The following is a 144,179-nucleotide window of genomic DNA, read 5'->3' as shown; positions in this document are numbered from 1 at the left end:
TGGACCGTGTTGAGGCATAAACATCTTTGTGGTAAGAACCAGAAATCAACCTAAATGTCTAAAAATAACAAAATTAGTATACATCCTATTGTAGACTGAATTTTGTCTCCCTAAAACTCATAGGTTGAAGCCCTAATCCCCAGTGTGACTATATTTAAAAATAGGACACCCTTAAGGAGGTCATTAAGGTTAAATGAGGCCATAAAGGTAGGGCCCCAATCCAATAAGACTAGATTCCTTCTAAGAACAAGAAGAAATACCTAGAATATGCACACCAGAGAAAAGGCCACATGAAAGGCCATGTGAGGATACAACAAGAAGGCAGCTGTCTGCTAGGCAAGGAAAGAGTCCTCACCAGAAACCAATTCTCTTGGCACCTTGATCTTGGACTTCCACCTTCACAAATGTGAGAAAATAAGTTTCTTTTGTTTAAAGTACCCAGACTGTGGTATTCTGTTATGGCAGCCCAAGCTGGCTCAACCTCTCCAAAAGGAATGATAATGATGATGGTGCAAATGGATGCTTCTGTGGTACTTCACTATGTATCAGGCAAAATTCTAGGTGCCATGCAAATACTGATTGATTTAATCTATACAGGAACCTTATGAGGAAAGGACTTCTATTATTTCCTTTTTATAGATGAGGAAGCTGAGTTACACAGAGGTTATACAATTTATCATGGCCGTGAATCTAATAGGTAGTGCAACTAGGACTTGAACCTAGGTAGTCTGGCTCCAGAGGCCATGCTCTAAATCACAGATGCTCCCTCTCTGAGAAGACATTAAAAATTATGATATAGATGGTTATATAATTGGATGTAAAGATGGTATTAGATATTATTTTTAAAGTAGGTTAATATATACACAGTTATATATATAATTTCTTATAACCAATACTTACATATATCACTATATATCCATGTTATGTGTATATATGAATGACATGGTATATAGATAGTAAATACTTCCAAAAATTACCTGTGATCATTTCCAAGTGATAGAAATAATATTTTTTATTTTTCCTTATTTTAGCTTATGCAATAAATATATATTTAGTTTCATTTGAAATTTGTTATAACATGGTTTGCTTTAAAGTTAGGATGGAATATTTAAGTAACTAAGTAAAGAGGCAAGGTGAGGAATAATGTGAAAGAAATTAATCCCTCTAGACGAAAGGGAGTAAATATCAAAAATAAGGTTTTGAGAAGTGGGGTAGAATTTCAGCTTAGTCAGAGAGACCAAATTTTAGTATGTCAAATATCCACGATGTAAACTAAATTCAGCAGCTTTCAGATCTTTATGTGGTCAGTCCATTAATTTGTCACTATTTCTGTTGGCCAGTTTAGGATTTCTGGTTTGGCTAAGTCCCTTAAGTAAAATCATAAATGCTGTATAAATTGAGGAAAGGGAGGCCAGTAAGGATAGTGTAGCTATTACAGTTGTTGTTACATGCTCATACTCCCACATATGGAAAGTAGAGTGACATTTTTACCTAACCTGGGTAAGACACTATGAGCGTTTTTTCCCCCCACAGCTCCGGAGCTGGCAAACAAATGGAGGACCCAGGGAACCCTTATGGGAGGGCGGGGGGAGGTAGTGGGAAGGAAAGTTGGCTTGCCTGGGGGCATTTGAGAATTAGAAAATGAAAGTAATTTTGACTGTCAAGGATTCGATAATCAGAGAAAACTACTCCTGCTGCGCAAGTCACATATTCCCTTGATGCTCAATGATGGCTCTCTGTAAAAATAGCACAGGTCAAATCCCAGCACGAGGACCTTTAGGAAGGTACCAGATCTTTCACTGGGCTGAAATTTACTGTAATCAACATCATTCGAAATCTCATTGCCAGTACTTCTAGGTCATTTTGCTAAGGTCAAGAGCTGGACATAAAACAAAACAGGAGCCAACTTCCCTCAAAGATGGGGTGGTTCATTAAAGCTGCCCAAGCATGCAGGGCATGGCAGAAAGGCACCCCTGCAGAAGCCAATCCTCTATCCCCTCTGACATTTCCCCTTTTGGTTTTTCTTGTTCCCCAGAGAGCTGAGCCAATTATAATCCCTTGTAATGTTTTTTTTAGGAGAAACTCCTTATTTGTGCTACACTAGCCAGAGCCACTGTGTTATATTTCTTTTCCAGTTTGCATTATGTCACAGAATCAGGTGTTAGATGTTTTCATTATCATAAGCCACTAAAAGACTGGAAAAAGAGAACTGATTGTACTGAGATTATATATATATATATATTTCACACACATATATGATATATACAAGAAAATTTCAGTATAACAAGACCAACGAAGTCCTATTACTATGGGCAATGGACCATTGATCAGAGCATAGAAATATTTTCATTGGACTAAATTTTGGGTTTCACTGGTGTTTGTAATAACAGTATTTGTCTTATAATAATAATGTACAACTCCCTGTGGTGTAATAAAAAGCAACATTTCCCAAAGTAGGAACTGAATTGAAAACACAAGCATGAGGTTGCAACACATCGATGATACCAAAAGCTACATGTGTGTATGAGTCAGCTGAGAAAGTTAGTTCTCAATGGTGAATATTCGACAGAGTTCCAGATAATATCTAGGGGTTTCATTTATTTATCCATTCAAGACATTTATTTAGCAGCTTCTATGTGGTTGGTATCATCCTAGGGTCTAGGGATTCAATAATGAACCAAAAAAGAGCTTATGCCTTTTGTGGAGCTTATGTTCTAGTAAATAACTAGTAAATACATCTGGAAAATAAACACAACAAAGAAGAAACTATATGCCATGTTAGAGATCTATAATAAGGAAAGCAGGACTAGAAGGGTTTGGGGGAGCAATGATTTTAGAGCGGAAATTGAAGGCTGCCTTTATTTTATTTTAAAAAACAATTTTTTAACGTTTATTTATTTTTAAGAGACAGAGAGACAGAGTGAGAGCGGGGCAGGAGCAGAGAGAGAGAGAGGGATACCAAATCTGAAGCAGGCTCCAGGCTCTGAGCTGTCAGCACAGAGCCCGATGCGGGGCTCGAACCCACCAGCCATGAGATCATGACCTGAGCTGAAGTCGGATGCCCAACTGACTGAGCCACCCAGGTGCCGCATATTTTATTTTATTTTATTTTTTAAGGCTGCTTTTAGAATAGAACTTTTAAACAAACACCTGAAATAAAAAGAGGGAACTAGCAAGGATACTATCTAAGGGAAGAGAATTCCAGGCAGAGAGAAAGGAACAAGGGAAAAGGATCTAAGGTGTGAGCATGCCTGTGTGTTTACAGAAATCAGACCCGTATGACTGGAGCAGAGTGACCAAAAAAGAGAGCTGTAGAAGGCCAGAGGGTGTGGTAGGTCATTGTTAGAGCTCAGAAATCTCTGAGGGGCTTTGAGCAAAAGAAACACCAGGAGCCACAGTCCTCCCCAAGTAGAGGTATGGGCAATGTCATGCACTGTTAGCACAACACTAACCAAGTTATTTACCTTCCTGACTATAGTATGATGATGTATATGAAAGTTATTTTTAAATAACGAAATATCAAGTTTTTATTAAGGAGATTATTGTCTTATTTCTTTTTTTTAATTTAAATTCAAGTTAGTTAACATACAGTATAGCCTTGGCTTCAGGAGTAGAACCCAGTGATTCATCTCGTACATAGGACACCCAGTACTCACCCTGAAAAGTGCCCTCCTGAATGTCCATCACCCATTTAACCCATCCACACCCACCTCCCAACCAGCAATCCTCAGTTTGTGCTCTGTATTTAAGAGTCTCTTGTGGTTTGCCTCCCTCTCTGTTTTTATCTGATTATTCCTTCTCTTCCCCTGTGTTCATCTCTTGAGTTTCTCAAATTCCATGTATGAGTGAAATCATATGATATTGGTCTTTCTCTGACTTATTTTGCTTAGCATAATACCCTCTAGTTCCATCCACGTTGTTGCAAATGGAAAGATTTCATTATTTTTCACCACCAAGTAGTATTCCACTGTATATATAGATATGGATATGGATATAGATATAGCTATAAATAGATATAGATATGCCACATCTTCTTAACCCATTGTGTCCTATTTCTATTTGAGGCTGAGAATAACCTCTTCTAGAAGCTACAGGATCCTTTAAATTGTTGTTAAACCTAAATTGGTCAGATTATCAGAATTCAAACTAGTTAATCCCAGCTATTAAATGGAAATCATAGGATGTATAATAAGCATTCATAATGTATTTATGGTACTGTTTCTCTCCTTTCAAGGACATATCTCATTTTCAAATTATAAGCAAGTTAACTGAATAACGGTAGAGTACGTTGGTCAAACTAACTCATGAAAATAGTTATAAAATCTGGAAAACAATATTTAAATACAAACACACCCAACTATTAAAGGCTCAGGAGGGTGACCAAAAGCAAGCAGAAACTAGAGGAATATCTTCTCTGGAAAGAGGCACTGTGAAGGTTCAGATTTGCAGGTGGCATTTTATCTAAAAGTACCACCTAATCTACAAGGGGCTCAAGTGACAGAAAACTGCAGCCTTACAGGTTTTGTGGGTGGCAGAATAACCACATAGAGGGAAATCATGGAATGGAGGGAGTCTAAGACAGGCTGAGACCTCAAATCCACGTTAAAAAATCTAACCAGGCCCCAGGCTGTAGACTAAAACACTCATTTTTAGAGGAAACCCTGGGGAAGTCTGTAAGAACAACCAGCATCTAGAAGCTAAAAAATTGAGCAGAGATTTCAGCTCCTGTTTGATACAGAGGAGATAGAATTTGGAGTTTGAGTCCAGCAGAGCTAACTGAATTATTTAACAAATTTCACTTTTCAGAGAGAAAAATAAAACCTTGGGTCTTTCCAACATATCGTTTATAATGTCCAGTCTCACTCAATATGTGAGTCACTAAACGTGTGAACAACTAAGAAAATGTGACTCTCAGGTTCTGACACCCACTTCTGACATCCATGGTGTTTTTTTCTGCCACGCCAAATACATGGTGTCTTTTCCAATACCAATCCTCCTGTTCTCAGACATGAACTGTCTGGAGTTGGTGCAGACTCCACAAGTTAAAGGGCTTAGTCTCACAAGCCTGCTCCAACTTCAGATGTCAGTCTTAAGTCTCAGTGGGGGCCAACCACACTTCTGACTGACCAACTATAAACCCAGTTGATAATTCTTCAGAAAGACTCCTAGAACTCAAGAAAGCATTTTACTTACTATTACCAGTTTATTATGAAGGCTACAACTCAGAAACAGCCAAATGGAAGAGTTGCATAGGACAAGTAATTGAAGGTGGGAGGTGGGGAGAGAGGGTCATGTCACCCTCCTGGCACTTTCGTGTATTCACCAACCTGGGAGCTCTCCAAGCCCTAGGGTTTAGAGGTTTTTATGGAGGTTCCATTATGTAGGCACGATTGATTAAATCATTGGCCATTGGTGGTTGAACTCAATCTCCAGCCCCTCAACCTCCCCAGAGGTCAGAGGGTGGGGCTGAAATTCCCACCCCTCTAATTGAGCTTTGTTTTTCTGGTGACCAGTCTGCACCCTGAAGCTATCTAGGAGACCCTCAGTTAAGAATCATTTTATTGGCATACCAGACACTCTTATCACTCAAGAGATTCCAAGAGTTTTAGGAACTCTGTGCCAGGAACCGGACAAAGACCAAATATTTTTTATTATATTACATACCAAGGAAAAAAAAGCAGTCATTAGAACCCAACCTTAAAATGATCCAAATGTTATAGTTAAATAGACAAAGACTTCAATGTGGACATAATAAATATGTTCAAAGACAAAAGGGGATGTGTGCAAGTTACATAAACAGATGGGAATCCTGGCAGAGAAACAGAAAATTCAAAAAGAGTCAAAAGGAAAATTTACAGCTAGCAAATACAATAACGGAAAATTTTAAATTACAAGATGAACTTAAGATTGAAGACAGAAGAAAAAGGTTGGTAAACTTGAATGTGGATTTGAAAAATGTATCTAAAGAACACAGAAAAAGATTGGAGAAAGATAAAAAAGAACCTTAAAGACCTGTGTTACAATATCAAAAAATTAGAATATGTGTAACTAAAGTTCCAAAAAGAGAGAATAGAGAGAATGAGAAAGAAAAAATACATGAAGAATTAATAGCCTAGAGAAATACCACATGATATCACTCATATGTAGAATCTAAAAACAGATGAACATAGGGGAAGGGAGAAAAAATAAGATGATAACAGAGAGAGGCAAACCATAAAAGACTCTTAAATATAGAAAACAAACTAAGGGCTGCTAGAGGGGAGGTGGGTGGGAGGATGGGCTAAATGGGTGATGGGCATTAAGGAGGACACTTGTGATGAGCACTGGGTATTATGTAAGTGATGAATCTCTGAATTCTACTCCTGAAACTAACTAACTAATTAATTAATGGCTTGAAACTTCCCAAATTTGGTGAAAGACATCAATTTACAGATCCAAGTAGTTCAATAAACCCAAAGCAGGATAAATACAAAGAAAATCAGAGAAAAGTATGTCACAGTTAAACTTCTGAAAAACCAATAATAGTGACACAATCTTGAATACATGCCAAAAGCAATGATACACTACATACAGGAGAACCATGATAAGAATGATTTCTAACTTCTCAAAAGAAACAGTGGAAGCCAGAAGACAATGGTACATTTTTGAAGTGCTGAAGTATAAAAACTGTTAGCCCAGAATTAAAAAACTATTAAATATCCAGTTAAAATATCTTTCAACATTGAAAGCTTATTTTAAGATGAATAAAAACTAACATTTATTACTAACAGATTTACACGGCAAGATATACTGAAGAAAGTTCTACTTGGCTAAAAAGAAATGACACTGTCATTGAAATAAAAAAATGAAGATTTCAAAATAGCACATATGTGAGTAAATCTAATATATATATATATGTATATATATATATGTGTGTGTATATATAAAACATATATATTGCAGAAATATATACAGATATATATGTACACACACATATACAGTGCTTTCAGACAAAACACTATATATTTTGTGTGTGTGTGTGTGTGTGTGTATATATATTATACGTTTCATATATATAATATAGATATAGTAGATTCTTGTTACTCACAGTAGTTGTATTCTGTAAACTAGCCATGAACACTAAATTGGCAAGTATGAAATCACTGCTCCTAGGAGAAATGCAGTTGGTTCCAGTGAGCCTCTGCTCTAAACCTTTTCATCAACCAATCAATACATAATGTTGTTTTATGTGTTTTTGTTTAAAGACAAATTACTGAATATATATTTTTGATCCATTAGCATTGAACTCAACTGACAGCATTATAACTCATCCCTGAATAAAGTTTGTTTATCTAACACACATATTTTCTCATCTCCTTCTTCCTCTTAAGAACACATACAATGGAATGGAGAATCGAGAAATAGACGTACACTTATGTGGCCAATTGGTTTTTGACAAAGAGCCTATATGTAGAATAGTCAAAGAATTCGATTTTCAAAATGCACAGAGGACAGTCACTTCACAAGAGATACAAATAATCAAGAAGTACATAAAAAGTATTCATTATCGTTAGCTATAGAGGAAAAGCAATTAAAACCAGAATGAGATCCTACTACACACCCACCACAAGGTGTGCAAGAAGATGGGCAAACACCAGATGTGAGACAGGGTGGAGCACTCAGAACCTTCCATACACTGCTGGTGGGAATGTAACTTCATATAGCCATTTTGGAAAACCGTTGGGCAGTTTTTTATGAAGTTATGTGTGTACCTATTCTTCGACTCCAGGATTCCATCCCTGGTTACTTGTCCAACTGAAATGAAAACAGATGTTCACCAAAAGACATGGTCAAGAGTGTTTATTGTAGTGTTCTCTGCAATAGCCAACAAGTGAAAACAGTCCAAGTGTCCATCAAGAGAAGAATGGATAAACAAACTGTGGTATAGTCATACAATGAAATACTACTCAATAAAGTAATGAACTGCATATATATGTAAGCCTATGGGCAAATCTCATAGACATTATGCAAAGTGAAGAAAAGACAGAAAAATACACATTACGTGATCCTGTTAACATGATGTTTTAAAACAGACAGAAATGTCTTTTAAAATAGGCAAAAGTGTCTGAGATGATTTCGTAGTATCTTGAGGGGACTTTCTGGAGAGATGAAAATGTGGTATTTATGATAGAGGCAAGAGTTGCATGGGTATATCCGTTTGTTAAAGTTGTGCAGCTAATATTTGTGCGTCTCAGGATACATTCATTTTAGCAAAACCATACATAGAAATTATACTCAAGTAAAGGGGAGGAGGAGGTAGAGATATAGATGGAACAAGACTAGCAAAATGTTGATGACTTAACGCAGAGTTATGGGTATACAGAGATTCCATATTTAAGTTTATTTACTTTGTAGATGTTTAAAAATTGTTTCTGCAAAATTGTTTCTTAAATGTTTAAATGCCAGAAAATCCAATAATTTAGAACAGAGACACTAAAATCAGGCCATTGTCCTCAATTTGAGATACTTTATCTATGACTTTCTAAATTTTTTATTTTTAAGTTCTTTTAAAGAAAACAGTGTCCGAGTTGACCTTTTTGTGTGTGTGTGAGGTCTTACCACTAGCGTACCATCAACAAATATCTCAGTGCCCACCATGTCCAGGTTCTCTGCTCAACACCTTTTAGGAAAACCCTCAAAGGTGTGGGTGTCCCTGGGAATGGAGAGCTGAGCAGATTTTCTTGGGAAAAGCATTGAAGTGTTGGGATTAAGTCACTTAGGGACTTCAAAATGTCTGTTGTCTGAGGGGTTTTACCTGAAATAAGGGCACCCAGGGAATGGGTTCCCCAGAGACATAACCTGCCCCACCTGTTGCCATCCTTGGATTTCCACAGTGGCACCTGCCCTCACAACCTAACCCAAAGCAAGGGTGTGTGGTTGGGTTTTTTTGTTTGTTTTTCTTGGAACTTTATAGACTCCTGTGTTCTTTACCCAAACCCTGTGAGGATATAAAGCGTTCTTTGTCTTGCCAAAGCAATTTTTTAATATTCTTAGGGCTTCCCCTGAGAGATTTTTCTAGAAAAAATAAGGGATGAGGTCTCGTCTGTTGACATGACATGAGCATTAAGTTACAGCTGGTTCCGAGCTCACACTTCTTTCTCATCCACTGTCCCCAGACCTGGTCCTCCTGGAAGAAGGATGCAGCCTGCAGGCCCCACCCTTCCAGGTGCTATCTGGTCCTTGCATCGTAAGAATACAAACGGAAGTAGATAAGGGGACACAGATGGCTGATGTCACATTGCGTGGTGCACAGTTTGGAGACAAAAGCTGTTATTGCCCAAACTACTTCCCTCAGAGGGACAGGGAGAGAAGAAGATTGGAGGGGAAAAAAGAAAAGGGAAAGACTTGACACAGGGACAGCATAGTAAGTCTTAGGTACATCCATCAGTGGTACCAAAGGCTTATGCACACGCTCAGATGTGATGGAGCAGAGACACTCGCCCTCCCTCCCCAATGGAAAGAACATTTAGCTTTCCTGGGACCTTTGCGTGTCTCTGAATCAACAGGTTACAGCATTTGAGGTGAAGGAGAGAGGGCATTCCTAGCAATGCCCAGAAATCCCTAAAAACAAGGAAGCCTCATCAGTTATGTGGACAGAGATGTGCTTTTTTTTCCGCTCACACGCTTCATCTCTGTCCCAGCGATTGTGACTTCTGCAGTTTCATTTGGCTTAAAACCATAATTCACTTTATAAAGCAAGAGTTTATCCCTTTTCCGTCGGCTCTCCCTCCACTTCCTCACCACTAAAACCCCAAATATTTAATTAAAATTAAGTTAGCTTTTCTAAGAAGGTTGAGGGAATCAGAGAAGGAAAGGATCTAGGAGAAAGATCTAAACACCAAAAAGAGCAAAGAAAATTGTTTAAAACCAGATCGAAAACTGTCTCTCTCATTTCCTCTTTCTTTCTCTTTTCTTTCCCCTGCCAAGTAAACCTTTGCCTGATTACAGTAAACACCTTCTTAACAGATCAAAAGGAGCGATTTTAAAGTGAGTTGCTTACTCACAAAATTCATTATGGTAATGCCTCATCATATTTAGCTGAGCCGGCTCCCCAGGCCGCTTCCCTTTGATCTGCCACTGTGGCCTTGTGTCTGTTCCCGCAGTTCATCTACATTTTGTTGGCGTCAGACTTTTTCAGTACTTATGCCTCAGGTTTGTGAACAGCCCGGTAGAATAAGAAGAGCCAGCCTAGAGACAGATTTTTTTTCTCCCAATACCCTCAAAATATATGTATTTTGAAATGTCAGTAACAACACATGTTAGATGTTTAACTCTTCCTTCCCACCCCTGCCCCCAAGAATTCATCCTTTTTACTACGTCCTATGAAATTCACCCCATGGTGGATCTCTTTTTCACCGTAGCTCATGTCTGCAATGCAGGTTTCTTGCAGAGCTTTATTTATTATTAATGATACAACAATTTATGATGTGCCAGCCTCCTAAACCTCAAAGTACCTTACAGATGCATAACGAAGGCACTCAACCCACTAGTCTCTGCACTGAAAGAAGCCACCAGACGTGCAAGAAACTACCTCCAAAACGAGAGTCATTTTGCCTGTGTGGTCCCCTAGGATTGCTCAGGCTGGCATCAGTACCATGGTGGAGACTGCAGACAAGTGACTGGGACTCTAATTTGCAATGACATAACTTGACCTTTGGGAAGGCAGAGCGTTTTGATCTGATTTCTTCAAATGACTTACCTGGGGGTATTTCTCTGTTGCTCAGTGTCCTGCTCAATAAAACGGATGGAAAATAACACGCTTCGTTTTACCATCTACCTACATCCCTCGAGTCACCAGTAGTTGCCCAGCTCAGCCTCCCGGATGCCGTTTCTCAGTTCTCACTGCCCTTGATCTGTCTACAGTATTTAGAACTACTGACCATCCTCCTCTCAAAATCTGTAGGAGTCTGAACTCTCCTGGTTTCTATAATGCTAGGCTCTCTGTCTCCTCTCCTCTTGGCCATTTGTTTATTTTGTCAACACTTCCCACTTAGGCTGTCCATTTTCTGGTCCTTTCTTATCCCTCCATGACTGTTAACACAACTCTCCCCTCGCTACCAATGAGGATATGATGATCAAGTCAATCCCTTTATGGCTAGGTGAGCTTTCTATTTCCAACATTTCCAAGTTATCTCCTCATACGTCACAGAAACCCCCTGAACAAAGGTGGGACACTTCATCACATCTCATTGTTACCACTTATGTAATGTTCCATTTCTCTAGATTGTGTTCTGTTGGGGGTGGGAACCATATCTGTCTTCATTCATTTTGATAACCCACCTGACCCATGGTAGAAGCTGAAGGAACAGATGGGTTAATTATTAGCCTTCTTTTATAGATAACACTGTATTTTACACATAACCCCAATATTTAGAGATTTGCCCATAGTCACAAAGCATAGGAATGTCAAATATTGTCTAGGTCTCTGACCCCAAGTCCTTTATCTTTATACCTAGCCTAGGTTGCAAAATGCAGCAAAATCTGAATTTCTCTCCATCACATTATGTTACTAACAGTCTTCATAAAATCATGGGAGAGAAACTTAGAGTTTCTCTACTACTGTTTCCTGGGTTTACCTGGTCACAAGTGTCCCTTGAAGCATATGAGAATAATGCCCGTTTCTGGACCCCTCCCAAGTTCTACTGTATATGAATATTCAGAGGAAGAGCCTAGAAAATTGGATGTTTAAACAGCTTTTCCCACTCCATCATTCTGTCCGCATCACTCCTCTGGGGCTGCTGGGGCTGGCTTCAACTCCAAAGAAGGGAAATGAAATCTGTGAACCCAAAGGAATCCACTTTACAGCAGAGATAAAGGAAGAGAGACCCAAATCTACATTTGTACATGATTCTCACCAATAGGAACATTAAGGAAACACGATTCAAATCAGTGACTCTTAAAGTGTGATCCCAAAACCATCAGCATCACTTGGGAACTTGTTAGTAACGCAAATTTTCAGGCCCAACCCAGACCTGTTGTATATGAAGATGAGGGGGTGTGCTTTAACAAGCCCTCTAGGTGATTCTGATGCACCCTAAAATTCAGGAAGGGCATCCTCAGATACCATCTGAAACAGATGAGATTAGTTCTAATTTACAAAAGGACATAACTGCCTCTTCAGTAACTCTTTCCAGGGATTGTCACAAGGGACCTAGCTCCCTCCTGCTCTTCCTGAAGTCCATTTTTGTTGTTGTTGTTCTGAATCCAGCACGCCCAGATTTGGTGTTTATATCTCTTGGGGAATCAGATAGTTCATATTAATATTTCTTTAAAGGTATTTTTAGTACTTAATTGTATTGGTACTTTTGTGAGAATCTCCTCCCAACACGTTAATATCCAATCAAACAATTATGCAGATGTCTTGACCATTTCATCACCATCATATGCAAACATTGTTCAACACTGGAGCTGGAATGGACAAGGAACTCAACAAGTAATTATTAAATTTAAAAAAAGGGATTATTTGGCTGTGGTATGGTGTTCTGATCAGAGGTTGTCAGGGGGACAGAATTCTTAGGGTCTTACTCTTCTTGATCTGCAGGCCAGTATTGCTGACTCTGTTTTCCTTGTTTCCCATCATGACTATTGTGCGTATTTTGTCCTCCCCTGTACCTTCCATTTGCCCCCTGTTGCTTGCTGCAGACTCTAGGACACTGCCTTTTCCTGCCTTTCATTTGGGTCCAATCACTTCAACTCACTTAACATATTTCTGATTCTGTTTCCCAAAGTGTGGGTGACCCCATTCTCTCCAGTTCACTGTTACCTACAGGTGCAAAGAGTTGGGTGTCTCATCCTTTACTCCAAAGTAGAGTCTGTTGGCTCATCCTTCTTTCTCACCCCCTTTGGAGCTTAAGTCAGTTTCAGCAGACTCAGAAAACTCATGTGGATAAAATGGCAAGGAAGGAGAAAAGGGGTACATGCCAAATTGAATCACATGTATGTGGGTAGTCTGTTATTAACATGCATTAAGCACTTGGGCATGCTAAATGCTTATATATGTCACTAGTTATAATAGTAAGGCACATCTTGAGGATGTGGCATTGTGTTTATACCCTCTCTGCCTGGATAGCTATTTAACATGGTCAGTTGGACATCTGGACTCAGGCCAGTTGGTACCCAGTTGATCTTTGCTAAGAAATGACTGCAGCTGCTACAGCCCATGAAACCCTTGTAATGCTGCCCAGTGCCCAGCAGGGAGATGCAATTGTCCAGTGAAAAGATTTAAGAAAAGGGCTAGAAATAGAGTTTCCCAGGCAGCAGTTGAAAAGCTAATCCTTCCCTTTCTAACAACAACTACAAAAGAAAATGAAGAAAAATGCAGTATACTGTGAGAATCAATTGAGATGGGAAATATTCAATAATTTATAGCACTTTTCTACAGCATGTTTTCCTATAAAATTTAACTAAATTGAATCTTCATTTTTATATCAGAGAATCTTCCTACCACATAACCACATGGCTATTAGGTATGTGCTTAGTTAGCTGGAAGACCGGAAGGAAAAATGATTATTGATGAGTTAGAGCCTTCCCATAGAGAGGGGTGGTACTGAGTCAGTGTATGACATGGGAAGGGAACTTGTTGGCATCAGGACATCAGGGTTTAACCATAGCCTTCCAAAATTACTCATTTCATAATATTCAATGGGTCTCAAAATCTTTCTGAGCTTCATTTGCTTCCTCTGTAAAACAATTCCTCCCACACCTATTTTGAGAAAAATGAGAGATAATACAGACATACAGAAATGGATACTCAGGTCTTTCTCTAATAGTACTGCATAACAAATATCCCCATGATTTTATGGGTTTGGGGTTTGGGAAACCATGGTTACAGTTTCCAATAATATTTATTTACATTGTTCTTGTTTCCCATCATGCCTTTTGCACGTGTTTTGTTCTCCCCTGTTAACTTCCATTTGCCCCCTGTTGCCTGCTGCCCAGACTCTAGGACACTACCTTGTGGATTTTTGGAATCAGCTGTGACTCAGCTGAACTTGGCTGAGCATGGGTTAACCTCTCATTCCATGAGCCAGGCTGAAGGTGTAATGACCACTTAAGTTATGCTCTTCTCGTGGCCATGGGCTGTGATGCAAGAGAACAAGCAGAACTTTACTAAGACTGTTAAAGTCTGAACTTGACAGTGACACACTCACTTCAACACACATTCCACTGATCAAATCAAGTTACGTGTCCAGGCCCAATGTCAGTCAGGCAGTAAAGTATCCTCAGCCCATAGAAAAACTGTGGCCTGGGTGGAAAGGAAGAAAGAATTTTGAACAAATATTATAATATATCACAGTGCATGGAATTGTTCTGAAAACTGTAAGATAACATTTGGATGTTGAGACAATAATGATGATTACTTTAGCCTTGGTTGGTTAACAGTCTGAACTTGTCTAACAAAAGATGAGATTTGGAGCTTTGTAGAGAACAAAGCACTCAGGCACATACTTCTACATTTTTTTTGGGGGGGGGGGAGAGAGAGAGAGAGAGAGAGAGAAAAAAAATCTTAAGCAGGCTCCACACTCAGCATGGAGCCTGAAGTAGGGCTCGATCCCACAAACCTGGGTTCATGATCTGAACCAAAACCAAGAGTTGGGCATTCAACTGACTGAGCCACCCTGGTGCCCCTATAGTTCTTTTTTTATTTTTTTTTATTTAAAAAAATTTTTTTTAACATTTATTTATTTTTGAGACAAAGAGAGACAGAGCATGAACGGCGGAGGGGCAGAGAGAGAGGGAGACACAGAATCGGAAGCAGGCTCCAAGCTCTGAACCATCAGCCCAGAGCCTGACATGGGGCTCGAACTCACGGACTGCGAGATCGTGACCTGAGCTGAAGTCGGACACTCAACCGACTGAGCCACCCAGGCGCCCCTATAGTTCTTTTTTTAAATTTTATTTTATTTGAGTATATTTGACACAAAAGGTTACATTAGTTTTAGGTGCATAACAGTGATTCCTCTTCTCTATACGTTACGCTATGCTCACCACATTACCATCTGTCACCATACAATGCTATTCTGATATCATTGACTCTATTTCCTATGCTGTGCCTTTTATTCCAGTGACTTATTCATTCTATAACTAGAAGCCTGTATCTCCTACTCCCCTCCAACCATTTTGGCTATACCCTCACCACCTTCCCTCTGGCAACCATCAGTTTGTTCTGTATATTTACAGGTATGATTTTGCATTTTGTTTTTTTATTCATCAGTTTTGTTTTTGAGATTCTGCATATAAGCAAAATCATATGGCATGATGTCTTTCTCAGACTTATTTCCCTTAGCATTATGCCCTCTAGGTCCATCCGTATTATCACAAATGGCACTGTCTCATCCTTTTGTATGGCTGCATAATATTTAATTGTATGTAAATGTTACAGTTCTTGAACATAATCTCAAAGTCTGGATTTCCAGCTAACTAAGCATGCAACTAATAGCCAAGCAGATACAGATTGGAATATCCTGATAGAAGGTCTGATCAGTGAACACAGCTTCTTGAGTTTTCTCAATCTTTAACGGAAGATGTGTTAGAGTTGGTGGATTCTGCCTATTCAGGAGAAGGAACTGCCAGGACACAGGATGTTCCAAAGTGAGGCCTTAGCAAGCCTCTTCTATTGCTAGCTATGTCACATGAAAAGGCAGTCGGGTCCTTCATGTAGTTTTGTAAGCCATGTCACCTGTTGTGTATTTCTACAACAGGTAAATAAGGACTAGCCATCCCATCTTTCAGTGTACTCACGGCTACCATATGACATCAGCCAAACTGAGGGCGTGTGTGACGAGCCACCTCCTGTGTTAACACGCCCAGGAGGGGCAGGGCACAGGCGGTCTGGCCAGGGCTCTCTACCCATTTCACAAATACTCCTTAAATTTGCAAGTGCTTGCAAACTGGCATAAATGATGCTATCTAGGATCAAAATTATAAATCTACTTGGCAAATCAGGGGAGTGATTGGAAATAAACAGGATAAATTTTGATGGTGACACAGGGTAGTAAACACACAGGGGTGCAAAACAAAATTGAAAATTTCAGAGGCAAGGGTGAGCCAACAATACACAAAGATGACTGGAAAAGACAGGAAGTCCCACGGCAAGGCAAATGCTTACTGTGATTTTCCCAAATGACCATGATCCTACCCTAGAGCAGCATTCAGTTTCCAGCCCAGAGCCAAAATAATAAACACAGAGAGAATGCACCTTTTTTTTTTTAGGAGGATAGAGTACAGAAGGACAGAGGTTTTAAAAGAACATTCTGCAATATACACATTATATATTTAAAATATATTTTATCTGGTATCTATTTTGTTCCTTGCACTGTGCTAGGTGCTGAAGACACCAACATGAGTGACAAGGTCCCTACCCACAGGAATGTAGAGCCCACTACAGCCCAGTCTGTGTGTGTGACCATGTGTCCAACATGTGTATGAAATGTGGGAGGTGGACATGAAAACAGTCTTGTAAAACGCAGTGGTTATGTGCTTACCTAAAGTTTACCACAGTAATGTCTGTCTTCTCTCTTAGTCATCATTAACCAAGAGGAAACTGGAAAACTGGGCAGATTGGGGGCGGTTAGAGCTAACCCAGAGATTTGGATAGTCTTCAGGTTGGGCTGGGTCTTAGGGCAAACTGGACCACTCTGGATAGTGGACCTAGGGGTCCTAATAAGATTAAAGTGAGCTAAATGGCTAGAATAATCCAGAGGAGAGTTGTTGTCACTATGGGAGTCTGTCTGACTTCGGGCAGAGGTCACATTCTCAGCTGGGCCTAACAGAGAATATGAGGATGAGTACGAAGTGCTCCTTCCCTCAAGATGCATATGGTCTGGGGTGGGGAGGGGGGTTACCCATGTATCTTACCTCCCTAGCAAGCGGTAACAAGCTTGCAGAGCCTAAGCTGTGCGTCATTTCTTTTTTACGACCTCCAGCCTCTAGCAGGTACCGAGGTTGGAAAGAAATGGTTAACACGAGAGAATACATGAATAAAAGGCGTTGAAGGTGAGACGAGTATAGATGAATCTGAAAAGTCTGAAATTTAGCTACGATCCTAGGCCAGAGCTGGTTTTGGAAATATGTGTCCCCTGGTGCTTTGGTTCTTGTCCCTAGTGCCTCTGTAACCTGCTGAAACCATGGCGTGGCTACCATACCCTCTCTAGGGTCAGAAATGGAGAGAAGACATTGAAATGGTATCATACCTCCATTTCCTAATCTGTACAATGAATATAAGAATATCTATTTTGTAAAATTGTTATGAGAATTTAATGAGATAATATATGTGGTAGTATTTAGCCCCACACCTGGTGGGTAGTAAAAGCCTAATGTCAGCTCCTTCTCCTTCCACCATAAATAGCGGTGTTCTTCAAGTCCTGAATTTAAACACAGAGAAATAAAGTTAATCACACATAATATGTTTCATAAGGAAACTTGCTCTCCAAAAGATTCACTATTAGTTAGCACGTACTCTTTCTGTCCAAACCTACATGCCATATGACAAAAATGTCACCAGGAGAAGGATGTGTATCTATAGATGTGTGCATATCTATAAGTCATTAAGAGGATTACATGAGTTAATAAGTGGAAATAGTTTGAATGTTGCCTGGTGCATAGTAAAAGCTCAATTATTGTTGATTGTTATTATCATTATTATTATTACTTTCACTAGTAGTAGTGGCATCATTATTATTGGCTGAATTGGCCACACAGATTTCTTGCAAATAGCTGACTGGTCTCATTACAGATGGATCCCAAGCTTTATAACTGAAAGGCTCAGATGGGTTGAGGGTGTCCAGGAGAGAGAAAGGGAGAAATGACTGTTTTGGCTCTGAACAGCCCTGTTTCTGGTACTGGGGCACTGATCCTCTTTATGGCTACCGGGAAAATTGAACTAATATGACAGTCATTTGTGGACCATTTCCAGGGTGCCTGCACTTGCCTTAGAAGGAGGCACTCTGGCCCATTTCCAGGAAGATTGACAGAAAATCCCGGTTAGTGGTTCAGGTTTGGGATTTAACCCTTCAACTTCTCTGAGAAGGAGGCTTTTTTTGTTGTTGTTGTTTTAACGTAAGGGCAGGAGAGCTGTAGAAATAAAGCCCAGAAGAAACTTAGAAATGATAAAGCATAATTGCCAATGCTTTAAACACCATTGTTGCTATTTTATTTTTTGACTATGACTCTTTCATTATCAAATGGCCTGTGTGTAGCCCGTTTCTCCACGTTCATGGAATCTGGGAGAATGTCACTGAAGACTCACTTTCTCACCAATGGAGATCAAGAGGGTAGATCTGTCCATCTCTTTACCTATGCTAGAACCAGGATTGGAACGATCCTCCTGGTAATATTACATAGCTCCAGTGGCTTTCCAGTCTGTCCTTTTGCTACACTAGCTCATAAGCTGACATGATTCTGAAGGGATTTTAGTTATAAGGGAAAAGGAAAGGTAGCAGGCCGACAGCTTACATTTTTGTGACCAGTGCTCCACACTGCAGCAAGAATAAACCGGATTCGGGCATAGTAGCTCAGATTCCCTCACCACGTGGGAAAAGCAGTAAGAAATGGAGATAATGGCTCTTGCCCATCTATCCTCCCCATCTTACTTATCTCTACTCCTTCCCAGGAAAGGCGTATCCATCGCGAAAACTCTTTACGTGGGCTCCTAAGTCCCCTGGAGGTAAGAATTTGAGACCAGAGCTTCCTCTCCAGGGTTCACGTGGAAGCAAAGGACTCTGACAGGGACACACATTCAAAAGCCATTTTAAAAATATATAATTATGTAAAACCTCACAACAGCTTAATCAAGTTTGAGAAAAATTCAGGTGGACACCAAGAGGTTGACAGTTTAAGTCATAGAAGGGAGTTCTCAGGGGTCTAATGAAGTCACCCCAGTTTTGGAGAGCTTACTTCCGAGCCCCAGTATTGTCCTTGGACGGCAGCTGCCTCAGCTCCAAGCAGCAATGAGCTTTGTGTCATGGCATTAGTAGTGTCTCAGCCAAGGCCATATGGCCAGACAGGAGCCATGTCCCTGGGGAAATGGGGCCTGGTGGGATTGTCGGATGTGGGTCCATTTTCACTGAAACAAATTTTCCTCTCTGCTTCTTCGGCTGTTTGCTCTCTGTCAGCAACTTCACAGGTGGCCTTGACTCCAAAAGCTGGTCATCAAAGACCATGATGAAAGAGAACCCTTAACACAGAGTATGGACCACCTGCCTAGAAAATGCCTCAGTGCGCATCCTCCCCCTTCCATTCCCAGTGACCAAAGATTCACATGATTTTCGATTCTTCCCTCTGATGCAAGCTCCAGGCATCAGTCTGTGTTATTAGATTTAAGTAGCCAGGTCAACAGCATACATCACCAGCCCACCTCACAGCTGGGAGGACCGTTGCTGAGTCTCTTTTATACTTGATGTTTTCATTTCAGCTCATGTCTTCCTCCTTCCAAGGGCAGTGGCATTAAGGATCATTAGGGTAAGGCAGCTGAGAACATGAAGCAGGGTTGATCATGAAACCAGAGACTAAATCTCCATGCTCACCAGGCCTGGCACGACCTTGTCTACCTCTGGGCTTCTGTGTGCCTGGAAAGGAAGACTCCTGCTTTAAAGCAGTTGTTCCCCAGTGGCAAGGGGCAGTTGCTGCTGAGATCAGATGTGCTGTGGCCTTAATGCTCTGAATTTACAAAAGGCTGTTTGTGGAATGCCCTGCAGCTTTATTTCTCTCCCCTGGATGCATGAAATCCTGGAAGGTCCAAGGACTGGGCTGGTATTAATAGAGTGAAACCTCAACTAATTGCAGAGCATGTATCGCAATACCGTCTGTGACACAGAAACTACGTTAGCAGAAGGAGAAGTAATATAGAGACACATGGAGGCATTTAGGACGTCAGAAAGAGGGAGTTATAAAAATAAATTAGTTAAGCTAGCAACAAATGAGCTGGAAATGTAAAACATGCATCTGAATCTCTTGGGTCAAAGGTAGGGAAGGAAAGGAGATTGTTTCAAGTCTGGTGGAGGCAGGGGGGTACAGCACAAAACAAGAAAGGAAGAAAGAAAAGTAAAAGGGAAATGGCTGGAGGGTTTGGAGAGCAGAGAGATCTCTCCGAAGGGGAGAAAAAGCTTGAGGACAGAGAGGAAGCCGGATGTGTCAGCTGGCATCAAATAGTCTACGGGGCACCTGGGTGGGTCAGTGGGTTAAGCCTCAGACTCCTGCTTTCAGCTCACATCACGATCTCGTGATTTGTGAGTTCGAGCCTCACATCACGCTCCTCACTGACAGTGCAGGGGCTGCTTGGGATTCTCTCTCTCTCTCTCTCTCTCCTTCAATCTATGCCCCTCCCCTGTTTGTGCTCCCTCTTTCTCTCAAAACAAATAAATAAACTTGAAAAAAACATGCCTAAGACATCAGCATCTGGGAAGAAGCTCCAGAAGCCACACCTTGCCCAAACACTGACCCGTCTTACGCCTGAAAGTGAGAAGAGCTGGGAAAACCCATTCTGAACCCAGGGCAAAAGACAGAATTAGCTAGACCTTCAGGGCTGGCTTTGCTGACAGGACTCCCTCTTCCTCTGCTATTCTTATTCCTCATTTTGAAGATTTAAATGACAAACACATGCACATGTGCACACACACGTACTTACACACAATACCAATGCTCCCCTCAAAAAATAAAAAGAGCTACTTTGGGGGAGGGGCAAGCGGTTTACTGGAATGTGTAACAGCAGTAGGTCTTTGTAAAGCGATGGGCCTTACAGGTTTTCTTAGTTTTTATTTTCCCTCCTGAAAAAAAAAAACTATGTGATGCATTTTTATTTTTTTTATTTTTTGCTGTAGTAAAACAAGCAGAATTTTAGTTTTGGTTTCTTATTTCCCTAGCTGACCTTAGTTACTTTTCAATGTACATAAGTAGCTGTAGATTCCATTATTTAAAAGCATTCTACTGCACTGGGAAATGCCGTGGGGGAAGGTTCACATCTGATTCACCCCCAATGGCCTCCGTAAGCGTTTGCCTCATCCCCCTCCTGGCTGCGATCTGAGTATCCTTTCAGAGCTTTGTGCCACAATCATAGACAAAGTTGTTAAACACACGGTCCTGGTTAAGTGACACAGTGACTGAAAGTCTTTCACTTTGATCAGTCTGTCAGTCAACAGGGGTAAGTGACTGAGAGAAAATTCCTTTCAGTTGGGGGAAGGGTTGTTTGGAGCTCCAGGGTTTCTAACTGAATTCCTCAAGGACGGATGAGAGGTGATGTGGAGTGAGAAAAAGAAAAGGTGAGGAAAGATATATCAAGGATACTAAGATTTTGTCATTTTTGCTCCTTGTCCACAAAGCAGGCATAGAGAAACTGTGGCTAGTAGCATTTAACTCACATACTCTCATACTGCATTATTCATACAGCTTTGTGTTTTGTTTTCATTTGTTTAGTATTACAAGCCGAGTTCATTCATTCGACAAATACTTGTTGAGTGTCTATGTACAAACCATGGTGACAAGGTAGGTCTTGTATTATGCACTTTTTGACAAATAAATAAGTCTTTTTCTCAGTGACTTTATTTGGTAAGAGCAATACTGTGAACGAATGCAGATGTTTAGACAACACAGAGAATAATTCTCTAGGACTCTGTACATAAACTCATAGAATCCCTGATTTATCAAGGACATCAATAGCCATTTGTCCTGTTTTCCTGATACATGATTTCACACCATCACTCCATTAAATATGTTCCATGGATGCTTCCAGTGGCAAAGAACTTACTATCCGTCAAGACTACCATCTTTATGGCAACTCTGATTGTTACAGAATTCTTCCCTATGTTGAGCTAGAAGTTCTCTATGACTCCCTTCACTGGGTCCCCTTTTTGTCCACCAGCGCTATTCAGATTGTTTAATCTTCTCCCTCTTGGAAACTGTTTCTTTATTGGAAGATATCCTCATGTATTTCCCACCATTGAGTCTCTCCTCTGGACTTAACATGCCACATTTATGCAAGCATTCTTTGTACATCATGGTTTTCAGCTTCCTTTGCCAACCTTGGTGATTTACAGTTTACCCAACTGTCTTCTGAAAATATGGCAAAAAATATTCCAAGCATACTTTCTGGCCAGCTTAGACATTAGTGGGGCTCAGTCCCCTCGTTCGGAATATTCCTTCTTTATTAATACAGATTAAGTGTGTTTTACATTTTTTTGTATGGCTGCTTACCTGGTTGGCTCACACTAAGCTTATAAGAAATCATGGTTCCCAGGTTGGTAGTGAGCATGCCTGCTGCCCTTTGCCCATATCTTTGCCATCTGTACACATTCACTTACTTTTTGCACTCAAACACAGGTACTTTCCACTGTTAAATTTCATCCTGTTAGAGCAAACACATTGTTATATCTGGCTGAGATTCTTTGGGAGTCTGTGTTGTCATCAAACATGATATATATGGCTCCTAGCTTCACCTGCTGATCTGCCATGACCAGCATGTCATCTACATCCTTGGGCAACTTATGACAACTGTCGAATAGGACAAGATTTCAAGAGAGACTTCTTTATGAGAAAACCAGACCATCAGTGAAAACAACCTGAAGCCCCTTCTCCATTCTGGACCCTGTCCAGTTCTAGACTGAGCGCTGAACATATGAATCAATGTTGACTTGATGACAAAATAATATGACAATTAAAAACCAGCGCAGCTGATTTATTTTGGCAACCTGGTTTGTGGTAAATTATACCTTAACAAGTTTGTATCAGACTTTTTTTTTTTATGGGTTAGGTCTCCTTAAAAAATGTTCTCCTTGGGTGAATTTGCCCAAGATTTCCAATAAAATGGCTGGATCCAATGATTCCAAAGTTACTGCCAGGTAAGACCTCTTCCAAATTGTAGCATACCAATTCTGATCTCTGGATATCATAGAATTTTCTATTTTGTGTTATATTTATCTATGTATATATCACCTCCCTTATGACGGTGTAAGCTCCTCAAAGGAGTCACTGCATGTGACTCATCTTTGCATCACATGTAGAATCTAATATAGTAACTAGATGCTCAATGAATGGGTGTTGAATGACTGAATCACTGAGCTGATATAGACAATAATACCATTTTAAAGAAGGCTTCAAAGGGGGATTTTAGGACTGTGTAGTACTTTGAGGTTCTGACACAAAACACAACCTCACGAGTACACATTCTTCTTCCAGATTCAAAGCAAGCTTATGTCCCTCAGCTTCATGATCTCCGAATAAGAAGTATTTGCCTTCAAAATAGCCTGAGGCTTCTCATTCAACACAACAAACTTTTTTTCCTAGTATATTCTCCCCAGAATCAGTAAGTTTTCCATCTAACCTGCCAGAGACAGTCAGTGTCTCCCAATCTGCAGTAATTATCTTGACAAGGTCAATTAGTATTTAAAAAAATGATAACAGTCACTTGGCTGCTGATTTTCCTTTTACTCCTGTTTCTCAGCAGAATGCTCCCGGCACCAATTGATGGGGAAGCTGCATTGCACCAGAGGAAGAAATTGTCTATGTCGATGCCAAAAGGAGGTGTCCTTCAGGCAGAGAGAGAGGGAGAGCAGTTCACAGGTGCTCTGGGAGGCACAGCAGCTCCAGGCATATCACCCTGTAACTACACAATGTTCTGAGATGCTGGAGACTTTTCCCTTCACAGTTTAAGTGCCTGAGGAGGCTGCCCAGATGCCAAGCTGGAAGTTTAGAGTCGAGAGAAATCACTGCAAGTGGGAAAAAACATCCTCTGAGTGGAAGACTTTTAGAAAACCAGCACCAAAATAATACCTCTCCCGCTGGCCTGTGGAGAGAATGGACATCAGATCAAGCTTCAGTCAAACACTAAGTCTTTACCTCGTTTGGGGTTGTTTTTCTCATGCCGCAAAATTCCGAAGGGTTTGCTAAGTTTGCCCATGAAATGATCTGTGTCTTCTACTGCCTTTTACTGGGGGCTAATGTGATCTAGGCGATTTGTTAATAATATTTTATCTTTCATGTTAATGTTTTCTTAATAACATCTAGAATAAGTTGCATGATTTTTAGATCCAGGTTTCAGTTATGGTTAGCAGCACAGTTTTATTCATACAGGGTGTTCAAGGTTGCCCTTCACATCTACATTTAAGGATATGAATCCAAGATAAGAAGGATTCTTCAGGCGATAAGATGAGCCACTGTAAGATGGGGAGTGAGAGCTTTGGGAGAGAATTAAAGGGGTTGCCAATAAGAACCAGACAACAGACTTTTCTCCTAGAGCATTTCTGTTCCATGTGGTATATTCTCACTACATGGGTCTTCTCTCCTTTAAAACGGAGCTGGTCCAGAGCAGAGTTTAGGGAAAAGGGATTATCAGAGAATACTGTCTCTGATGTAGGAGTCGTGCAAAGTGTGGCATAGAAGCCAGCTCTACTCTGAGCACTGCCAGAACGCCTGCTTCCTCCTTCCTGAGTGTGAAGATCCCGATGGCCAATGGACAAGACACAGGGACAGTCAGTGTCACCTGTATCCGGTGCAGGCCTTGAGTTAAAGGGGCAATGGGACACTGATTCTATAGGGCTCTGTTGAGGTGGGGATGGCCATTCGAAGCAAATTTCATAGGATTTGGGCCTGGGACACCAGCCACATAAACATGAATAACACATATCATAGCCCTATCAAGAGGAAGATTAAATTCCCCTCAACTCTGGGAAACAGCACAAGAGAAAAATTAGGTCCTTGAGGTACCTTTCAATATTGATCGAAAGGCTGACCTGACAAAGAACCGCCTAAAATCTTGTTTGCTGTTGCTTCTCTCCAGGGTCCTGGGATAATTTGTAATTCAAACTTGGAAAGAATCCTAAGCTATTTCCTTCAGATTTATTCTTTCCACATGTGAAACGAAATAATTAAAACACCTCATCAGCTTTTAGAGCTTGAGTTTAAAAAAAAAAAAGCAAGGAATTGCTGATTGAATCCATATTCCCCCCAATCTTCCACTAATTTAATTTAATGTCAAAAATTATTTACTATAATGAATAATGATTTTGCATACAAATGGATACTCGTAAGTGGATTTTTAATTTATATTTGTTAGTAAATCATAATAAACCTATCATCCTCATCCTTATTACTCAAGATCAGTTCCATAATACTTAAGGGTAAGAGGTCTCATGAATATTTGAGTTCACTTGGGAGATAATCGTTCTATTAGGCCACAGGATGCTAGAATTAGTTGGTACAGTATCCAAGTGACTTCATGTGGACATTTGCAATGGTCATTAGGCTAAATTAAAAAACATTTTATAATTATGGTTATTTGGGACAATTCCTGTTAACTCAAGTTTCTTATATGGTATATATCACATTTATAATACTAAATAATCTGAACATAAGAAATTCCATGCTAAGATACATCTGATGGTCCCTTCAACCAAGAGTCCTATCTTTGATACAGACAACAAGCAACATCTTCTGGGAGACCACGATGAACATGCCTGATACCAATTCAAAAGTTTGTTCAGTGTTAACAAATGTCTCTAACTGTTCTTTAACAACCCCCAGATATCCTCACATTACACTTAATCCACATCCTCTTGAATTTGTATAGATTTTCAACCTGCTTTACTTCTTGAAATTGCTCCTTCAAAGATGTCTTTACACCTTTGTAAGATTCACCACCCACACCCTAATGGCTGTACTGTAAACAACAGGACAGCAAGGTCTCCAGCTGTATTCACATTCACCTTTGTTTCTCTAGGACCTAGCTCCATAGGTTCTCAAAACAATAAAAACAATAACAATAACAACAAAACCCAACAAACCAACAAAAAACACTTGTTGTTTTTAATAGATTGTTGTTACTGACCACTAATCCCAAAGAAACAAACAAAAGAAATGTGTGAATTATTTCCTTTTATCTTTTACTTGTATGAGATCTCACCAGAAGCACAGCAAGAACCTACTCACAGGTTTCTTTCGGTATATTGCCAGACTCACTCACTGTAGGCACCTTCTTTCCCAACGCTCCCTTCCCTCCCCAAAATGCTACACACACACACACACACACACACACACACACACACACGCACACACACACACACACACACACCACCGCAACTGGGATCTGTGTGAAACTGTTGGTGGCTACTTGTCACTTCTAGAATAGAGTCTGATCTCAGTCTGGCTCTCCATCGTTTTCACCTGATCCCTCCCTGCACCCTCTCCTCAACCTGCCCACTTCACCTTTTTCGCCTCACCTCCCACTGAGTCCCGGCCCACTCAGGGCTCAAGCCACTCCACGGAAGTCACCTTCCCAGCTGTGTGTTGGAATCTGGCCCGTGCTTTCCCACTTTCCTACGATGCCCCTCCTCAGCTTCACCCTGGGATGTCTGGCACATTCCCATCCATCAGTCCTTCCACATCTAACTCAAATATTACCTCCTCAGAAGCTTCTAGATTGACTCCCCTGGACGTTCTTATGCATGCCTCAATTGCAGTGACTGCGAATCCTGCGGCTGTATGTTAGAATCATTTGGAGAGCTTAAAAAAATGACTGGGCCCCACCCAAGAACAATTAAATCAGAATCCCCAAAGGTGAGATCTAGTCATGACATTTTAAAAAAAACTTTCCAGCTGATTCTAATGGGCAGCCAGTTGTAATCTTTTTTTTTTTTTTTTTTTTTTTTAATTTCTGTTTGTGGTCTCCTCCTCACTTCTCACAGGCAGGGACAATGCCTCATCTATCTCTGTCTTCCCGGAAACTGGGATGGTTCTTGGCATATAGTAGGTATTCAAGCATTCTTTGTAAATTGAAAATGAAATACTCACGATGGCAAAGCTACCTTGACGGAGCTTAGAAAGTTCCTAGATTCAATTTACAGTGAATCCTATAGCTCAAAACTTTTCATAGACATATCCTTCCAGTTTCCAATCCAGAGCCCAGGCATAGAAGAGCTTGATTTTATTTCTAAGCCGGGTCATAATTGTAACTGAAAGCTGAAGTAGTAGTGAGGCGAGCGATCGTTTCTCTCAGGTATGTGCTCTAAAGAAGGGTGTTATTTTTTCAAAAGATGTAAAAGCTAGTCTGTTGACACGACAGTTTTAAGACTACAATTAAAGAAAAAAAGCTTTCGTGAAAATAGTGGGAAGCAATAGCCAAAGACATATAGAGAAGCAATGTACAAGTTGACCCTTTTTAACATGGTTCCTCCTCACCCCAGTAATCCCTCCACATCCCTCATTCCACATCCCTTTGTTCTTGCCCCCATTCCCTGTGAGGATGTGGCTGATGCTCCCTCCACTTGCCCTCAAGTTGGTGGGGGTTACAGGTAGAAGGTAGGTAGGCTGCAACTGGGTCACAGGTTCTGGTGGCATCCCCCTGCCCATGAGATGACCTCACTAAACCTCAGCTTGCTTCCCTGTTAAATGTCAACAGCTTCCTCAGTGGGCTGTTAAAAAGATTAAAGTGTTTTGTATTTAACCTGTGCCTGTGATGTAATAAATGCTCAATCAATGGTAACTGCTATTATTGTTTGGTTGTTCTGAGAAGACACTGTCTCATCACATAGCAAAACGGGCCAGTGCTGCAAACAGAAGCAAAAAGAAACTATTGGCTTTTCTTCGGAGAAGAAGAGAGAACATTTCCTTATATAAAAACATACTTTTACTTAAGTTCAGACATTATGACCTTTTGAAATGCATTGACAATCTACTTAACACACAAATTGAATTTCTGATCTCCAGACATGATAGAAAGGAAACCATGCTCATTTCAATTGTAAAGATTTGAAGCATAGTATTCAAGTAATTTAATCAGTTAGAAAAATAGAAGTGCTTCCTGAAAAAAAGAAAGAGCTTTTCTAAATTGTTTTTTAAAGCAACTAATATACTAACACAGAAACAATATTTCTGTTTGTTGAATATCTGTCAAGCCCAAACTAGGCAAAGACTGAGTTCACTGTCTCCGCTGGGGGAGAAGGGTTCTTCACGTGGACTTTCCCTGCTTTTCTAATCATGTTCTTTCTGCTCTCAGAAAGGACTCATTTGTCTTCCTTTCAAGGCCAGAGCTGAGGTTGGTGGCTCCTGCCCCTTGTAAAGTCTCTTCCTCTTCCTTCAGTGAGGGGAAGGCTCTCTTTGGGACAGCAGTGGGCTGTGACCGTAGGCTGTCTGCACATCCCCCACTTTCCACTTTTAACATATTCTAATCTCCTTATAAATCTCCCTTCTTGGGCTGGTCTGCATTTTGACTACAACACAGAGAGATGCCTTTGCCCTCTCCTGTGATTCCCTTGGATCCAATGTAGTTTCCCTGGATTGGTTTTGTGATTCTTCAGTCTCCTCGGTTCTTACCTGTGAACTACCCCCCATCAAATGACCACCCCCACACTGACACCATTATGGGAATTATAATAGTAAACATTGAGCTCCTAGAGTCAGAGCAGAAAGGACAACCCTGTGGGGTTTGCCACACAATGGAGTTCTCTGAGTTCAGGAGATCTGAAACATGTTTACATCATTCTGTTAACCCTGAACTTCCTTGGTTGAGGTATCATTTGTTCACTGGGCAGCTTCTTCATCCCCTTAACAACATCACTTGTATTAATACACATTGAAAGCCTTATATTCAGCATACCATGGACACACAAATTCTATGTTTAGGCATTTATTCTAAGAAAATAATCACAGATGTCATCCAAGATTTCCTTTAGATTCAGGATTCCCTTTGGATGAAATTAAAAGCCATCATGAAGAGTTCCATAGCAACATGGGAAATAATGTAAAAATCTGAGCATAATTAGTATTTAACTAATAACAGAATCAGTTAAGTTGTAGTCCAAACATACAATGGAATACCTTATAGTTTGTACAATATTGTAGAATTCAAATTCCATGGCATAAAAGATGTTTGTTAAATTACGTGATCAACTAGGCCACACTGTAGCGTGAGTTAAAAAAGCACGTCACAGAAGACTGGCCACATTCAACGTGATGTGACATAAATGGAGAGATGACAGATGGATAGACAGACAGGCAGACAGATATAGAGATTATATAATATGTCAAGGAAATAATAAAGACAAAATTCAACATAGTGATTCTCTCCCCTGGCCAAAGAAATTGCTGCAATGACACCAGTAATGATTCTGCTCTTCAGCTGGTTGATAGGTTCACTTTTAAAGTTTTTGCCTTATGGGGCAAAAAACTTGCATTTTTATCATAAGTACTATTTTGTATATATCCAATATTACAATAGGTGCAATTATCTTCATTTTCAGGGCCACCACATGCGGTCACACCAGCTATCCTCCGACGGGGGCACAGAAGACACGCTGGTAAGAGAGTATTTCAAGTCAGAGGGAAAGGTGCTCTTTTTCTAATTTGCATGAAAGTACTCTCCACCTGCCAAACATGCAGCTAAAGGGGCTACATCTGCTCGGTGGGGTCATCTTTTTCTAATGTGATCCCCAAAGAGAGATACTTTTTTCTATTTCATCTACAGGTGCTGTATGTGCCAACAGGAACACGTGTGCATTGGTGTGTGTGTGCTTTATGTGTTCTTGATTTATCACCTACTACTTTTAACATGGAAACAAATTTTAATGCGTATTTTCAGGGAAGGCATTTTCTTTCTCAGAGGGCAGCTGACCTTAAAAATGTATCTTCAGGGGCGCCTGGGTGGCGCAGTCGGTTAAGCGTCCGACTTCAGCCAGGTCCCGATCTCGCGGTCTGTGAGTTCGAGCCCCGCGTCGGGCTCTGGGCTGATGGCTCAGAGCCTGGAGCCTGTTTCCGATTCTGTGTCTCCCCCTCTCTCTGCCCCTCCCCTGTTCATGCTCTGTCTCTCTCTGTCCCAAAAATAAATAAACGTTAAAAAAAACTTGAAAAAAAAATGTATCTTCAAATATGATGCAAATCCATTAGACAATTTCACATCTGACCTAACCTTTTGGTCTCAACTTTGCTATTGCCCTCCTTCCCCCAAATCCTACCTTTGACAGAACTCCTGCGTTCGTGAATTGAGACAGAAGATATTCCCACAGAAGGAGCCCATCTTTCCAAACATGCTATGGCACCACCCTTTACTCTGTGGACATTTAAGAAACGCTGTGATTCTCAAATGTGTGTCAGCATATTGTGGTTCTGGCACTGAAAGATATCAGGAAAGCCAACACAAATTTTGCACGTGGAAAAATATGGAATGAGAGAAAGGAAGAGCTCCCAAGGCTAGGAGAGAATATTTTGAAAAAATAGTTGCGTGGCTAATTTAATCTAAAATGTCTGGCTTATTCATGTGGGCATATATGTAACAAAAGGATGCAGAATCTAATAAGTCTTGTTCTTTCCTTAAATAGAAAAGGCTTGTTTCTTTAAAGAATTAAAAAAGTAATCTATGTTTAAAAAGGTTATAAAATAGAGGCCTAAATTTTAAAGAAAGTAAAAATCATCTCAAACAGTTAACCCCTATAGTAAATGACTACTATTAGTGTTTGGCCGGTAAGGGGGGCTGGGGGAAGAAGGGGTGTTAATCCTTCCAAAACTTTTTTTTTAATTATAACTAGTATTTATTGAGTGCTCACTGCAAGTTAGGCACTTTGCTAAACACTTTTTGTATGTTATCTCTTAAACTCCTATAAGAACCCTGTGAAGTATTATTCCTCACCTAAGGTATTAATAAGAAATATCCCCCATAAGAAAACTGAGGCCCCAAGAGTTAAGATAACTTGCCTGTGGTCTACAATCAGCCAGAGGCGGAACCAGGATCAAAATACCATTTGTCTGACTGTCCAATATAGCTACAATAAACTCTCTTTTACATATATATTTGTATAAATACATATTTTAATAAAATAAAAATAAAACCATATGTAATGGATTGAACTGTGGATCCCAAACTATGTCTACCTGGAACCTCAGAATGTGACCTACATGAAATAATAGTCTTGCAGATGCAATTAAAGTGAGGATATTGAAATTCAAAATGGATTAAATACCCAAATGTGAGACCTAAAACCATAAAACTCCCCAAAGAAAAAATAGGCAGTAATCTCTTGGACGTCACCCTTAGCAACATATTTATGGATAGGTCTCCTCAGGCAGCGGAAACAAAAGCAAAAACAAACTATCAGGACTGCACCAAAAATCAAAAGAAACTATCAATAAAACAAAAAGGCAACCTAGTGAATGGGAGAAGACATTTGCAAATGATATATACAATAAGAAGTTAATATTCAAAATACGTAAAGAACTTACACAACTCAATACCAAAAGAGAGAATTTATTTAAAAATGGGCACAGGACCCGAATAGACAGTTTCCCAAAGAAGACATCCAGATGGCCAACAGACACACGAAAAGATACCCAACATCACTCATTATCAGGGAAATGCAAATCAAAACTACAGTGAAAGATCACTTCACACAAGTCATCTAGTATCAAAAACACAAGAAGTAACAAATGTTGGCAACAATGTGGAGGAAAAAGAACCTTGTGCACTCTTTGTGGGACCATAAACTGGTGCAGCCACTGTGGAAAACAGTATGGATATTCCTCAAAAAAAAATTAGAAATACCATGTGACCCAGTAATTCCACCAGTGGGTATCTACCCAAAGAAAACAAAGACACTAATTCAAAAAGACACATGCATCCCTATCTTTATTGCAGCATTATTCACAATAGCCAAGATCTGGAAGCAACCCAAATGTCTGTTGATAGACAAATGGATAGAGAAGATATGGTGCACATACACAATGGAATATTACTCAGCCAAAAATAAATAAATGAGATCTTGCCATTTGTGACAACATGGCTGGACATAGAGGGTATTATGTTAAGTGAAATGAGGACAAATCAAAATGTATGTGATTTCACATACATGTGGAACCTAAAAAACAAAACAAATGAACAAAGAGACTCTTAAGTACAGAGAACAAACTGGTGGTTGCCAGAGACAAGGTGGGGATGGGTGTGAGCAAAATAGACAAAGAGGAATAAGAGGTATAAATTTCCAGTTCTAAAATAAATAAGTCAAGGAGATAAAAACTACAGCAGAGGAAACACAGTAATAATGTAATAATTTATCATGATGAGCATTGAGTAATGTATAGAATTGTCAAATCAGTATGTTGCACACCTTAAACTCATAGATGATTGCATGGTAACTATACCTCAATTTAAAAAATAATAATAAAGCCAGGATTTCAAGACGAGACCCTCCTGTATTAGAGTGGGCCCTACATCCAATGACAGAGAGAAGACATGGAAACACACAGGGGATAAAGCCATGTGAAGGTGGAAGCAGACAAGGGAATAGCATGTCTGTAAGCCAAAGAATGCCAAGGATGGCTGGGGATCACCAGAAGCAAGGAGGGAGGCATGGAACAGGTTCTCACTCTGAGTCTCTAGAAGGAACTAACCTTGCCCGCACCCTGATTTTAGACTTGTAGCCTCGAGAACTGTGAGATAATAAAGAAGTTTCAAGTCTTCCAGTGTGAGGCAATTTGTAATGGCTGTCCTAGGAAACTAATAGACTGTATTATCCAGATTATTTGATGATTGCTTTTTTTATTTATCAACACATCACAAGGATCTTTATTTTTTTTTAATTTAACTATGTATTTTGAGAGATACAGTGTGAGTGGGGGAGGGGCAGAAAGAGAGGGAAAGAGAGAGATCCCAAGAAGGCTTGGCACATGAACTCACGAAACCGTGAGATCATGACCTGAGCCGAAACCAAGAGTCGGACGCTTAACCGACTGAGCCACCCAGGCACCCTCAAGCGTCTTTAATTTACCAGCAAATCACAAACATACATGTGAATAGCATTTCCGTTTAAAATAGCTAAGTGGAATTCTATAGTGAAGAATTTAATGAAATTTAATCAATCCCATATTGGTGGATTGTTAGGGTATTTTCAACTTTTCATTTTTACAAACAATAGTGTGACTAAAATTCTTGGTTGATCCCATCATTATTAATTTTCCCCTAAATTACTTCCTCAGGATAAATTTGCCAAAGTGAATGCCTGAGTCAACTCTGTACCCCCAGTTAAGGCTTTTGATACATTATTTCCAAGCCACATTCTAGGAAAGTGGTACCAATTTATAATTCTACTAATTTTGATAATATATTTCTTGAGAATGTGGTTGGTGTAGGCATCTTTAGTATAATCCTCTTCCTTCTGGGGCTATCATTATCTAGCACCAAAGGTGGGATTCTGGTATATTAAAAACAATGATGCTGTAACGTACAAGTTCAAAACCTCTAAGTCTAATGAATATAGTCTTAAATTGAAAATCAGGAGGCTCATGCTGGCTAGCTAGTTTGTTCATACGATACAACTTCTTTGTATCTGTGTTCTGTCTCCAATATGTGGAATCTCATAGGACTGGTATGAACTCTGGAATCAAATTGCCTGGGTTTAAATACTGTTTTCCCTACTTATTAGCTATGTGCCCTAGGAAAGTTACTTAGACTCTCTGAGTTTCTATTCTCTCACACGAAAAATGGGAATGGATTAGGAGTCCTTATTTCACAAGGAATTGAGAGGCTCCTAGGGGATAATCCCCTTAAAGGCACTCAACAAGAGCCTGACACATAGTAAGTGCTCCATAAATGCAAATGTGTATTCTTCTTCTTCTTCTTCTTCTTCTTCTTCTTCTTATTATTATTATTATTATTATCGTATATAACAGTCTTGCCATACATGTGGCCAGTTAGTGCAATTGACTTACATTTCATTCCCAGGAGGCCAAGGTCATAGGCTCAACCCCAGTTTACTTGGCCCAGTTCCATAGTCACAGATTGCATCCTACCCCTAACTGGCTGTCTCCTAGGAAGCCTGGCAAATGCATGATTAAATCATCAAGGTCTATTGTCATATCATCCAGGAGGAGGGCTTGGAGAATCTGCTCCCATTGAGGACATTGTCTGTGAAGATGGAAGCTGGGAGAATAGGGAATATTGAAGGAGACCAGCATCTCTGAGCCAAGCAGATTAGGGCAGAGCTGAGCCAAGAACCTTGTGGAAATAATGTAGAAGAGGTCTTGGTTCCGAGGGGAAACAACAACAACAACAACAAAATGGTAGGCCTTTTTGTTTTGCCCTGTCACCTTCACCGGTAGCTCCTTGAGTAAGTGCTGATTCTGATGACCTCTTTCTGAACAGTCTGAGTCACACTGAACTGACTTCATCCATGTGAAGGGTAAAGAGTAAAATGTCATGTGTTAGTTGTTGCAGTTGTAGCCAATTGATACCTGTTTATCTTGGACCTACTTACCTCTGTTTTTGGTCTGAAAGGGAAAATGAGTGATCTTTTCTGAATCATTGAATTTTGGGGATTCTTTGTTACAGCAGCTTAGCCAGTACCTTACTTAATACATCATCTTTCTCATCCATTCCTATATTCCTTCTGCTTTGGTTGACCCAGGACTGGTTGACTGTGCTGTCTCCTTAATCCATTAATGCCTACTCCACAATATGGCATTTAATTACATTTGATGACTTTGAAGGACAGCAAAACTAGTTCCCTTTGGGCAAAGGATTATCTCAAGTCAGAGCTAATAGCCTTAATGGTTTAAAATGGCACTAAATGGTTCTCTACATTTGGGCAAGGCCATCTGGTCATTTGCAGATAAGCATAATAATAAGCACGCGGGCAGATTTCCACATATGGGCTAAACACAGACATGTTCCAAATTATATACACTATAAAATTTACTATCCTTCACTAAAACCCAAGCCACAAACTATCCCTTACTTGAATTGCAGTAATGAGTTGTCACTCAGATAATATGACTGAAATGAGTCTGACTACAAACAAAGCTCCAAAACCACAGTGCCCAGATCCCAGTTGGGGTCAAAATGCAATTTTAGTTCTGGGGAGAGCTCCTGAGCTTGCACATCATTAATGGCCCTGTAACTCTGCCCAAACATGTACGTGACCAATGGGTTTGTTTAACACTGAGCTGTAACAGTTGGGTGGAATCATATATTTTCGCTCTAGGAGCATTTACATTCTCTGAATGTGATTGATAAGTAATAAAAGCAAATTGAGGAAATAATGAAATAATTTTCTTTGCAATCATAGTGTTTACTTCCATTTCCTGCTTCCCTTTATGTCAAGGTTTCAAACTAGACTTGATATAAACCTTCAATCTTTAGTAATGAAATTATTATGGTCATGTCCTATCCATGTTTCCTTTTGTAATTCAAAGTAGATTAATAATGAAGCTTAAACTAAGGAGTGTCAAGGAAAGTTCTGAATTTTATCATGAAGACTACTTGGTAGTTATTTATGTATCCATTAAATTTAAAATTTAGGTCTCTTAAGCCACACACTTCATCTGCCCATTGAGTCATCCAGTAATGCCCCCTTAGACCTGTGGTACACTGATGACAATTCTCCATTTCCATTTAAAAATCTCTCAAAATCATAAATTATTTAGAAAAAAACATGTCCTTGTAATGGACAAAGCACCAGACAGAGAGACCAATGACTGGCAATCTTGAATGCCCTTGGCAACCATGCCTCAGCTGCTTAATATGTAAAAGAAGATAGACCATATGACTGGCTAGCCACTTCCCTGAAAAGACTGTTGAAAAGAGACACTACTGGGAGAATAATGAAAGAATACTTGCAACCTATCTTGAGTTACTATGAATGAAGCTTCTGTATGCATATCACCATGGCTTTATTTCTTTAACTAAAAAGCATTGGCCGTGAACTTGAGATAATGGTTGAGGTCTTACAGTTCTAGTAGATGATTTTTGTTTTATCTCTACTATTAAAACGAAGGCAGTGAATGGATTGAATTTCCTTTGTGAATGGCCTGAAAACATGGAAGGCTGAGGCCAACCAGATCTTTATCAATTTTATCAGATGAGGCAGGCCAGGACCAAATGGGCTTTGCGCTGCCCTAGCATATTTTAAACTCCCACCTCATCTGCCATCCGGTATAGCACCTGGGTCTCTTTTGGCACCAGTGTGGTCCAGATTTCTTTGGCCCAATGAATATCTGCTTTTTGAATTATCTTTCCCCAGATGTAGTTTCCATCCAGCCAAATTTAACCTTGTTTTATTATTTCCTGCCCCTCATTTCTAACCTCTTTGGGGACATTGTGATCTGCTGGGTGTTGACAATGCTGCCTAATTTAGAAGCATCTGTGATTTGCATCAATAAGAGAATCCCTCTTTTCAATTTATTAATAAAGACACTGAGAAATAATATTTCTATCAAAGACTATGCTCCATATTTGAAAACACTGGCATTTCTCACAGACTGTTTCACTTATTAAATCCCAGCCTATTTCCAAACCACAATCTTCTCCAGTCCAATTTGATTTTAGTGCCAAGCAAAACATTGAAACACTGGTTTTGTGGGAAATGATCTGTTCATCTCCAAGCACATGCAACTTTGCCTTCATCGGCTGGTGGTTGGGAGAACCACACTATGAAAGTGACTTTGGGACCGTCTGGTATGGCCAGTTTTTCACATGTAGCTTGTGACTCCATTTTCCTCTTGAATTTGATGGAACTTTCCCTTTTATATTCTGGCCTATTATTTAAGTAGAACATGACCCTAGTAAATCTATTGTTCTCTTGTCTCCTGGAGTTCTCCACCTCCTGGAACCCACTGGAAAGAGCTAGTGTTCATTGAACACATTTTTGCTAACAATTTATTAGGCATCTAAGAAGTGTTTGGGCCTTCCAGGAACCCATTTATAATTAGATATATGTTATCTAGATAAATTCTCAGTGGATGTGGTTCCTCCCTTTCCTTCATCCCATCACCATTGCCAACAGCTCAGGTCAGGCCACTGATCTGATTAGGGCCATCCTCTCCCAACTGGTCCCTGCTCCCAGCATTGCTCCTCTCCACTCCATTCCCCACACTATCAACCCTGATCATATCAGTGTGCTACTTAAATCCATCTGTGGCTCTACAGTTGCCCTCAGAATTAAGTCCAAACATTTTAACAACTCCTATAGGTCCCTGTTTGATTCCCTAGCCTCATGGCTTGTCACTCGCTTGCTCACACACTAACTTTGGTCCGGCTAAATAGTTTGTGGTTACCTGAATGTGCTCTGATCTCTCTCACTCTAGACCTGTGTGATGATGGTTCTCCAGCCTAGAATAATCTTATGCTTCCCCCACCCCCACTCTCTAACCTCTCTTTGTCTTCTTCTTCTTCAGTATGGCAAACTCCTGTCCCCCCTTCAGGTTTCAGTTCATGTGACATTTCCTCCAGGAACCTTAAGTAAGAGTCACCAAGACTGGATTCGGTGACTGGGTTAGACTCCCCTCTCATACAGAGCTAAAAACCTTTCTAGAGAATGTTGGCTCTGTATTCTAATTCTAATGGTCTGTTCCAATGGCCCGGTAAACTGCAAATTCTTGGAGGACGAGATCTGTTGCATTGTTCACTGTGAACATCCAGCGAACAAGAAACTGACATTTAGGTAGGTGCTTAACATATATTAGATTCTTTGTATGTAACTTACATAGAAATGCTACGTGAGAACTAACTTGATTTTACTAAAATTTTTATATCCAACTGATTTTTTTTTTTTTTTTACTTTGACAGTTTTTGCACCGTGGGCATTTCTTTTGTCCTTGGTCAGGTCTTCCTGTTTCTCCCAGATGTCTGCATATGTTCCTTTGGAACAGACAAGCAGGAAAGCTAACATGAGATAGAGACACAGAGTTATTATGAGGGGGTCTAGCTGTCTTATAATTTACACTGCCCTCTCTCTAATGCAGAAGGGTCACCAGGTTTTAAACCACTGATCAATTTTTCAATTGTTTTTTTGTTTTTGTTTTTGTTGTTGTATTTCCTGCTTGGGTGCATTGGAAATCAATTCCACAGGAAATGGAAGTTGCTGTATAATTCCAGGTGACTTTCTGCTTATGATAGGAGTTGCCAAAATGAAGAGTGGTGTGGCTTTGTGGATAAAGTGTTCTTCTAAACATATGAAGCAGAATGAAAAAAAAAATATGGCTTCTGTGGCCAAGGATAGGCATACTTGACTTTCTCTTGAGCAGGAGAGGAGGGGGAGGGGAAAAATAAAAAAGGTTTTTTGATTCTTATTTGGCCAAATTTTCTTACCTCATTTTGCCAGCCAAAACTAGCCTTGAGAAGTGCCTGTATTTTTTGTTTTACTGTGTTTATTTCCAGGTAGGTTTTTTTTTTTTCTCTCTAGAGCTTTGCCTATCCCTTTGGCTTGTCTTCACCTTACCTCCTCCCCCACTGTAGTACCTCCGAATATTAGGTAAATGCCTTCTTCTAATCCCTTTGGTTGGCATGCTTTTGGTCATCCATTCTATCTGCCTGCAATGTTTTAATCAAAGCAGCACATTCTTGTTTGGCAGTATTAGGAGGGGGCTTCTACCTTGTTACTCCCCCCCCCCCCCGCCCCCTGCCATCTTCTTCTTTCCTTTTACCTATAAACTTTTATTAGACCTTTGTGAAACCAATTATGATAGCAGGGAATATACATGATAATTCATTTGAATAGGAATCAGCTGTATTTTGATGACAGAGATGATTTCACAAGACTTGTGGGAAGCACAGCTATTGTTGCCCCTTCTGACCGTGGGGTTGGAAAGCCCCAGCCAGCACTGGTCTGTTCTCACCCTGCCTTAGCAGTCTGGTCACATACGCGGCCTGGCACCAATTGCTAGCCATATCTCACCCTCTATGGCAGGAGGGGATCAATAGATGGATTAATCACACTTTGGGGAGCTCACACCCCGGGAAGGAGAGAAAATGAGAATTGGAAAAGGAGGCTGTTTGCCAACGTGTTCTGCCTGGAGCTTACAGACGGGAGCATACAATGCAGGAACTCAAAGAAAACCACTTTGCCCACAAGTGCCCACTGACCAAGACCAGTTGTATAATGAGAGCTTCTGGAAATCTACCATTAACTTGATCTCAGCTGATCAGCAGTGCTTTAAAAAAATATATGGCTTAAAGACGGCTCAAAGCCTTTAAAAAAACAGTATAATGAGACCTAAGTGAGCTAGTGAATAAGGTTATGCTTTTTCATGCAACCAATCTCCAAATATGCATACTTTTCAATGTGAAAAAGAACCCTGTGTGTGTCTTTGAAGTGTATTTTTAAAGACTCAGAAATTGGAGAGGGTGCAGGGTTTTTTTGTTTATTTGTATAGCTTACGTATTTATTTGTAACTGGGAGGTTTGCAAATTAGGAACCCTAGTCATTAAAAGTCAGCTCCTGAGTGCTTATTTGGGGCAGGGTTAGGGCAGGACTTGGTTAGAGAGAGAGATCTTGATTATTGAATAAGAGGCTCAGAAATGCAAGAATCCAAGATCTACTCTAGTAGAAGCTATTGTGTGTGCAAAGTACCTTGCATTTTGGATAAACTTAAGTTTGAGTCTTCCCTCTGCTACTGACCAGCTAACAGAAAGCAACTGAATCTCTCCCTGAGTCTCAGCTTTTTCATCTCTGTAATGGATTAACCTGTCTTTGGAAGTTGCTAAGAGCAGACAAGACAGTGCAAATGGAAGTGTTTCATAAACTGAAGGGAGCTCTGCAAATTTAACCATTATTACAAAGGAATGTGCTTAGAGAGGGTAAGGAGGGAGCAGTGCCTGCACATTTGGACTATCATCCCTTGACTGGTCCTCTAACATGGATGTTCAAGGTAATAAGACAGTCACAGAAAATGGTGTTATTTTGAACTTAAAAAACAAACAAAAAACCCTCTACTGACTTTTATCTTCCTGAGTAAAGCTATTTGCTTCCACCAACACTTATCCTCAAAATCCACTTTGGTTCAAGGGGACTCAGGGCTCTGTCCCTGACTGTTTTACCTCCCACCCCGGATAAAATCATTATCATTTACAAAACGGTTTGATTAATGTTTGATTAAGGAGTTCTGACCTTTTGGGAATTAGCATCATAATTACAGGGCTGCACGTAGTCCCCAGCCACTCGGATGGCTCCCTGGTTGAGACCTCTTTTAAGCAGCAGTGAGTGACAGGCATCCATGAGCAAAGCTCCCCTAATACCGTAATCACCAGGTACCGCTAAAGTGCGGCTGACACTTTTGCTGCAGACTGGAGAGCAGAGAGCAAATAAAGCCGCCGTTTAGGGCTTTGAGTCCTTTTCCATGTGTTCCATTTCTGCTTTTAACAGCTTTGTTAATTCAATCACCACCTCCATCCAAACAATAGCCAAAGGCGGCTGGGAGGAGGGTAGGAGGCAGTTCTGGGGCTGAGTCAAAACTTCATCACACTTCCCTGAAATGGCTCATGCGCTGGGAGGGAGGACCAGCTGGGTCAGTTGGCTGAGATGCTGGGCTGCAGAACCAGCAGCAGGTGTTCCCAGTAACGGCGACACGCTTGAACCAGGCGTCACACGAAATGTGGAGTCTTGGCCTTCCTCTGCTTTTCCCTTTCGCCTCCAGAGTCTTCACAAGTGTAAGGGAAATGAATGCGAAGGTGAGAATTAGCCTGTTCGGTGGGAACTGTCATGTTTCACTGCTCTGTCTTCTCCCATTGGTGAGACATGATAAAGGAGAAAAAAACACAGCCACCCAAGCCTGACCAGCCTCCTCAGCCACTTAGAAGTACCAAGTAATGGTGCTACAGAAGCAACGTGAGGATTACTGTCCAATGAGCACAAGTCTACTGCGCCATTTCGTCGCATGTGTGTGAGATGCAAATAGGGGTCACCTGAAAAAAAGGGTCCTGGTAAAAAAGCTCTTGGAAGTTCTGGATCAACGAAATTTAAACAGGTCGATTCACTGCAAGACTTCTCAGGGCCTTGAATTCCTTAATGCGCTTAGTCTCTAAAAGGAAGGTAAGGAATGCAGTATGTCCTAAACTGGGCTGACCCACAGCCCAGTTTTCTTTCTTTTACCCTCTTTTATGTAAAATATCATTTGGGAAATGGTAGTCTAGTCCAGTCTGGATTTTTTTTTAAGAATTCAGGTGTTCTTGACTCTCTGGTCTGGACTTCAAATTTTGTTGCTGTATGTGTATGTGTTTTTAAAAAATGGAAGTATGTCTCAAAGAGTTGCAGATAAATAGCAGCAGCAAAACATTCTAGCGACCAGGACTTGTGATTTGCTTTATGTAGAAGGACCCCGATGGTGTGGTGGATGCTGACCTCCCACTCTAAGCAGCTTAAATCCTGGAGCCATTTGTACCTTCTTCCTGCATAGAACTGCTCTGAGAACATAAACATGGGCAGGGAAGAGATAAAAATGCAAGATGTTGTGGACCTTGACTTCCTAACCACAAGTGCTCTTGAGGGAAGAACGATGTCATTGTAAAGAGTAAGGGGCTGTGAACTACATAGGTTCAAATCCCAGCCCTGCCTCTCATCAGCTACATGGCCTTGGATGAGTCAATTCATCTCTCTGCTCTTCTATTTCCTCGTCTGTAAAGTGAGGTCAACAATATAGCGACCATTAGAGGTTGGTGTAAGGGTGCAGTCAGACCGTCTCTGACAGCTTCAGGAAGGCCTGCTCCTCATCAGAAGCCAGTTGCTATCATGATGCATAACATGAGTGCAATAAGCAACCGATGTTTATGTAACCAAATTGGATACTAGGAATCTAAACCCCAGCGACATTTCTTTCGGAACTTTCCTGGCCATGCCTAGTAAGGAATCAGCGGATGTTAAGTGTCCAACGTTGCCGGAATGCAGGGGGAAGAAAGAGAGAAAATTAAATACACTCTTCCTATGGTTTTCAAGATGTTTCTCTTTATAATTTTTTTAAGCTTCAAAAGTGTTCAGGGGCTCCTGGGGGACTCAGTCCGTTAAGCGTCCAACTTCAGGTCATGATCTCATGGTTTGTGAGTTTGAGCCTCGCATCAGGCTCTGTGCTGACAGCTCGGAGCCTGGAGCCTGCTTCAGATTCTGTGTCTCCCTCTCTCTGCCCTCCCCTGTTCATGCTCTGTCTCTCTCTGTCTCTCAAAAATAAATAAACATTAAAAAAAAAAAATTTTAATGTTCACGTGATTTTGTTATTGGGAATATAAAGAAAGAAACATTTTATTTAATAAAAACGTTTATGGGGTGCCTGGGTGGCTGAGTCGGTTGAGCATCTGACGTCAGCTCAGGTCACGATCTCACAGTTTGTGGGTTCGAGCCCCGCATCGGGCTCTGTGCTGACAGCTCAGAGCCTGGAGCCTGTTTCAGATCTGTGTCTCCCTCTCTCTCTCTGCTCCTCCCCTGTTCACACTCTGTCTCTCTCTGTCTCTCAAAAATAAATGTTAAACAAATTTTTTTTTAAGTTTATAAAAGAAGATGTTTAGCAAACCTTTACTTATACTGGCAATAAATGGACACAAAGCAAACCTCTCAGTAATAAATGACTAAGTAAATTATGTCATAGCTATATGATGAAATATCGCACAGCCATTAAAATATAATTTTATAAAGAGTTTTATAAAGAGAAGATGATTATGGTAGAATATCAGTGAAAAAATGAGGTACAAAATGACACAGCATGTGATCTCCATTACACAGCAATAAGAATAGAAAAGATCTGATGAAAACAACCCGAATGTGAACAGTGACTTATTTGGATAAAGAATTTTTTAGCTCTAAATTTCCAAAAATTCTATCATAACTATGAATTGCTTTTGTATTTTAAAAAGTTCATTTCATTAAAAAAAATCAAAACAAACTCGTGCTAATTCTTCCAAGCATTCTTTTTGATTCCTGGGCGAGGGACTGTTCAATTCTAAGCAGCAATGACAACTCAGACCCAGGTGTTGTCTGTTGGCTAGAGGTAACAGCTGAGGAGAAGCAAGCATTTGTCTGAGGTCCACAGAGGAGGGACATAACATGTGCCTGATATGTCCTTCAAGAGCAGATTTCTTACCCATCACCCAGTCATTTCCATAAGGTCTATGATCCTAATCTGTCTTTGGAAAACAGCTTGTTTTATAGGAGTAAGAAATATATTCTCTCCTGAGGCTCTTTAAGTTTCACCCATTGCTAGAAAAAGTTGTTTCCTTAGTTTAGCACTCAGGGCCCTCTACAAGCTAGACCCCAAGTATCTTTGCAGAATCATCTCCCACTCCTCCACCCCACAAGTCATTTGCAACAGTTAAGCTGGTCTATTTGCCAGATCCAAGAAGTACCATGTAGAATCCTGCATGTATGAGCACAGCAGAAATGTAGCTGGGGCATCCCCTACATGTTTACTTAATAGATAGTGGGTGCTTAAAGAGAAGAATAAGGTAGAGATGATATTTGAGCTGTGAAATGTTCACAAAAAGGAATAAATTGAGGCAAAAATGCAGGGTAGCTTGTCTACGTTTTCTCTCTTTAGAATATTCCCCATAGCATCTTCAAATATCTAAACTATCTTATAAATTTGAACTCCTAGGTATTCACCCAAAAGAAATGAAAACTTATACTCACAAAAAAAATTACATCTGAATATTTATTCCTAATTTCCCAAAGATGGAAATAACCCTAATATTCTTAACTGGTGAATGGATAAATTGTGGTATGTCCATACGATGAACTACTCAGCAATAAAAAGGAACAACCCGCAAAATCCACAATGTGAAGGAATTTCAAATGCATTATGTCAAGTGAAAGAAACCTGACTCAAAAGATCACATAATGTATGGATCCATTCATAAGACATTCTAGAGAACAAACTGAGGGTGGCTGGAGGGGGAGGGGGTGGGGAATGGGCTGGATGAGTGATGGGTATTAAGGAGGGCACTTGTGATGAGCACTGGGTATTTTATGTAAGTGATGAATCACTGAATCCTGCTCCTGAAACCAATATTGCACTGTATATTAGCTAACTAGAATTCAAATAAAAATTTGAAAGAAAAAAAAATAAGACATTCTGAGAAAGATAAATCTATAGGAACAAAAAACAATTTAGTGACTGCCAGGGGCTGGAGTGTTGGAAGAGATTGAGTACAAGGGGGCACAAGGGAACTTTCTGAGATGATGGAAATGTTCTACAACTCGAATGTGGTGGTTGACACATGACTCTGCTGCATTTGTGAAGACTCATAACTGTATGCAAAAAAATGGGTGCATTTTACTGTATGTAAGTTGTATCTCATTAAACTTGACTTAAAAAAAAAAGAGCAGACAACACGAAATACACATACACACACATATAAGCCTGTGGTTCTCAAAGTGTTTGGTTTCAGGACTCCCATACACTTGTTAAAATGATCAGTGTTGGGGCGCCTGGGTGGCTCAGTCGGTTGAGCGTCCGACTTCAGCTCAGGTCATGATCTCACAGTCTGTGAGTTCAAGCCCCGCATCAGGCTCTGTGCTGACAGCTCGGAGCCTGGAGCCTGCCTCAGATTCTGTGTCTCCCTCTCTCTCTGCCCCTCCCCTGCTCATGCTCTGTCTCAAAAATAAATAAAAATATTTAAAAAAATAAAAATAATAAAATGATCAGTGAACCCAAAGAGTTCTTTTTTATTTAATTTATAACAATTGATATGTATTGTATTAGAAACTGATACCCAGAAAACCATTTTAAAGACTTATTTGCAAACTCAATTAAAATAGTAGATAATAGCCTCATTTCATGTTAACCTAACCGATTTTTTTTAAATGAAAAGTCACTCTATTTTCAAAAAAAAAAAAAAGTACTGAGAAGAATAGCATTTTTGCAAATATCTCTGACGTATGGCTTAATAGAGGACATAAGATTCTCATACCTGCTTTTTCATTCAATCTGTTGCTATATATTGTTTTGGTTGAAGTATATGAAGAAAATTCTACTTCATGCAAAAATGTAGTTGGAATAGGAAAGCACATTTTGATATTTCTCAGATAATTATAACTATTCTTTTTTTTTTTTTTTTTTTTTTTGATGCTGTAACAAAATTCTCCAAGCAGTGGTTTTTTTTTCTAAAGATGGTTACAGGAAGACTAAAATCATATCGTGAAACTTTTCATACTCTGTTACATTAAAATCCCTTGGTCTATCTTACACGTTGAATGAACCCATTCATAGTTTGGTACCATCAGGCATTAGTCACTTGGAAAATACTGATTGAGTGAGGCAAATCTGCCACATTTTGGCCCATTTCATTATTTTATTTACATATAATATATTACATATACGATGTGTGTATATATATATATATTACATTCATTAATATCATCACCTATCTCACCAGAAAACTCTTCAAGTATTGGGAAGCTGTCAAGCTTATGGTAGCAGGTATGGTTTGCCAAAATTCTCATTTTGACTTGAAATCTCTCATTTTACTTTTGGCAACAGACATTGCCAGTTGTTTTCCTTGAAGTGACACGCTCACTTCCTTCATTTTCAAGAAAATGTCTGCCAAATATCTAGGCCCGAACAGCCATAGTTTGTCTGTTTGTCATTTTTTTCAAGAAAAAAAAAATGTTCTGTGAAGAAAAAGCAGCTATTTCTATTTCAGGTTACAGCTCAATCACACAAGTGCTTTTCTCCCAGATGATCATCCTTCAATACACAGCAGAAGTGTTTTTGGTATACTTCCCACTTTATCACACAGCATATTAAAAAGATTTGTGCTCTAGAGCTGAGAGTTAATAAAATCATTTTCTTGTTTCATCAAGAACATTCTTAAGCTGAAATTGGCAATTTGGTTAAACTGCGAGTGTTTAACAGTGAAGAAAACTCATATGCCCCCGCGGCCGCCCGTACGGTTTAGTAGCCTTGCAGTTTCACCCAGTTTTTTCCACTATCAATACAAAGGTCAACAGAGTGAAAAAAGGCAAAGCCTTGCATCATTATAAAAATAGTTTTGACCATGCAGGCTTCTTGAAAGGATCTCCAAGACGTTCGAAGAATTTTCTGACCATACTTGGAGGATCACCGATCTAAGCTTTTCTCATTTATATGTCCTTTTTGAAATCTGTCTCCTTAAAATCTCCCCTTACTAAACCATTCTGCAGCCATCACCCTTGCATCTGTATTCCAAAAACCCTGGTCTGCTTCACCCTTAGGGGTCGTATTGTCCACTTTTTACCTCTGCCTTCTCTCTAGTTACTTTCCAGGCTTCTTGAGAGTGAGGAATGTTTCTTTGAATCCTTGCCCCACCCCTGGCCCAGTAGCTTCTAGATATTTTACACATAATAGACACTCTAAAAGATTTTGGTGATTTGCAAATGTTAAATATTATGCACAGGTGGACAGCTCTGGGTACATAGACACAATGTCAGTGTTAATCTAATTTAGGAAACAAGTATTACTGAAGGTATCATCACATCGGAATATTTTCAGGCTCCCAGCACCTGAGGCCAGCCCATTTTAACCCCAGTCTTTCTCCTCTGGATATTTTCTCTTTAGTCTGCCTTTACTCTTGGCATAAGCTAAAGAGGAGACTGTGGTGTTATGCAAATAGCCCATGCTTTAGATTGCAAAAAAACAAAAAAATGTGGGTTCATATTTTACTCTCATTGACCTGACCTTACTTAGCAAGATTCTTTAGATCTCTGAGCCTTACATCTGAGATGAAGACAGAAACTGCTGCCTTAGCTACTTCATGTGGTTGTAAGGATTAAAGGAGATAACAGCTTAAAAAGCACTTACTTAGCTCATAGATTGGCTGGAAAGTGCTAGTTCCATTGGCCTAAGTTCCATTTGACTTTCTCTTCTGGGAGGGAGCAGATGCCTTCTCCTAGCTGAGATCCAATGCCCAGGCCAGCTCCCCAATTATTCCAGAACTTTCACAGAACTCTTCCTACCCTTGTCTGCTCACGATGCTTCCCCTATTCCCTGGTCATTTTGTCTTTGAATTAGCAGAGCTCACTCATTCAGCCTAATAATTGCAGTCTTTGCATTTAGGGTCAAGCCATCATCAGGTGTCTTACCAGTCACTGGGCAAGGGGACAGATGGACCCCATAAGGCAAGAAGACTTCTACCAAATAATAATAATATTACTATAATTATTAATTATATTTATAATTAATATAATTATAATTATTACTATTATTATTATTATTACTATTATTATATAGTTTTCTTTATCTAAGAAAGGAGAGGTTTATTCATTAAATACTTTCTCAGGTTTTCCAAGGTTTGCAATTCTTGCATGTTTTAGTGGTGGAATTTTGTGAGTACGTATTTTTAAGTCTTGTTTGTCTTAAAACAAGGGGCTAATTTGTTTTGTTGTGTTTTTACTTATTCGTTCAACTAGCATTCTTTCAACAATTAAAAAAAAAATACTACTGTGTGCCTGGCACTATACTGCAATCATTAGGAACAAGAAGACATTCTCAGTTGGTAGGATACAAGTCTGAGCCGGTTACTAAGGGAATAAATAGCTTCAGCATCTCCTCCACAGCAGCATTCGGTATCATCCTATTACATTTAAATGCTAATCCACATCCTGTAGAATTCTGATTCACCGGAGGACTAATGTTGCTGATAGCTGCACAGATAGCCTAGTCTGATATTACATTCTGAGCAACAGCAGAGTAAAACCCTCTCAACCTTCAATTCCTCCAAAATGCCCATAAACACAGCTTTCTGGCTGAGCTGGGAAATATCCACAAGAGAAGAGACATTCTGTAAGTACATACAAAACATGATGAATTTTAAATAACAGATATGCATTTTATGAACATTGCTGGTTTCATTATTTTAAAATTTGACTGAAAGTTCATTATGCTTTTTTGTTTTAAAAAACAGGCGGTGTAAAGTTAAGTTTATTCCACTCTTCAGTTCACAGAATATTGGCACCATCAGTTGGTGACAGGCTCTTTATCAAATTTTACTTTATTATTTTTTCCCTCTCCCCCTTCTGCATTTCCATACTTTTATTTTCCTCACCCTACAAGGACCCAGTCAGATTTATCTGATATATGTCTTTATATATGTATTTATTCTTATAAAAATTTAATGGTTTTCCCATGTATATGTATTTTTAATTTATAAAACTGGTATTATGTTATAAATCATATTCTGTTCCAAATATTTCTTGCTCAACACTATGTTTAGATATCAACACACGTTTCTGTGTACATTTTGAGTTTTCCCTTGCCCTTTTTGCAACAAGCTCCAGAACATCCACATTTGATCTGTACATTCTCCTACCGAAGGACCCATAGGTTACCTCCAACTTCTCCCCAGGGCAAATGATTCATCTATGAACATCCTTGCACCTGTTTTTTTATGGACTTCGCAAGAAGACTTCGAGATAACGACTAGATTGGAAGCACCAGATTGTAGAATATATATGGATATACACGGATCCCCCCCAGGTTGCTGTCCCAAGTACTATTTTATAGTTACACAGCAGGGTTCTCTGTTCCTACATCCTCACCAGCACTTGCTATTATCCACATTTTTAACTTTGCCATAACTGCTGTTGTGAAGTGGTATTTTTATATTATTCCAAATTCTCTGATCACTAAGATGATCTTCACATATCAGTTATCAGCATCACATATCAGCATCTCTTCACATATCAGTTATTCTTTCTTTGAGGGCCTCCCCTTCTATGAACTTCCTGTTTATCCTGTCTTCTTTGTTCATTTATCCATTTGATCGGTTTACTTGCTTGCTTGACTAACAAGAGTTATTTGTAAATTTAGATATGTATTCCTTGTTGTTTTGATGTTGCAAATAACTTTTTCTGGTCTAATATATATCCATTAAATTTTTAAATGGCGTCTTTAATAGAACAAAAATATGCTATTTGATATAATCAAACCCATCAAATTTTTACTCTGTCGTTTGTGCCTTTGGGGTCTGTTTCAGAGAATTTTCTCTATGCAACGATCATGAAGCTATTTTCTCACAATTTTCAGCACTAGGTTTTCAGTTTTACCTTTTACATTTATACTTTAAACCTATCTGAAATTCACCTTTATATATGGTATAAGGTAGAAATCCAACTTCATTTTTCCACATATACTAAACTAGTTGTTCCAATACCATATCCTTTATTTAATGTTTATTTTGAGCGGGGGGTGGGGCAGAGGTAAAGGGCCAGAGAGAATCCCAAACAGGCTCCACATTGAGCCCAATACAGAAGGGCTCCAACACAGAGTCCAACATGGGGCTCCATCTCACAACTGTGAGATCATGACCTGAGCCAAAACCAAGAGTCAGACACTTAACCGATTAAACCACCTAGACACCCCCCAAGGCCATATTCTGAACAACATTTCCTTTTCCTATTGCTTTTGGTGCCATAATTACAAGTTTATACACATACATACACACACACACACACACACACATATATAAGTACATGCATGTGTATGTTTCTGAGCTGTCTAGTATATCCCACTGGTCTTTCTGTGTCTGCATCTATTACATACTATTTTTGATACTAGGGCTTTTCCTATGTCTTAATAATATCTGCTAATATGCATCTCCCTTCTTTGTTTCTTTGTTTTACTTGGGTATTTATATGCATTTATTCCTTTATCATACTTTCTATTTATTTATTCTATTGTATTTATTTATTATTCTATCTGGTGTGTGTGCACCAGAGTAGCAGGGAGAGACAGAGAGACAGAGAGAGAATCTTAAGCAGGCTCCATGCTGTCAGTGCAGAACTTGATGCAGGAATCGATCTCAGGAGCCATCAGATCATGACCTGAGCTGAGATCAGGAGTTGGACGCTTAACCAACTGTGCCAGCCAGGCACTCTCCTCCTTTATCATAATTTCTAAAGTGAATTTGTCAAGTTCCTCAAAATCCAGACAATAATTTGATAAGAATTGCATTGAATTTATAGATTTTTTAGATGGGGAGAATTAGATTAGGGGAGAATGGACTGCTATGATAAATCATCCCATCCTACACATGGTATGTCTTTTATTCAAATGTTTTTTTTTGTTGTTGTTGAGAGGGAGGGAGAGAGAGAGAATGCATGAGTGGGGGAGAAGGGCAGAGAGAGAGAGAATCTCAAGCAGGCTCCACGCTAAGCAGGGAGGCTGGGTTTGATCCCACAACACTGGGATCATGACCTGAGCCAAAATCAAGAGTTGGACACTCGACTGACTGAGCCACCCAGGTGCCTCTCAAATGCTTTTTTAAATGGCATTTAACAAGCTCCTTCATAAGGTATCATGGATACCTTATGTTTACGTTTGAATATCTTATATAAGTTGGCAAATTTTTATGTAAAGGATATGATAATAAACATTTTAGGATTCATGGGCCATACTCTCTCTCTCTTGCAACCATTAAATTCTGCAGTTGAATCAGCCATAGGCAATATGTAAACAGATCGACATGGCTGTGTTCCAATAAATCCTCACAACAAATAGACAGTAAGCCATGAGTATGTCTCATGGGCCATAGTTTGCCAACTATTATAACTGTTGTGAATGGTATTTTATTTTTGTGATATTTTCTGGTTTGTTTTGCTGATAGAGAACAATATAGACTTTATTAGATAATTTTGTATCCATCAACTTTATTGAACTCTTGATGCTTCTAATGATTCGTTGATTTAATTCTATTGCATTTTCAGTGGCAACAATCATCAGTAAAACATTATAGTTTTAGCACTTCTTTTCTAGAACTTCCTTTTTTTCTGGTCTTATATAATTGGTCAGGACATCTAGCATTATGTTATCGGTAGTGATGATAAATATATCTTTTACCTGATACTAACTAGGATAAATGTAGAGTTTTTCTGTTAATATAATGTTTACTATAGGTTTTAGGCATGTAGACTTTATCAAATTAAGAGTGTTTCCTTTATTCCTCATTTACTAACAGGTTTTATTATAAATAACTCTGATGAACATATATGCTATATATAACGATATAATCCAGCCTGATTTCTCTGACCAGGATTGGTCACTGTGATCTGAAGTTATCCTTATAACTATATAAGATGCTTTCTCCACATATATTGAGATAATCAATGATTTTTCTTCTGTAGTCCTTTAATGAGGTGAATTTCTGATGTTAAGTTATTCTTTCATTCTTGGAATAAACACTTCTTGATAATAATATAGTTTGGGGATTTGATTCAATTTGGTTGATATTTAAGATTTTTGCATCTATTTTCTAAGCAAAATGATCCTGATTTTTTCTTTTCCTGTACTGTTCTTATCTAATTTTCGAACCATAATTATGTTAGACCCATAAGATTATGGTGAAAACATTTTTTTTCCTTCTGAAACAACACATATAAGCCAAAGATGATCTATTTCCTGAAATGTTGATAACTCTAATCTGTAAAAATCATCTGGATCAGGGACTTTGGGCAACAAACACAGATAATGGATTAACAATTCAGTTTCTTCATTGGGTATGCTCTATGTTATAATGTAAATATATATATTTTTACAAAATTATATACACAATATATATAATACACACTTGCACATACAGATATCAGATACAAGTCTTCTTTCAGCTTGCAGCTATGTGACTACAAAATAATTCACATTTTTATGTTTTCCCCCCATAGGGTTCCAAGAATTGAATAGATGAATATTATGTATGAACACTAAAATGCAGAATCCCTAGCTCTTCAATCCATTCAAATAACAAAGTAATAATTATTTAAGTTGTTTTTGCACATAATCCACTTGAGGCTCAAAAACAAAATAAAACAGTTTGGATGAATTTGTTTTGCTTTAGGGCAACGATTCTCAAATCTTAGTGTATAAAATCACCCAGACTCCTGATTAAAATTCTGAGGCTCTAATCACAAACATTTTAGCAATAATTCTGAGGTGAAATTTAGGAATATTCTAATGCAATTGATTCACAAACCACACCTTGAGGGACATAGCCCTAAGCTATTTTATATACAATGATCTTTTACCCACCAAGATACTAGAAAGAAGTGGAACAAATTTCTGGCTAGTTCGAATGTGAGCTGCAAGATCAAGATCTCAGCAAATCAGGATTGAAGCTTAAACAACGTGTTTTTTTGTGGTAGAGAGACCAGGGTCAGAGAGAGAGGACTTCTTCTTCCCAACTATATGACCTTGAGCAAGTTACTCATTTCCTCAGAATCCCGAGTTCTCTTACATATAATGAGAAGAAATAATTAGATGATTTTAGGTTTTGTTTCAATTTTTACATTCTGCTCTATGATTCTATTTGATGGTATGACTCTACCAAGGAATTAGATCAAGTCAAGGTTTGCAACTCCATTTAAAAAATAATCCTAATGCTGATTCTTTGTATATAACATTTTTTCTTCTTATACAGCCTTTGTCTTTTTAGGGTGGCATCCAGCAAAGAGTTCTCTGTTCTTTCAGTCTCTAGTAACAAGAGCTTTCATATCTCACATTCAAGGCCCATTTGATGTAGTTAACTCTATAGCTTTCTGACTTCTAATAAGATATTCCACCCTAATCAAACAAGACCACTTGCTACTCCCAGAACACACCATGCTTATCCCCAATACCGAATCTTCAGTCATTACAGGTCCTTCCAATAAAATGCCCTCTTCCTTCTACTTCTCTTGACTGAATTCCACTCATTGTTCAAGTCCATAGTCCAGGCCACTGTACCTTAGATGCCCTTCCTGAGCCCAATTTGTCTGACCTGGATCAATCATGGCACTCTGACTTTTTATAGCATAGAATTCGTAACTCATATAATAAATGTTTCAACATTCAGTCATACACGGCCTTAAACCCCTAGCTTAAGCGTTCTGTGTAGGAATAAGATTTTAAGCTCCTCTAGTCCAGGGCTCAAATAACCTAAGGAGGATCCCAGAAAAGTGCTAAGCACAAAACATACCCAACCAATTCAAATTCAAATTCTTTTTTCTCTTTAGCCTTCCTCTCTCAAATAGTTCCAGGAGAAGACTGGAAATATGCTGAGAACAGAGGAAACCCAGCATTTAGCGCACACAAACTTTTCCGTGGCTCTGAAACCCATTTTACCTCCAACTCATAGCACCAGACTAGCTTCCATTTCCTCCTGATTCTATTTTCAGGTTTATTTGATCCCATCTTAATAGCTAGATGGAAGCAGATTGCAAATGGATAATATTTTCCACATATTTTTTAATCTACTGTCAAGGTTTCCGTTAACATTTTGGACTTCTCAAAATGTCTCAGTCCAAATTTCATTGGTTTCCAAGGAATAATTTCACCCCACTGCCTAACCACCATCTGTTTTGCATTTTTTACCCATGACTTTTATCTATAAGCACAGTTCACCCACCAGATAATTACTATGACCACTCTCTTAAGTGCATACATTAGTTTCTGAACCTTTCCTTCTATGACCTATTTTTTATGTTTCCAGAGTTTTCAGCCTCCAAGGGACCAGTTAAGACTTACTTTGCAAATGTTACTTCATCGGAGAAAAATGGCATCTTGACCAGGGAAGGGGGCTTAAGTTAGAGTTCCTGGGTCCACATCCCATCTCAGTTAAAAACCAACCATGTCAGAATCCAGAATATTAAAAGGTGAAAGAAAAATTTGAGATAATTTAGTCCAACTCTTTTGTTTTATAGCTACTTAAAAAAAAGTCCTTGTGCAGTTTACTTCTCTACCACTAATTTAGAAGTACTAAGCTCCATTTGAGAGACAGTTCAAATAAAGTTAAATTAATTAACTTTTGAAAAGAATTTCATTTCATTTGTCCTTGGTATCAGATGAAAGAAGATTAAAAAAATAAATCCAAAGTGTTAATATCAATTCTCTTCAAAGAATGTGAACAAAAAATGAGAAAGAGGGAAGGAGTGGAAAAATAGCTCCCTAGTGCAGCTTAAATTTCTTGATCATACCTGCAGACCAAATAAAATGAAAGAGGCATCACCCTCATTCCTCAAAAACTTTGGAAACCTCAGAATTTTCTGATAGTGCAGATTATACCTGAAGGAGCTATAAAATATGGCACTTTGTGGAGATGTTCTTAGATTAGGTCATAAGATATGGCAAAAATCTCATTACTATGCAAAGGATCTGAACAGACATTTCTGTAAAGAAAACATACAAATGGACAATAAACACATAGAAAGATGCTCAACAACATTAATTTACTGAGGATATGCAACTCAGACCACAACAAGATGCCACTTCACACCCACGAAGATGGTGATAAAGACAAAAAGGAACAAACAAAAAGCAAGTGTGATAAGAATGAACTGGAACCTTTATCCATTGCTGGTAGAAATGTAAAATGGCGTAGCTGCTATGGAGAACGGGCTGACAACTCAGGTAGTTAAACATAGTCAGCATATGGCCCAGCAATTCACTTGCAGGTATACACCCAAGAGAATTAAAACCATATGAATAAAACTTGTACACATACAAAAACCTTACACACAAAACTTTACAGCAGCATTATATTCGTAATTGCCAAAAAAAATGGGAACAACCCAAATTAACTGATGAACGGATAAAATTGGTATCCTGATATGATGAAATATTATTTAACCTAAAAAGGAATGAAACCAGCACGTGTTGACACATGCTACAACACAGATAAACCTTGAAAACATTATGTTGAGTGAAAGAAGCCAGACGCAAAAGGCCACACATTGCATGATTCCATTTATATGAAATGCCAGAATAGGCAAATCTACAGATAGAAAGTAGATTAGTAGTTGCCAGGATCTACAGGGGCAGGGGTAAGGGAGTGACTACTAACAGGCATTGGGTTTCTTTTTGGCTTGATGAAAAATGTTCTGGAATTAAATAAGGGGGATTGTTTCACAACTTTGTGAATCTACTGAAACAACTGAATTGTATACTCTAATTGTACGGCGAAACGTATGTGTGACAGTTAACTTTTATATCAACTTGACTGGAGCCATGGGGAACCAGATTAAACCTTATTTCTGGGTGTGTGAAGATGTTTCCAGATGAGATTAGCATGTGAATCGGTGAACTCAGTCAGGTAGATAGGCCTCCCCATTGTGGGTCAGCATCATCCAATTCTCTCTGAGAGCCTGTAGAGAAGAAAAAGTGGAAAATTCATTCTTTTCCTGCCTGCCTGCTTCTGGAACTGGAACATCAGTTGATGGGAAATATACTATCACCTCCCCTGGTACTTAAACCTTTGGACTCAGGCTAGAATTATACCATCAGCTTTTCTGAGTCTCCAGCTGGCAGAGGACAGATGGTAGAACTTCTCGTCCTCCATATCCACCTGAGCCAATTCCTCATAATCAATAAATTAATCAATTCTATTGGTTCTGTTTCTCTGGAGAGCACGCGAATGCAATACGTGAATTATAGATCAATAAAAAGAAGCAATTACCTTTTTTAAATTTTTTTAATGTTTATTTATTTTTTGAGGGAGAGAGAGAGAGACAGAGCATGAGCAGCGGAAGAGCAGAGAGAGGGAGACACAGAATCCGAAGCAGGCTCCAGGCTCTGAGCTGTCAGCACAGGGCCCGATGTGAGGCCTGAGCTCATGGACTTCGAGATCATGACCTGAGCTGAAGTCGGACACTCAACCAACTAAGCCACCCAGGCAACCCTAGAAGCAATTATTTATTCTGACCGTATAAATTCAGTCCCTTTCCAAATGCGGCAGTGACCCTATGCCTCTCCCTATCCTTGCATCTAAAGAGTCACTGAGCAACCTGTATTCGTCAGATGGGCTTCCCAATGATTCTACCTCCATAGCCATCACCCCAGCCCAGATTTTCATCATGCTATACTACATTTACAGCAACTCGTTTCTAACTAGACTCTATTTCCACCATGAACCATCCCACACATAACCCCCCCCCCAATATTTTTGAAATATATGTCATTTGTTCTTCTATACAGACAGGTATTCTCCAACAGACTGAAAATCTGTGAGGCCTCCCTATTACCAAATTATCACATTTAAATCTTGTCTATGAGGGGAGACCTATATTAAGCATCAGATCTTCTCCTGCTCTATAAGTTTCCTCTCCTTGTCATGGAGATGTACCCCATATAAGTAGCCATGCCAGTCTTCTCCATATCTCTCACATTTAACTTGTCAATCTTGCCCCCGTACTCTATTACAGATATCTTTTTCTGAAATACTCCTCTCTTTTCCTTCATCAGTCTATGACTCCTATTTTCTTTAAGACTTTACCTAAAGCTTCCTTTCTTCAGGAAGCTTCCCCTATTCTGAATAATACCTTTTCACAGTAAAAGTAGTAATTACTAGTTCTAAATATCTACTGCATGCTAATACTGTACTAGGAGATTTACACATGCCATTGCAAAGATCTGGTGAGGTAGATAGTACTGTTCCTACTCACAGATGAGAAAACCAATGCTCTGAGAAGTTAAATCATACACAAAGTCTCACAGCAAGAATGAGATGTGAAATCATTGCTCTTAGGCCCTAAATTTCATACCTTTGCTTCCTGGAATATCATATGATACATTCAAGGCTGTGTTCAAGAGTCTTCTTTGAGAATGTTGCTTCCTCAGACTACATAACATTTTTCAAGGGAAAATATTGGGTCTATGAGTACCAGTTAGCTTTCTTGGTAGCAAGCAATCAAAACTATCTCTAGCTATCTAGGAGAAAGCAATTAACTGGGTCAATATCAGAAATCAACTATAGAACCAGGCTCAGAAAACCAGAAAGACCAAAGGAAGGCTAGGCAAAGGAGAACATAGCCAAGGTCATTGCCCCAGGAAAAATCTGGCGAGAAAGCTACTGATGACATGACTGTCCCTCATTTGATAGCACCATTGCTGAGGGAGTGATCTCTCTCACTGCTCCTTCTTTGAGAAGGAATGTTCCAGAGCCATCCCCTCTGGATGGTCTAGTGGCCAAGCCAAGGCAGAAGCCAGAAAAAGAGATGTCTTGCCTCTTTTAGCATCTGAAGTGGGAGCTGGAGAGCTCTGAATCCACCAAGACCCACTTTAGAGGGGTTATAATAGTTTGGACAGTGCCAAGAATATTCACTTTTCTTTCTTTCTCATCACAGGCTTGACCATACAATTTGCTTTGGCCAATGGGATATCAACAGGAGTGACACGAGCAAAGACTTGACATAAGTCTGCATAATGGGTCTTCCTTCTGTGCCACTGCTATTGTCACGAGAAGAACATGCAACGAGCGGTGGCTGCCCATCAGCCTGAACTCAGATTGATCATCTGTGGAGCAGAGCCACCCCAGATGACTCAGTCCCATAGTCAAGACAGAGATGCCCAAGCTAAACCACAGAATGGTGAGGATGATTATAAATGCATATGGCTACATGCCTCTGAGTGGTTTGACAAACTTCTCCCAAATAGAAAGAATGACACACTCCTCCCAAATGTCCAATGTTCGCTATACTGCATCTCACTCTATTGTATTCTCTACTTCCCAATTCCTTGCATAGGGACCAGATAGCACCCAACACAAAATATTCACTCAGTATGTCTTTGTTATCTATCTAATGATAATACAGAGTTTCTGATTGCAATTTATAAAAAGTAGAAAGCCGATTTTGACATTCTTTTGGGTCAACAAGGCCCGGGCTTCCCACGTTCATGAATATGGAATGTAAAATAATTAGTAATGCTCAAATAAGCAATTTACTTCTTAGATTGGCAGGCAGAATTCCATAGAGTTGGCAATGATACCGTAAGTAGAGAAGTTTGGTGTGGAGAATTTAGTTACATGCCTTTGTTAGTGTGAATTAGACTTTACGTGTGGTCCCATAACCAGCCAGCTATATCTGTCCATCCTAGTCAAGGTAATCAAGTCCAAATGTCTCTCACTGAGACTAAAGCACGGGGTATAAGAAAATTAAAAATTCTTAAACAACATTAAGAAGAAATCTTGCCCTTGTTCCAGTTCTAGACCAATCAATCAACAAGTGTTGACTGATCTTCATTTAACTACCCTGTACTAGGTCTGCCCCTAAACCCTACAGGGGCTGTGTTCAGAGTAGAAATAGAGATCCTCATATCATATAGCTAAATATTGAAAAGTTAAAAGTCAAGCTAACATACCACAAAATAACATATGTTCTATCCTCCTACCTTGACAAATATACTTTCATATAGAAAAATGACAACAAAATGGAAAGATGCATAGACATCTATGGTTTTTATATGGTTGAATTTTAAATGACAAGATTTAAATATTTTGCTCATGCTTCTGTGTGCTGTTGATAGGATCACAATTTGGGGTGAGTAATAAGATACATATACGATTTACAAACAGTTATGCATTTACTTTACATAATTTCTTTTTCTTGCCTTTTTTCCATCAAAATCACTAGGTTGATAATAATCGAGATTTACATATAACTTATAGTACTAACAATAATAGCCTAAAGGATTAAAAAAAGGAATATTGGATTCTAAGCCAACAATTTAAATGTATTTTTATTAAAAAGCAAATTAAAATAAAAAGTATACACTTAATTCTTCACATTTCCAAAATTTTACTTTTTCAAGATATTTTAAATTATCTATTAAGAATAAAAGATGAATTCAAATTGCAATTACTGAATATCAAATTTTTAAGTCAATGTATTTAAATAGAGCCGAAACTTTAAAAGTGTTCACAAATTTAATTAAATCTTGCTAACAATTTTATTCCTAGGTATGTACTCAAGAAAAATAAAAACGTACGTCCAGAAAAAACCTTCAACGTGAATGCTCATAGCAGCGTTATTCATAATAGCTAAAAAAAATAGTAGGAACAATCTAAATATCTACCAACTGATGAACGGATAAACAAGACGTGGTATATCCATACAACAGAATATGATTAGGCAGTAAAAAGCAGTGAAGTACCGACACGTGCTACAACATGGATGAACCTTGAAACCGTTATACTAAGCGAAAGAAACCAAGTCACAAAAGACCCCACGAGGTTGATTCCATCTACAGGAAATGTCAAAAACCGGCAAATCCGTAAAGACAGAAAGCAGATTTGTAGTTGCCAAGGGCTCGGGGGCAGGGATGAGGAGATGGGGCATGACAGGTAAGGGAAGCAGGGTTTCTTTTGGGGTGATTCAAATGTTATAAGATTGAGGTAACAAATGCACAATTCTGTGAATATCCTAAAACCACTGAACTACACACATAAAATGAGTGAATCCTGTGGTATGTGAATCATATCTCACAAATATATTAAAATATTAACTATTCTTACAAAACTAGGAATATTTACAATTCTAGCATTTGGTGTCCGTCCAGTTACCCAGGTAAAGAATTGGTATCATGTCTCATGAATGATATATTTAGGCTTACATATATGAAAATTAAAAGGAATAGGAGTTACTTAACATTGCAAACTGTTGCTCAGCCATCACATATGCACAGCCGTGGGTACCTCCGAAACCACAAATCGGGACGTGAGAGGAAGATAGTGCTCTACACGACTGAAAAAGAATACTGCATGATGTGAGAATCTATTTCAAAGATACTAAAAGGGAAAAATTGACAGTTTTGTTTTTTTTTTTTTACTCTAACCTAAATGTTTGTACGGACCAAATCCTCCTCATAGTTTAAAGCAAGGTCCAGCTTTGTCGTCAGCAGAATAAGCCACAAAACCTCACAGCATTGTGATGAGTGCCATTGTCTTTTGATTGAAGGAGGCAGGGCAAGAGATTTGGAGAAATATTTCTCTGTGTCCGAAACAATATTAATCACCAGAACAGATGTTTAAAGTCACAGGTCGCACTGGGCCGGAACTGAACACTGGATTCTGAGTAACAGAAAGGTCCTTGTGTTCTTTGTTAAATTTATTTGGGAAAAGCAGAGTAATCCATTTGGCTGCCTGTAGAGGTGTGAAAAACAATTTGTCAGCCCTATGCATCCAAGGTTAGAATGAAGGAAGCAAGGCTGTGGAGGACCCAACACCTGGCCAGAATGATCTGATCCCGGCTGTTTCCTTGTCTTCTCAGTTATCTCTGTGTTTCTTTCTACACATTCCATTCCCTTCTAAACCCTGATCAGGTAAAAATGCTGACATGGGTGCACAAAACCCATTTTCTTTTCTCACTGGCTACACAGCTAAACTTCGTATCTTTGTTTCTCTTGCAGTTCGATGGGTCCTTATGACTGAGTTCTGGCCAATGGAAATTTAAGGAAAGTGTTTTCCTGCCGGCGCTAAAACCACTCACGTAAACTTCTATACTTGGTCTCCTTGTCTTGTCTGCCAGTCAGATTTCACAGGAGCCAGTGGAAGACTCCAAGTTCCTAGAAGACGGTGGAACCACATCACGGAAAAAGCCTGGATTCCCAAAGGACTGTGTGGAACAGAGCCCTTACTCCAACCTGCAGTTAACTGGGATACTGGCAAGAAACAAACTTGTATTATGCCAACGTCCCAAGGTTGTTTGCTACAGTAGCTAGTATTACCTGCTCTGGCTAATACGTCGTCAAAAATCATTAGATAGGAAATAAGAGGCTTTCTCTAATTACGTAAATTAGTACTTCATCTACTTCAGTTCTGCTATTTTGAATCTTTTTGTCTCCCCAGTTCTGAGTTATGAAGAATTATTTTAAGGGCAAGGTGCGTGGAAGACACAGCCATCAGGGTTAGATGAAGCCCTCAGACCCCAATCTTGATAAGAGTTACTTATCTTGTTCTTTGCCTTCTCTTGCCTGTTAAATGATGAAGATCTTAGAAATCGAGTTCCAGTAAAATCTGAAAAGCAGAATAGAAATTATGACAATGGCACCTGGGCTGATTTATCCTTAGATAATCTCGCAATTGATGGAACCAAGGAATCGCGGTCACTGCTGCGGAGATCGGTAGCTCTGTGACACATCCAGAATCTTGCCATCTTCGCACCACTAAGAACCAAACTGGCCAGCCTCAGTCTGGAGAGGAGTCTCTTTAAGGGTAAGACCTTACAGAATTCCTACCAGTGAATACTCAGCTGTCACTGAGAGAGAAACATAGATGGCATCAGGACATTCTCTGGTCTGAAGAAGGCATATCAACGATCCCTGTAGCATAAGGGCTGCTCCAGAAGGGGCTGGGAAATCACAATAATGAGCCAAAAGTTAAAGAAAGGGCAGGCAGGCATTGAGCTCTTGTTTTAGGATGATTCTTGAGCAAGGGTTGCAAACTCTAATGCCTACGTGAAACTGAGCCGGTAATGTAAATCTGTAAAGTGGGCTACGTGTTTTCCTCATTATTTGTGGCAGATGTGGTCTAACTTTTATGTTCCTACTTTCAATAGAAATATGGATAAAATAAAGAGGAAAGATAAACATTTCCTATGAGAAAAACAACAACACAAGGAAAACGAAAATGGCAATGACCCTCTGGTTTCAGTGTCGGGAGGCAATAAGGAATGTCAGGCAAATGGAAAAGCATGAGCCCTGCTCCCCAAACAGGTCCTGTATGGGGCCAGCAGGATTGTTTTCATTTGGGATGGTGAGCCCAGTGTTTCTGGATCTTCAGATTTTATAATATGTACAAAAATAAAAATCCATATTAAACTATTTTTATGTCAGTGACACTATATTTTTTGGAAAACACGGGGTGGGCCAACATTTGCTGGGTGAACCAGGATACTAGATGGGTTTCACTTGGATTTGGGGTGCAATGCTACCTGCTTTTAACCTCTGCTATACAAGCTAGACCAGCTTCAGTTGCTTCCATTTCTTTGTAAGGGTGTAGAGAAAATGAAGGAGAAGAAAACTGGAAATACTTCCTCCTTTTCTGGAAAGTTTCTACGATTTGCTCTATGATCTGGAACTCCTGTGTCCAGCGTGGCTCTAAAAATACAATGTGAGTCGCATATGTAACTTCAAATCTTCTGGTAGTTACGTCAAAAAAAATAAATAAATAAAAAGGTACAGTAAAGTTAACTTTAAGAATAGATTTTATTGATGGGCTAAAGGGGTGATGGGCATTAAGGAGGGACCGGTCATGAGCACTGGGTATTAAATGTAAGTGATGAATCACTAAATTCTGCACCGGAAACCAATTTTACCATATATGCTAAATGACTCTAATTTAAATAAAAACTTGAAATCAAGAAAAGAATATATTTTATTAAGCACATCTTTTCAACATATAATCAATATAAAATTTTTCTTTTTTTAACGCTTATTCTTGAAAGAGACAGAGAGAGAGAGATAGCACACAAGCAGGGGTGGGGCAGAGAGAGAGAGAGAGGGAGAGACAGAATCTGAAGCAGGCTCCGGGCTCCAAGCAGTCAGCACAGAGCCCGACACGGAGCTCAGACTCGTGAATTGCGAGATCATGAACTGAGCCAAAGTCAGACTTTCAACCGACTGAGCCACCCAGGCGCTCCAATATAAAAATTTTCAATGAGATGTCTTCTCTTGTCTTTACTATATATACTGTTCCTGAAATCCAGTTCTGAAATCTAAGTTTTACACTTAGAGCACATCTCAGTTTGGACTAGCGACATTTTTCGTGTTCAAGTGGACACACGCGGCTGGTGGCTTTCGCATTAGACACTAACGGGTCTAGAGTGCTGCTTCGGGAGAACTCTCGAGCTGGGGCTTGAACTAACAACTGGTAGGCATCATCTAATGCGGCGTCTGTCAAAGTGGGGTTCAGGAAATGCCTGTGTCCAGCTCACTTAGGGAAGCTTATTAGCAAGAAAGATTCTTGGGACCTCACCTTCAAAAACTATAATGAGCAATATCAGAGGAGAAATTGAGGAACCTGGTCTTTTATCGGGCAGCGTCATCGATACCAAAGCACAATAAATTTTGAGAAGCACCGCCTTTAAGCCGTGGAATAGATATTTGGGGTTTATTTTGATTTTAATAATGTCTTTGTGGCCTGGATAATTTTATCCACTCAGAATAAACCAGAAGTTGATTGTTGCCATGGCATCAAAACCACAGCTGCTGTCACCCAGTAATTATTAAGACTCTGCTCCACCTGTGCGATATGAAGCCTATCACAGCAACCTCACCTCTGGCATAATTTCTCTATCTGAAAGGGGACCGATGGCACTCGTCTATGCCACTCCACTCCTCCTGGGGAGAAACCCTTCATAAATGGAAGCTGTGACTCTTCCCTTCTTTCTCGCTTGGATTTATCACTGTGGTTTCTCAGCTTCGAATCCTGGCCATTGTTTCATTTGGATTGAAAATGAGCAGGGCTGTATTTTAGTTGTTGTGCCTAGAGTCCTGGTATATTTCTCCAACTGGATGGTTTTAGTTTTGCACAATGTGCCAAAAGAACGTTGGGATGCCTCTCTGAGCTCACGTGTGTCACCAACTGCCGAGGTAGAGTTACGGATTCACTCTCCCTCCAAATCCCCACTCACCTTCCTGAAGGAAGCTTACAGCCAAATTTCCTAACCTGTTGATGCATCCTTTCCTCCAAGTGTGGAGGATTCCAGTATCTCCCTGATGCTGTGGTGTTCAGAAGCTTTGCAAACTGTGGTTAACCTGGGATCTTCGCAATTTTAAAGCATTATAATATGGTGTCTGGAGCAATTTTCAAAAACGCCTTATTCGTCGTTAATTTCCCAGGGAGGGGTAGCAGGTGATTTTATAAACGCTTGACACGGGGAGGGAAGAGAAACCTACCTGAGCCCTGATTGATCCTGGAACAGAGGGCAGAAGCAGCGGTGGTTGCAAAGGGAATGTTTCAGGGGTGGCTGCCTGGGCTGGGGTGGGGAGCAGCCCGGATGTTGGCCCGGCTCCTTCTACTTTCCTCCTCTTTCCCCACCTCCTTCCCTGTTGCTACTCCTACTTCCTGTTATTCTGTATCACCCTGTCAGTTTCTTCATGGTTCCCCACCCCCTGCCCCAATAAGGTCACAGGAATTCTAAGCTCCTGAAAGACAATTCTGTGATACTAATTACATGTCTGGGAAATGAAGCCCAAGCCTGCAGGTGGTGCCCGCTAACAGCTATCACTATTACTGTTATTATTGTTATTGTTATATTATCACTTTAGCTTTCCAGGACTGAATTATCTTTCTTTGCTTTTGTTGCCCGCTGGCTTTGTGTGCCTTCATTTGCTTTTTGATAAGGCATTTTTCTTATTCCTTTAGGCATCCTTTTTTTCTTTACCCAGAGTTAAATATAGCAAGAAAGAATTCTTAGATATAGTAAGACAGAGGCTGAGAAAATAAAATGTCTCTTTCAAGCCCAGCAATGTTGAGTGGCAGAAATATTAATGAAAAGTGTGACATTTTAATATATGTTCACACAAATATTTAAGGACCTATTCTGTGCCAGGCAATCCTCCACGGCTCTGCAGATAATACCGGTGAACAGGACTGAAAAATGTCTCTGTCCTTCTAGTACCGGAGACAGACAATAAACAAATTATAAGCAAAACGTGTATTGGGGTGATGAATGCTAGGAAGATCTCACTAAGAAAGTGACCTTTGAGCAATGATCCCAAGACAACCAGACATTCGGACTACCTGGATCGTTCTTTCCATGGATGAGGGCATAGCAGGTGCAAGAGCCCTACGGTAGGACAGTGAGGGCATAATTTCCAGAACTTCATCAGGTTGGATTCATAGTGGCTTAAGGCGGAGGTGAGGGAAATAGCTCTGGGAAGAAAGCATTTTTTTTTTTTTAATCAACCCCTCGGGGAATTTTTTTAACGTGTAAATGACTCTACTTTTGCTTAGCAAAACTTGTTTTAAAAAGCAGGATGGTAGATTGACTGAGCCTTAATACTTCACCGACGAATTAGGATAAGGTCCCCATACATAAGCCTTCTAGAGACGAGAAAGAAATGGAAGAAATCTCACAGTCATTTCATATTAAGTCTGCCCTAGATGTTGAAAAGGTTCCTTGGAGGCCCCCAAGCCTTCAGCAGTTTGAGAACACGAATCAGATCCCATGGACCCGAGCACTCGCAGCTGTCTGCTTCCTTGCCCCTACCAGCATACGAAGGACTCCCATGTCCAAGGTCTCCTCCCCCTGCCAAGTATTGCTCGGGCCCTGGGAGTGTCACCTTATGCACTCAGGCATTAGCGCAGCCACAGCTGCCCTCTGCTGCCGGAATGCCCTCCTCACCGCTCCCCTACACCCTCACTGCCACCTGCCAGTTATTTGTCTGGCTGCCGCTGCAGCTCACTGGCTGCTGGGCATGGGGGCTGAGGCAGCCTCCCTGTCCTCAGTCCCCAGCATCAGCAGTCCAGCATGAAGGGAGGTAGGCCTTTCTGCTTGAGCCTGATTGGAGCTGTGCTCAAATCTCACGAGCCTGGTGACACCGACAATATCCTCCTAAGGATGTCCATTTTTCCTTAGAATGAGTAGATCGGAGCAGGCTCAGAAGCATCCATTCAAGCTGTTCTTGAAATCAGCATACCTCTCCAACCTTCAGGTCCCTTCCAGATTCCAACCGTTTCTTCCCTTAAAATAAGTTCTGTCTGGATCCCCCAGAGCCCACACCCTGCACACCATCCCCAGCTTACAGTTTGATTTCTGTGAGCCTCTCATCCCTATGCCATACCTCCCAGTCAACTAGACAAGCTCCTATAGGTTGGCATCCTGGTCCCAGAAACCTTTTGAACTACCTCCCCCTCAGAGGTTCTTAAAACACCAAGTAAGTGGGGCGCCTGGGTGGCTTGGTCGGTTAAGCGTTGGACTTCAGCTCAGGTCATGATCTCACGGTCCGTGAGTTCGAGCCCCGCGTCAGGCTCTGTGCTGACAGCTCAGAGCCTGGAGCCTGTTTCAGATTCTGTGTCTCCCTCTCTCTCCGCCCCTCCCCTGTTCATGCTCTGTCTCTCTCTGTCTCAATAATAAATAAACGTTAAAAAAAATTAAAAAAAAAAAAAAACACCAAGTAAGTCAGGAGAACATGCACAGTAGCTCATGAACTTTACATAAATTGTCTCTTCATTCTTTTTAAAAATTTTTTAACGTTTATTCATTTTTGAGAGACAGAGACAAAGCATGAGCAGAGGAGGGGCAGAGAGAGAGAGGGAGACACAGAATCTAAGCTGTCAGCACAGAGCCTGATGTGGGGCTTGAACCCATGAACCATGAGATCATGACCTGGACTGAAGTCAGACACTTAACCGACTGAGCCACCCGGGCACCCTTCTCTTCTTTCTTTAAAAAAAAAAAAGGGGGGCGCCTGGGTGGCGCAGTCGGTTAAGCGTCCGACTTCAGCCAGGTCACGATCTTGCGGTCTGTGAGTTCGAGCCCCGTGTCAGGCTCTGGGCTGATGGCTCAGAGCCTGGAGCCTGTTTCCGATTCTGTGTCTCCCTCTCTCTCTGCCCCTCCCCCGTTCATGCTCTGTCTCTCTCTGTCCCAAAAATAAATAAACGTTGAAAAAAAAAATTTAAAAAAAAAAATAAAAAATAAAAAAAGTATTTTATTGTGCTAAGAACACTTAGCATGAGACCTACCCATGAAGCAACATTTTTTAAGTTTATTTATTTATTTGGAGAGAGAGTATAAGGAGGGGAGGGGCAGAGAAAGACGGAGAGAGAAAGAATTCCAAGCAGGCTCCACACTGTCAGCGGGGAGCCCAACACAGGGCTCAATCTCACGAAAGGTGAGATCAAGACCTGAGCCGAAATCGAGAGTCGGACACTCAACCAACTGAGCCCCCCAGCGGCTCCCCCTTGGTGAATTTTTAAGTGTACAATACAGTATTATTCACTAGACGCACATCACCCCTTTAGAGCTTATCCATCTTATTTCACGGAAACTTCATGCCCATTGGCTAGTAGCTCCCCATTTCCCCCTCCCAGCAGCCCCTGGTGAACATATTCCACTGTGGATTCTCTACATTTCACTACTTTAGATATCTCGTGTGAGTGGAGCTGGGCAGTATTTGTTTTTCTGTGACCGGCTTATTTCTCTCAGCATGATGCCCTCCAGATCCATCCGTGTCACAAATGGCAGAATTTCCCTCTTGGTGAACTTAACATTCAAACCCCCAAGATGCGTAAGAGGTTTCCTTTTTTGTATCTTTAGCCCTAAAATGTGGTAAAATTCTGAGTTCTTAAAACCGCCCTATAAGGACCATAATTCTCTGATTGGTTCCATATGTTTTACTAATGTGGTCTCGGAGGTTAGAAATCAGCATTCCTCTGTCCCCCAAGTTCCCTTCCTGAAGGCCGGAATCCACCAGAGCCTCCTGGTTTGTAGGTTCCCCTGGGTCTTTAGAGACCACCTCCTCAATGACTTTATTCAATGCCTTTATCTTATTAACTTGCTTGGGTTGTTTTGTAGTGGTCCAGTGCTCTGAGAGTTCTGGAAGGTGCCAGAGAGTTATTAAAAAGCTCTTATTACTTTATGGGTGCCAGTTTATTACTCACTTGCCGATCCCAATCAACAGATGGAAAGAATTTTTCTTTTATATCAGCACACACACTTTGACTCAGGCCCCTTCATCTACCACTTGCTGTTCCCAAATACATCGAACATGGCACCCGCCTTAAGGGCTTTAAGATCCATTGATTTCCCCCTATCCTTAGTCAATCTATTCTTTTTCCACAACCAAGTCTATTTTTCTTCCTCCTAACTGAACTTCCCTCCAATATTTGGGGTGGGGGTAGAGTTGGAGTCCGAAATCACTCAAATCTAAGATAAAACCAAACTAACCCAAATCAGGCAGCACAAAGGGGAAACAAGACAGTGAAGGTCATGGAGAAAACACCGAGCTGGAGTGAGACCCAGGTTCACATTACTGCACTTATTCGCTGCTTTGGTAGCTGGTTGGACCCCATCAGATAATCTCCAGCGCTGACATTTCACAATCAGTCTCTGGACTAACATGTAGTCCCCTCCTTCCCTTGGACTAAAAGGTCCAGCTAAGGAATAACAATAGCACAGATTCAAAGAAATGGGACTGTCATAAACAGGAGAGAGAGAGAGAGAGAGAGAGAGAGACGGAACAGCACCACTACACTTGGTGCTGTAATTGTGTAAGAGTGAGACAGCCAGTTTACAATCAGTGTGGCATGAGAACGACATAACAGAAAGATATACCTGTGTCTGAATCCCCCCCTCTTATTTCCAGTACCTTGGGTAAGTTACTCAACCTCTCTGACTCAGTTTCGTCATCTGTGAAAAGAAATCAATTGCATCTAAGCCACAGAGTTATTACAAGGACTAAAGGAAATTACATGGAAAACCCTTAGCAAAGAGCTTTAGACAAAGTAGGCACTCAAAAAAATGTTATTTCCGCTTCCTTAGGGAGAAAAATAGTGCACATATGAAGCAATTAGAGAACAAGACAATAGCTACAAAACGCTAAATTGCTGCTAGAGTCAGTAAGTGCTCAAGGAGCCTGAGGAAGGATAGATCAAGCAGCCTGGAGTCTCAGGGAGGGTGGAGGAGTGAGTCAGCCGGGAACCCAGCACCTGGAGTTCGCTCCTTTCACCTCTGGGTTTGAACCTGACACTGCGACCCTTTCCGGACAGAAGCCCTTTGCCCCATTTAGACTTCACAATGTTTAGAAGCAGTGGAGGATGCTAACCAAACCATCGTAATAAGAACATGAAGTTTTAAAAACAGACAATAAGGCTCTAACGGGATTTGAAACAAAAAAGTGACAATTTGCATCCGGGTCTGTTCGCGGGGACCCTGTTCCATATTTTTCCCTTCCTGGATCTGTGCTGTAGAGAGGATGTGGTGGCATGATGCAATACAAAATTCTCAGCTGCTGATATCAGCAGAAGGGACCAGAAAGGGGGTGGGGCGAGGCAGAAATCATCTTTCAGTTTAAGTTGTTGTAAATCAGACCCGAAAACTAGGCTATACATTATGCTTTTGTTACTCTGAGAGTTAAATTACAAGGAAATGAACTGCGCATAATAATTCCCCACGTCACTGATTTCCCCCCCCGCTTCTCACTTCGGACGCCGGCGCTCTCCTTCAGAGGCAGGTTGGCCGCTCGGAGCCGGCTGCGGCTGGGAGGAAGGCGCCCTCTAGCGGCGCCTCGGGCGCGGCCTCGGGAGGGGCGAGCGGCTCCGGGCGCCGAACAAAGGGGAGTCCCTTCCCTCGCCTGTCTCCGGACACCGCGGGCCGGGAAGCCCAAGGCAGCGGCGTCCCAGGCAGCTGCCTGTCTTCCGCGGACTTCTCCGACTTGTTGATAAAGGACCGGCGGTGATCTTGTGCCTGTGTCAGTACCTACTCGTAAATTCCCGTGTAAAGAGTACATTTAGAGCATGTCATCGAATACTTGCTAAAAGCGGATGAGCCTATGTCTGCCCACCCCTCACCCCCAAACACCCACCCTTCCTCTTGCCCTCTGGCCCTGCCCTCGGTTCTTCTGGGGCTCCATTTGCTGAGAGGACGTGCCCATGTTATTAGAGAAGGCTGTCTAACCGAATTCCTGCGGAACAGAGTGAAGGGTTTAGATTGTTCTGGGCCCCGGCAAGCCTTTGCCTGGAATGTATTAGTTTTTCCTCAGACCAAAGCAATTTAAAAAATAAAAAAGTCAGAGTTTCAACCAGAGAACTCATAAAGAGGCTTCCAACTGACTGGGTTTAAACAACTGACCAAAGGTCTAGTTGCAGTGGAGTCTCTCCCCAGGTTTTCCTCTCTCTTCAGGTGACTTGAAGAGGCAGGCCGGAAAGAGATCACCCTCTGTTGCCTGCCCTTTGATTATGACTAATGACATTGAGAGCTCTCTGTGCATTGAACATGCCCTTGCCCATATTCCCCTCCTTCTGGTTTTTAAAAGGACAGGGGACGGAGGTCATGGAGCCACACAGGCCTAAATTGCTTTAGCCAAACTGTCCTTCCCCTTCCCATTCCCCAGCAGATGGAGAGCCAGAACACGTGGTTCTATCACGTCTGATTCTGCCACACTGATAATGTGCTGGAAACACACACACACACACACACACACACACACACACACACACACACCCTGGATGAGAATGGGAATTCTCCATTTGCTGGGGATGCACGCACAGCGTTTCATTTCCAAGCCCGGGTTCTAGATTGGGCTGGAGCATGTAGATAAGTGCACCCAGTGCCTTGTGAGGGGTGGGGGGTGCACACGGGCCGGGCTGCACAGACCAGCACACAAATGCAGGCTCTGTATTTAAGCATTACATACGGGCTTAGCCACGGACAGGCTCACACGGAATTTATGGAGAGCCTCATTCAGCGTAGCAGCAATGGGCTCCATTTTAATAAATCCCCTTGGTAGTCTAATCATCACTCAGACAGGAACAACTGCTATATGGAGCTCTGCACTCTCTCTCTGACCTTTGTACCTTCCCACTGAAACCAAATCCTTCCCATCTTTTTTTTCCCCCCATTGCACAAAAATTTCACTTTTAAAATGAATCAATATGTGCCTGGGGAGTGCCGTGGGGGTGGGGCAAACAGGAGGACAGGGGTGGGAGTCCCCAGGCCAGTGAGGAAGGTAGTCTGCTCATTTGCAGGCATGATTTCCCTTCATAAATACCATGAAATGGAATTTCATGTTACAGATTAATGTGTGTGCACAATTTTTTTTCAAGCAAACGCTTTGTTTCTGAGAGCGCACGTAGGCACCACATGCTGCAGTTGCTATGGTAATTACTAGCCTCTGTTGAGCAGGGACACAAGGGGTTACAGAGAAGTGAGCCACCTGGCAAAAGTGCATGTTCCAGTGACTAAACCCACTTATTTGTGAAAGGTTGCAAGAGGCACTTGAACCAGAAAATAACGGAGGTGCAGGTAGGGGCACATTTTTACAAAGACCCAACAAAACTACTGCTGTGGTAGATTTTCATCATATTTCTGGAGTTGCAAATGTCAAAAGCCCTTGAGACGTTTGCACATGGGCTTCCATAGGCAAAGGACACGGTCCTTTCTCTTCTTTTTAATATTTATTTTTGAGAAAGAGAGAGCACAAGTAGGGGAGGGGCAGAGAGAGAGGGAGACACAGAATCCGAAGCAAACTCCAGGCTTTGAGCTGTCAGCACAGAGCCCGACGCGGGGCTCAAACCCACAAACCGCGAGATTGTGACCTGAGCCAAAGTCAGACACTTAACTGACTGAGCCACCCAGGCGCTCCTGCAATCATTTCTAAAATTAGTACAGCCCCAAGTGGTTGTGGTGTTGGTAGCAATAATAACAATAAGGATTACCGTTTACTGAGTGCTTGAGATGTTTCCAGGCCCTTTCCCATTGTATCCCATTTAATCCACACAAAAACCCTGAAAGATATTCATTAATTCACATTTTCACTTCTATTTATTAAGCAACTTCTACAAGGCAGTGACGTGTACCCTGAAGATATCGTGATGGGAAAATGTGGTCTCCTCTCCCAGAACACATGGCCAGTGGGAGAGACAAGAAGCAGATAGGCTCATGACAGGGCAGGGAGCTAAGAAAGCTCACAGAAGGGGCGCCTGGGTGGCGCAGTCGGTTAAGCGTCCGACTTCAGCCAGGTCACGATCTCACGGTCCGTGAGTTTGAGCCCCGCGTCGGGCTCTGGGCTGATGGCTCAGAGCCTGGAGCCTGTTTCCGATTCTGTGTCTCCCTCTCTCTCTGCCCCTCCCCCGTTCATGCTCTGTCTCTCTCTGTCCCAAAAATAAATAAACGTTGAAAAAAAAAATTTAAAAAAAAAGAAAGCTCACAGAAGAAAAACTTTCTCATTGGACTTAGAGGCAGTGCTGGGCTTGGGGACGGGGAAGCCGAGGGGACGTCTGAACAGGGCCTCGGAACAGCGAGAGCCCAGCAGAGGCCAAGGAGGAGGGGTGCTGTAAGCTGAGCGAGAAATCAGCACCAAGGTTCAAAGAGGAGACAGAGCCTGATGGGCTCCCTGAATAGGAGACAGTTCACCGTGGCCAAAACATGGAACCAACTGGGATTGGTGAGAGAGGCAAGAGAGTCTAGTCGGGGCTAGGTTAAGAAGGGCCTTACGATCCACGAAAAGGGGTTTGTCCCAGGACAATGTCAAATTGGAAAGCATATTTAGTAGTGACACGAGACAGTTTGCGTTTGAGCAAGTTCATTTGGAGAATGAAATGGAGGAGCATACAACTAGGAGCAGGGAGATCAGAGGGAAGGCTGTATACAGTTGAGGGAGAGGCAAAGCGGGGCTGAAGGAGAGGCAGGAGGAAGGCAGGTCTATGGCCACTGACGAACCACCAGTAAAGGGCCTGGCTTGGTGGCTGAGGGAGCGGAGGCCACAAAATACCCAACAAGTGACACTATCCCTGTTTCACCTAAGACGCAACTGAGGATAAGCACAGCAAAGTAACCTCCTAAGGTTCCTGCTCCTCAGTGGTAAGATTTGAACCCATGCCCACCTAGGTCTAGAGCTTCCATTCTTTCCAATAAGCCAGATCACCTCTGTGAGTGAAGAGACGGCTCGCTACCATAATCAGCCCGAGAAGCATTATTTACCAACGAGAGAAGAGGTGCCAGCTTTGACTAACTGAAAAACACGATGTCCAAAGGCAGACTGGGAACTTTTACAGATGGACAATAAGCTTTAGGCATAGAGATGCAAGCCGAAATGTAATTTATACATTTAATAGTTGGTTCTTTCTCTTAGCGTCCCATGGAAATATTTTCCTTCAGTGATATACCATCTGCTTTTTCAAAAACATGTTTTTCTTAAGACACACTAACATGGAAAACATCATTGCATCTTCTGCAAAGCCAGGGTGAAAGGTATTGTCTTCTTTGTCATTCCAAAATATCCCTTCTGTAAGCAACGGCATAACTGACTAGCTAATAAATCAACAAGCGCTATACTTAATTCCAAGAATAATTTAAGATACAGGATTCAATCCTTTTTGAATTGAATGACAACTATCAGTTTAACTTTCCAGGCAAAAGGTTGTTTTTCAGAAACACCCAGAAACAGAGTGAGAGAAAGGGGACCAAATGAAAGACAGTAACAAATTAGATACAGAGAATTCTATAACCCATCAGGTTTTCCTTTGTCTTAAGCTGTGGGGTTTTTGTGCTTATCTACTTCATTTTAGAATCACCATCTGATGGGTCTTTGCTCTAAATCATTTCCAAGCTCTCGTTTTTTAAAAAAAAATACTTCCTATATCTTAAAATGTAAGCCACTTCCATTTGTTTTGGGGAAGAGGTGAAAATAAATATAGCAACAATGTGTTTTCTCTGTTTGCATCTTTAACAGGACTGTCTTAAAACACTGAGGACTGATATGTGCAAGATGCACAGGACAAGCTTATCTGTGCACGGTCTTCTCCATTTGGACGTAACCCTTTGGAAACCACGGCAGACTGGCTCGAAACCCTCAATATAAGGGGCCCTACCATCAAGTGACCAGAACATGTCAGTCTTAGGCCCCATGAAAGCATTTAAGTGTCTAGTTTAAATAGTCAAACAATGGACTTGAGTAGGGTTTGAAATTTGTGAATTGAAACCAGAGTATATCTGCTTAGCTCTCCTCTTTTCCCTCTTCTTACAATACCCACCACACTCCTCCTCTTAACCCTGACCCAGTACTCATTCCCTTGGTTTCCTAGCTTTGGGGGATGTAGGATATGGGGCAAAAATGATAGCACACGTGTCCCAGAGAAGAGCTGAGAAAGGAGGCTAATAGCCAGAGGGAATCAGATCAGAGTTGTCAAAGGGGAGCCCATCTTTAGGTGGTATGGCTTCCAAGCCACTTACAGAGGCAAGCTGATGTTGGTTTTGTGCTCAGTGTCTTGACATTTGTGTCATCCCTAGAAAACTCGGCACTTTATACTTTAATCTGAGAAATTCATAGGCCTTATGAGGCTCCTTTTAATCATCCTACAACCCAACTGTGAGACTAGAAGGTGGTAAATGACACTATTCTCCTTTGATAGAAGCACATACTGGGGCTTGGATCCATTGAGAGCTGCCCAAGGACACATAGCAGGGAGTGAGTCATTTGACAAAGCAACCCAAAGCAACAGCTCTCCAATTTAGCATTTATCTCCCAAGCTATATTGCTTCCATTTAGTTTAGGAGGCTCTGTTTTCAGTAGCTTGTGATTGTTCTTTTGTATCCTGTGGGGACTGGATAAAACTTAGAACCCTAATTACAGTCAGATAGCATTGGCGATGTTTTCCAGAAAAGTGGATCCCCTCTGCCCTGCTCCTGCCTCCCCACATGAACAGTGGCTGATCTCAGCCTCTCCTGTGCGTCCTTCCCCTTTCCCAGTGGTTGGTTTAGGGGTAGGAATCTGATGCAATTCTAGGCACTGAGATGGGGTGGGGGTAGGGGGAAGTTGGTGTCCCACACCCCTTTCTTCTTGCCTTTGAACACTATCACATGAGGATTTGATGCTTAGAATTGTGGTTCTAAGAGAATTAGAAAGAAGCCACATGTATCATTTCTGATACAGTTAGGATAGTGTCATGGTTATGCATATTGACTTTAATGAATTGTGCAGTTGCAACTTTATCTTTCGGCGGCTACATTGGAGATGTGCTATTCGTCATGCATACTTACCTTTCTTTGAGAGAGCAAATTCAGGTTGCCGAGACTCCAAGCCTTAGCTGGGTTTTCACACTTAGGACTTTTTTCTTTTAAGTCCAGATGGAACCAAGGATCATGGCATAACCAGTGGCTGACCTCAGGCCATCTTTTTGGCCGTGGACCATGGGTGCTCCAGCACCAGACCTGTCTGTTCTTCACAAGCCCCCAGCTAATTAGACCAGCTTGCTTTTCGCTCGGTCCAAGGAAGCTTCTCGTTCTGTACCCACATCTGTGCCTCCCAATTAGCAGGGCAATGTATGACTAGTGCTGCACCAGCCCAACCTGCTTTGCTGTAATGGCTTTCAAATACTGTTGTGACCTCACCGAGGTCCCCCTTTGTTGAACAATTACAGCCTATATGGGCTAGACTTACAATTGCAGTTTGTATCATTGAGTTGTGAGAGATTAAGAACAAATACAATAGAAAAATAGGCAGAAGCCCAAATACCTGCATTTTAGACCTTTAAAAACATTTTTGATGAATCATTCAGGCAAGAGAAAGTGCCTGTATTATGACTAAATAGAAAGAGTCTCCATATTGGGAGGCAGGGCGGAAGAGGATTCCTTTTGAATTGTTGAGAAAACATTTTACAAAAAGGCAAATCCAACTTCAAGCAATTGACCATTGTTGGTGGTTGGCAAGTGGTTGGTAACTACTTAGTATGAGCCTTGTCTCTAAATTGAAATATCGCTGTGTAGGTGTTCCTCCCTCCACACATTGTTGAGTGAAATGTCTATACATCAACTCCCATTTTCTTTTTTTTTTTTTTTTTTTTTTTTTTTTTTTCCAGAAAGAGTGTGTGTGCACACATGCACATGGGTGAGGGGCAGAAAGAAAGGGAGAGAAACAATCCTAAGCAGGCTCCATGCCCACTGTGGATCCCAATGTAGGGCTCAAACTCACGACTGTGAGATCAGGATGTGAGCTGAAATCAAGAATTGGACACCTGGCCAACTGAGCCACCCACGTGCCCCTCAATGGACACTTTAAATATCCAATGACTGATCCCATATTTAAAAGAAACTTTTTTGAAACTAGGGATCATATGTATGAAAATATTAAATGTTTTGGTAGTTTAAGCTTTTGGATTTTAGACGTGATATTTTCTCATCCAGGGGAAATGTGGAAGACATCCACACTGCCAAGGTATTGCTCATTTATGGCCCCAACTTAGATCGGGGACCGTGGGCATTATACATCTCTCTTTGAGGGCAGCCCAAGCATACCATCTTGGCTCGTACACCATCATTATAGTAAAAAGTGAATAGAAATTGAGTAGGAATTCACATGAGAAGAGACATTTCTGAGCGCATGAAATGCACTGCTAGAAAAGAATTATCCAGAAGGAAGGGGCTTGGGACCTGGAAATTCAGTGGGATGAGCATAGAGTTCACATCCTGAGCAGATTCCCACAGGCATGATCACTGCTGTGTGTGCACAAGTTCCAGGTCAGGACCAGGGTATCCATGTCTCAGAATTCTGACCCCCTGTCCCCTCAAACATACCTCCAGTGGCAGTGGGCTTCTAGAAGCTGAAGCAGCTCCCAATACCCTATGAAGACTTTGTAAATGTCAAAGAGGAACAAACAGATTTTCCCAAGGCCAACTGTTTTCTCCATTTTCTAAATGAGTGCAAATGTGTTTGTGTAGGAAACTTTCACAAGTTTATAGGAACTTTGTAGCTGGACAAAAGGAGCCCAAAATTGGTTTCTAGACACAAAGAACTCTTTAGAAAGTGGTTAACCTTTAAAGCAACTCCTAAGAAAGACAAAGATTTTGTATATTCAATGAGACCCTCAGAATAACAATTGCTTGTGTTTTCACTGCCCAGGAGTGTGAAGAAGCAAACAAACCAATTTACATTTCCCTTAGCAGTAGCTTGTTTGTTGTTATTTTCTTTAAGAGTATCAGGGTCGGTGGCTGCAAATGGAATTTAAATATGTAGAGTAAAGAGGCAGTCAGACTAAAGTAAATGAGATTTTGAATAATCTCTGTAATATTTATAATCTTATACACTCTGAATTCCCATCATTTCTTACTCATCCAAACAAACCCAAATAGGTTTTTGGCCCATGAGCCTTCTTTCCACTAAGTACAACCAGTATGTGGACACACACACACACACACACACACACACACACACACACAGCCACAGTATGAAAACGTTCTGACTTAAGACATTTTGATGGTTACAAGAGAATGTTCTTGGAAACTACAAGAATCCCTCATGGCAGAAGCCTGGAGTGACTTTCCAACCAAATGTTTTGAGTCCAAACCTGCATCCACAGGAGTCATTCTGGAGTCAAACACATGGGTCTGGTCAAAAGTAAATGTGAGAAGGGAAAGGGATTAGTGAGTAATCACACTGAGGGAAAAACAGAGAAGAACAGCTCTGGGGAGCAAGAAGGAATCTGTATGGGCAGGAACACAATTCCCTAGTAATCTACTGCCTCCAAAGTGAGGCTGGAAACGGTCAGGGGCCTCCAGAGTGCGTGCAATTAACTGCTGGAATGAGATCAGCACACCTGCCTGCTCCTCGGTGCACACACACTTCTGGGGATAGTGCATCTCGTGGCCTGAGCCTCTCCAGGCTTCAGCAAATCGGGGCATAGATACGGATTCTGGGGCTTCACCTCTGTCTCACGCTGTTCAGCCGGAGAAACTCTCCTGCGTTATTTCATGACTCTCCCAATAGTAGGAGAAAGGATGCAGAGTAGATATTATAATCTCTATTGTACAGCTTCAAAGCGAAAGGTAGATAAAAGTTGGGTGAGGTTTTTCTAAGTCAGATGGCTGGGGGGTGGCAGGACCAGAAGCCGGACCCAGGGTTGCTGACCTCTTGGTCTTTGTACTTCTCCTGCAGCGACACCATAGCACTGCCCATAGATCTCCAGCTTTACGGAAAGCTCAAGCACACATTGTCTACAGTATTCCCTCTATGACACACAAATGTAGACCTATTCAAAATCCATAATAATTCCCTACCCTTCTCTGCTTTGATGAGTTACGGGTAAGTAAACAAAACAATGAAGCGGGTTGGGTTTGACGATCCCAGGTTCCTCCCTTTTCGTTGTTCATCTTCAGTGTTGACTTCCTCCTTTATGAGGAATATGGCAACATCTCTTCTCCCAAATGAATCATTAAAAGTCTTGACAGAACACGTGTTTTAACAGTTAACGCAGCAAGCGTTGTGAGCCAAGCACTGCTGCTGGATCCTGGGGATACAGAAATGGGATGCGGGACACATATGCCAAAGAAGGTCCCTTGGTGACAGGAGTGACCAAGGTCCACAAAAGCTGTAATAATTGCAAAGGTGGAGATGGGAGAAATAAGTCTGTGCAGAGCACCTGGGGCGAGGCAAACCATAGGCTCTGCCCTCCTCTTTTCCCACCTTCAGGCTTCCTCCCTGGAGGAGATTACGAGGTTGTTTTAGGGATAGGTTCTGGAGACCTGTCGCTAGGAGGTGTGAGAGTGTGAACCTCGGGAGCGATGGCATCGCTACTCTCTGCCAGACGTAGCCCATGATCACACAGCTCCTTACTTCACACTCAGTCCCGCGTGCTATCATCGGCTCTGGGAATTTGCTGCACAAATAATGGTCAAGTGTGAAGGTTAGAACTGGGATAGGATGGAAGGGGAAAGATCCGGAGGTGGGAGAAAACTCTCAGGAAACCTCAGCAAATCTGTGCATGTGAGATGGTGGTGAGGGAGGGTGCGGGACTGGTCAGATAGGATCCCAGGTGTCGCAGAGTGGATTCGAGAACTTTGTGTGCATTCAACCAAGGGAGTGAGACAGAGGAGGATAAGCCTGTGTGCCTCATGCATCTGTGCCTTCCTAGGGTCAGGCAAAGTGCACCTGGGCTCAGAAGAAGAGGATTTAGGAAAGGACAATTGCAGGGGTGCAGGTAACGTGAAGGGAGTGCACCAAGAGGAGGCTACCAGCAGCTGACCTGGGGCTACAAGGACATTAAGACCCAGGGTTGAAAGGACAGAGGAAGGAATTCGGGCAACCAGAGCCCCCTGAAAACAGAGCCTTGGTCGGCACTGTGCTCACCAAAAGATCCAGCTTCTGACAGAGAGAAGGGGATGAGGAAGATGGGGTTGAACAAGCCGGAGAACCCCTAGCCTCTCTCTTCCTGCCCTCTGATTCACTGGTGCCCGTCATTGTCCAGATCCAACCAGAAGCTGGCCTGCAAGGGAGCACCAAATATGGAGCCCACAGGGGCCAGACTCAGAGTCAAGAGAAGAACAGAGATGGGCAACTCTGGGGACCAGTGAGCAAACCCAGTGCCTTTTGTGAATAATATTAATGAGCCGGGTGGAAGAAGAAAAACTAAAAACTGGATTTGACTTTGTAAAAGAAACATTAATTTCAGTCACATGTGAGCCACTTGCTATCAGGCCCTAATCAACACTCAGTACGATAACAATTATAAATGTTATTAAACAGCAAAACATCACCTTGTTTTATTGAGTTCACTCCATTATTCCAAGGTATGTCCAACACCTATGACTCTTACATAGCTATAAACGTTCTCTCGATAGCACGTAGCATTTGGTGCTTTACACATAGTGAAGCTTTTGACTTACAAGTTATACAAATGAGGAAGAGCTTTGGTGAGGGATCTTTCGTCCTTCTAGATAGATTGTATAATCCAGGCATTCACCAGGATTCCTCTTCCCCTTTTGGGGAACAGTATTCTCCAGCTGATATACAGGAGTGGTGATGATTTGTTTTACTGTTTCTTTTGTGTCAGTCCTCTTTGGAATTGACCTTCAGCTCATGGAGCACTAACAGAATCTCCAAGTCCACCACAATCTCTTGGAGCTTAGAGCCATAGGTCCTTGGATGAGTGAACACGCTGTCTCTCAGGTCAGAAAGAGATGAGGTTAGACCGCCCCGTCAGCCCAACCCCTTCCCTACTGCGTGCACGACCCATCAGCCTCCCTGTAACTATAGAGCAGACACTGCATGCTTCGACAAACTTCTACTGAAGAGCCAGAGTGGTTCTAGAAGAAATGATAAAGGATGACATTTCAACTAACTTGCACTTGCTTTCCAACCTCAGGGAAGCCACCTTGTAAAAGCTCTCAACCACTAGGTCCTACCCCCTGAACAATGTCCTAAGTCTGTGACCACCATTTCTGTCCTGAGTGGTGCCCTGGGGTTATTCTTGTGGCTTTGCTGCTCTTGTATTCCAGGCTTGTGGCCATGGGAAAAGGCTCCTGTTCTGGAGGTCGAGCTCTCTGTACACCCTCAAATCCTTTCTAACATTCCCTTGAGCTCTAGGCCTACTGGCCGCTTATTTAGTCAACCTATTAAAGCAATCTCAACTCCCAAGGACAAATCTTGATTTTTCCTCTGAGAGTGAAATCTAAATCCATATGGAGGGGTAAAGAAAAACAACATTTACCCAATTAATTAGCAAGGCTGTCTTGACCTTTGAATCAATGGATCCCAATTATCTTGATGAGCAGCCTTCATTTGTTTCTCTTGTTCTGCATGAGAGGCCTGGGCACATCTCATGAAAACTCTACACTAGTTTTTGATGGCTACTCTATTTCAAGGAGAGTTTCTGTGCTGCTTTAAATCCAGCAGTTTCCCTCTCCTGAGCAGGTTGTAGCCAACTTCCAGGTAGAGCAGATCAAGTGGCAGCCTGGGACACAGACTTACGGTTAGGAGTGGCTACCTAATGTACAGGCCCAGTGCTAAATGAAAATGTAAGTCCCCTTGTATGAAAATGATTAAGAACTTCCAGATGGCAACAGCAGAGCATTAGAGCAAAAGGAAGCCTCTCTGAGCATGGGGCCCCCATGAGAATGCACAGGTCGCCTACCCACATGGCCAGCCCTGCTTGGAGTCGCCAGGTGGTTCGTATCCCAGTGCGTGCAAACAAACAAAAACGTAACCCTAACAGCAGACGCTCTGCAAGTGACTGGCCTGAGCTGATGAGGGCCCTAACCCAGCGGAGGTAGTGATACAGAGCGGTGCTAACCTAGTCCCTGGGCCAGCATGTGTTGACTCGGGAGGCCTCGGGAGATTTCCAAGAGTGCTCAGGGTAACAGTCTCTGAGAACCTTCCCTGGCTGCCAGGACCTCAGCTTTCTCAAACTCTTTCTCGCCACAGCCCAGGCTTGCCCTTTTACCTTAGATATTCGGACCGCCTCTGATGCGTGCTCTCTCTCACCATCTGCTTACACTGTCCAGTGCAGGGCCCCCGCTGCTTCACGGGAAGGCAGCCTGGCGAGCTGGGCAGGTGGCTCTGACGCTTTCTGATAAGCTCCAAGGCCAGGTGGCCCGGGAGGAAGGTCCACCCCACCTCTTAATCCTTTGCCTGTTGGTTCTACAGCATGTGCTGAACACATCAAAGGTGGCCGGTAGTGCTGGTGAGAAGGTATTGGACGGCTCTACCTGCAGATTAGGATGCCTGGTGATGAAGAGGTTGGGCACAGGGGTCCTTGGTCCGGCTGTGCTTGGACGGTAAAGAGAGGAAGAGGAGGACGATGGTCTGTGGTCTCAGGGCAGCTTCACATTCTAATTACCGGGATTGAACACAGGCAAAGGGCATTGGGGTGGTGTTTTATTTAGCTTTTGCTTCCATAATTGTGAAATGAACGCTCAGGCTACTGTATCTATAACTCTCTATATGCACCCAAATCAGTGGGCTCCTTTTTCACCTCTGGAAATGAAAAGTACATTTTAAACTTGGAGCAAGGGGGAAGTAAAACATTGTTTTAATAACAGCTCTTGTTGCGTGAGTCAAACAGTGTTATCAGAAAGCTATTTTCAAGGCCTAAATCTGGCTACCCTCTTCTTCCCATTATACAGAAGACTCTAGTAGAAGCTTGATCTTCAGTCTGTAAGAAGTGGTAATTCTGCTACAAAGTTTTTCTTTGACCTGAAATTTCATTTTTCTACTTTGCTGCATCCTCCCCGGTAAATTGCTGGCTCCTTATTAGTGCAAGAAGTCTCCTTGAGAAAGCTGGGGTGAGCCCCACCTCTGGGGACTCCAGTGGAAATTGATTTAATTGTCACAAGCTTCTCATATTAAGTACCTGAAAACTGGAGAGTAAAGGGAGGAGACTCTTTTAAGTAACATTTGCAGCTCTGTGCTAATAAGTGCAGAAAGAAAAGAAAAGAAAAGAAAAGAAAAGAAAAGAAAAGAAAAGAAAAGAAAAGAAAAAAACTTTTTTTTTTTTTTTTTTTTTTAATTCAAAAGCCTGTCAGTCCTGATGATTTTCTTTTTAAAGGTCAGGCAACATCCTGTGGACTTCTTTTCACTGGAGCTTTTCATCTAGCTTAAAAAGTGTTCTAGATTAATGGCCAGAAGGCAAATGTGATATGTTACCCACGCAGAGCTACCAGGAGCTGTCATCCGGCTCTCCAGCTCTCCACGCTGATCTGCAGCCCCATCCAGCTGATCTTGCTGGGACTTGTGGGAAGTAAGGGCTTCTGAGGTGTGGACGCTTGTACTCTGATGCTCTGGAAAAATACTTTTAAGTTGACCATCCTATCAGCTTCCCTTTGCACTTAAAATATCCAGCAACCTTGCTGAAAGTAGACTTTTTAATTTTTTTTTTCAACGTTTATTTATTTTTTGGGGGGACAGAGAGAGACAGAGCATGAATGGGGGAGGGGCAGAGAGAGAGGGAGACACAGAATCGGAAACAGGCTCCAGGCTCTGAGCCATCAGCCCAGAGCCTGACGCGGGGCTCGAACTCACAGACCGCGAGATCGTGACCTGGCTGAAGTCGGACGCTCAACCGACTGCGCCACCCAGGCGCCCCGAAAGTAGACTTTTTAATCTGCTTCAATGTCTCTTCCTTTTTCCTCATGGAAAAATGGACAATATGGGTGAGGTGGACCTAATGTAATGCTGGATGATTATAAAGGACCTAAACCTGTAGTCACAGGCACACCACTGACACCACCACTCCCGGACAGAGGGACCATTCAGTGGAAGTGTGGAGCGTGAACAATTTCAGGATTAGACATCAAAACATTTGCGATGATGCTTCTCAATTGCCAATTACAGCTGCTTGTACAACTCAGTTACCAAAAGCATTGTGGTATGCCTTGATGAATAAACACTTATGACTAATTGGAAAATGTATTTCTAGAGTACCATGTTGCAGTCCTACATAGCTCCTTTATTACTGCATCCTGGCATCCTGCCCATCAAGTGGAGCACACTTTCCTTTGAATAGCGCTTAGATGTGATAGGCTGACTCTTTCTTCCCTCTGCCCGCTTCAACAACACAGCTGATCATTCAACCATTTTCTCTACCCTTTGCTGCCTTCTGTGTGTTCTTTTTTTTTTTTTTTTTTGGTTTTTACCATTCAAAAAATCTGGCTGTTAGAAACTCCAAAATTACTAATTCTCTGAAAATACGCCTTCAAACCTCACTTTGCATCCAGTTTATAAAAATGTTTCTCTCAAGCACAGTTAGGAGTATTAGGGAGAAAATGGCAATGTAATTTCAAGCTGTTTCCTCATTTGTTCATATTAAAGTGAGAATTTAAACAAATTCAAGTTAATGCAAAATACACACATGTGTGTATACACATGCACACACAACACATAAGGATATATATATCAAAGTAAACAACAACTGGGGCGCCTGGGTGGCTCAGTCCGTTAAGCATCTGACTGGCTCAGGTCATGATCTCACGGTTAATATGTTCAAGCCCCACACTGGGCTCTGTGCTGACAGCTCAGAGCCTGGAGCCTGCTTCAGATTCTGTGTTTCCCTCTCTCTCTCTGCCCCTCCTCCACTCTCTCTCTCTCTCTCTCTCTCTCTCTCTCTCAAAAATAAGCATGAAAAAATTTTTTGGAGTAAACAACTGATTCTAGATATTGTGGTTAGGGGCACCTGGGTCGGCTCAGTCTTTTAAGCGTCCAACTTCGGCTCAGGTCATGATCTCCTGGTTTGTGGGTTCGAGCCCCACGTTGGGCTCTGTGCTGACAACTCAGAGCCTGGAGCCTGCTTCGGATTCTGTGTCTCCCCCTCTCTCTCCCTGCTCATACTCTGTCTCTGTCTCTCAAAAATAAATAAATGTTAAAAAAAAAATTAGATATTGTGGTTAAAGTGATTTTTCCCTGCATTCCCTAATATTTTAACTTGTGTATCAAGAATATAATCAGAAAAGTACATGTAAAATGGCATTAAATACTGTTTTCTTTACATGGGATCATTTTCTAGATAAAGAGATTATCATGGAAACTAGAAGTGTTATTATTTTTTATTTTTCATGGGAGTGAGTGAAGAGAAGAGAGGGCTGTGAGAAAGTAAATTTGTGTCTATCTTTCTGGAAGTCCCTGCCAATTTGCTTTCAGCCTCATTTTCAGGGGCCCAGACTGAGGTGAAGAGTGGAGCCATTGTCACTCATTTCTCTCAATGCCTCCTCCTGTCTGCTGGCAAAATTGCTCGCTCTCTCTCTCTCTCTCTCCGTCTCTGACAAAAGAGGCAGCAATGACTGCAGGAAATGCCATTTTTCCTGTGATTGCTTCATCCGAATCCTAAGATGTGACAGTCTTGTGTCTTCTGGGGATTCACCATTTAATTGCATATATATATGTTGTGTGTGTGTGTGTGTGTGTGTGTGTGTGTGTGTGTGTGTGTGGTAACCGCTTGAAAATACAGGAGATAAAGAGTGTAGGGCAGAATCTGAGTATTGATAACTTCCCTTCTATTGAGGAAATTGGAAAGAAGGTAAAATAGAGAGGCAAAAGAGAGAAGACACAGAAAAGCCAGTACAGAACAGAAATATATTGAAGTTTTAATGAAGTTTATCAAAGCACATTTTTTTCATATACAGAAACAATCATATTATAGATTTGGACAGCAAAATTAGGAATTTTGCAAAACTCTGAAAGTCTATGCTACCCTCAAACAAGACTTGTGAATTGGAAACCTTTATTTACTTGGGAATTGTGAGGCTTTAACAGGAGGGGAGAGAGAGTTGTACGGGTAAAAGGAATGTCAAAGTTGAACTTTATCAAAAAGGGATATGTAACTATGCTGAAACTTTAGAAACTTCTAAAGGAAATTAAAATTTTCCTCTTGTCTATCTGAATAATTTATATTTCATAAGATATCCCAGAAATCTTTGCCAAGTGTCACTACAGTACTGCATGCCTAGAAACAAACGGGGGCATTAGGTGCTGGAAGAATAACCAAAGTGAAATCTTCTCCCTCCAAGGAGTGGTGCTAAGTCTCAGCCAATGGCCCTGTGGTCATGTCACACAGTTTTCTCATTCGTTATCTGTACATAGTCATTTTCCGGGGTTTCCAAAGTGATGCTAAGTCCTGCCAGCTGTGAGGTGTATGTCCGGGAAATGGACTGGGATTCAATCTATATCATAACCTAGTGGTGACGTTGGGTCCAGTGTTTATCGAGCACTAAATAGATTTTAAAGTATTTTGATGGGTACTACAGAGGATAGCAAAATGAACAAAATACTGTTCTTTCAAACAGAGTATGAAATGGTATAGATTCTAACATGCTTTTTTTCATGTTTATTTTTGAGAGAGAGAGAGTGAGTTGGGGAGGGGCAGAGAGAAAAGGAGAGGATCTGAAGCAGGTTCCCCACTGACAGCACAGAGTCTGATGCGGGTCTTGAACTCAAGAAATGCAAGATCATGACCTGAGCCAAAGTCAGACGCTTAAACAACTGAGCCACCCAGGCACCCCATAGACTATAACGTGCTTTAAGGACAGCCACTACATCAGAAAATAATCCTAAGCAAGAGCAACTATAAAAAATCACTCACACAAAGAAGAGTCAGTAATGAAAGGTGAACATCTTTGAAATCTCACTGGGAACAGGGGAAGGAGATAACCTTCATTGCACAGTTATGTGGGTGCTCCCTTCGGTGGGAAGGCTTTTCCTACTCCATTTTCATGGACTTCTGGCAATAACTCCGAGACGCATGTTGCCTTTACACCCACTCGGCGGATGAGAAAACTGAGGCTCAGGAGTATGATGGAAATTACAGAAGAAGAAGCTAAGTAACAAATCCCCATGACTCTCCCTTTCCCCTCTCTCCCTGGGGAGAAAGGGGCTCTTCCTCCCTCAGGCAGTCCATGGTCTTCTGTGGTATAGAAGCTGGGGACTCAGGGCAGGAGAAGGCCAAGTCACTCTACAAACTAAAGAGCTGAGTCGGAAATAAAAGAAGAGAGGAGAATAGAGAATCCATGTTGGCTGAGACACAGAAGTGTTTTGAGGAATGCTGTGGGAAAAGAAACCTCATGATAGAGACATTAAAAGGGAAAGAGATGAAAAGATGAAAGGCGAACATGTTGTAAAGGCCATTATGAATGTCTTGTCCCTTCAGCCTATTTAAGAGAATGCCAGCAGACTTGTGTTTCAATGACTTTTAATGCTGGAACGGTGTTTCTGGAATTGTGGCATTGCACTGAACTGGGGCCAGGAAGCCGTGGGATTTACAAAGATTCCCGTCATGTACCAGACACAAGGATGGTAAGTGACTGAATTAGGCTTTGAGCCTTTTACAGTAAGAGAGAACTCTGCGAGGCCACCTGTGGGGAGATGCGTGAACTGGAGATGGGAGGGGGGCGTGTCCATAAGTCTCTCTCCACCATCCAGAATCCTCTCGTTGGCATGGCCCAACAGCTGTTCAGACCAGAACAGATGAGAGCAAATGGAAGGAACACTCACCTGGCACGAATTTTCCAGCACAAAAGATGGGGTTAAAACTGAGGAAGGCAATTCCAGGAGACAGATAAAAATATTTCAGTCATACAAAACGATGGAGATGTCCTTATCATGACAGGATGTGAGAAGCGATGCCGCTTTTCCACTGTAATGGACCTCACATCTTTTGAGGATTCATTTAGCAATATTAGGTTGGAAATCCATTTAGCTCTGAGTCAGTGGGACCACACAGATACAATTACAAGTATCAGTTTTCATTATTGTATTTGCAGATTTAAGTGGCATATTTACATCCTGTCTGCATGGGAACTTGATAAACAGCTCTAGCAAATTGGGTTGGAATGCCAAGGAGCACAAGATCTTTCCATGGATTTCTACAGTGAGCAATGGCATCAGGGTCCAGAGCTCTCATTGGCCCCGTGTTCTTGCCGCCTTCCTTCAGCTGTTCTTCTTGACAGCGAGAGTGCTGACAGCCCGGCTGAATTCCCTAAACTCTGATTTTCTATCAGACCAAAAGATGACAAATGAGGTTTTCACTCCTGTTGATGAGCACATCACGAAAATGACATAACGGTGTGATTTTTCGCCTGAAGACAAGGAAAAAACGTATTGGAAATCACTGTGTTTCATGGTTTTGTTCCCTTTCCACCTTCATCTGACCACAGTTGTCACTCAGAACTCTAAAGAGGAGCGGAAATGGATGCTGTTGTTGAGTGGCTGCCTCGGTGTGTGTCAATGACAAGGTCATACTTGTCGATGCCCAGGACATGCTTCCCTTATTGAGAGAGGTTATCCCGGGAATACTTTACAGGCTGTTAACTGCCATCCCTGAAATTGGACATGACACCCCAAATGACATCTCTTGGGGGGAAAGCTTGACAGACACCCATCTAGAGAAATAACTGCTATTCACGCGCTGCCTAAGACAATACTTGGACAGTATACACGAGTTCTCCTCAGTCTTTGCGATATTGCTCTTGACCAACTCCTCTGACAGGGAGCCCAGACTGACCTATGAAGTTCTTCAGGTGGAAGTTACCGGCAAAGCGAGCATTAAGGTGAACAGTTTTGTGGAGGGTTTTTTTTTGTTTGTTTGTTTTTCATTCTTGTGAATGATCCTCCAGTGTCACCCGCTGAACCAGCGCTCAGCCTGGGCCCGCACTCAGGTTCACTGTGAAGGAACCACTGATCGGGAAGGTTCTGGCTCTATTCCCCCAAGCCAGGGCAGGGTTCACAGAGAACTGACGCCCCTGCAACCCAGTGCCAAGTCAACGGAAGGTCTGTGACGTGTTTGCGAGGTTCCCAGCTTCAGTCAAAAAGCCTGCTGTCAGGGTGTGTGGTAGTGTTTTATCTTCAACAGCATTCTGAAGCCAGTAGGTGAGGCCAACAGTGTTCGTACTCAAAACTACCATTCAAACGTGGGCAGGTTTGTTCCCCTCCATTAGTGCAGGCTGCCATTTGCTTGGCTTAGTAAAAACATTCAGTGAGCTTGTATTTTTCTGGCTGCCGTTTTACACTGTGAGGGACGTACAGAAACTAGGACTGTCCAATCTTCCACTCAGATCATGCCCCCATGAAGAGAAAGGGCTTTTATCTATTGCACAATTGAAATGGTTTTCCCTCTATTTCTCTATACTTTGCACAAACGTTTGAGTTCTCAACATTAAATACATGAATGATGTGACCTCAGGGGTACCTAGTAGAAAATCTTGAAAGGCTTAGAAGACTGATTTAGAGAAAAATCAAGTGGTTTAGATTAAAAGAGTAATTTCCTACAAATCCAAACTACAATGAGATATCACCTCACACCTGTCCAAATGGCTGAAATTAACAACACAGGAAACAACAGGTGTTGGCAAGGATGCAGAGGAAGGGGAACCTTCTTCTTACACGGTTAGTGGGAATGCAAACTGGTGCAGCCACTGGAAAACAATGGAGTTTCCTTAGAAAGTTAAAAATAGAACTACTCTACCATCCAGCAATCCCACTACTAGATATTTACCCAAATGATACAAAAAATACTGATTTGAAGGGATACATGCATCCCGATGTTTATAGCAGCATTATTAACAATAGCCAAATTATGGAAAGAGCCCAAATGTCCATCAACTGATGAATGGATAAAGATGCGGTATATATAGAATGGAATATTACTCAGCCATCAAAAAGAATGAAATCTTGCCATTTGTAACAACATGGACGGAACTACAGAGTATTATGCTAAGCGAAATAAGTCAGAGACAGGCAAATACCCTACAGTTTCACTCATATGTGGAATTTAGGAAACAAAACAATCAAGCACAGGGAAAAGAAAAAATGAGCTAGAGGCAAACCAAGAAACAGACTCTTAAATATAGAGCACAAACTGATGGTTACCAGAAGGGAGGTGGGTGGATGGGATGGGTTAAATAGGTGATGGGTATTAAGGAGGCACTTGTGATGAGCACTGGGTGTTGTATGTAAGTGATGAATCACTGAATTCTACCCCTGAAACTAATATTACACTGTATGTTAATGGACTGGAATTTAAATAAAAACATGAAAGAAAAAAAAAGAGTAATTTCTTTTATACTCCCATATTCTGCTGCTTGGAAGCTTGCCAGAAAAATCTTTCCTGATAAACCAGACTACCACTGGATACTCTTTTTTTCTTATCACTCAAAAACCTAGATTCTGCAGCCCCACCTGTTTGGCCACTTTTATAAGGACATAAGACGATTTCCCCATTAAAAGACAGAATGTATCAATGGCCCTATTTTTTTCATACCTCCTTGTATCCAGACCCCTCGGAAGTACCCTCCCACATGGACACGAGGCTAGGCCATGTAAGTTGTTTTAGCCAATAAGACAATAGCAAACTTAACATAAGCAGATACTTGAAAAACCTATTGTGCTTTTCTGTTCCCTCTCTTTGCCTTCTGCCATCACCATGAGAATATGACAAGGCCAGCCTGCTGGAGGAATGTGAGAGACATGTGGAGGAGGGCTGAGTTGCCAGGACAACAGCCAGCACATCTGCAGCTGAGTTCAGATGGGTAAGTCCCCAGTTGACTTCCAGCTGAGACCTGAACACCAGCCCCGCCCACTTGCCCCCAGCCGAAGTCCCCATCCTGCACGCACAGGAGCAATGAAAGCTTACTGCTGCCCCGAGTTTTGTGGTTGCTATTCAGCAATTTTTGTGGCCCAGGATCCCTGACGTTCCCTACATCTCAGTGTTCTTTTTGGCACAAATGATATCAAGAAACGTTTTCTGGGGGAAAAATTATATAGAAAAGAAAAAGTGTATAGTAAAAAAAGAGCTTTAGAGACTATCTGCATAATAGTAATTCTCTGGGCGCCTGGGTGGCTCAGTGGGTTAAGCATCCGACTTTGGCTGAGGTCATGATCTCACAGTACGTGGGTTCCAGCCCCACAATAGGTTCTGTGCTGACAGTGAAGAGCCTGCTTGGGACTGACTCTCTCTCTCTCTCTCTCTCTCTCTCTCTCTCCCAGCCCCTCCCCTATTTGCGCGTGCGCTCTCTCTCTCTCCCTCCCTCTTCCTCTCTCTCTCTCTCTGTCTCAAAATAAATAAAAAATTTTAAAAATAATAATTCTCAAATCTTTATAAGGCAGGAAGAAAAGGAAACCATATCTGGACCCACAATATATGAACTGGATTAAAAGCGGTTAAAGCGTGTACACGGAAGTATCAACAATGGAACCTCACTCCTACTTCTCACCCATTAACCTCCCGGGGGCACCTCCTCAGGGTTGTAGGGCTCTGTGGGCATAGTTTAAAAACTACTTCTCATTTTACAGACAAGCAGACCAAAATCCTAAAGAGTTTAAGCAAGTGAGTCAAGGTCACATGGCAAATCAGTGGAAGAACTAGGACCAGAAACTGGGCTTCTTTATGACACTGGAGTTATCAGAAGCTCAAGGTAACTCCATGGGAGCATTTCCTGGTAATCTACCTGTAGTAAATTTCTAATATCAACTCCCAAAGACTATATACCTGGGACCCACCATTTATACCCTTCCAGACTCCAATGATTGGCCATATACAACTACTCTGGACACTGTTTGGTAACAGGCAGTAAAGAAAAACCACCTTGCTATTATGGGAAATTATGTTCAAGTATATAAACCATACACAGCTATACTAATTCCAATGCTATGGCTCTATTCTCCCTTTTCTTTAAGGAAATTTTCTTTTCCTTAATTAGCTTTTATTCTCCTGTGGCCAGAGCTCTCTGATCAGCTACATAATCCCTGCACCTCATTTTTTCCCTTGGCTTTTATACTTTTTCCCTTGAACAAATTCTCCTGCTGGTTTGTCCAGTTTCTCCAAAACATTCTTATTTTTCATCATGCTGCCTTTTTGTCTCCCTGCTTCGCTCCCTGCTTATTAAGCTCGGCTTTGCTCATCTTCCTCTCAGTACAAATATTAGCATATCTATGTTTAAAACCCATGTTTAAAACATTAATAATTTTTCCATGGAAAAAGACATTATAATCCCTAATCTACATAGATTGTACTCATTTGATCATTCCTTCCTTTTTTAAAAGATCTATTAGGAATCCAAATTGGTTATTAATTTACAAAGCCAATTTTTTAATGTAGTCATCATATGAAGCATTACGCTCAGAGTATCTTCTAGCTCTGAATTAGAAGGTCAGTTTAGCTACATGGTCTGCATAAATTGATTTCCCTCATTTTCTCAGGTATCAATTAAAGAGTCAAAACAGTGGATCCTGTCATCTTGATGATGATTTTCACACACGCTAGAATTTTCTAGAGTCATCTTCAGGGTGTTCCTCTGTTTACCAAGTGTAAGAATCAAAAGGAACTGGTTTGCAGTTGACTGCAAAAATTAGATATTCCACAGAAGGGACCCTCAGAGAAAGGAGTTTGAACCAACGAGAAAGGTTAGATATGATTTTCAGCTCAAGTTATTTTAATACATCAATTTGAGAGACCTTTGGAGAAGGCAATACAGAATACATATCCTAGGGGTTCTGAAGGATTTGAACTAACAAGTGGTTTGGAATTGGATAAAAATTAAGATTTTGTGGCAAACCATTCACACTGACATATTTAAGCACTGTCATTTCTTCCTTGCCTTTAGGTATAGAAAGATGTCATTCATTTTGTTCTTAGGTATGTGTTTTTCATTTCTATTTAAGCTTTCAGAAGATACGTTCATCAAGAAATAGTCACTATGACCATTTGTTTCATTTTCCACAATTTCAACACAGATTATTTGGAGACTCAATAAATGCCTGTTATTAACAATTATGGAAATATGTCCAACTAAAATGATCAGGATAGGCTTTTGAAGAATACGAAATCAATTTGATACCTTTCCTGACATCCTAATTTTAAGTCACCTACCCAACCCCCAAGAGTGAGTGTGTGTTTGGGAGTGGGTGTGAGATGTGGGAAGGCATTTGGGTCTGAAGGGAGATTTGCTATAAAAATCCACCTTTTCATCTGCATACAAAAAGACTGAGAAACTGCCATCACAATCTGAAGACAGGTATTGCAATTTTGCATTATTATTATTCATCATCACAAGGCATCATCATTTTGCTTATTCCTGCTTTTATGCCCTAGAGGAAGACATGAATAGGGCAGGAACACCTCCATTTCTCCCTGAATATACAAGAATGAATGCCATTTAAGCAACCCCCATCAGCCCCACATGTCACTTTCCTGAACCTCTAAAGGCTGGATGTTCTCAGCAGTGTGCCAGCTAGAAGTTTACTTTTTTCAAGGGAAAGAATCAAGGTAACTGTATACCAAATCTTTTGATGGTTGCCCCAAATTTGGTTAAGAAATATTAACAAGAATAAAAGATACCGTGCTAATCTTAAGGCTGACTAGAGGATCGGTTTTGACAGTGTCTGTGATGTAAATTAGGATATCATGTAGTTTGTCCTGTTTACAGTGATGTAATTAGTCACGCAAAAAGGATTTGAAGGGTTTCCTAGATTTGAAGATGGAGCAACTATTACCTTGTTCTTTTTACAGATGGGGAAGCACATCCACCAAAATCCATATGCCTGCTTCATTTTGCCCTCTGCCATGTTGAGACATTTGCTTTCTTGGACGCTACAGTGTCAGGGGCGATCCTCACAGGCTGCTCTACTCCCAGCTGCTCTGAGAAATAGGCTTCCAGAAACCTAAACTTGGCTCAACTTCCTCCTCGCTAAGACGGAGGGAACCACCTGAGTATAAAAGATAATGCTTTTGACCCTCTCTCCACTCTCTTCCAAATCAGGTTGATCACCCAGGAGTGGACAATAATTTCTGATGCGTCTTCATATCTTACAATGTATCCGCATATGCCTGATGATGCTTGACTCTCCCTGTATCAGGGGCAAAGATTTTAATGCCAACCATCTTTCAGTTGCTGATTAAAAAACATACATATTGACTAAAATTTCTTCTAAATAACTAGTTTTGAATAAATGAATTCCCAGTGAAATAGAATCCAGTAATGAATCAGTAGGTGTAAATTCTTTATGGTTGTTAGCGTGGAAAAGTATTGGGTACCTGAAGTTGGGGGTAGGGGACACAGGCAGGAGGGGTTGCCACTGGGGTGGGGGTTTATAGTGGGGGGAACAGCACCTAACAGGGAGGGGAGGTGGGCAAAATGGCCCTCTCCCCAGACTTACCATTTGGAGTAGAATCGATCTCTTTGCTTTGAATGGGACGGGGACAAACAGAAGCTTGTTGAGAAGGCACTTTTGTCCAGTTAGCATTTGCAGGTGGTTCTGTTTTGTATGATTTATAAGGAGTTAATCTCGTTTTTAATACGGGCACTTTATTATAGAAGAGCTTTGCTCCCAGGGGGTTTGTTAATTGAGGTGTCACGGTATTCCCAATGGTTGTGAATCTTCATCCTTGGAGGATAGCTATGACCTTTTGGAGATAGCCAAAAGTCGTTTAGAACCAAGCAGGGTGGGACGAGCTGAAGAGCCAGCTGGAGAATACAGTCTGAAGACAAAACAAAGAGAGAACATAAAACAAGAAGAGTGATTCTTCCATGTGGCCCAGAAGCAGGTGCTGAAAACGGCTGGAGAGGATCCGACATGTTTGGAGCAACGTCATTAAATTCATTACCTTCCAAGGTGACTCTTGGAAAAGGAGACTGCATTCCCATGTCGGCATTCGCATGCATTTATGTGAAGACCAAACTCACAGACTCATGAAATTTAGCATGCAATTAATACTACTGATATGTGTTTAGGACACTTTTTTTTAAAGATAACACTGGAATCTTTCAATTACACTCAAAAATGCATATTTTGTATGAATTCTTGCATAGCAACTACTATGGTAGGTAGATCCCAAACTTCTAGACTGAGTGTGGAAACATAGTTACTTTATACATGTAAATTAATTCTGGCTGATCATCTCCCTGTTGGTGAAGCAGGACACAGTGATTCGTGTCCACAATAACAAGATAAAGGAGTATTCTCTGCCCCATTCTGTAGAAATTCTAGATTACTTCAGTTTCCTCTTAGATAGCTCTGGAAGTTTCTAAAAAGGTATCTTACTTGTTTCTCTGATGCGAACACTTTTCTTGGTGGGTAATGTTCTCCCAAAATAATAAGGTTGCTAAATTTAGAAAATGAAAACACAGGACATCTATTTGAATTCGAGTTGCGGATAAATGACAAGGGTCATTTTCAGTAGAAGTATGTCCTATGCAGCCTGCGGGACGTTCTTACACCAAAAAATTATTTGCCTCTTACTAAAATTCTTAATTTAACTAGATGTCCCATTTTGTCTCTGGCAATGCTACAAAAGGAACTAAGAAGCGGGGAGAGTCAGCGAGTGGGGTACTTGAGCTCCTTCCGCAGGGCGTGCAGTGTCCGCATTCTTCCAACAGCATAGACAGGTACATCTGCACGGCTCCAGGGCAAGGAGAAAGGCGACTGTGCAGGTATGTGTCTGAGAGTTAAGGGGACAGAGGGTTGAGAGTGAGAAGCTTGGGGAAAGAGAAGTTCCAGAGACCTCACGTGTGCGTGTCGTGGGAGGAAAAGAACTAAAAAGGAGAAGAAAGGGGATTTTCCCATGTATTTCTGTAGATTACGAACTGGATCCCTTTAGTGTTCCTTGAGAGAACAAGTAAAGATTAAAGTTTCTTTTCAATTACTTTCAGTTAACTGAAACTGGATTGGGTTTCTTTCAGTGATGCTGCACTAAGATTAAGCCACAAATCCTGAGGGATTTATTTGAGTTGCAAACAGTGTGATGTTTCCGGTTTTTCCTCCTCTCCAGTTCCCTGTGGTCGAATATGCTGCTGAGCTGCCACCCCTGAGGCCACCCCCAGGAAGCTGCTGGGACCACCATGTCTCCCCATCCCGGTTCTACTAGAGCCTGGTGTCAGGAGAGAAGTTTGAGCTTTCAATGTCTAACGGACCATTCATGAAATATTCTCCCCGCATGTGTGTGTGCTATGTATGTTTGCATGTGCTTATGTGGTTACCGGTTGCCTGAGTTTCACAAGGATTTCAATCAGTTAGCAATATTCTACAAGACGGAAGCATTACAGTAGGAGGAAAGAGGCAAGAGGGGAGGAAGGCGTGTCTGTGAGTTCGGGGCCTTTTGAGTTACAAAAATCAATGCCCTGCTCTCCTCCAGGTTCAGTGGGCATCCTGGTGAATGCTAGCCAATGGCTTTTTTTGGAATTGAGTCCCCCCGGCTCATGATGGCCTTGCTTTTCTTGAAGATATCCTCAGACTTACATATCAAAATAGGTTCTGGTTTCCATTTTTCTGCATGTTTCATCGTGATCCCTTGTAAATTATCCAGGTGCTTGTTTCTATGGTTTTGAGTCCTAGTTTTGCTCCCATTTCTTAGAAATAGCATCTTCCTCAGACTGCAACGGATGTTCACCTTTTATTTTTTAATGTTTATTCATTTCTGAAAGACAGAGAGAGAACACAAGCAGGGGTGGTGCGGAGAGAGAGGGGAGACACAGAATCCGAAGCAGGCTTCAGGCTCTGAGATGTCAGCACAGAGCCGGATGCGGGGCTCAAAGTCACAAATTGCGAGATCATGACCTGAGCTGAAGCTGGACGCTTAACCGACTGAGCCACCCAGGCATCCCAAAGTTCACTTTTAAATGGGAATAACGAACTAAAGACCAGTTCTTACATACTTCTGAGAATACACATGAAATGTTATTTTCCAATAGTTTCTCTTTTAGTTTTCTTTTCCCAGCGACTTTTTCTCTTTATCCTTCTAAGAAGTGTGTGTTTGACATTTGCTGAAATTCCAGATACTAAACGAGAAATGCCAGATGATCTCCTTGCCATTCAATAAACCTCTCACTCTTGCCTTGAAAGTTGACAGGAAACAATTATTGTGACAGAGTCATTTGCAACCACGAAAGGACTTTGTGAATTGGCAAAGGATTTTCATCGACATGGGTAGGTGCTTAGGCAGGAGGTTATTTTAGTCTCTAAATTCACACCTTCTTTGTAAACTCAATGTTCAGTGGGAGAAGGTGATTCTTCCCCTAGTTTATCTAGTTTCTTAGAGCGTTCTTAAACTGCATTTCTTTTTCCTTCATCAGAGCCAGCATTTCATGGAGAAGAAATAGGTAGTCGCCATTCTATAGGATTTGAGTGCCCAGAAGGCCAGTTTCTTCTGTAATAGCTCTACCACAGACCTATCTTCCTGTAAAGAACAGAAATTCTCACCAATAAAAAGTATCCAACATCTTATTTATTTTTGTGTCCCAACAAGAGACATACAACACTGTGGTTTGCCCAAATTAGGCAATCATCCAATGTATGTTTGTGCAATGGAATTGAGTTCCTTTGCCTGAAGGCAAAGGACAATTGAATTAGTAAATAAATAAACAAATATGGCTAAATGGTGAGGACTAGGGCTTGAGAGTTTTCTACATGTTGTCCCAGGATCTTTTTTTTTTTTTTTTAATTTTTTAAAAATGTTTATTTACTTTTGAGAGAGAGGGAGATAGAGTGTGAGTAGAGGAGAGGCAGAGAGAGAAGTAGATGCAGAATCCGAAGCAGGCTCCAGGCTCGGAGCTGTCGGCACAGAGCCCAACGCGGGACTCAAACCCACAGACCGTGAGATCATGGCCTGAGCCAAAGTCAGACGCTTATCCGACTGAGCCACCCAGGTGCCCCTGTCGCAGGATCTTTCATCCACCATGGACTGTATAATCTAATATCGCTGAATGAAGGCCAAAAAAAAAAAAAAAAAGGCTCAAATTTATGAATATCAGATATATGGAAAATAACGATATCAGGTTTCTAAATGTTCTTGACAGGCAAGAACAATAATGAACTGACTAAAATGATCAAATTTAACAGGGATAAATAAAAGGTCTTACAATTGTGCTTAAAAACCTAACTAAAAATAGGCAATATAAGAGAGACCTAGTTTCACAGCCTTGGATGTTTTAGTCAGTAGGAAGTTTAACATTTTCTAGGCCTACTCTGTTAAAAAAAAACCCGATATCCAGGGATGAGCTGGAAGTGAAAACCAGCAGGAAAACAAAAGGCAATCATCAGAATCTGGAAAGGTAAATAGGACACAGTTTAAAAAACAAGTCAAGGAAAGCAACTCGGTATAAAATCCATGAATGACAACTTGATGCTTGGCACTCTTCACCGGGTTCTCTAGAAGGTCGAGCCAGGGGCAAGAACCAAAGTACAAAGCCAGGGTATGGGGGTGGTAAAAGAAAAAGGGATAGGGGCGCCTGGGTGGCGCAGTCGGTTAAGCGTCCGACTTCAGCCAGGTCACGATCTCGCAGTCCGTGAGTTCGAGCCCCGCGTCAGGCTCTGGGCTGATGGCTCAGAGCCTGGAGCCTGTTTCCGATTCTGTGTCTCCCTCTCTCTCTGCCCCTCCCCCGTTCATGCTCTGTCTCTCTCTGTCCCAAAAATAAATAAACGTTGAAAAAAAAAAATTAAAAAAAAAAAAAAGAAAGAAAAAGGGATAGAAGATAAAGGAAGACGCAAATCAACACGAGATGCATGTGTATCCTGGCCCTGCTTCACAAATCATGAAGAAGCATAGCAGGCATGTCTGTTTGGCAATTAGGACTTCTCCGGAAGGGATGCAAAAAGGGAGAAAGGATGGGGAATTTCTCTGGCTCCTTCCTTTCTCCTGTTTCCTATTGAGCAGGAGCCAAGTGAACTCCCCACTTTCAGCTTGCATTATCCAGCCCCTCAGTGGCTGTTCGTGAAACCAGATGCATCAGGTCAACTTTTCATCCAAGATTGTAAGCAAAAGAGCAATTTTCTCAGCAGAGAAAGATGGTGATCAAGAAAAGCCGAAAGACCCACAAAGTTTTGTCTGAAAGAGTCCCCTTTTATCTGCTTTCAAGCACAAATAAGATGGGCAGACAAGGCAACCAAAAGAAGCCACACTGGGCCAGAGAAAGGAAAACCAACAATGTGGTTTCCAAAAAAAGCTATTGCCATCATAAGCCACACACGTCTGTATCAGTTCTTCTATCCCCAAAGAATGTGAAAGACCCACTATTATTTAGTCACTAATAACACGGCACTTATAGGCTTGTTCTTCTCAAAGGCTTATCTGAAGTTCTCAAAAGATTTACTGTTTCCAAAATACAAAATTGATAAATTGAATAAATGTTTAATTAAACATCTACAAAATGCATCATGTCAACTTCATTCTTTGTTATATTTCGTGTTCATAAATATTTAATTACATTTGAAAAAAATGTATAGGTTAGATTCTCTTATTTATTTTTAAATGTTTCTTTTTGAGAGAGAGACAGAGAGAAAGCAAGGGAAGGGCGGAGAAAGAGGGAGACAGAGAATCCAAAGCAAGTTCTGTGTTGTCAGCACAGAGATGGATGCAGGGCTCCAACCCACAGACTGTGATATCATGAGCTGGGCTGAAGTCAGACGCTTAACCACCTGAGCCACCCAGGGACCCCTAAGTTTTATTTAAGTAATCTCTATAGCCAGTGTGGGGCTCAAACTCACAACAAAAGTTGCACACTCCCCTGACTGAACCAGCCAGGAGCCCCAGATTCTCTCATTTTATAAGAATTCCTGAATGTGTGTGATGTTTGCCAAGAAAGGATTGCCAATCATAAGTTAAATGAGTTACTCTTATAAAAAATTGTATTTTGAGGGGCGCCTGGGTGGCGCAGTCGGTTAAGCGTCCGACTTCAGCCAGGTCACGATCTCGCGGTCCGTGAGTTCGAGCCCCGCGTCAGGCTCTGGGCTGACGCTCAGAGCCTGGAGCCTGTTTCCGATTCTGTGTCTCCCTCTCTCTCTGCCCCTCCCCCGTTCATGCTCTGTCTCTCTCTCTGTCCCAAAAATAAATAAAACGTTGAAAAAAAAATTAAAAAAAAAATTGTATTTTGAAAGCACATGATTTTTTAAATCCCTTCAGAAATTTTACCCTAGAAAATGCATTTCATGTGGGCTATCAATGTACTTAACTATGTAATATAATGTATAAATACGTGTAACTATGTAATATAATGGATTGTCAAAAGAAAGGGGTTAACACTAAGAACTGTTTGCTATGCCGGGAGGGAGCAGATGGTCTTGTCTGCCATGGACAGGGTACATGGGAAGGACAGGGTACATGGGAAGGACATACTTCATCACTTACAGGTGCTGCCCCTTAAGGGAACACCCTCAAACTGGAAGCTTTAGAGTCTGTACAAACATCCCACCTATCAGCTATTGGCTCATCCACACCAAGAATGTATTTATCTCTGATAAAATAATCAAGAAGAGTTACTTTATCTCTGAGCCACAGTTCCTCATGGCAAAAGCCAGTCTGACAATGCCTACCTTGCAGGAAGTGGAGAATATTATAGGGGCTAGTCCCGGGCCTACTACACAGTGGACCCTCAATAACTCTTCTTAGCAAGAGTGTTTTCATTGTGAAATCTGGAGGAGGAGATCCAGATTGTGGAAGCCTCTCTGTGTTACAAAAAGTTGAGAAAACTGAGTGTTTTTAGATTGAACAAAAGAAATGAACACAAATGGACTGAAGAGTCCTTAGGTGAGGATGCAGGTCTAGTTAACGTCATACATGACACCATAGACACTATAAAATGCAGACTGAATGAATTAATGAATAAATTCAGAAATTACAGATAGCTGGTTTTTTTAAATATTTATTTTGAGAAAAAGAGAGAGAGTGCACATGAGATGAGCAGGGGAGGGGCAGAGAGAGAGGGGAAGAGAGAATCCCAAGCAGGCTCCATGCTGTCAGTGCCGAGCCTCACATGGGACTCAATCTCATGAGCCATGAGATCATGACCTGAGCCAAAATCAAGAGTTGGACACTTTTTTTTTTCAACGTTTATTTATTTTTGGGACAGAGAGAGACAGAGCATGAACGGGGGAGGGGCAGAGAGAGAGGGAGACACAGAATCGGAAACAGGCTCCAGGCTCTGAGCCATCAGCCCAGAGCCCGACGCGGGGCTCGAACTCACGGACCGCGAGATCGTGACCTGGCTGAAGTCGGGCGCTTAACCGACTGTGCCACCCAGGCGCCCCAAGAGTTGGACACTTAACCAACTAAGCCATGTAGGCACCTCAATAAGCTGGGTGTTAGTACAGAATTGGCTATAAGGTGGGCTCTACATGGCAGAACCAGAGCCATGGCAAGGAGTGGTCTCCTTATTTTTAAGAAACAACTTCATCACAACTAGAGCTGGCCCAAACTAGAATCAGCTTCCCTGGGAGGAACTGAATTTCCCATGACGAGAGATGGGGAAGAGAATGGCAAGCTAGGATTGAGGGCTAGATGACCCCGGAAATTCTCCCAACAATTTTTACCTTTCTCTTACACTAACATCAAACAACCTGATCGTCAGTAGGTTCTTAATTGTAATTCCCAGCCTTACCATCTTAGCACTGAACAAGCCGATGAGATCAGGCCTCTGGTATGAACACAAAGAGAGAAATGTGCTAGCCTATCTGAGAAGAACTCCCACCCGAACGGATGTGAGGCACCAGGAAAAAGAATGGGAGAGGTGGCCTCGCCCTGTCCTTTGAGCAGCTGTTACTGCTTGTCTTGGCTGCTTTCTGTTCCCTGATGAATGTAAGTCTCAAGGAAACCATAACCACTTAATAAAATACCACAGGTAGGAGTGAAAAAGAAGCTGCCCAACCTCTCTGCAACATGGCTAGAAATTCCTAGATGAGATAGAATTTAATCTACGTGCCGGCTGAATCGTGTAGTAATGGGTAAAAAACCTTTTTCAACAATGCTGATCTGTTCAAGTTGTCACAAGACACCACAGTTAAAACGAGGTGCCATTTCTGTGATGCTTAAAGTTGACTTTACTTTGGGGGGAATGGCAGGAAGTGTCTGGCCTCTGTTGCTCTTGGATCTCTAAGGTTACTATTTAGTTGCTTGGCTTCGCTTCACGTCTGTAGCCCCTCAGCGCCTCTGTTTGACTCTCTGTGTTTGATACTGACAAACTGTTAGTTATTCCTGAAAAGGACAAAGTCTATCTGGTTAACTATGTCGACTTCGCAGGAACTAGCATGGCCTGAAGCAAGACAATAAAAGACCTAAAGAGCCACATGGACGTATAAGTACCCGTGATGTGCCATCGCCTGTTTGTCTTCAAGTTTGTCTCACCTGTGGCCACTCCTTCCTGCCCTCTGTCATCAGCAACAGGTCTTGGGTTTTGACTTGGGAAATAGGGCTGAGGCCTTGCAGGCAGGACCACAGAAGACCTCCCGTTTAGGTCTGTTTATATTTTGCCCAAGAAAACTGCAGTGAAATCATGACCACATGTTTCTTTTTTATCCTTGGCCCAATCACGGGAAGAAGCTGATTCTCCCGCTGAGCCACGACCTAGCACCTGGATGCAACTCAAAATGCCTTTATTTTTCTCTTTGTGTCAGCAAAGTGGTAGCTCTGTGCTTGTAAGTAGCTGTGGTGTCTGGTTTACTGGGAAGTTCAGGAGACCTAGATTTAGATCTTGAATCTGATGTTCTCTCATTGCCTGATAATTGGATTTAACCAAAAAAAAAAAAGAAGATAACTTTATCTCTTTGGGTCTTAGGTCCTAATCTGCAAAACTAGAATAAAAATCCCTTTCGCTACCATTATTCAATGATGTGAAGAGAATGAATGTGAAAATGTGCTCCAAGCAATCCCTGGCTTTCAGCCTTAATAAAACATTTTATTAAAGCTCTGCCCTGAATGTAAGGTGAGTCCACTGAGAAACGCCCTGAGTTGTTTTCCCAGCGAGGGCGGGGGATATGTGCCCTGTCCCCCTCACAGTCTCACCTGGTTTCCCCGGGGACCTGGCAGACAGAGTTTGGGGTACGGTCCAAGTCTGAGAATCAGTCTCTTTTTCCCATTGTGTGAAGCTAATTGGCCCTTATGGAAATTGGACCCATGCCCTCGGACTAATTAACACTATTGCCTACGAGCTCCAGTGGAAGGAACTTCGTCAGACTTACACTCATTTTATTTAGTAGATAGCAATTTGCATTTTTAAAAGATATCTTGCTCATAGCCTCTGGCCACTAAATATGCCTCAGATTCCATGCACACTCGAAGCAATGCAGCTTTAACATTACACTCTGGCTCCTGAGGTCTTACCAGCTATTTAATACTTGTTAATTTGTCAGCGTGGCATCAGTGGAGGGAGGGAATAAACTAGGGGTGTAGCCCTCACTCTGCAACTAAGTAAGTGACCTTCCTCGAGTAAGTGATTAGCCTCACTAGACCTGTTTCCTCATCTTTAAAGGGAGAGAGTTAGGCGAAATGATCTCTAATGCCCATTCTAGGTTTAAAATTCTATGATCTTTACCATTACATGCTCTGGGAAAGTGCAGCTTCATTAATAAATAGCAGCATTCACTGCCTGTAGGAGAGAAAGCCTCAGTTAATAACTGTCTTCTCCTCACACGCCACACACATAATTCTTCATGAGAGTTAATGGGAATTAGAAACATCACTAGCAAAACAATCGATGCCCAAACCTTTAACCCATGACCTCCCGGTCTGTCATTTTGTTGCCTGTATCTGGTCATCTTTCCTAACTGGGGCAACCTTAACCCCGAGCAGAACAGGCTGAGGGGTGACGGACGTCAGGTCACCCTGACCTTTAGGGGGAGGTGTCTTCTCATCAAAGGTCAAGTCCTCCTGGCACAGCAGAAGCCAAGACAGATGGAGAAGGAAGGGAGGTGAACACCTCACACCCCATTGTTCACGGTGTCGGTAGCCTGGTCTGGAATAAGATGCGTGGGAGGGAATCCTCTTGAAGAATTTACAGGGAGGTTTTTTTCACGTGCTGTTTTCATGAAGCATTTCACCATACACCATTGTTACTATGCACACCTTGCGATCTGCCATTTAGGTTATTAGATCAATAGGCCCTGGTGATGAATTATACATGAAATTGGTGTTATTTAACCAATACCACATAATTTCAGTTAAAGTTCCTGGCTCATCTGTACCCAGGAGATTGGAAAACCCACAGTCTAGGATTGCACCTCCCGTGAAACCCTCAGCATTTCTCTAGCAGTGTGGACAGCTGTGCACAAACGCAGTCCCAGCAAAATCTGCTGTGGTTTTCTTTCCTGCAGGAACCAGAGATAGCAAACAGGAGAAGTCACATGTAAAGGAGTCTTTCCTGCCTAGCACCGGCCGGACACTATCTGGGATTTCTCACTGTTCTCTGCATTCTTACCCTTGACCCTTCGGTGCTATCCAGTTCCCCCTGTGTCAGGTCCCTCTGAAAGTTGTGATTTCCTCTCCTGACAGGCGGCAGGAAGGGGAGAAAGCTGCGAGCCAACCTTTGCTCTGAGAGCACTGGAGGGTTATTAACAAAGGGGACACATGACAGGGTGTTCTCAGGAAATATTGATAAAGTGAGAAAGAAAATGAGGAGATGCCTTCACACCACCCCCGCCACACACACCTACACCTACACTCACTGTCTCTCTCTCTCTCTCTCTCTCTCTCTCTCTCTTTCTTAGATTGAAGGATGTGGCTATACAATGGGGAGAAGATTAAAACCTATCTCATATGGAGTAAATGAGTCAATCAATGTAAAGACCTTAGAATATAGCCTGACATAAAGTAAGTGCTTTATTAAGAGTGAATTACTGTTAGTGCTTTATTACTAATTATCATGTGATTTGGGGGAAAGTAACCATACACAACAACAGACCATTTCTCACCTTGATTTTGCTCACATTATGGGCAAGAAGACCCTCAACTCAGAGGAGCAGCAATATACATGTGTTCCCATAGTCCTTTGCTCTTTGACTTTGTTCTGTTCTTGCTGATTCCAATTCTTTCCCGCAGATCTTGGCCTTCGGTGGGCATTAGACTATCCAAGCTCTGCTGCTTGCATTTGTTTTCATTTTAAATTTTTTTTTAACATTTATTTATTTTTGAGACAGCAAGAGAGCATGAACAGGGGAGGGTCAGAGAAAGAGGGAGACACAGAATCTGAAACAGGCTCCAGGCTCTGAGCTGTCAGCACGGAGCCCGACGCGGGGCTCAAACCCACGGACCGTGAGATCATGACCTGAGCCGAAGTCGGACGCTTAACGGACTGAGCCACCCAGGCGCCCCATGTTTTCATTTTAAAAATATATTGGAAGCACAGGTATAAAAGTAGGAAACCTGGATCTGATCTCAACCCAGATACTTACCAGCTAGTTAACCTGGGACAAGTTCCCTAGCATTTCTGAGTGATGGCTTACTCACGTGTAGAACAGGGCAGTAGTGTCTATCCTGACTGCCCCATGGCATTATCATGAAAATCCAATGAGACCCTATAGTGTGAGAAGACACGGGAAGAGTAAATTGCTATAGAAACATAAACAGAGTCTAGGCAGGTGTTTGAGTTAGCTTTTATACCGCGTCCAACACTGGTTACATAGTTTTTATTGATAACGAAGGTTTGTCACTAGGCCCAGGAATAGCTACATTGCGTCTTATCATACCCGCATCATCGTCTTCGGCTCTCAAAAATCCCAAGCCAGACGTGGAAAGAAAGCTTAGTTCAATACTCTTCAATACCACCATTTGCTAACTCAGATGCCTGCCTTTTCTTCTCTCACTAAATTCTGGCACTATAATCAGGTTGCAAGCTCCTTCTGTTTCAATGGAGGTTTTTACCCCTTGCCTTTAATGTAAAATGACAGCCAAATCTTCAGAAGGTTTGGTGTTAAGATTATGTCTTTTACATTCCTACAGTCTCTGTTGTTTAGTTCAGCTTGTCAGGCTGTCAGATAAAGGCCCATGGAGCATTCTACAAGGAATTATTAATGAAGATTCGGCTGGTTTTTCTTCTGGAAACGGATCACTTCACTTTTCATCTCACTGGCTTTTTACATTAACACACTAAAAATAGCTGTGAGTATTCCAGAGAAGGAATTATCAATATTTGGCAGTGTATTCCTTGCTTGTTAGATTTGGTTCTTTCCCTATCTAGGGCACAGAAAGATGAATAAATCTTAGTAGTATGATCCCCGAATCGGGGTCCATGTATATTTGCTCGGAACGTGAAGAACTGAATCTGGTCTTGGGACCCCTTGCTTTAAGTACAGACCTGACTTTGCTTGCCTGGAAAACCACTATTTAAAACACAAAATTTAAGGACGGTGGCTTAAGGAAAGTAGCCCACGTTGAACTCACACTATACCAGCCCAACCGTTGTCCTTCCACAAATGTCCATTCAGGATAAGGTTGACAGCTGAAGCTCCATAGCTATTGGCTGGTAATCCACACGGCCTTATTTGTGCGCTTAAATTCACCGAGGCATGTTGCAGTCCTTGGCTCTGTGGACTCCACTGAGTCCTCCTTCATCCCAGCTCCTCTTTCACAGAGACAGCCACGTGTGTCAGAATATTATATGGATGGAGTTTGACATCTTTATTCATCTTCTATTTATGGGATGAATGTACAGTGAAAAGGTGGCTTGAGACCATCAAACCCACATCTAGCTGTGATCTAAGAGGAATTTAACGTAGGTCTCCTGAGGTGAAGGGAGAAATGAAAGAAAGAAATGAAGTGCCTGTTTCAATTTAATACTTTGGGCCTTTTTTTTTTTTTTAAGAAAAAAAAAAAATCAAAAGCCTGGGACCTTCCTTGGCCCCCTGAAGTTTTAGGGTTTCAGATGCTCGGAGATACAATCTGCACAATTTCTTGGCATCTGTTTTTACCAGACAGTATATTACCACTATAAAGTAGCCTGAACAGTGGGGTCCTCCCTACTGGGGGCCCACTTCAAAGGCAATGTCTGAAGCCCCCTGATGCTGGGTGTGGGTGAAAAGCACCGATTGTTGTGTTTGGTTTATTAATTACTTAAAACAGAAACGTAAAAGCTAATTTTCTTCTCAATTTTTTATCCTGTGTTCCTTCTTAGAGTTAACATCCTCCAATCTGTTTTCTGTCAGATGAGTGACTTTAGTTCCAAATATTGGTGTGATGTAATTATTTAACGCCTTTTAATCTGGGGCTAAGGGCATGTCTTGCAAGAAGTACGTTGCTGCCTTGTCCAAGATTTAGAAAACATGCATTTAGAAACTAAGACAGACCAAACCAATCTCCCGAAGTTACACCGTGAAGCATGAAGAGAGCTAGGGAGAGCACCCAGGCCTCTCTTACTCAGTTTCACCACGAAAGGAAGATTCTTCCCAGAACATCGGCAACTCTGGAATCCCCTGAAATCTGAAGAACACGTCCCCCTGCGTCCCCACGAACCAAACGTTCCAAGTTCTACTTGCTGTCAGTTGTTTCACCCGACCACAGCCTGCTTTGTGCTGCATATTTTCTCAAAACTGAAGCAAGTCAACAGAGTTCTCTGTGGTGTGAAGCAAAACAAAAACACCCCAAAGTTCATGTGTTGTCACCAGACAAAAATTTGCTAAGAACAAGCAGAAATGAGGAGTTAATGGATCCCATATGTGGCCACTAACCTAGGTTTATGAGATTTTTTTTTTCCAGGAGATTTCTGAAGAGTTTCTTATAGCAAAAAACAAGATCAAACACCCATTTTCCTGTCACACAGGACAGCGCATGATCAATCCATAGGTCCCACCGCCTCACCCCGCATTTATCTCTGTAAACACGGAAAGAAAAATTGGCCACAGTGTGTGCTTTGCGAGGAGGGGACTGCACCATGTGATATCGGGGAGCAGGAAAGCGTTTGAAGATGTAACCTGTTTTCTCACAACACGAGTGGACCGGCCCGCACAGTCCCCGGGTTGGCATTAAATTCATCCTAGGCAGCCGGACTGATCAAGCAAAGGTGACAGCTGTGGAATTTTCTTCATCTAGGAAGATCGCACGTATGCAAAAACTAACTGTTTTCCTCAAATGTCAATCAGCCGCTTGAAGTCTCAGACTTCATTCAGCGGTCAGGGAAGGCATTTCCTCTGCACATATTTCCTATCGAATTGGGCAGTTCAGCGACGCAGGGTTTCCGGGCAAGTTAACCACATTAGGCACAGGGTGGGGGAGAGATGGGTGGTTGTGCTTAACAATGTTTTTGTTGTTGTTGTTGTTGTTGTCATCGTGCTTATTGTTTTTGTTGTTGTTGTCCTCGTTGTGGAAGGGGAGGCAGGGCAGCTGTTGGGGCTCAGATGGTTTCCATTGTTATTGTTTTCTTTCCCCCTTTGTGTGTCCTGAACTCTGAACTGCAGAAAGGAGACCTGCACTTCTGTTAGTGGCAGGGCTTCTGCAAGGAAATTCCAGCCGCTAGAATGTCCCGTCAGTTGCAGAGACAACCGCAGCAGTCTCGGAAAGAGGTCTGTGGGGTGGTTGCTGGGCTCCCGGGCCACTTCCCTCCTCCCTGCGCATGGAAACAGAACCCACCAGACAAGTGGGAGAGGGGGGAGGGAACCTGGCTGAAACGTCTGGCCCCGAGAAACGAATGCTTTGGGATAAAATGTCCCGTTAACCGGTTAACCAAGAGCACACAAAGCAAGAGCACGCTGGCAGCAGAGGCTCGAAGCGCCCCGCGAGGCCCCAAAGTCTTGGGCTGCTCCGTGTGACAGAGAGATGGGTCTCCCCCAGACAGGTTCACAATTCCAGAGCCGCCCGAGGCCATTTGGAAGGGAAGTTGAACCGCTCACCTTGTGAGGAGTCAGCGTGATCTGTAGAGATAATGGAGCGTTCAGCCTGACATCCGAAACCCGGTGTATCTAGGAAGAACGGATTCTTGCTGGGAGGGGAGACAGTAATTGTTTTTAGCATGACAGATGAGACATCCTGCAGATTCCCCACACCTGGGAAACAACTCCTTCCCGGCGCTCAATATTTAAATGAAGGTGTGCAAAGTCTTCAGCTCCTGTCCGTCTCCTCCTTCAAGATTACTTTTAAAGAAGAATGTCCTTCCCCTGTAATGTTACACAGAGAGAGGCAAAGGTGGCATCAATTTTAGAGGATTGTTTGCTTTTTAATCTGATCAAAACAATTAAGTCACGGAGAGTCATCTAAGAGACGGTAGGAAACATTAATCGCATAGCTGGACTGGGCTTCGTGACTGTGGGGAGCCTCGTAAATAACCCTAGGACTTGAGCCGAAGAATATAAAAGGGGAGAGAAAACAGAAGCCAGTGGTGAAAGATCCCTGATGTCTCCTTTGAGGTGAAAGTATATAAATATATAAACAGTTGGTTCCCTCAAGGTCATTTACAGTTTAGTCCCTCTCGGGTGTTCCCATTTAAAGCTGTGGTCAAGTGAATTAGCCAGAGATGTTACTATTACTTAAAAAGAAAACCAGCATTCCTATAAACATGCCAGTCTCAAATTGAACGTGTGTGTGTGTGTGTGTGTGTGTGTGTGTGTGTGTGTGTGAGAGAGAGAGACAGACAGAGACAGAGACAGAGACAGAGAAGTCCCTCCCTCAGTCTCCTATCCCAGGGTGGACAAGATATTTGACCTGCATAAACATTCATTTGGGGAAATGCAGCACTATTTTCTCCTCCTCCTGACCTAAAGCCTCTTCTTCAAAACATCAAACCAAACAATACACAGAATAATGTTGCCTCTGAGAGGGATTTTCCCTCTCATTTCCCTCCCACTTCTGCTAGGTCAGTCTGTCTTTCTTTCCCTCCCACCCTCCAGCCCCTCCTCACCCTCCCCAGCAAACTCTGGAAAAACAGTAGTAACTAACATTTGTGCCTTTGGCAATAAAACCACAGGCCTCGCAAACCCCAAATGGCAAAAAGACATTTCCATTCCAATCCCAGTTTTAAATTAAACTGTAATGAAAAATCAGCAGTGGCAGCTGGGACCAGAGACACTGATTGTCTCTAGGAACAAAAAAGGAGGGGAACAGAGGGGGAGAGGAAAAAGAAAAGAGACTGCAAGGAAGCCTCGCTCTGGTAATAAAGCAGCTGGTAAACCTTCAAGTAAAAAGAAATTAGAAAAACAAATCTAGTATAGAGACAAGCAAAGATGGCTGTTTCCCTCTACAATCACAGTGAGGCGGTCACAAATCACCCACCACTTTATGAATGGACTCAGAGGGGGCAGGGAAGGAGGCAGATGTGTGAGCCTCTACTGACACCTGGAGGAAGATCAGGGAAATTCTCAGGGGTGGGGCTGGGGGGGGGGCAGTAGTTGGCCCCACCTCTGTGTCCTGGGAAGGAGTGGGGATTTGGGCTTTCCTTAGGATCTGTGATCTTAGGCAATAGTGAGGATCTAGAGGCTTTCTGGAAAAACAGGAGGACCTCATTGCCTCCATATTCTCTGTAAATAAAAACTGTATCAAAAGCATTTGACTCCAACACAAGTTTTGTTTGTACCAAGGAATGTGCAACCTGATTTTTTTAAGATGTTTTGCTCTTTGCTTGTATTTTTTTAATGTTTATTTATTCACGGAGAGAGAGACCAAGAGAGCAGGGGAGGGGCAGAGAGAGAAAGGGAGAGAGAGGATCCCGAGAAGGCCCCGTGCTATCAGCGTAGAGCCCGATGTGGCGCTCGATTCCACAAACCGTGAGACCACCACCTGATCCAGAATTAAGAGTCAGACCAACTGACTGAGCCACCCAGGTACCCCTTTCAGCCTGATTTTTAAAAGTGTATGGCATAGGCACCTAACCAGAAATGAGGGGGGAAACCCCAAGATTCAAGCATTTTAATCTACAGTTTTCTAAACTTGCAAGGCTCTGCAGATCATTCAACAGGTAATTTATGCATATATATCTGAGTGGAGGTGATCAGAAACCCAGAAAAGACCTATACTAATCTGTAAGCGTCAAAGATGCTGCCAAGTAGTTAAGGATCAAGACAGTCAGTGGACTTCTAGCTCACAGGTAAGAACTAGACCCTGGGAAGCCAGCTTCCTGAACCTTAATTTGTTTCCAGAGCACTTCAAGAAGCTGATGAAGTTAGTGGACCCTACCCAGAAAAACCCTCCACTACAAGAGTGTGTGTGTGTGTGTGCGCGCGCGTGTGTGTGTGTACACACAATCGTAGATGCTCATAAAACTCCTTGGGCCAATCTGTAAGACCCAGGTTGGCTTCTCTAGAGAAACAAAAGCAGAGAAAGACTGCAACCCATCCACAATGAAGACCATCGTGATCGCACATGTGAAGAAACTCGGATGAAATTTAAAATGACGATTGCCTATTGAGATGTCAAATGAGAATTCTTTACAGAAAGGAAAACTGCCGAAACCAAAACCACACAAGAGCTGTGCAGAATAAACAGCCCCTTTAAAGCATGCCCTTGTGATTGTGACTTACTCTTGATAGACACTGGGGAGACCTAGGACATTCGGGGGCTCCCTCTCTGAAAACCGTCAGCAGCACGTATGACGATGCCAAATGATGGCTAAAGTAGAAAATTCCGTATAAAATTAAAATTATTTATGTTAACTTATCATCAGGTGCTTTTTGTCATGCGTCTGGGATGTAGAGTTGAGTGGGGGCCTACTAAAGCTCTGGAGGATCCTTTGGGGAGACATTTAATGAAGTCAGTCTTGGTACCTTGAGAGAAGGGATGCATTCATTTCCCAATGGGTCCAGCTGACCTTTACCAACTGTCCCAATAAGAGCTATTGTTTCATTGTTAGTATTTTTTTTTATTTTTTTTTTAAATTTTTTTTTTCAACGATTATTTATTTTTGGGACAGAGAGAGACAGAGCATGAATGGGGGAGGGGCAGAGAGAGAGAGAGACACAGAATCGGAAACAGGCTCCAGGCTCTGAGCCATCAGCCCAGAGCCCGACGTGGGGCTCGAACTCACGGACCGCGAGATCGTGACCTGGCTGAAGTCGGACGCTTAACCGACTGCGCCACCCAGGCGCCCCTCATTGTTAGTATTTTTTAAGTGATCTTAGGTTTGGCTATTACCTTCTGATCCTCTTTGCTAATTTCTAAAGTAAGATACTAAAATTGTATTAATTGATATAGCTTACTACTGGCACGTCACCTGTTTAAAGTATGCAGTCCAGTGGGTTTTAGTATATTTGGGGTTGCACAACCATCACCTTAATCTAATCATGCAACATTTGCATCACCCCTTGCCATCAGCAGTCATCCCCCATGTCTCTCCCCAGCCTTTGTCTCCTTTCTGCCTCTATAGATCTGTCTATTCAGCATATTTCCTGTGTTGCAGTGACAGTAGTTGAAAGCAAAAAAAAACAAAACATAACAAGACTTTGGAAGACTGTGTGAATGGAAATGTTTTCAACCCCACCTTTGTGGTCTAGTTCATTGATTGTAGATTCTACTCTTCCTTCCTCCTTTTTTTTCTCACTTCCTTTTTACTGCCTTAATTTCGGTCTCTGTGTGTTATCACTAGAGGGTGATCTGGAGCAGAGAGAACCACAACTTCCTTAGAAAAGATTAGATGCTGAAGTTGAGCTCAACGGCTATAGTTAAAAGTCTTTTGATTATTTTTATATTTCATTGTACATACATATTTGTTGTGACTATTTGAGTCCACTTCTCCTGATTTTATTTAGCAAAAGTTATCCACTTCATAGAAATGACTATAAAGATTAAGTTAAGAAAATCAAGGGGCGCCTGGGTGGCTTAGTCGCTTGAGCGTCTGACTTCGGCTCAGGCATGATCTCACGGTCTGTGAGTTTGAGACCCGCATCGGGCTCTGTGCTGACAGCTCAGAGCCTGGAACCTGCTTCCAATCTGTGTCTCCTCTCTCTGCCCCTCCCCTGTTCATGCTCTGTCAAAAATAAATAAACATTAAAAAAAATTAAAAAAAAAACAAGACGATTTTATTTCATTGGCTAGGCAATATTATGAGCTTTTTCCACACCAAACTTAGCCATGAGCCATGACATGTATCCAAGATTGTTTTTATCTACGTTATTGTATGATATTTGGTTGTTTTGTAATATGGTGCCCTCCTAATAAATGGGTGCTTTGTAGAATCAAACACTTATTTATAGCTCTTTATTTATTGCTTTCTGAGATGTAAATAAAACTACCTGATACACGTTTTAAGACCTTTGCTCTTCCCCAGTCTCTGAAGTGTGTTATTTTGGGTTTGCACAAAGAAACAAACCAACAAAACCACATGAATTCAAGGTTTCTCCTCACCTTTCCCTTTCCCAAACATTAAGTAAATCATAATCATCCAAACTTCCTGTCAGAAATTGCTTACACACATAGTATGAAGAATGCAATCAGGCCCTATGGTGGTGGTGGAGAAGGTAGTTGGGGCACCTGGGTGGCTCAGTAGGTTAAGTGTCTGACTGCGGCTCAGGTCATGATCTCAAGATCTCACAGCTGGTGAGTTTGAGCCCTGTGTTGGGCTTTGTGCTGACAGCTCAGAGCCTGGAACCTGCTTTGGATTCTTTGTCTCCCTCTCTTTCTGCCCCTCCCCCCCCACCCGCAAAATAAATAAACATTAAGAAAAAGAGAAGGTGGTTTAAAATCGACAGAAGATAAATCCTCTGTTGCCGAAACCACATAGTGATGGATGGAATGCAGATTTGGGAATAAGACAGAATTGTATTCCAATTTCTTATGTGCTGTGTACAGCCCTTGAATTTTGTGCCATTCTCTAACTTCTCCGAGCTTCTGTTTGCTTATCAATTAGGAAGAATATTATCTTACCAAGATATGCTCAATATTTGACCAATGCCTACTTTCCTCCTTAGAATGGAAGGTCCCCAGGACAGGGCCGTGCCTGATGAACTCACTGCTGGGCCCAGATAGGCGTTTCACATACACATTGAGTAAAAATTACACACGTGCCCATCTTGTGGAATTTAATGGCCTACAATAACTTTTAGTTTAAGGTAGAAATTAATCTTATTATAACAAAGGTCCATGGAGCCATTGGCTATATTTTGGACACCCCACTAAAAACTCTACACATATGCAGGTTTTCACAGAAATCCTGAGTGATCATCTCCGTTTCACAGAAGAGCAACTGAAATTTGCCCGAGTTCCCCCAGTTGATAAGTGACAGCACCAGGATTCAACCCCGTGTGTCTGGCACCAAAATTTCCACAGGTAACACTCCACAACTCTTGTCATCAGGGCGGAGCGCAGGGTGTGGAGAAGTCGTTTAAGTAAATGTAGGAGAGAAACCACAGAACTCCTGAGCCCCTGACCAGGACTGTTCAAGGGTATGAGGGAGAGTGGGCTTGGGATCAAGCTGGGTTCCTACCCAAAGCCCAGAAAAAGCTGAGTGAAATCAAAAACATGAAGTAAGAGTTTTCTTTTGGGGACCCTCCTTACTCTAGCAGTCTTTACCTCTAGCATTGCAAGGGGTCTCCCCGCTCCCAGGTACTCAGAGCCACTTCTAAGAACCCACTGAATCACTGCTTTATGCTTCCGAAGGAGGGTGACCCTCTATACTACTTTCAAAAGAACGTCCACAAATGAGGATTGACTTAGAAACAAAACTCTTTGGAACCATGAACCTCCAAGAGTTGTCATTTACCTGAACTTTCTTTCACTTTTTTTTTTTTCCTCCAGAAATTTCCACTAGAGAAGAGGCACTCTTCTTAATTAAAGCCACTGTCAGAGACCACAAATGGCTTTTTATAATGGTTTCTAAACCAGAAACACCATGGTGTAGGTCTGTGCGGTATTTCTGAATCTTAGCAAAGAGACGAAATTCTTTTCTTATATTGTGAAAGGCTTTAAATAACAAGATTATGTTTACTAGTGCACTGTGCACAGAACAGAGACTACACATGGTAACGTAGAACTCAAACATATAAAATCCATTTTCCATGGGAAGTAGCACATGTTGTATTTTAAAAATATGAATTCCTGTATGTATATGTATGCAGATGTTCAATCTTAGATCACTTCCAAATGATCCTCCCCAATGAAAGAGTTCTTAGCAGTGTCTCTCAACGTGTGTTCTGAGTCTCCCCTGCATTAGAAGGTCACCTGAGTGCCATTAAACATGCAGGTTCCTGACCTCCGCCGCAAAAAAAAATTACTTAGAGTCTCTGCGGTAGGGTGTTGGAATCCTCATATTTAACAAATATAACAAAACTTTTAATTCATGCCAAGATCTGAGAACCATTGACATATAGTTTAGTGCAGTATTTAAGAACGTCGACTCTGGAATCAGATCTTGGTTTAAAGCTCAACTGTCCCATCTATTGAATGATAATAATCAACCCTACCCCCAGATCTGTTGTCGCAAGTATAAGTGTCAGAGCCTCTCTTCTCCCCCTTCCTCAGAGGATGCTCTACGTTGCTGCCGGGCTCCTGGCGGGACTGAGGAGGGGGAAAAGAAAAAATCTGGAAAGTGGGAGAAGGAGGAAAAGACTGAAAGAGTAGGCTAGTAGGGGCTGGAGGCTGGGTGAGAGGTGAGGAGGGGGAGGAGCCAGGGACAGAGATTGAGGCAGAGTGGAGTTTGGGGAGAGAGTCAGGAGGTTTTTAGACATCTTTTTCGGCGTGCTATATCCTTAAAGTCTCCCTTTACAACTTTTTCATAAGTGCTTTGAAAAAGAGCTTTTATTTTGAAAACCTTAGGAGTCAGGTTTCAATTTCTTTTAGATCCATTACCATTCAGAGACAAACATGAATACTGCGGGGTCCAGATTAAGTAGTTGTTGCAGACGACTGAGATAGACACAAGGCCTGGCAAATAAGTGCCGCTTATCAAAATACCTGGCTTGACCCTAAATAATTCAATCATTCTACCTGTCCTCCTAGTTTCAGGCCCTACTCCTACTCCTATTCCTTAAACACTTGCTCCTAACCCAATCTGCCCTAAATTTCCACTGCTTTTGCTTCCCTTTACTACCTTTGCCTGTTCATCTTCTAATGTGTCCCTTATTTATGTTTCTTCTTCCCCTTTTCTGAGGCTTATTTTCTTCTTGCCCCTTTGCATGCATTTCCCTCCTATCCCACCACCTTCTGGGGCAGCCTCTCTCTGTAAGCTCCTAGGGTCCAAGCTTAAGGCAGCACATCAAGGAAGTCTACACCCTGGCTTTCTGACTTCATGGACTGGAGCGTGGTAATGTGTCTGGTATTTAAGAGGGAATTGGAAGAGATAACCAGAGACCTAGTACTGTGAGAAGGAGCTGGCCTGATCTTGCTGGCTTCGAAGATGGAAGAAGGGGATTAAGGCAAGGAATTAGGGCAGCTCCCAGAAGCTGGAAAAGAAACTAGATTCTCCCTAAAGCCCCAATAAAGGGATGAACCCTGATGACATCTTGATCTTAGCCCAGGGATATCTGTATATGACTTCTGATCTATGGAACTGTAAGATAATAATTGTTCGTTTGTTTTAAACCACTTAGTTTGGGGTAATTTGTCACAGAAGCAGCAGAAAGCTAATACACTTAGTCTCGGGATGCACTTTGGGAAAAACCCAAATTTAAGATGGTAATTGCTTTTCTTCTTGTTCTTGGGGTGTTCAGTCCTAATTTCCCTGATATATCATGGGGTAAATGCTTGGTGGATAGGACTGCCAAAACAATGTAGAAAATTGAACTAATTTGGAATGATGTCTGGCTAATTACACTAAACCTCTGTCTCTTTGGCAGAGGAGCCCTTACCTTGGAGCTCCAGAAGAGTCTCACTAGGGTAACGGTTTTAATTAGCTCGGCTCTAGCTCATATCCACTGCCTGGTTCTGCATCTGTTGATATTTCCCATTTAGAAATAATGAAATAATCGACACATTCCAGTATGAAGAAATAATTATTGTTAGAGACACTGGTGGGTTAGGCTATTACCTGAATGCAAATAGTTTCATATTCTCCTGTAAAGGCAATGATTTCTAGCATTAGAAATAATGTAATATTGCTTCAGATCTCCTAATGCAGTGTTCCTTTAAAGTGAAAGCTCTGGAAATAAACGACCATAACCTTCTTATTTATTTATTTTTTAAATCCTCAAAGTATTGGCCCATCTCATCTTCTTAGTCAAAGCTTGCTTCCTGGTTTTGCCCTGCTAATGACCTCAGCTCTCTCTTGATGCTTTAGGACCAAGAGCTCTTTGATTAATCATTCTCTGTGTTAATATCAAACAGCTCTTGCATTCTTCAAACAGATCGCTGCTTCTGTTAAATAATGCCCTAAATATACAAAGCAGATAAATGATGACCATTGAGCCAATGGGAACAGAACTGAGCTCCAAGACTGCGTTGCAATTATAATGAAGAGACACATAACTGATGAGCTCCATATCTGAACTTAAAATGATTTGTGAAGCAGAAGATCAAGAAGAGGACAGACGGAGGTCTTCGAGTTGCTATGATGAAGTATAGACAAGGGGTAGAAAGCATTTTCGGTTGCTCGATGTGCATGTGCGCGTGTGTGAATATGTGTATTTTTTTTTCTTTGAAATGGTTAAATGTTTCAAGGAGTACACCCTCTTTGGGCCAGAATGATAGGCATCAGGGTTTTATTTCATTTCGGTCTCTTGCTTATTTTAATTTATGAGGTGTGGAGAATATTAGTTTTTAGGATGATTTAATATTTTATGTTGTAAGTGATCTTCTGCAGTCAGTTTGTTAATTAGATACTGCAGACAGGCTGTTTAATATCGTGTGTTGACTCTGCAGGAAGAAAGGAGGAGAATATTTCTCATAGGCAAAAAGAATCCAAGGCACATGATCAAAGTTCTCTTACAGACCATGTGTTGGAGGTGCTTTGCTGTAGAACAAATTGTATTTTGCCCTTAGAAAGGCTCCCTGAGAGTGCTGGAGATAATTGGAGCCCTCTCTTGCTTTGCTCCCTTAGAAGTTTTCTGGAGTCAGGCAGGAAAAGAAGACAAGAACCTAAGCTTTTTATTTAAATTTTTAAAAAATGTCTGGGAGAATTAGAATACTTTTGGAAATCTGGAATCCATTGAAATGGATTGTCCTTTTTTGAGGTCCTGGAAGGACACAGTTTGAAATGGTAGCTTCATGTTATTTCCTATTGGCCCGGTTCCCAACCCCACTACCTCCTAAATAAAAAAAAAAAATATGATGTAGGCTACAAGTATATTAGTTACATATTTAGTTTTTCCCCACTCCTAGGCTCTCCAAATTAAAAGCTGACATTGAAAATATAGATGTGTTCTCTTCTACCTCTGACAAAGGAAGAAGCTGTTGGCTGGCTTCCTTGGTTGGTGTCTACTCTATGGGTTGACCTTACCAAACCTTTGCAAGAGCAAGGAAGTTCACCAACAATATGCTTTATCACACAATTCCATTACATGTACCTTATTTTTGCTTTGTGTAAAACTAATGTGTACAGCTACAGGGAGATAATTTTTAGTGAATATTTAAAATGTGTTGTAAAGTCAGCAGACTGATAAATTGGGGGCGCCTGGGTGGCTCAGTCAGTTGAGCGTCCGGCTTTGGCTCAGGTCATGATCTCACGGTTTGTGAGTTCGAGCCCCGCGTCAGGCTCTGTGCTGACAGCTTAGAGCCCGAAGCTTGTTTCAGATTCTGTGTCTCCCTCTTTCTCTGCTCCTCCCTGGCTTTTGCTCTCACACACGCTCTTTCTCTCTCTCTCTCTCAAAAATAGATAAACATTAAAAAAAAGTAAAGAAGAGTGATAAATTGAGTAGTTCATTTTAAGATGAAATTCAGGTACATAAAACTGAAGGCTATTTTTTAATGTTCATTTATTTGGGGGCACATGGGTGGCTCAGTCAGTTAAGAATCTGACTTCAGCTCAGGTCATGATCTCACGGTTTGTGGGTTCAAGCCCCACGTTGGGCTCTGTGCTGAAAGCTCAGAGCCTGGAGCCTGCTTCAGATTCTGTGTCTCCCTCTCTCTGCCCCTCCCCTGCTCAGGTTCTGTCTCTTTCTGTCTCTCTAAAATGAATAAACGTTAAAAAAAAATTAATGTTTATTTTGAGAGAGAGAGAGAGAGAGCACACACATGCACACAGGAAGGGGAGGAGCAGAGAGAGAGAGAGATTGAGAATCCCAAGCAGTCTCAGGCACTGCACTAGTGCCCCAAACACTAGTATTTTTCCAAAATAAAACCCCTGCCATAGGAGTTCAACTTTCAGAAGCAACTCAACAATAGCAATTATGTTATGACATGTTACAAGGCTTTATAAGAGGTTTTGAATCATGTTTGGTAACCAGAAAAACGGTGACACACAGTATGACTAAGAGAATACGTAAGAAAGTACATATTCCCTAATACAAGCAAAAACAATATTTTACACCTCGTAACCAACACTAAAACAGACTTTTGGGGGTGCCTGGGTGGCTCAATCAGTTAAGCATCTGACTCTTGATTTCCGCTGAGGTCATGATCTCATGGTTCATGAGTTCAAGCCCCAGGTCAGGTTCTGTGCAGCACAGAGCTTGCTTGGGATTTTCTCTTTCTCTCTCTCTCTCTCTCTCTCTCTCTCTCTCTTTCTCTCTCTGCCACTCCCCCGCTTATGCTCTCTCCCTCAAACATAAACATTTTTAAAAAACTGAATTTTTGCCTTTTTAAAAAATGTTTTACCTTTTGTCTATCTTATTCCATCCCTAATATATGAATATTCAACTTATTGTCTTGCTTTTCTGGAGTTACTGATATTAGTGTATAATAAGTAAGAAATTAGCTTTCCCATAAAATAGCACTTCCTGAAGGCAAGATTTGTTATCATGTGGATGTATGTGTCTGATATAAATCTAATTCAAGAAATATTGAAACTGTGGAACTGATATATGTACATATAATCAAAAATTAAAATTTTATATGTAACATATATCCATAGTTTCATAATTAAAGAAACAAACAAACAAATGATACATATATTTACACAGTGTGTGTTTGGTGAAGAGTTTTGATTTTGGTTTTGTTTTGCCAGTATATGCCCTTACCATAATTATACAGTTTTTAACTTAGAATATGAACTTTTCTTGTATAAAAACTTATCTCTGGAGATATTTTCTTCTAGTCACGTTATATCAGCATAGATGCACTTTTTCTCTCCCAAGAGCTAATTCAGAGGTGAGAAAAATAAGCACAACTAAAAATGGGATAAATGTTTAAAAACTCAGTATTTAGTGAGTCGCTTTCGAAAGAAGGAGGATTAGACACATCTACAATCAATTGTTGTTCTCTCCCAACAAAGAAAACTCCAGTCTCCCCATTAGAAGTAATGGGTAAAAAACAAACACTTAATTTGCAGAGTTGAGTGCTTAATATTTGGTACACAATTATTATTCAGCAAATGCTGTCAACCAATGCTGCTATTAGAAACTTCATGGTACACCCTTAAGCATCAATTGTAGCTTTACCTGCAGAACAACTTTACACATTCAATAGTCAAAATACGTGAATAAAAGGTTGTCTTGATCCATCGGAGAAAAACATTTTGTTCTCTTAACATGGGAATTGTTTAAACCTCAAGGCTCTGTTCCAATTAGTTATAATATACTGATCTAGCATCACTATACGGAAATGTATCATGTACTTGAAATACACATTTAGTATGATAATACCATCCAACCAAGCATAGCTCTAAAGATGGTATCTTCTTTCTTTTCTGTCTGCTGTTTAATTTCATTATGACTTCTCAAAATTCTCTGGTAGTACAGCTGCTCCACTGTTAATAGCCTTGAAATAGAAACGTGTTACTTTGCTTAGCGAGAGACATCTGCATACTGTAGAAAAAAATCATTTTGATGTGATTAATACAGGAAGATGCTTATTCGTATTTTTAATGCATGTTGTTTAAACTCAAATATGTTTGCCTTCCAGTCATTTTTAGATAGGTTATTCACATCTATGATTTAAATGTGTGATGCTTTTAGGATCTACATTTAAAAAAAAAAAAAAAAAACCACAGGAATGTTTGCCAGCCCCATCCAATACCTCCTGCTGCTAGTTGGCTGGGGTTTTTTGAATGTCACAAACAGAGCTTTTGATATGGTACCCATGGGGCTCTTTATCCAGGATGATGTAAATAACTACTCCCAACATTTGGTCCTTCTACCATCTTTGATCATGTCATCTTGAAATTTGCCCTTGCAATGAGCAAGAGTCTTTACTTTCACATTAGAAGAGCTCCTACTATATTTGAAAATGTCAAACTATATAAGCCCTAGGAGGGCAATAGGACAGGTTCAAAAGTTTGCAGGTAGATGGATTATTACAGGCTTAGAAATTACAATCAGAAAAAGCATACATGCCTTCTCTCATTCCCTCATAGTCTTGCAAATCTCTTACTACATCATAAATCTTCCTGTGTCCATGCTCCCATTCTCTAGCCATTTCACAACTGGTCACTCTCAGCCTCAGATTTACACACAAAGCCCTGGAATTGACCTCGTTGGAGGGCACAATTTATGTGATGGAGCCAGTGAGTGTGCTGTACCTTGCAGCCCTCTTGTCATGCAGCTGAGATGCTTTCATCAGGCTCTTCCTGCTTACCATTCATGGCATGGCAGTGCTTAAAGGGACTTTGGAATGTACCTATTTCAGCTCCTTGAGCAGCTAAATATGAAAAGTCAAGTGAAGTGATGTTCTTGAAGGTTATACACCACAGAGAACTTCCTCTCTCTACTCCTCTGGAATGCCTGCCCCTGTCATCTCTTTCAGAAGGTATAGCCTCAACTCCAGCCATAACCTGGAGCCCAGGAGCCTTGACTACAGAAAACCTTAAACCCTAAGGATTGCCAAGAGAGCAAAACACTGCCTTGTTCCCAGAGTCATAAGAGGGTCTACTTGGGATCTGTGACAAGACTAAGAGACCCAGGAGAAGTTCTTCCCTGCCCAGCAAGGCAAACCCAACAGATTTGACAAAGGGCAAGTAAGACATTCGAGTAACAGGTTCTTTGATCTCCACTCAATTCAACAGTGAGCATTCCTGAATTTGGTAAATGTTAAAAATGGCACTTGAAACCAGGGGAGAAGATGGGCTATTTAATAAATGGTGTTGGGACAAGAAGAGTAGGCATCTGGAATAATTAGACCTTTACCTCCCATTCTATGCAGTGATATATTCCAATGGATCAGAGATTTAGATGTTAGAAATAAAACCAAAAAATTACTAGAAGAACCTAGAAAGATTTTAATCCTCACAATAGAATTATTTTTAACTGATTCAAAATCCAGGAGCCGTAAAAGAAAATACTGATAGATCTGAATACACAAAAATAAGAGCTTTTCCATCTCTCTCTCTCTCACACACACACACACATACACATTCTCTCTCTCTAGCTCTCTCTCTCATAAGCAGTCAAAAGATTTTTTAAAACCCCACAAACTAGGAAAAAAAACATTTGCAACTCACATATAAACAAAGAGCTAATTTCCGAATAGATGAAAAGTTCTTACAAATAGAGAAATAAAAGCCCAACAAGCTGATAGGAAAAACGGGGCAAAAGATATAAACATCTTTCACAGAAAATGAAATATGAATGGCTCTTAAACATTTGGAAATATGCGGAACTTCACTCATAATAAAAGATATGCAAATTAGAACTACATTGAGATACTATTTTTCTCTTAGGCGGTTGGCAAAAATCCAGAAGTTCAGTAACACACGCTATTGGTGAGGCCGTAGGAAACAGGCCCTCTCATACATCGCTTGTGGGAGTGTATGTTAGCATAACCCCATATGGAGAGCAATGTAGCAAAATCCATCAAGCTCACAAGCGCATCTATCATTCGCTCTAGTACTCTCACTTCTGGAAATGTAGGTTACAAATGCAGTGGCAAATGAACGAAAGGACCTACGTGTAAGATATTTATCACAGTACTGGTTTCAAGAGCAAAAAAATGGAAATAACCTAAATTGTTAAATCCAGTAAATTGTTTACATAAACCAATTAACTAAATCAGGGCACATCCGTACAACAGAATACAAGGAAACAAAAAAGAGTGAGCTGACCGTATAAGTGACAGAAAGATTCTTGAGACTTTATTGAAAGACAAAATGCAAAAAAGTGTGTAAGATCCAGTGCCTTGGATATTAAAAAAGGAGAAATAAGAAACTGAATTTACACTGGCTATTACACACATAGAAAAACTGGACAAATTTACAAGAAACAGTACAGCGATTACTACTAAGAGGTGGGTATAGGAACTGGGGATATGGGGTACAGGCATTTATGCATAGGTTTATCTTTATGCAGATTTTTTAGAACCATGCAAATGTAGGACCTTTTTAAAAATTAGAAAATTTTAAGTCAAAGAAAATAACAGAGTAAGTCTCCTGTTGGGACTCTGAAGATGTTGACAAGTCTCTACCTTAGCATGAAGGCTGAGACTTCCAGATTGACATGGGGTGCCCAGAGTCTTTATTCACTCATTTGTCCTTTCCTTTATCCACTTAATACTTATTTATAACCGGTGGTGTGACAGGTACTGTACTAGACCCTGAAGATGCATGGAGAACAGGACCCACTAGATCTTTGCTTCACAGACTCTACAGTTTAACCCAGGGTCCCTTTCATTTGGAGTCTGGGGGTCTCCAATCAGAATGGAAGGACTCTAGGATCCATATCAACAAGTTTCATTTTATTAGGATATCACGTTAACTGGGAGCACATTAAATCTCCATTGGTACAGAGTTCAAAAATTCAATATCCTTGATTTTTATGAGCAAACAAGATGTGTACAGGCTGGAGGCATTTTTGGTTTCTCTCAATGGCACCTCTTTGTAGAGTTCCACAATATCTTTTATTGTGTATAATACAATATAATTTGAAACTCTGTTCCAAATATGGCCCCTGCTTATACTTATCCAGGGTTGTAATAATTTCCTGTGATTTATATTGTTGCTTTTTTATTAGTGCTGTAGAATTATATAGTGTATCACTATACTGCTTTCCTTTGTGTTTTTTTCTTCTTAGTTTTATCCGTTTACATGCCATGATGATTCATTTTTCAAGCCAAATATCTGTTCCTGGTGTTCATACCAGTGCCTTGAATGAAATTCCTTAGCCTTTTAGGCAGATGAGAGCTGAGGGCAGAGCTCTCTCAGCTCAGTACGTGTTTGTACGTGAACGTGTGTACCTCTATAATCAACATCAGCATATTTCAGGGCTAAGCCCATTTGGTTCATGAAAACAAAGTGGTGCTTTCAGGGCTGTCTAGCAAAACTTTCTGAGATGATTGGAGGGCTCTCTGGTTCAGGCTATCCAGTATGGTAGTTGGTAACTATTTGTGGATATTAAGAACTTCAAATGTGCCTAAAGCAACTGACAAGTTGTATTTTTAGTTTAATTTTATTTAAGTTAGTTTACATTTTAAAAGCTGGCAGAAGAGGGCTAAGATGTGAATGCAAGGTATGTGGCCCTAAAGAGAGTAAGCAGCCATCTAAAATGTCCACGAAGGTGGAGAGGTCACAGTGATGGGCATCTCTGAGTCTTGGATATTCCAATCAGATGGGGAAGCCTTCTTGATTTGTGAGGAGTAGTCTACACAAATTAGAGATGGCTTCCAGGTAGATTCTCAGGTAATACAAAACACAATGCATTCTTCCCACACTCGGTCATAAAAAGAAAGTCAGCAAGCATCGAGGAGGTTTGGTTGGAACTCTAGGCACTCTTGTTAGGGTTCAAGACTAAATTCCAGACCCTGAATACACATCAGGAACATGGGAGAAAAATGCCATCATCTCATGACCTGAGTACCCAGGCTGTGTCTGGAGGAAGATGGAATACCCAAGGGACATCACGGATGGCAGACTTAGAAGAGTAAATCTAATTTTAGACCTCATTCACTGGTGGGAATAGACTCCTAACACACAGGCCATGTTAGCTCAAGACCTGACTGCAGTTGTGCCAGTGGATGGAAAGTCTTCAGTATGTATAGGTAGACAGGCTGAGGAAAGCAGAAACTGACAAACCACAGTCTATCCCGTTCAATCTCCTTCATTTGCCCTTCATTACTACTACTACTAGGCACATACAGCCTGCCTGAGCATTACAGAACAGCTTTCCATAGAATGGAGAGCTTTGCTTAGCCTTTGTCTCCACAAATCCCCACACTTACCCCATGCTCCAGTTAAACCGGGTCATGCATGCTTCCTTCAACATGCTTGGCCCCTCCCACATCCAGGCCCTCGCTTAAGCTCTCACCAGAAAGGCCCTCCTCCAGCTGCTTCATCTGTCAAAACCCCATTGACCTTCATGGCTTACTTCAGGAGTGGCATTCCCTGAAGTCTCTTCCCTGGGCCCCACCCCTGTGTGTCCTCACTCCCTCCATGGAGTCTTGGGGCACCTGGTTTGTGGTGTCGTTTCACTTATGTTGAGAGATTCAGTGAACGCTTCTGATCTTGTCTCCTTTTCTGTGAGCAGTTTGAGGAAGGGGACTGTGTCACCCACATTCTGAATACTTCATAGTATTGACACATGGTTGGTCTCCAAGAATTATTGTCTTTGAATAGGATTTAGGACAATTCCACACATAGGAATTTTAGCTATAGTCAATCAAAAAGAGATATTTTGCTTCAGAAGGGAAGAGAGCCCACATAGTTCTGAGCGTTTATCTGAGAAGTACACTATTGTGGCATGGAACATTTTGCAAATAAAAAGTGGCAAACTGGAAACCTAGAGGTCACACGTGGCCTGTGACATATTTTGACATACAATGTTTTGTTTAATTGTCGGCAACCTTTAAAATTTTGGAGTTTGCATAAAAATCCATGCTTCCAGTTTTTCTGGGTCAGGGTGGGGGCGGGGGGGAGGGGTGGGGAGTCAGATCCAGCATACTGGTCATTCATTCCCCTCTGTCAACTTGCCAGTTTATCATAGTCCCTGGCTAACCCAATGCCCTCAGATCCTACAAGGATTGTCTTGTTCTCCCTTCCTCAAATCTTATGTGCATAGAGCCCATCACTTTTAACAATGACAACGATCCACACACATCGTTCAGGAAGCTCATAGAGCCTTTTGTTAAATCATGCAAATTCTGATGGCTTTACCAATGATTGTTTTGGCCAGCTGCTTTCTGTCTCACTCCAGCTCTTTAGAGTGCAGCATACGTCCAGATAAAAACAGGATTGGAATCATTTTTAAGGGGCGTAAGGGCAGCTCGATGTCCATTGGCACTTATCTGCAAGTGCAATTTTTAGACACCAGAGAATTAGTCAAGAGACTCCGGGTGGCAGGGTAAAAGGCATACTTGTTGAAAGGAGAAGTGGTAGACACTTGAGAAGGAATGAAGAGTGAGACCTACGTGATATTGGATGCTAACATTTCATTTCACATCCATGGCACCTTTTGTGTGAAGATTTCCAAGCAGATTTCAGGCAGTAATGGAGCCTCACGGCACTTGATGAGAAGGGGCAGTGTTTTTCTCATTTTCGGATGGAGGAAACTGAGGCAGTTTGCTCACCAAAGTACTTCTCTGCAAGAGAACCGGTAGTTAAGTTTAATTATCTTCATTTCTGGCCTCTTCCCTAATCACTCGTTCTTACTCTTTGGTTTAAAGGATAATTTATGTTAGATCCATTTAAACCCACTCTCAGAATGTAATCAATACCATCTGCAACTTGTAGGCTCTCCTTGGCTAAAGCTTAATCTTCAGAAAAATGTAAGGACTAAAGAGCATAAACAGGTAAAATATGAAATCAGATGGGCCACTCTCGGCTTATAGGTAAATACCAATGTGTCAAGATCCCCGCCTTCCATCATCATTTTCCATTTCCCTTATGGTCTACCTCTCACACCTCCTCACACTAGCTGGAGACTAGTGTTAAAGCAACCGTTTGTGTCCAGCTTTTATTTTCATGTTTAATTCTTTTTTTTTTTTTTTCAACGTTTATTCATTTTTGGGACAGAGAGAGACAGAGCATGAACGGGGGAGGGGCAGAGAGAGAGGGAGACACAGAATCGGAAACAGGCTCCAGGCTCTGAGCCATCAGCCCAGAGCCCGACGCGGGGCTCGAACTCACGGACCGCGAGATCGTGACCTGGCTGAAGTCGGACGCTTGACCTGGGTGAAGTCGGACGCTTAACCGACTGCGCCACCCAGGCGCCCCAATTTCATGTTTAATTCTTGAAACATCTGAAGGGAGACTTCTAACTTCTAGGACCCATGACAAGTGTAAGTTTTTAAGGAAAGAAAGATTTTGTTGGCTAGATCAACATTTTAAAGTGTTTAGCGAGTGCTTTAAGTTTAGAAAAGAACAGGGGCGCCTGAGTGGCTGAGCCGACTTTGGCTCAGGTCATGATCTCGTGGTCCGTGAGTTCGATCCCCACGTTGGGCTCTGTGCTGATAGCTCAGAGCCTGGAGCCTGTTTCAGATTCTGTGTCTCCCTCTCTCTGACCCTCCCTCGTTCATGCTCTGTCTCTCTCTGTCTCAAAAATAAACGTTAAAAAAAGAAAAGAACAATGTGCTACCTTTGACTGTTAAATCCGTTACTCTAATCACACTTTAAATGAACCATTACAAGGTACTGATTTATAGAATGCCTTTGTGGACACAGTATTTCTCAAGTGTGGGTATTTGTGGTATTTTGAGTAGGATCTGGTCATTACATATTCTAATAATCATTAGTGATTAAAATTACTTCTCCCAAAACATTATCCTTCCAAGGCCATCTCCCTAACCAAGTAACCTAACCAAAACAAAACAAAACCAAAAACAAACAAGCGGAGAACGCAGGAATTAAATTCTAAATCCTATGTTGCTTCACCAAGTTCCTGAGCTAAACTTTTACCTCTGGAAGGAGGAGATTGAATATCGCTCAGATAAAGGTGATCTAAAAGCACTCTCCTACGTATTTTTGGAATCAAAAAGAGAAAAGGAATACACAGGCCTACCTAGAAATTCCTGTTGTAGGAGATAAAACATACAAACAACATTTAGTCTGTGTTTCACACTCCCACACTGCAGCAAGACCTTAATTGGGGCAGATGACATTTTTTTTTTTTTTTTTACCAACTTTAAGTGGAATTTATGATGCTTGATGCTCCCAGTCAGCCATAGGGGAGAAAATCAAAGTTGCACCAGCTTAAGCCCACAAAGATTGTTAGCTATCATTTCATTTCCCCCTGGTGTGGACAACGTTCATCCTCAGCCATTTCTGAATTGCCCCGTTAGAACCCTTGGCCTCTGCCAGCTGCCCCTTCCCCGGCGCATCCCTCTTACTACCATCTGACCATCGGCTTGTTCGGTCTGTCATCTCTGGTTATAGCCAGGTGACCTGCCCTGGATCAGTTCATGTTCTGTATCTTTCTAAATTACCTTGTTCTTTGGAGTCTGTTGCTCCACTGAAAGAGTTACACATTCTTTCTCTGTTAGTTACTCAAAGTATCAATCATCCTGTAACCACCTGTACTACCGTTAACCTTCTTCCTGTCTTCCAAATCAAAACCCATTTCTCACTTCCATATGTCAACACCAGCCACATGCATTGATTAAATGTCTTTCATTTGAAAGCACACAATCCTGCTATCCCTGCCTATGTCTGAATGCCTCCCATATGCTCTCCACGCAAGCCTAATTCTTCTGTTCTCTTCCCCTGGAAAGTCATTCTTCATTGTAATAAGTTGCCCAAAATAAATGTATTCATCATCTTTTTCTCTGACAACCATGTTTCTCCACTACGGGAAATTAAACACTGCAACATATGGCCTGAGCAGCAAACTTTAGTGCTTGTTCACTCAATTGTTTTAACACATTGCCGCCTTCACATAATATTCTGTTTGCCACTAGCATGTCAGGCTTCCGCTTGACATATGCATTAGACATGTTAATGGCAAGACAGAAACCAACTGAAGCTGACAATATGACGAAAGAAGGGTAAGTGCCTATTAATTACTAAAATTCACTTTTCCCCACTATTTAGCAGGGGGAAAAAAACAAATTAATGCCTCCAGAACATGCCACCACATTAGCCTGCTGTGGTGCCATCTGACAGATTTTTTACACCCTAAGTACTTGGGAAGAGCTTTGTGTGGATTCAGCAAGGCACTCTCCCCATTGTCACAGGCCCTTTCTGTTTGCTCTTTGTCCTTCCCTAGTCAACCACTTACACAGCCAGACAGGCTGTAGTTGCTGAATTCTTTATGTGGCCATCCGAATACTACTGGTACATACTCAGGGTTCTTTTCTCTATTATTCATGCATGTAAACTACTATGGAATGTTCTAAATGCTACATATTTACTGAAAATAGAATACAACTTTCTTCTGGCTCATCACTTCATAGGGGACATTCCTTAAATGTTTATGAATCTTTGAGGTTCTATAGGAGTCTACAGATTTTAAATTCAATCAGTCTTTCAGTCAAGTCATTTTGATCTCAGAAGTTATTTAAAGTTTTTGTTTTCTAGATCTTATTTTTTTATTAATACAAGTTAATTTTCAGGGCATATACTTAGGACTTCAAGCATGTCCCTAAATAAAGCTTAAACATTTTTCAGTGGAAACTATATTCAATTTTCTTTCACATAAATAAGTTAGAGCTATTGTTTGAGGCATTGGTTTTACTTGATGCTGGAGGACCTCCCACAGCTATAGTTTCCTAGAATCTCTGAGTCTGATCCGTCTCTGTGACATTTTCTGAGATCTCAGGAGTCTATGGCTCCTAGGGCATCCCCCTATCAATAACCGTATCATCCCGAATGCCACGTCAGCCAACAGTTACCCAAAGCTTAATTGAAAGAAACAATTTATGGATGTCCACCCATGACTCTGACCCTCTAAAAATCTATCTTGAGATTAAGCTGGATGGCAGAGAGCTATATCCCTGGACCTCATCAAATTGGTCCTCTGTAGAATTGCTTTTACATTGACTTCAAGGTCACAGTCTATACTGAGGGACATTACCAGAAGCAGTCCTGTGAAGCTCGTTGTATTTTCTATAAGGACATTGTTGAAACTATTAACTGCATTACACAGTGTCTTCTTGGTGACGACCTAGGTGACAAGTTTTTTTTTTTTTTTTCAGGCTTCAGTACCTGGAAGACTTGGGCCATACCTCAGTGGGGCCATACCTAGTTTTATCTTACAAAAAAGAGGAAATGCATTGAGTTCTGGTTTATAAACTGCCTGTTAGAATGCTTGGAATAGGTAAGTAGGACTTTGTAACTTATAATTTTGTACCCTGGCCTCTTTGATGGAATTTTTTTTTTTTCTAACTGACCTTATTTTCCCATTGTTCCAATTTTCTTTATTCTTTTTTTCACTGAAATGAACATTATAATATACACATTTCTTGTCCAGTAGCCTTATAATCTTTCCAAAATTATATGTACGTAAGATATGCATAAAGACTATAGGAAGTATACACTTATAAATAGGCCTATAGACCTTTCAATATTTCAAAATATACCTTTCAGCAGAAGAAAAATGTAGGAGCTGCTTATGCTTATTATGTTTGACACCACATAAACCAATAGGGGAATTTTCTCTATTCCATAAAGAAAATACAGTTTTTTTGGGGCGCCTGGGTGGCGCAGTCGGTTAAGCGTCCGACTTCAGCCAGGTCACAATCTCGCGGTCCGTGAGTTCGAGCCCCGCGTCAGGCTCTGGGGCTGATGGCTCAGAGCCTGGAGCCTGTTTCCGATTCTGTGTCTCCCTCTCTCTCTGCCCCTCCCCCGTTCATGCTCTGTCTCTCTCTGTCCCAAAAATAAATAAAGGTTGAAAAAAAAATTTTTTTAAATAATAAAAAAAAAAAAATACAGTTTTTTTAATATCTATTTTAAGAGAGAGGGAGAGGGGGAGAGAGAACATGCACATGCTGGTGAGCAGAGGAGGGGCAGAGAGAGAGAGGGAGAAAAAGAATCCCAAGCAGTTTCCGTGCTGTCAGTGCAAAGCCTGACATGGGGCTTGATCTCATGAGCTGTCAGATCATGACCTGAGCTGAAATCAGGAGTTAGATGCCCAATGGACTGAACCACCAAGTATCTCTTGAGAAGAAAGTTATCAAATATAGGAATCCATGCCTATTATGCATTTATAGATCTACTTAAACAATTACATGTAAAAATATACTTAAGATTTAGAAGGCTACTGAGGAAAAAAAGTCAGGAAAGTAACTGTATACCATCTTGCTCTAGTCTCACATGACAAAAATACTGTTAACATCCCCTGAGTAAATACTTATGCATATCAAGGAATTTTTATACCATCAAAATATGTATTCATTCCATAAACATGTGGACCAATGTGTTAGGTACAAGGTATACTGGGATGAATGAGACACAGTTCACTGCAATAGGAAATAGGAAAATTTATAGTATATACCTAGAGAGAAGCATCCTGTAGTGTTTCATGTGTCTGTGAATCATTCAACGTAGATATTCAAGTACAACAGAATATTCTAAATATCATACTTCAACATAGCCTTTTATAGTCACAATGCAAATATTGAGTGACTCAGTGGAACCCATCTTGCTGGATGAGGAACACATTCCTGGAACAAAGTTGAACACTGGAAACTGCTCCTTCTCATGACAGTGTTGAGTGACTAGCTCAATAATTCACTAAATGGCATTCTTGTGACCACAGATGCTAATGATACCAGGGTAGGAATCATCACTGTCATTATTTTCTTCCCTTTTTGTCTAGATCTTTAAAACAGCTTTAAAGTTGCCAAATGAAGATGTTCTGACATTGTCACTATATGAGCCAAAGAGGACAGAGAAATTTGCACTGAGCCATGAGAAAGCCATAAAATGTGGACTTCTTTTTGAAAATCATGGCTCCAAAGTCAACTATTTGGATTAAAGTCCATCCTAAGGACTCCAGGTTAGCATTTGCTGCCAGATGTCCTTTGTTTATTTCGATATTTAAGCCGAGCCCCAGGAAGAAAGTAGCCTATAAGACTGTTTGAGTGAGTTGAAACATCAAAGTCATTGTGTTGAATTGCACCTGGGGCAAGATGACAGTAAGTGCAATCTTCAAACACAGATGTAACAACCTCTATATGGCACACCAATTAGGAGACTTACCCTGAATTAGCAACCAATAGATCAAGGGAGACCCTGAGAGCAAACACTGATAATTCAATCTTGTGGACACAAAAGGTCTGGGACTTTGAGAAGTCTGACAAGAGTCCATTTAGTTTGTTTTTCTGCTACACATAATATACCCAATGGGGAAAATGTGGTGCAGTAATCCAGTGGATACAAAATGGATTTCTAAGCCAGGAGGCTGCAAAATACCTTCTGATCACAAAGGCTGACTAGTAAGGGTCTCCTTAGGACAGAGCATTTAAGATCTTAGTGTCTTAATACTTCTTGCCACAAGAGTGTGAGAAATAGTGGGAGAATCAAAGGATTTCTGCTGGAACTTCTTGTTTCCGTTATGTTTATCTGGCTTTAGAAACTGGTTTTTACCACTATATTCCTAATATTGACCAGAAGTAGGGAATGTAGCCCTTCACTACACTTGTGCATTTAAAAGGCTTCCTAGTGGTTTCTTTTCTTTGTCCCATCTTGACTTGTACCTCCTACTCACCAAAATTTATAGTTTTCCTCTCCTCTGGGACCATGATAGGACTTGTTTTAGTTAACCAGTGTGAACAAAAGAACTAAAGAATGGACACATAATTGTCTATTGTCTATCTTCTCCTTTGTGACCATGTTGATATGGACTTGTCTCAAGAGCAAAAGCAGTCTGGAATGCTGAGACATCACATGAAGGAGGACAGCTTCCTGGAGAGTTGCCCAGACCCACAGCAGACTTTGCAGGAGTAAGAAACCTTTTTGTCGTGTTAAGTCACTGAAAATGTTGGTTGGTTGTTTGTTACCTCTGCATAAACTAGACCATTCTAACACATTCTATTGCTTTCCATCTCTGCATCTCCTACACGGTTCCACATATGAGGTATCTAAAGGACTGAAAGATATCTCCTCAAGTAAGTAAATGGGAAGAGAATATAGACACCCGATTTGGGTTCCAGTTCTTGCCATTTTATTAATGGACATAAGCACCAGGTCCTAGCACCATTGTCTGAATCGCACATCTGGAATGATATAAGCTCTCAGGCAAAGCCATCTTTTGCCAGTCATCTTATAGCCTGGAAGGTATATCCAGTCATTCACATAGTCAGACAGTCAACACACGTTTAATAAGGAACTATTATAGTCCAGTAGCTGTTTGGAAAACTGACAATACGGGAGTGAGTGAACAAAAGAAATGAGTTATGCTTTGATCAAGCTCTGATGTAGCAGAGGGGGAATATGTGCAGGGGCACACATATATACGCACACACATTTATATTAACTTGATTCTAGAAGGAAAATAAAGAGAATGAGAGAGGATGGTTGGAATGGACAATACTGTTTCATGCAAGTCTTCTCTGAGGAAAGGACATTCAGGCTGGGACCTGAATGACAAGAAAGTCAGCAGTGAAAATATTTGGGAGAAGAGTCTAAAGGCAGAAAGAATAACAAATGTGACAGCTCTGATATGGCAATAAGCTTGGCTTGTTAGCCCAAAAAGAAGGCTGATGTGGCATGGCATGAATGAAAGAGGGTGGAAAGAGAGGTGGTCAGAGGAAAATAAAATAACTAGATCCTATAGGATCTTGACAGCTCAATAAAGAATTTGGATTTTACTCTTAACTGCAATGAAAAGCCACTGGGGTATTTAAAAAAAAATTTTAACATTTATTTACTGAGAAAAGAGAGACAGAGCATGAGTAGGAGAGGAGAGAGAAAGAGAGAGACACAGAATCTGAAACAGGCTCCAGGCTCTGAGCTGTCAGCACAGAGCCCAACACGGGGCTTGAACACACAGACCGCAAGATCATGACCTGAGCCGAAGTCAGATGCTGGACCGACTGAACCACCCAGGCGTCCACTGGGTATTTTAAACAGGGAGAGGACTTGATATGACCTACATTTTTAAAAGATCACTCTAGGGACGCCTGGGTGGCTCAGTCGGTTAAGCGTCTGACTTCAGCTCAGGTCACGATCTCGTGGTCCGTGAGTTTGAGCCCCGCATTGGGCTCTGGGCTGATGGCTCAGAGCCTGGAGCCTGCTTCCGATTCTGTGTCTCCCTCTCTCTCTGCCCCTCCCCCGTTCATGCTCTGTCTCTCTTGGTCTCAAAAATGAATAAACGTTAAAGAAAATTAAAAAAAAAAATCACTCTAGTTACTGTGTGTAGAGTGGACGATGGAGGAAAAGAATAAAAAGATGGAATGGGCAGTTTAGAGGTACTGCTGTCCCATCAGTGGAGATGAAGAGATAGGACATATGTTATTTGAGATATATGGCAGGGATTCCCAAACTTGTCTATAGATTATAAGCACCTGGGGTAGGGACCGTTTAGAATATCCAAAGGCCAGGCCACATCTCCCACATCTCAGATCAATTATATCACAATACGGACAGTAGAACACAAGTGTCAATTTTTGATGCTTCCCAGGTGATTCCACTGTGCAGACAAGTGTAGGAACCCCAGATATACAGGATTTTGAAGACAGGTCCTGTAAGACTTACAGAGAGACTGAATGGAGTGAGGAGACGGAGGTGCAGGAAGAGAAGAGTTAATGACAGATGTTGGCTGGGGCACCTGGGGGGCTGTCAGTTAAGTGTCTGACTTCGGCTCGGGTCATGATCTCATGGTTCATGGGTTCCAACCCCGAATCGGGCTCTGTGCTGCCAGCTTGGACAGCCTGCTTCAGATTCTATGTCTCCCTCTCTCTGCCCCTCCCCCACTCACACTCGGTCTCTCTCTCAAAAAATAATCATTAAGAAAACATTTAAATTATGGATGTTGGTATTATTTACTGAAATTAAGACAACCTAGTGAGGAATAGGTTTCGGATAGGGATGTCAGAATTGAGAGTCCAGTTTTGGGTGTGGAAATTTTTGAGATGTCTGTTAGGCATTGTATATTATAGATTTTATACAAGTTGAGGTCACACAGACAAAGGAAATATCAAGACTAGAGATACAAATCTTATAGACTTTGGTATAGAATAAGCATTAAAGCCATGAACAAGATGAAACCATGTAGTGGGTGGGTGTAGCTTGAGAAAACAACAGTCAAAGGATTCAGAACTCACAACAAGCTGTAATCTGAATCTGATCTCCTTGACCTTGCCTTGATCCCTTGCTCACAAAGAAGGAGGACTTCCTTTCTGCCCCCCACATGTGGGTACTGCACCACCTCTTACTTTACTCTCGCTGTTAGTTCTGATTCCCAAGGTTCAATAAAACCTTGGTTTGCAAGCACAAATTGTTACAGAAACCTGCTTGTAATCCAAAGCACTTGTATATCAAAGCAAATTTCCCCATAAGAAGTAATGGCAACTCAGATGATTCATTCCACAACCCAAAAATATTCAATAAAAATGATTACAATACTGTAATACAATAAAGAAAATACAAAATGTAAGAAACAAATTAACCTGCACTTACTTTGAAAACCTTCATGGCTGGTGTGAGGGAGAGAAGAGAGAGGAGGAAGGGTTATCGTGTAGGATGACTTTCACTATCACTAACGGAATCACTGGTGTCTATTGGCTCAATGGAATCTTTTTCTTTTCATGCAACTTTAATGAGAAACCTATCCAATGACACTTGCTTTTGCCTCCTTTTGAGGATTTCGCGGAAATGTGACATTGCATTGTTGTTAAACAGATTCGTCACTCACACCGCTACAGCCCTATTCGGGTGGCGCTTTTCTACAAAATTTTGCACTGTTTCCCACATTTTACACATCTCCTTAATCTCATTTGAAGTGAGAAAAATCCTCTGCCTTTTTCTCTTCCTCCTCTGCAGACGAGATGCAGACGTAGATTTCCTGTAAAATCTTGCAATTTCGGCCACCTTGTTCATACTTCTCAATTTCCTTCTTAACTTCCACTGTAACCATCTCCTCCTTCTTACCACCTTTCTTTTCAAACTTTTTCTATATGGGTGCCATTGTTAAGCTCACACAGATGTTGACTACAGTACAATATTAATAAACTCATCATATACTGTATATAATGTAACTGGCTATAATGTATATAATTATAATTATATTTATGTAATTATATACTGTATAATGTATACATTATAATTATATAATGTATATAATATAACGTGACAGCAGAGGACAGGGTCTATATCTACAGGAAGCTTGACCTAGAATGAAGCAAAGCAATCCTAAGCTTACTCTTGTATGGACAAGCAAAGGACTGTCCGTAGGCGCTTTGAAGTGACCAAAAAAAAAAAAAAAAAAAAAAAAATTACACCAGTGCCAGTTGCGGGCACCTCCCAACATTCTGAAAATTCACTACCAAACACCAGGGCCTGAGACTGAGCATCAGAGCATGTGGGAGACGATCACCCACAACCCCACAGTGAGAGAGACAGAGAGAAAGAGAAAGGAACTATCGGCTCAGTTGCGATCATGTGATGTTCGGAATCATGCACTACTCACATTACAAGACACCGCTAGTTTATCAAGTTGAAGTTTATTAGGAATGTTTGCTCCTCTTGCAGAACATTCGCAGAACAAGTTACTCACAATCCAAGGTTTTACTGTACCCCCTTCCTCCCCTGTTTTCTAATGCCTTCTAGTTACAGTTTTAAGATCTCTTGGTGTCTGACAATACCACATCCTAGCTACAGGGACCATAACACCTGCTTCAAAAAGGCTTATGAGTGCCTACAGGAGAACATCGGATGCCAGACATTCTGCTGGGCAAACTGAACAGTGAATAAGCCCAACCTTCTCCAAGGCCCACATGTCCATTAGTACAAGACACCTGCCCCTCTTTCAACACATCTACGTGCAGGACAGATAATTCCAAGGTGCACAAAATTATGGCATGCTAAGTTCCTGTGTAGGATTTGTATCTTGAGCTTCTATATGGTCAAGTTAATGCTGCCATTTTATCACTTTGAATCAGTGACGTCTTAAAGAAGAGTAGTAGGAAAAAGAAGTCCTAAAGTCAATCTACCTAAATTTGAATCCCACTTGAATTTGGGTTACTTGCTACATGGCCTTGAACAAGCTACCTTTACCTTTTTTCCAAGCCTTAGTTTTCATACTTGGCAAAACAAGGAGGGGAATAACTAATTGTACCTACATCTGAGAGTTATTTTAAGAATTAAACAAGCCTGGGTGGCTCATTCATTTGAGTATCCAACTCCCGATTTCGGCTGAGGTCAGGATCTCGCTGTCTGAGATGGAGCCCCGTGTCGGGCTCTGCACGGAGCCTGCTTAGTATTCTCTCTCTCTCTCTCTCTCTCTCTCTCTCTCTCTCTCTCTCTCTCTCTCCCCCCCCTCTCCTGTCCTCCCCCTCTTGTTCTCCCTCTCTCTCTCTCTCGCTCCCCCTCAAAATAAATACACTTAAAAATTAAACAGGTCTGAGTCAAAACACCTGGGAAAGGTACCATGCACAGGGCAAGCACTCAATAAATGCTTTCTGCTCTAAGTATATACCCTGCTTATCCACAACATCCGTCCTCTTTGGGCCCTGGAGACCATTGATTCTTGGGCTTGCTCTTCAATGGTGAATTGCTTCGGTCCCTCCATAGTTCCTTCTCTAGGCATTTGACTAGTTTCTTAGTTTTCCTAAGAAGCTGCTACGCCAACAGCTCCTGACTCAGCTACAACTGCAGAACTGGCCTTGGAGAGCTGCACCTGCCCATCTTCCCCTTTCCACTCATTGACTTCAGCTTAGCAGCTGCATCTATTTCCCAACCCTAAACTAATGAATCCATCGGCTATGGTTTCCCCAGGGCAACTTTCCAAGGTCACCTTATTACAACACAATATCTTTAATCATATTTAATCATACACGGAGATGGAAAAACAAATAACTCCCGCCTGACGATAAAAGGATCTCTTTCCATATTAGGTGTAGCTGTTTAAGGGTCTTCTTTGGAAAGCAATATACAAAAGGTCTTCAGTAGCTTGAATAATAGTAGAATTATGAGATGTAAGTGTTTAGGGACCTTAAAGATGGATCAAGAGGTTATTGATTTTTTTAATTGGCCGAATGATTTAATAATCTACACCCTTGAGACCACATTGAGGATCAAATTTTCTGCTACATAAAGTGTGGCTTGTTTAAGAACCATTCTAACTTTTGCATTGTGGGAGGGAAGGGAGAAGAGTGAAAAGAAATTTAAACATCTCAATCAGAGGGAAATGTTAATTTATTTTATAATTTTCTTTTGGAAACAGTTCTCAGGATATGGAATACAAGAGGCTTTTTGAGGACATAGACCTTTGCAGTTTTTCAGCCAAACGTTTCTATAATCCTCATCAGTTATAGAGAAAATCCCAGTGTGGGCCAAATAATCTAAGACTGATTTTTACAATTCTACATCCACTGCAGTTATGGAAAGCTTGAAGCCTTGCCCACACACCAGTTTTCCCAAGCCCAGCCTATGGATCAGAGCATACGGAGATTAGCTACACATGTTCCCCATCAGCATAATCGTGCTAGGGAGATGCCTGGACCTCATCATGTGAGATCTGGTTGATAAAAAACTGGTGTGATAAAAATAAACAGTAAAGTGATATTTTGTTTTTCAGCCCAGTCTTTCAATCTGTATGTGACAGAGAGCATCCACGGGGTTCTTTCTCCCCATAATGTACATGCATAACTTTCATTAGCATCAATGAGAGGAACATGTGCACAGGGAGGAAGAGTCTGAGACCCCACGGTGAGCCCTAAGTGAACATAATTTTGGCAACATGAGAGCATGGGGCTACTCTGATTACTCTATACTTGGAGGAAATAATAGAACCAAGATTGCTTTGCAGGACTCATTTATACAAGTGCATGTGCTTATATGATAAACACCCAGGAAGACCAACATGTAAAATAGGTGTAAAGCGAATGTGCATGGAGGAAAGGGTGTGTGTGTGTGTGTGTGTGTGTGTGTGTGTGTGTGTGTGTGTTGTATGCTTTAATACAGTGCAGGATTAGGAGTATCATATATACGAAAAACAAAGACATGTTCTAACCCAAATATCTTAGATTTGGCCAAGCAGAGGTGTTATTTGCAATTCCCTCTCATCTATTCCAGAAGGATTAAGTTCGGATACAGGATGCACTTTAGATTCTATCAAAGCTAGGCCCATGGATCCTCTGCTAAAGATTTGATCCAGTGGGTAACAGCCCCTGAAAATGGCTAAAGCCTGTCGGATCCCTTCCCTTCTTGCATTTAAGCATGGCAAGCACTTGTGAAGTAATGTTTTCATTTGTGTCTTCGCTACCCGATGCTACCCGATAAGGCTACTAACAATTACAGGGTCATGCTGTTCTTTTCAAATTAGAAAACACTTTGTGAACAGCTTTGACAGCCGTGCTCTATCAGGGAGAAGAAAAATCAGCTCCTGCTTGGAGGACCAGGAGTACAGACCTCCATTATTGGAGGCTCTGGCGTGTGGCAGCACGCAGCTACGTAGCTAATGACAGGAATCCTTACAAGTCTGCAGCCTTGAGTTGTAGAATTTGCCCATCTGCAAATAAAAACCATTCTGCGGCATTGAGGAATACGGGTGACCTTTTGGAAAGGCTTTTGATCTTGAGCTCAATGACCAATCTTCACACAATTTATATTTATTATTTATATCATAAAGTTACAGATACATGCCCAACAGTTTCTGTATAGGATGGTGTATTTCTGATGTGGATACTCAGAAGCTGACTCTTAATAGTGTTTCCTATTTTGTAGGGTCGGTGATTATTTAAGGAAGCACCTTATCTACTTTTCAGTAAGGGACATACATAGTAAGGGACTGTGCTAGATAGAAAACACACATTATTTCAACTTAACCCTGTGAGGAAAGTGCTAGATCACTAACAGATGGGGGGACAGAAGTTTAAGGAGATTTTAACCAATTTGCCCAAGATCACACAGCTAGGGAGTACCAGATTATGACCCAACCATTCTGCCACAAACCCTGGTCTTTCAACCCTACCCTGCTGCTTCTCTAAGAGAGGAAGGATTTTCCTTGCTTGAGAGGAGAGAAAGTAAGCATAAGCCTAGGAAGTATGAACAGACTACAAATGCCCCAACCAGGGAGAGATCCCTTTGCTCTCCCCAGCATTAGTCAGCATGGCTGCCCTGTCTATGCTCCGCCTCTTAGCCCCTCAGGCCCCTTTCTATTTTTAAATATTTATCTTAGAGAGAGAGAAAGCAGGGGAAGGGTAGAGAGGAAAAGGGGGACAGAGGATCCAAAGCAGGCGCTGTGCTGACAGCAGAGAGCCCCACGTGGGGCTTAAATTTAGGAACAGCAAGATCATGACCCGAGTCGAAATCGGAGGCTTAACCGACTGAACTACATGTGTGCCTCCATATTTAAGCATACCGCTCCTAACTGCCAAAACCTGTACCTCTTTGTCGGAGGGCTGCCCTTAGGCTGAAGGAGGCTGCTTTGTTCACCACGTGAACAGCATGAAGCACTTGGAAATTTACATCCTCAGAGGGGCAGCCCTTACCCCCGACTGACAGGTATAGCGGTATAAATACTCACCTGGCTTGTCCCCTAATCAAGACATGCCCTCAGTTGATATCCACTGACTCCAGAACCCTGGCTCGATTAAAGCCAAAATTCCCTGTGGGATTTGGATTGACAGTGTACCTTCAGCCTCCTTTCTTTCCAGGTCCTGCTTTCCTATTCTCCTGCATTTCCCCATATATAACTGAAGTATTGGGGAGAATTTTACTGGTAGAAAAGACTAACAGGTGATTTCCACTTCATGTAATTGAAAATAGTCACCACGATCACAAGAAGCACACCAAGTTTTCTCTATTCCAATCTCAACAGACTACCAATCAAAACAAATGAACTACACTATGTTCTATACCCAAGATTAACACTAAGTTAATTAAACTAGAATTTCTTTTTTTTTTTATTTTTAAATTTAAATATATATAAAAACAAACCAAAAAAATGAACTATGTGGGAGTGAAAATCTCAGCTTGTAGAAGAAGCCTTCTTGATTATAAAAGTGATTGAATACTGAAGTAAAGAAGCCTTCTTGATTATAAAAGTGATTGAATACTGAAGCTGTCGCTCTTATCCTTAACAGATATTACGAAAGAGAATGGACAGATACCAAGATTACTACCAGGCCGTATTATACCACAATTGAGAGACTGGGTTTTGCTCTCACGTGGACCTGGGTGTGAGTCCTGAATTTTCCACGAGCTGCATGGTCATCTCTGTATACATCAACATCTCAATCTGTGAAATGGGACTAAAATGAGACCTATTTCGTCTTGTTGTTGTGAAGGCATTTAGGTTGCCTAGTATATAGCATAAGGCCTATATGAATTTTACGGATATGTGCATCACCAGAGGTAACTGCCAGCTGCTGGTTCTAAATAGAGTATTGCCCTTTCAACTGGGTTTCACAAAGTAAGACCCATTTCTTAACCTTTTACTATGTGCAAAACACTGTGCCCAGTGTACCTGATTTAATTCGCACAGCAGCCATGGGAAGTAGGCATTATCCCCATTCATAGAGAGAGAGAGACAGACTCAAACAAATTAAATAACATTCTCAAGACCAGTTAGTGGAGCCACATCCAGACCCAAGTCTCCATGACTCCTAACCCTCTTACACTCCATTTCATGTCGAATTTCCGAGAACATGTCTCTGGTAAATTTGAATTCCTCTGCCCCTGTAAGAGCTGGTATTGTGACGATGTACTATGCACAAGTCAATGTATCAACATGCACTTTAACCCGCAGGGTAACAGTTATCCACGAGAGAAGTGTCAACCTCAACAAGGTCCTTACAACCAAAAGATAATTTCTACCCAAGGTGGTCTTCAAAGCCTACGTGATACCCTACTTTATCTTTACAACCTTTAACGGTGGAAGAGTAAACTTCAGCTGGCAAAAGAAAAGCTACCCAGCGTTTCCAAATGCTCTCTTTAGAATCTGTTAAATTGCTTGAGAGGCCCACTAGGAACGAACCCTACTGGTAGCCTTTCTGCATTCAATCCTTTAATTTCTGCAGACTGCTGGGGGATGCCCTGATAGTCAGGCACAGAAATGTTTCAGAGGGCTTTCCAATTTTCCTAGCAGTCCTCCAACCTAATGAGCCTTGAAAGAAATCCTGAAAGATCCACAGGGGTACTCCAAGAAGAATCCCGCACACTCGCACCCCCACCCCACCCCCCCAAAAAGAGTATATTCACACAGGGGCCAGCAAGCAAGGTCAGGGGACAGTCAGATGCCTCTGTCATAGAGACTGGTACTATGCATGATTTCCGCTTTCACCTCCTGCTGAAATTTGGGAAAACTTGTGTGAGACTGACCGCTAGCTCTTCGTGAGTACAGAGGTTGGGAAGAGGCCAGGCATTTCTCCACGGACTTTTCTAGACCACCAATTCCCACAGGACTCCCTGTGAGCCTAATGCAATGTGTGCTAAAGAGGAGGTGATTCTTGTGGAAAAAAAGCTATATTCCATTCAAATGGTATTTGAGTAATAATGGTGGGGGGCGGGGGGGTTGAAGGGAAGTAAAGCCTGGATTTGTCCTGAGTCAGGGACAGCATTTTGAGTCTTTCCGTGAAGACAAAGAACTAGTATTAAGACAAGTACAGTCAAATTCCCTGCCCTGTGTTCCCCTGTCAGGAATCCATTCTTTTTTATTATGCCATATGCATAGCTTGAGGTTATATTGGAATGCATAAATCTCTTGTGAGCCACAAAACGCTAAGCTGCCGTTGTCCTCATAATTTCATTATCTCAGTTTCTGCCCTAAAACGTTTAACACTAATTGAACACCCGAGGTTTTCCTGTGAAGTTTATTTTCTGAACATTATTGAAGTGCTGTTGATAAAAGTCAGAATTTATGGAGTCAGCACTCCTTAAAATGCCATGATAAATTTGAGCAGGAGTATTTTTTTTTTAAGAGCAGGAATATTTTTATGAATTTGCCTGGAATTTCAAAGTCTTTCAATCATCCTACGTTATAAAGCTGTCTATTTCAAAGTGTATTTTCCAAGAACCACATTACATTACTGAAGCCAACCTGTTCACCGATAGGCTCAGCTTGGACGTTCTCGGGTCTCAGATTTATCTCACATTTCAGGTTGTCCCTGGATGTTAATTTTGTTCCTGATTAAAAACACCGACTTCTTCCCACCCACCTACATCTTCTGTGCTCGGATTCAGGCTGCACTGAAGGATGTAAATGTTGGCAGTCATCCCACTAATGGCAGTTCATTCCTTTTCTCTGAAAGAAACGTATTTGCATGACTCAAAGCTATCAAGCGTCCTTTGGTCTTTTAAGGGGAGAAACAGTTTCCTGTAAGTTTAAAAAAAAATCCTAGTAAAGAGAAGCCATGTGTTAAGACTGTCTCTTGGATGGTGTTTGCATTTCAATTAATTTCACATGTCTCTGTCAGAAAGTAATTTAGTTCAAAAAACAAGTTATGATGGGTGTCTCTTATGGATTTGTATTAAGATTTAAGCGTACACAAATCACACGTGCACAAATATACACACAATTGATGGTACCTACTATGCAAAAGTGTAGTCTTTACAAAGCAGATGACCGCATTTTGGCTTCTGAAAATGAGGCAAAAACTTAGAGGTAAGTGTCCATTTCCCATTTAAAAGAAGTAAGTTGTTCCTGGTTACTATAGTAACTGCCAACAGACTAGCATTTTTCTGTCATTATTATAATTGGAAAAGAAAATAATCTATTTTGAATTATAAAGCATGAAAAGGACTTTGCATCCAAAACGGGTTTCTCCACTGGCTAAACAAGACACTAGCCACAAGTGGGGCTTCACCTTCCTGGACCAAAATAGGGTTTCTGAAGAACTCAGCAAAGGTAAGTTGTTTATCCTGATGCAGAGACCACAATGACCGAGACGAAAAATGGTTATGTGTTTCTATCCTGGGCCTTAAAATAAGTAAAAAACTTCAAAACTGTTTTCATAAGGTGCTCCATAACTAAAAACCCGTGAGTTTTTGTTAGTATTCTAGCAGCATACTCTGTGTCTCATTGTACATATTCAGTCTCTGCCCTCTATTACCATTTACTACCATCATTTACAAGGGATAATTTATTTTACTCATAAACGAAAAGACTTTCTCTCCCTTTCAATGAACTCTCCCTGTGTTCCCTACCCACCCCCACATCCCCATTTAAAACCTTTCTGCACAGAAAGAAGGCTGAAAATAAACAATTTGGGATGATGGGTGACTTTCACTTAATATTTCGATGTAAAATTTGAATTCTCTATAATGAATATGTACATCTTTTATAACAAGAAGAAGTTAAAACATAAAAAATGAGAAAATGAAAAAATGGACTTCAGATCCCTCATAGGTCCAAAAAGCTTTCTAGTAAATATAATCTCTACATAACCCGTATATAATCAAAACGCTACATATCAAAATTCACATGCCACAGCTGAAAGGTTCTTAGAGAGGCTCCTAGGAGTTCCTTTGAGCAGGAGCCAGCAAAGCCTACTCCCTCTGGGTACATTTTGCAGCCATGGCCTCAAAGACCACTAAATCTATTTCCCTGCTTAAGCTTCTGGAGGTTTCTGTGAGCATCAGCCAAGCAGACCAAAAGCGAAGAGAGAGAATGTGGAATTGGGGACACAGGGGGGAATTTAAAGTCAGCTGGAAAAGTTTGGCACTTAGGTTGCAGAGCAGCTGAAGTTCTTACTTAACAATTATGTGCTTGCACACACCTTTAAACCCTGCAACTTAGATGATTTACATATCCTTTCCCTCTGGTTCCCCCGCGGTATCGATTCCTTTTATAACTCTTACCATTACTCTTCAGAGCTGTAAAAGGCTATGATTGTTGGAGTGTTTGGGTGGCTCAGCCAGTTGAGCAGTGGACTCTTGGTTTCAGTTCAGGTCACGATCTCATGGTCGGTGAGTTGAGCCCCACATGGGGCTCTACAAGGATAGTGCAGAGCTTGCTTGGGATTCTCTCTCTCCCACTCTCTCTGCCCCTCCCCCACTCACATGCACACAAGCACTCTCTCTTTCCCTCTCTCAAAATAAATAAACTTAAAAAAAAAAGAAAGAAAGCTATGATTGTTAAGGAATTCTAGTAAGACGTTTTATCCTCTTTTAGAAGGACTCTTTGGCCAAATATGTGGTGTGTTTTAAGAGACTAAATATGTAAACAGCCAGTGGCCAGACCATATACATTGACTCTGACCCACAGCCTTTGCAGTCAGGGATCCAGGAAGCTAAGCCTTCTTCCATGCAGCAATTGGCCCAGAACAGTCAAGGACTGTCAATGACTGCCAGCTTTTTTATTTTTTGACCCCACCCCTTCCAATTCAGGATCAACCAGAGAAAGCTAATAGGCGCCACCCCAAACCAATTAGATAGATAGGTTCTAGTTAGCCTATCTCGAGCTTCCCCAGGCCAATGACCTCCAACCACCACTATAAAGCTTCCCCATTTCCCTGCTGACTCCCTTGCCGTCTAGTAAGCTCTGACTAAACGGTCTGTTTGTTCTCTCTCTTTTCTTTATTTCCACAACTTTGAACTCTGGTTCAAAATATTTCAATCCCAGATACCTTTCATAGCTAAAAGGAACGCTGGAATTCAGATTTGGGAAAATTATATAAAGAAGCTAGCTATAAAGAAATAGAACTCCACTATTTCATAACATTCATGTTAAAGAAGCAAAGTCTTAAAAAAAGAAAAGGGTCTTTATCTTTTTCTGTAACTTCCTTACTGAGATATCCTCACACCTAGAGTCTATAATTCAATACTTTTAGTATCTCTGTGGAGTTGTATGATGTAACATGTACATTAGTTTTGGGGGGTTGTTTGTCGGGGGGGTGGTTTAGGTGTCGGGATTTGCAAGGCTTCATCAGACAGACTGAAATAGTAAAAGCGAACACTTAAGGGAGTACTACGTGCTGGGCAGTGTGCTGAGTCTGCCTCATATGAGCCAGTGGAATATTTGTATCATCACCTGTTGAGTAGGTCCTATTATCACCTCCATTCTACACACGGAGAAAATAGCACAAAGAGTAAGCACAAAGCTCAATAACTTTGCTGGAGTCTGGTAGCTGGTAAGCA

The 144,179-nt window shown here is 41.4% G+C and overlaps 1 long non-coding RNA gene across 1 annotated transcript; it reads right to left on the bottom strand.

Annotated features, from left to right (window-relative positions):
* Positions 1–103,721: 103,721 nt before the first annotated feature.
* Positions 103,722–106,364, bottom strand: LOC123599350. Its single transcript, XR_006713105.1, has 2 exons — positions 105,497–106,364; positions 103,722–104,864 (listed from the first exon to the last, which is right to left on the bottom strand). It is a non-coding gene; the product is annotated as an uncharacterized LOC123599350 (long non-coding RNA).
* Positions 106,365–144,179: the final 37,815 nt, after the last annotated feature.

This window comes from Leopardus geoffroyi, chromosome C1 (assembly GCF_018350155.1).
Source record: "Leopardus geoffroyi isolate Oge1 chromosome C1, O.geoffroyi_Oge1_pat1.0, whole genome shotgun sequence".
NCBI lineage: Eukaryota > Metazoa > Chordata > Mammalia > Carnivora > Felidae > Leopardus > Leopardus geoffroyi.
This window is presented reverse-complemented; position numbering and strand designations above follow the sequence as displayed.